Source organism: Hippocampus guttulatus, chromosome 19, assembly GCF_054856545.1.
Source record: "Hippocampus guttulatus isolate MCC_2025c chromosome 19, RoL_Hgut_1.0, whole genome shotgun sequence".
NCBI classification, from domain to species: Eukaryota; Metazoa; Chordata; class Actinopteri; order Syngnathiformes; family Syngnathidae; genus Hippocampus; species Hippocampus guttulatus.
In genome coordinates, this window is record NC_141279.1 from 4276979 (window position 1) to 4416170 (window position 139192).

General features: G+C 44.3%; 10 protein-coding genes across 21 annotated transcripts in view; 2 read left to right on the forward strand and 8 right to left on the reverse strand.

The window, feature by feature from the left end:
- The first annotated feature begins 971 nt into the window (after positions 1-971).
- Positions 972-14485, forward strand: col1a1b (collagen, type I, alpha 1b). Of its 2 annotated transcripts, XM_086138343.1 has the most exons (51): positions 972-1184; positions 2298-2486; positions 3623-3642; positions 3803-3838; positions 4355-4447; positions 4598-4669; positions 4772-4816; positions 4902-4955; positions 5045-5098; positions 5183-5236; positions 5314-5367; positions 5450-5503; positions 5593-5637; positions 5729-5782; positions 5871-5915; positions 6003-6056; positions 6877-6975; positions 7078-7122; positions 7206-7304; positions 7380-7433; positions 7523-7630; positions 7774-7827; positions 7913-8011; positions 8089-8142; positions 8217-8315; positions 8414-8467; positions 8574-8627; positions 8713-8766; positions 8857-8910; positions 9001-9045; positions 9130-9228; positions 9978-10085; positions 10182-10289; positions 10431-10484; positions 10592-10645; positions 10724-10831; positions 10924-10977; positions 11091-11144; positions 11219-11380; positions 11468-11575; positions 11659-11766; positions 11878-11931; positions 12029-12136; positions 12217-12270; positions 12353-12460; positions 12589-12642; positions 12732-12839; positions 12911-13193; positions 13273-13463; positions 13553-13795; positions 13899-14485. In XM_086138343.1, exons 1-51 carry the CDS (start codon positions 1103-1105, stop codon positions 14043-14045), a joined length of 4344 nt encoding a protein of 1447 aa, XP_085994469.1. In that variant the 5' UTR covers positions 972-1102; the 3' UTR covers positions 14046-14485. The 2 variants fall into 2 exon arrangements, with proteins under 2 accessions (XP_085994469.1, XP_085994471.1); XM_086138345.1 differs by lacking the exons at positions 8574-8627; positions 8713-8766; positions 8857-8910 and having other exon boundaries at positions 8414-8437; positions 8998-9045.
- Positions 14486-15648: 1163 nt separating this feature from the next.
- sgca (sarcoglycan, alpha) lies at positions 15649-20094 on the reverse strand. Of its 2 annotated transcripts, XM_086138614.1 has the most exons (11): positions 18915-20094; positions 18699-18815; positions 18452-18603; positions 18020-18086; positions 17636-17834; positions 17390-17558; positions 16946-17154; positions 16837-16863; positions 16520-16693; positions 16417-16443; positions 15649-16343 (listed from the first exon to the last, which is right to left on the reverse strand). In XM_086138614.1, the coding sequence occupies exons 1-11, from the start codon at positions 18949-18951 to the stop codon at positions 16337-16339; spliced, it is 1185 nt and encodes a 394-aa protein (XP_085994740.1). In that variant the 5' UTR covers positions 18952-20094; the 3' UTR covers positions 15649-16336. The 2 variants fall into 2 exon arrangements, with proteins under 2 accessions (XP_085994740.1, XP_085994741.1); XM_086138615.1 differs by lacking the exon at positions 15649-16343 and having other exon boundaries at positions 16413-16443.
- Positions 20095-20189: 95 nt separating this feature from the next.
- On the forward strand, positions 20190-34681 carry LOC147189637 (neurabin-2-like). Its single transcript, XM_086138613.1, has 10 exons — positions 20190-21375; positions 28168-28300; positions 29411-29531; positions 29684-29788; positions 30962-31094; positions 32146-32298; positions 32651-32704; positions 32804-33033; positions 33102-33198; positions 33773-34681. Exons 1-10 carry the CDS (start codon positions 20194-20196, stop codon positions 33821-33823), a joined length of 2259 nt encoding a protein of 752 aa, XP_085994739.1. The 5' UTR covers positions 20190-20193; the 3' UTR covers positions 33824-34681.
- Positions 34682-35282: 601 nt separating this feature from the next.
- LOC147189638 (histone-lysine N-methyltransferase PRDM9-like) lies at positions 35283-39911 on the reverse strand. 2 transcript variants are annotated; one of them, XM_086138612.1, is made up of 7 exons: positions 39682-39911; positions 39482-39592; positions 39000-39056; positions 38640-38917; positions 38474-38541; positions 38124-38314; positions 35283-37620 (listed from the first exon to the last, which is right to left on the reverse strand). In XM_086138612.1, exons 2-7 carry the CDS (start codon positions 39576-39578, stop codon positions 35705-35707), a joined length of 2607 nt encoding a protein of 868 aa, XP_085994738.1. In that variant the 5' UTR covers positions 39579-39592; positions 39682-39911; the 3' UTR covers positions 35283-35704. The 2 variants fall into 2 exon arrangements, with proteins under 2 accessions (XP_085994738.1, XP_085994737.1); XM_086138611.1 differs by having other exon boundaries at positions 35283-37623.
- A 465-nt stretch (positions 39912-40376) lies between these two features.
- On the reverse strand, positions 40377-42822 carry LOC147189639 (rap1 GTPase-GDP dissociation stimulator 1-A). Of its 2 annotated transcripts, none has more exons than XM_086099431.1 (5): positions 42448-42822; positions 42096-42203; positions 41736-41813; positions 41451-41576; positions 40377-41054 (listed from the first exon to the last, which is right to left on the reverse strand). In XM_086099431.1, exons 1-5 carry the CDS (start codon positions 42539-42541, stop codon positions 40609-40611), a joined length of 852 nt encoding a protein of 283 aa, XP_085955557.1. In that variant the 5' UTR covers positions 42542-42822; the 3' UTR covers positions 40377-40608. The 2 variants fall into 2 exon arrangements, with proteins under 2 accessions (XP_085955557.1, XP_085955556.1); XM_086099430.1 differs by having other exon boundaries at positions 41736-41858.
- Positions 42823-42877: 55 nt separating this feature from the next.
- On the reverse strand, positions 42878-45638 carry LOC147189640 (uncharacterized). The gene is made up of 5 exons (XM_086099429.1): positions 45548-45638; positions 44431-44898; positions 44152-44352; positions 43792-43921; positions 42878-43716 (listed from the first exon to the last, which is right to left on the reverse strand). The coding sequence occupies exons 2-5, from the start codon at positions 44816-44818 to the stop codon at positions 43287-43289; spliced, it is 1149 nt and encodes a 382-aa protein (XP_085955555.1). The 5' UTR covers positions 44819-44898; positions 45548-45638; the 3' UTR covers positions 42878-43286.
- Positions 45639-46305: 667 nt separating this feature from the next.
- On the reverse strand, positions 46306-63106 carry kif19 (kinesin family member 19). 2 transcript variants are annotated; one of them, XM_086138737.1, is made up of 20 exons: positions 62756-63106; positions 61461-61541; positions 53536-53646; positions 53372-53459; positions 53044-53180; positions 52094-52219; positions 51819-52013; positions 51492-51638; positions 51296-51418; positions 50639-50795; positions 50321-50495; positions 50037-50235; positions 49498-49768; positions 49314-49426; positions 48628-48746; positions 48442-48547; positions 47984-48107; positions 47531-47913; positions 46906-47074; positions 46306-46783 (listed from the first exon to the last, which is right to left on the reverse strand). In XM_086138737.1, the coding sequence occupies exons 1-20, from the start codon at positions 62792-62794 to the stop codon at positions 46647-46649; spliced, it is 3000 nt and encodes a 999-aa protein (XP_085994863.1). In that variant the 5' UTR covers positions 62795-63106; the 3' UTR covers positions 46306-46646. The 2 variants fall into 2 exon arrangements, with proteins under 2 accessions (XP_085994863.1, XP_085994862.1); XM_086138736.1 differs by having other exon boundaries at positions 48628-48782.
- Positions 63107-64005: 899 nt separating this feature from the next.
- Positions 64006-86113, reverse strand: ttyh2 (tweety family member 2). Of its 6 annotated transcripts, none has more exons than XM_086099192.1 (15): positions 85690-86113; positions 77634-77818; positions 74370-74535; positions 71815-72035; positions 71060-71155; positions 68781-68853; positions 68244-68313; positions 68110-68165; positions 67459-67551; positions 67277-67369; positions 67057-67199; positions 66609-66794; positions 66454-66532; positions 65558-65584; positions 64006-64860 (listed from the first exon to the last, which is right to left on the reverse strand). In XM_086099192.1, exons 1-15 carry the CDS (start codon positions 85816-85818, stop codon positions 64780-64782), a joined length of 1698 nt encoding a protein of 565 aa, XP_085955318.1. In that variant the 5' UTR covers positions 85819-86113; the 3' UTR covers positions 64006-64779. The 6 variants fall into 6 exon arrangements, with proteins under 6 accessions (XP_085955318.1, XP_085955317.1, XP_085955320.1 ...); XM_086099191.1 differs by having other exon boundaries at positions 71815-72041; XM_086099194.1 differs by having other exon boundaries at positions 71815-72041; positions 74370-74481; positions 85690-86112.
- Positions 86114-86754: 641 nt separating this feature from the next.
- Positions 86755-88071, reverse strand: rpl38 (ribosomal protein L38). 2 transcript variants are annotated; one of them, XM_086138661.1, is made up of 5 exons: positions 88012-88071; positions 87788-87814; positions 87146-87206; positions 86919-87041; positions 86755-86824 (listed from the first exon to the last, which is right to left on the reverse strand). In XM_086138661.1, the coding sequence occupies exons 2-5, from the start codon at positions 87788-87790 to the stop codon at positions 86799-86801; spliced, it is 213 nt and encodes a 70-aa protein (XP_085994787.1). In that variant the 5' UTR covers positions 87791-87814; positions 88012-88071; the 3' UTR covers positions 86755-86798. The 2 variants fall into 2 exon arrangements, with proteins under 2 accessions (XP_085994787.1, XP_085994788.1); XM_086138662.1 differs by lacking the exon at positions 88012-88071 and having other exon boundaries at positions 87788-87837.
- A 49576-nt stretch (positions 88072-137647) lies between these two features.
- LOC147189644 (uncharacterized) overlaps positions 137648-139192 on the reverse strand; it is a 4004-nt gene continuing 2459 nt past the window's right edge. Inside the window, exon 3 of the mRNA XM_086099563.1 lies at positions 137648-137901. Within this exon, the coding sequence (XP_085955689.1) occupies positions 137900-137901 (2 nt within the window). The 3' untranslated portion in view covers positions 137648-137899. The remainder of the gene's footprint in view (positions 137902-139192) is intronic.

Consider the following 139192-nt stretch of genomic DNA (forward strand, 5'->3'; position numbering starts at 1 on the left):
AAATGTGACCCCTAGTACAGCTACTGTTCTTGGCTCTTCGAATGCAACTACGACTGCCGTTCGTACCACTTTTATGAATACGGCGGCGACTACGATTTTTATTGCTTCCACTCCAACAATGACTGCAAAAAACAAATAGGACTAATCATAATAATTTTCATAAAAGCAATGCTATGAAAAGCAGAATCACGTGTCCACGAGATGACTGGAACTTCCTAACCTGTCTGCTTGATGAGGCCTCATGTACATGTTTTATTGACCCCAGACTGCTTCTCCTTCTTCTTCTTCTCTCTAAAGATGCAGAGAGAGAAAGAAAGGAGGAGGAGAGCGAGTTAAATGAGAGGTTAGACTGGGCCAACGTGTCGAAGCTGCAACGTGTCCACATTGTAAGCGGGCTGGCTGCTTTGTGGGCCTGCCAGCTTTTTTCTTCTCTCTTCTTTCTGCCTTAAGTCTCCTTGAGCTACACTTTTGCATAAACGTGTGCGTGTTTTAAACGTCCCGCTGTGGGGTTTTTTTTTTTAAAATTAAATCACTTTAACATGGAGGGACGCAGTGTGCCTATACAAAGCATAATTGGGTGGTATAATGGGCAATGGCCAATTTGAACCATCTTTCTGGCTTCATAATGTGTGAGGAGAGGACAGAAGCCATAGGGGACACATTTCTACACTCAAACTGCAAAACCGATCACTTTAATCGAATAGATGATGTCGCATCCAAACACGCAAACCCCAAAGTAATGGAAGAGTCCACGAGGAAGCAACCTTGCTCAAAGCCCGTTAAGCGAGGTAATGATCTTCACCATCATCGCGCATCAAGTTTTTTTTCCTGCATGGGACATGTTTAAAGACACCCACCAGCCCTATTCCCGCCCCCCTCGCTCACTGGAATGAGGGTGCGTGCACTTGGGGCCCTCCCCAGAAAAGCTCGGGACATATAAAAGCCCCGCTAAGTGATTTGTTGAGGCAGTAGGGAGTTTCTGCTGGGGTCTGGATTGGAGTTACACACACAGACCGGACCCTACCGTGTATGAGTGGTGTTTGAGGAGACGAAAAAAAGGACCCCCCCTGCCGCAAAGAATCTACATGTCTAATATTTAGACATGTTCAGCTTTGTGGATATTCGGTTAGCGCTTTTGCTCAGCGCAGCTGTGCTGGTGGTGAGAGGTCAAGGCGAGGATGATCGTAAGTATCACTTTATGACATTGATGTTTGGTCTTTTTTTGACGGGGATTAGGGGCAGTGTGGCCCCATCAGGATTGAACGGGGCCTTAATTGGAAAGAGACAATGCCCATTCTGGATGTCTTTTGGGGGTTCTCCTGGAGGTCCATTTGTGCAGGAGTGGATTGTATGTGCGTGTTCCCCCCCCCCCCCCCCCCCCTTGGCGTGCACATACACGCTCAGTCAGCTTCCTCCTAAGGGAGTGCAGCTGCATCTCCTCTCTCTGACACATGTTTAGGTTCAGAGGGGCTACCAGGAGAAAGAGACAGAACACTTTAAAATAAATAAATAAGGGGACCGAACGGCTTACTTTGATCACTTTTGGTGGGAGGGGGGGGGGGGGGGCACCCAACCTTGCAGAAAACTTTGTCGGTTTGGGAAACGGTGTTGTAAAAGTCAGCAAAATCGAGTAAACGTCCGAACTGTGATCACTTCTACTAAGCTTCACTTTAATCTCCTAAAACAGACATCCCTCTTCTGTTCTTTTCTTAAGACCATCCTCAATAATCAAAGTCATCTTGAATTTGGATGACAGCATTACATTTGGTTGTGCGTTTTAAAAACAGATCTTAAATCTGTGGGTAAAAAAAAAAAAAAAATCTGTTGTAAAATGTTTAAAAGTCGTACGATGTGGAGAAAGCTAGGGCAAGGGAGGGGAGACAATGGAAAAAATTGTTGAGTTGTGACGTACCACGTCAATTAATCACAGAGTAGGAGGAGGGCGTTCTGTTGTGGGGCGACAGTCTCCCCCTGGTGATCGATTGTGGTACTACCACGCCTGTCTCTCATAAAAGGCTTCAAACGCCCACGGACAGACTGCTAAAACTACTGGACTGTTCATTTTCCCCAACCACAAATTAGACAAATGTGTTCCATAAATATGAAAAGATTGTGAAAAGTTGACTGTTACCTGCCTTGATTGATTTTGCATGTTGAAAGTATCAAAAAGGTTGAATGTCGTACGCATCCAAACTGAGAGTTAGATGCTGTAATTATCCATTTAGTCAAATTAACGTTCGGCGTCAAAGTGCTTTTTATGTGGGAAAATGTCTGACCAATACGTTGATGTCCTGCAGGCACATTTGGCAGCTGCACACTAGACGGACAGTTGTACAACGACAAAGATGTGTGGAAACCAGAGCCGTGCCAAATCTGTGTTTGCGACAGCGGCACAGTGATGTGCGACGACGTCATCTGCGAGGATTCTTCTGACTGCGCCGACCCCATCATCCCAGAGGGAGAATGCTGTCCCATCTGCCCCGACGGTACTACTTTACCCTACATCTTCCTCAGCCTCCACACTGTGCTGTTTAGATGTTTTTTTTAACGCCGAAAACTTGAGACCAGTTTGAACATCTGCGCGGTTTAACAAGATGGACGTCCTTGCACGCCCCCTGGGGATTTTCATAGGAATTGCTTTGGATTTATGCACGTTGCAGTGCAGCGGTGTAAATGTTGCTGCTATGTAGTCACTTCCTCCGCAAATATGGCGCTAACAAACAAAAAAAGGGAAAATGTTTTTGGGGTCTCTGATTTTTGTCAGATTTTGTTTCGTTTAGGATAGTGCAGCAGCATAGTGACTGTCATCAAACTACGCAAATGATGAACAGAAATACAACAAAGTGTGCAAACAATACATGCCAAACAACAACAAAGTTTGTCAAGGAGAAACAATACAACAGCAAAGATCACAATGAACCTTGTGACACAAAAGTACGCAAAGAATAAGAAAATGGACAACAAAGCTGGTAACCGATACCAGACTGACAACAAAGTTTGTAATTGATCAAGCTAATAACAAAGAATATAAATGACACCCCGACCTGCAACAACTTCACAATAAACAACTTCATTGTTGACAAATGATAAAACCCACTGTAAACAAATTTTGCACACGATAAATTCGTGGATCGTGATGGATCATGGAAGCTAACATTTCATGTGGTACTTCTGCAGTTTTATCATTTGACGCCTGCATTGATCCGTTATCCTGACACATTTTTTTATTTCTAAATTTCCCAATTTCCCTTGTCCACCTCAAAGCAGAACTGCAATTTGAGCCACAATGGTTGCAAAGCTAGGCTAACAAACGAATGCTATGCGGCGTCCATTCCTGTGAATTGAGGATTTTTAATCTCATTGTTTTTCCTGCACAACACAGCACATGTCTCCATATATGAATCTTTCATCCATCTATTATCCATAGCGATTAGCCCCACAAGGGTCGCGGGCGTGCTGAAGCCTATCCACTGCTATGAAATATTGCCATCTTCAGTTCGGTTTTGATTGTGTAGCTGCAAAATTAGCTTCAGAAGATAATTTTCAAAATAATTAAAACTGTGCATCTTGAAAATATATTGGGTGGACAGTGTGTGACCTGTTTGTCCTTCTCCTTCCATAGGACCCGTCAACCCCCAAGAGGTAGTGCCACTTTTTATTTACCCTCTATGAATGTGAATGCATGTCTCCTGAAAATAAGCTCTCCTTACAGATGTTTACCAATTAGCTTCTGCATGCTAAATAGCACACATGGTGTTGGCTACATAGCCTGACTCTCTTAATTTTTTTTGTCTGTCTGCAGGGTGTCAAGGGAGACGTTGGTCCCAAGGGAGATGTGGTAAGTTATCCAAATATGTTCATTATTATCTATTAGTATAGTGTCACATTTAACATTACATCTGGTTTTCAATGTCTATATCAAACATGTTAGCCACCATCAGGTTACTCGAGACCATTTAACATTGTTTCGTTATTTTGGGCCATTCAAATACAAAAGTTATGGTATTTTAACATGTAAAAAGCTATTGGGCAGCAATGGCATTGTGGAGACGATATTCAGGTTGCAAGTTCACCGAGACAAAACTCATTCACTGCCATTGACGGCTATAGAAGTACAAAGAGCCATTGCTTTTACCTGGACTGGTATGGAATGAGTTCTTAAAGTTCAAAAGCAACACTTGTTTCAAGTGGAGGCATAACAACTTAGTCAAGGGTTTTAGCCACTTTGGGGATCTCAACACAGGTTAAATACTGTACATTCTGTTGCACAAATTGATGTCAGAGCTATCCATTAAATATACACATCACAAACTAAACATACTTTTATGACTAATGGTCTGCCCTACCTTTTTAGGGTCCCATGGGTCCTCCTGGAAATGATGGAATCCCCGGACAGCCTGGACTTCCCGGCCCACCTGGTCCCCCTGGCCCCCCTGGCCTTGGCGGAGTATGTTCAAATAAAATATAATAATATTAGATTAATCCTGATGGAGATGTTCTTATTTTTGTTTTCTTTTTACAAGCTTTGGCTTCTCTGATGACAATGTTACAACTCAAAGCCCAGCAGCTAATTCTTGACCTCTTCCCCCTTTGACAGAACTTCTCTCCTCAAATGAGCTACGTGGACCACACCAAGTCTAGCGGCGGCCCACAAATGCCCGGCCCCATGGTATGAAGGCTATTAATTAGGGCACCTGCTTGCTTTTGCTAAATCAGGATACCCCTGGTTCCTCAATGTTTGTACTGACTTTTCACTCACCTTCATCAACAGGGTCCAATGGGTCCTCGTGGTCCTGCCGGACCTCCTGGATCTGCTGTATGTATTCCTCTCATCAGCTCTCAGTCATGCTTCTTCAATGTGGATGTGGTTTTGTTAATTTTCTGGCTTTTTTGTCCATCAGGGTCCTCAGGGTTTCACTGGTCCCGCTGGAGAGCCCGGTGAGCCAGGAGCTTCTGTGAGTATCCTCAAGCTTTCGTTTTCACTACTCACGCCAACCGGCTGTCGCTATTTAGACTTCAATGTGATTGTCATTTTGCGTTGCAGGGTCCCATGGGTGCTCGTGGTCCCGCTGGACCCCCTGGAAAGAACGGAGATGATGTAAGGGGTCTCTTGATTATTCCAAATAACCATCTTTTAGTAGCCCCCAACACATATACCAACCATATCCCTGTGTGTAAATAGGGTGAGGCTGGCAAAGCTGGACGCCCTGGTGAGCGTGGAGCCCCTGGCATGCAGGTGAGTAAACCCCGCTGGGAAGAAGGGCAAAGATCAGGTGACACAAGTGCCCGGTTGACAATTTCCTCCTGCTGCAGGGTACCCGTGGATTCCCTGGAACCCCCGGACTTCCTGGCATCAAGGGACACAGAGTGAGTTGGGAGCATTCACAAGGGACATACTGTGAGAAGTGTTGTCATCGTGTTGATGTCATGCCACTGATTTTGTGCGCAGGGTTTCAATGGTTTGGATGGAGCTAAGGGAGACGCTGGACCTGCCGGACCTAAGGTAAGAGGAAGGGTGAAAGGATGGACCACTGTCCTGAAGGCCGTTAGAATTGGTGAATCGTGTGAAACCATCTCCATTTCTTTCTACAGGGAGAGGCTGGTGCTCATGGTGAGAACGGCATCCCCGGATCCATGGTGGGTTTTTGTCTCCCCTCCGTCAGTCATGTTCAACTCAGGAAGACAGCCTTGACAGGACAAACTCTAAAATGTGTTTTCTATTCTCCAGGGTGCTCGTGGTCTTCCTGGTGAGAGAGGCCGTCCCGGACCTGCTGGTCCTGCTGTAAGTGCTACAAGCTAGGCTATGATTGCAGATATGCTTTTACCATTCGTATCTTCTTTGATATGACTTACACTAACTTCCTCTGCAGGGCGCTCGTGGTAACGATGGCAATGCTGGCCCTGCTGGACCCCCTGTGAGTATTTGTCATTTCCCTTGCAGATTCATTGTGCGAGTGTTCTTTGGAACTGTCTGCTAACGTCCTGTGTCTTCATTTTTTCAGGGACCCACTGGACCTGCTGGACCCCCTGGATTCCCTGGCGGTGCTGGTGTGAAGGTAGGTCACCCAAAAGAGGATGTTTGATTGAGACCAATACTAACATCATGATTCATAGTCGACATGTTCCTCCTCATGTCATGTGATTGCCACATGTGGCAGAAAGTGAATGAATAAATAAACTTCTAAATAGAAGTTTTAGCAGTTGTTTGTTGGCACAAGATGACCCAAATTAACATCTGATGTCCACCAGTAAGGGCAAAATAACATTAACATTATGTCAAGGTGCAATAAACACAATATTACTTTAACATTTCTGCTCAGCCTGCAATTGGATGTTGACTAGTTCACGGTGTAGCCTCCTCTCGCCCAAAGACAGCTGTGATAGGCTCCTGCACACGCTCCAGTGAGGATCAATGGTTCAGAGAATGAATCGAGGGATGGATTTCAGCAAGATTAGAATATATGAATTACATAAAATAGGGGCGGCATGGTGATTGACTGTTTAGCATGTCCACCTCACAGTGCAGGGGCGCAGGGTTCGATTCCAAGCCCCGGCCTTCCTGTGTGGAGTTTGCATGTTCTTCCTCTGCCTGGGTGGGTTTTCTCTGGGTACTTTGGTTTCCTCTCAGATCCCAAAAGATGCATGGCAAGTTGATTGGGCACTCCAAATTGTCCCTAGGTGTGATTGTGAGCGTGAATGATTGTTTTTCTATGTGTGACCTGCGATTGGCTGTCAACCAGTCCAGGGTGCACTCTGCCTGTTGCCAAAAGACAGCTGTGATAGGCTCCAGCACACCTATGACCGTTGTGAGGATAAGCAGATTAGAAAATGGATGGATAAATTATATTAAATATGACATTTCCATGTCTTATTTAGGGAGAGAGTGGTCCCCAAGGAGCCCGTGGAGCTGAGGGAGCCCAGGGAGCTCGTGGTGAGCCTGGTAACACAGGACCCGCTGGAGCTGCTGGAGCTGCTGTGAGTTTACGCCGCATATCCCTCTTCTGCATTGTCATATCAATTTTAAATGTTCTTATAAGGTAATTAAATATGGTGGTGGTGTTGGTGCTGCTTCCATAGGGTGCTCCAGGAACTGATGGTGTCCCTGGTGCCAAGGGTGCTACTGTAAGTATCAACTCGGAGTACCTTTGTTACACTCACATGCAGATTGGGAGCTGGTTGTGACACCTACTCTCTCTATCGAACAGGGTCCCGCTGGTATTGCTGGTGCTCCCGGTTTCCCCGGTGCTCGTGGTCCCGCTGGAGGTCAGGGTGCCGTCGGTGCTCCTGGTCCCAAGGGTAACAATGTGAGTAGTCAACAGACGACGATGATTTTTGGTTTTGGCCTGCATGGCAATGACAGTTTGTGTTTCTGTCATCAGGGTGACCCAGGCGTTACTGGTCCCAAGGGAGAGCCCGGTGTCAAGGGAGAGACTGTAAGTTTTAGCAAACAAGCATGGATTTATCATCACTCTTTACATTACATGACATAATAACAAAACTTGCCTGATTTCTTCTTCATTAGGGCCCAGCTGGAGTTCAGGGACTTCCTGGACCATCTGGTGAGGAAGGCAAGAGAGGACCCCGTGGAGAGCCTGGTGTTGGTGGACCCCGTGGACCTCCTGGAGAGCGTGTATGTTACTGCCTCATTTTGTTGTCAAATCTATTTTTAAAAATCTTTGGTGAACCCTCTACTTGTGCTATTGAGTCACCAATTTTCATGAAGATTATTTGGAAACTTCAGCACACAATAACATTGTTTCCTTGTTCTCCCAGGGTGCCCCTGGTGCCCGTGGTTTCCCCGGAGCTGATGGAGCTGTTGGTGGCAAGGTGAGTTAACGGGTGACCTCCTGGTTGGTTCCTATCTTTGTATTTCTGGATCAGGTCTTTCATTTTAATCTTCTGCATGTGACAGGGAGCCCCTGGTGAGCGTGGTGCCACCGGCCCTGCCGGACCTCAGGGAGCCACTGGTGAGTCTGGAGCTCCTGGTGCCCCTGGTGCACCCGGATCCAAGGTGAGTACTGCTCTGTATTACTTACGGTCCAACAATTCAGCTTGGATGAGCTCTAAGCATGCCGAATCTCTCTGCAGGGTATGACTGGTAGCCCCGGAAGCACTGGTGCTGATGGCAAAGTTGGACCTGCTGTAAGTTCAAATTCATTCATGAGACGCATTGAGCACATGGTAGAAACGAAAATGAACACCTTATAATCTTTCAGGGTCCCCCTGGACAAGATGGACGCTCTGGAGCTGCTGGCCCTGCTGGCCCCAGAGGACAGCCTGGCGTTATGGGATTCCCCGGACCCAAGGGAGTTTCTGTGAGTGCAACACTTAACATTTTTATCCAAAATGTCAAGTTCGTTGGCGGCACTGCGCAAAATCTCCATTCGACACTGACATTATTTCTTTTGATTAGGGTGAGAATGGCAAGCCTGGTGAGAAAGGACCCGGTGGTGCTATGGGCGCTGTCGTAAGTGCTATTATTTTATTTGAGTTCATTTCTTCTGGTGTGAAACAGACCATGCGATCAACTTCCCATCGATACAAATCAAGTCAGACTCATCTCTCCTTCTCAGGGTGCTCCCGGCAAAGATGGCGATGCTGGTGCTCCTGGACCTTCTGGCCCTGCTGTAAGTATCGTATCGATTTCATGTCACGCTGTAGACCATGAAAACAAACAGGCAATGTGGTCTCTGATCACTTGGTGTTCTTCAGGGACCTGCTGGAGAGAAGGGAGAAGGTGGTCCAGCTGGACCTTCTGGATTCCAGGTGAGTTTGAACACATCACCATAGCTATTTGATCTGTAGTTGCTACATTTTTGGACGTGTGTTGATATTCTGCTTCTCTTCCTTGAACAGGGTCTTCCCGGACCCCAAGGTGCTACTGGTGAGACTGGCAAGCCTGGTGATCAGGTAAGGATGGGAATCATAATTACATTTTATTTACATCATGATATCTTCTAAAGGACTGCGGTGATCATTAACCTCATCTCCTTTGATCAGGGTGTTGCTGGTGAGGCCGGACCTGCTGGCCCATCTGGACCTAGAGTGAGTATCCTGTAACGGATCTAAATCTTGTTCCTCAATGTCATTCCCTCCTGGCTGATCCTGACTGCTCTTTCTTTCACTCAGGGCGACAGAGGTTTCCCTGGTGAGCGTGGTGCTCCTGGTATCGGAGGTCCTAATGGACCCCGTGGTTCCCCTGGCAGTGCTGGTAACGATGGACCTAAGGTAAATTGGAGGTTAAAAGATACTGACAAGTTTATGGTGAAACATAGAGAATGAAAAATTCAGACACTTCAAAAACATTTGACCACTTTGATCACAGGAAATTATTCAAGAAATAGTTCAAAAAGTTGGCTCGGAGAGCAGTGCCTAAATGTATAGTACAGATCCGAGTATATTGGTAAGCCTGTCTGACGATGCAGGTAAATAATGTATCAACCCCATTTGGCTTGAGGACCTGCAAAACTGTGAATAATTGGAGACTCATTAGTGAAAAATATGTATGCGGGTGACCAGGTGATCCTCACTCCTAGAAATGGAGATCTAGACCAATAGATGCGAAATTAATATTCAGAGAACAGTGTGCATGATGTTACAAATAATTGCATTACAAATAAACGGTCTGGAGTCTAGCTAGTGGTCTAGAGATCCTAAGATCATAATCATCCAAATTTTCTTGACTTAACATTATTGAAAACAAATCCCACAGACTGCAGTACGGTCAAGTGTCTCTGCCATCTTATTACGAATTAAATGACAGATGATGAAAACATTTATTGCTAGCATTGCATGTTGTACAAGACAGCATGCGTGTAAGCAAGTTTAACATAAGTACAAGTGATGTAAAGATGTCTCTGTTGACAACATACTCCGATACCTCTGTACAGCACATTTGTGTTTAAATTACAGGATGTGAAGTGAGGTAATTACCCAACATTGGCAAAAAATGACAATGCTACTGTTTATGTGTGCAGGGAGAGCCCGGTGCCCCTGGTGCCAATGGTGCTGCAGGAAGCCCCGGTATGCAGGGTATGCCCGGCGAGCGTGGAGCTGCTGGTTTGCCTGGAGTCAAGGGAGAGAGAGTAAGAATCACTTAGTCTTTTTCCGAATTGTTCCAGTGGCAAATGACATTTTCCACATGAATATGAACGTTAACATGTTCAATTTGCATCTCTCAGGGTGAGGCTGGTGTCAAGGGAGGCGAAGGTGCCCCCGGCAAAGATGGCGCCCGTGGTATGACCGGCCCTATCGGACCCCCTGGACCTCCTGGTTCTCAGGGTGAGAAGGTAAGCTCCCATTATTTTGATTCACCATATGTACAGGTTGTGGTGTTGCCTGCCACATCCAAGGATGGATAGCTGGTGCAAGTCAACAATACAAAAACTGTTATAAGAGAATCATCTGATTTCCTTTGCATGTGGTTTTAGGGTGAGCCTGGCCCTGTTGGCGCTGTTGGACCCAGCGGCCCTCGCGGTTCCCCTGTAAGTTTTTCTCCACTTGTTCAAGAACCAGTTGCACTTTTGAAGAGTTAAGACTTGTATCTTCGATGTGTACAGATGTGTATTCTTATGACTTTCCATGCCTATAGGGTGAGCGTGGAGAGGCTGGCCCTGCTGGACCTGCTGGATTTGCCGGACCCCCTGTAAGAACCTGCCTTTGTCTAAATCGTCATTGAAGGATGACCAAGAGTTTGTGCTGATATCTTATCCTTCAAATTTAGGGTGCTGATGGTCAGCCTGGTGCCAAGGGAGAGACTGGTGTTTCTGGACCCAAGGGAGATGCTGGTGCTCCTGGACCCGGTGGAGCTGTTGGACCTGCTGGCCCCCAGGTGGGCTTTCCTTTTAACCACGTCACTTTCACTTCTAGTGTTCATTCTAAAAGAGTGCCTCTAGTCTCATTTTAAAATGCATGTGTCCACAGGGCCCTGCTGGTCCTCCTGGAGCAAAGGGTGCTCGTGGTGGTGCTGGAGCTCCTGTAAGTATTTTTGGAGCTCCTGTAAGAGGCTTTGTGTGCTTAAACACAATGGACTTGCAACGTTACTGCTCTGGCTTTCAGTTCCATGTTTCATCTCATTTATTGTTGCGCAGGGTGCTACTGGTTTCCCCGGACCTGCTGGCAGAGTTGGACCCGCTGGTCCCGCTGTAAGTGTCTCACTGTCCGGCTCTTAAGACCTGTTATATAAGAAACAATATGACCTCTCAATGTGTCTCTGTAGGGTGCTGGTGGACCCCCAGGACCCGGAGGCCCCGTTGGCAAAGATGGCGCAAGGGGAGCTCGTGGTGAGACTGGTGCCGCCGGTCGTCCTGGTGAGCCTGGTGCTGTTGGAATCGCTGGACCTGCTGGTGAGAGAGGATCCCCTGGTTCGGATGGTGCCCCTGTAAGTAAAAGTGTTATTGAGCCATCGTTAAAACAAAAGGTGGGTTCTCCTTTATCCGCTTGAACTTACCCACTGCGTCCTTTACAGGGTGCCGCTGGTGTGCCCGGACCCCAAGGTATTGGTGGACAGCGTGGTATTGTAGGTCTCCCTGGACTGCGTGGAGAGCGTGGTTTTGGTGGTCTGCCTGGACCTGCTGTAAGTGTTCCCTGAGAGATGATCTCGGACCATTTTTAAAGTTGCACAAATTCTCATAACTATACGAAAATGTTCTCATTCAGGGTGAGCCTGGAAAGCAGGGACCTGGCGGACCCGTTGGTGCCCGTGGACCCCCTGGACCTGCTGGACCCCCTGGACTCTCTGGTGCTCCCGGAGAGGCTGGCCGTGAGGTATGAACAGCTATCCGCTCTCTCATATTTGAATACTGGTCACTTCAGTCTATTGAACATAGCTAGCTTGTCTACTTTGCAAAATAACATTAAATGGTCAATCTTCTACAGGGAGCTCAAGGACACGATGGTGCCCCTGGTCGCGATGGAGCTGCTGGCCCCAAGGTAAGCAATCAATATTAAAATTCAATTTTTGAAACATTCTAAATCAGATCATATATGCCGAGTTGTCTCATTGTCTCACTGAATGTTTCCCTGATAGGGAAACCGTGGTGAGTCTGGTATTGCTGGACCCCCAGGACCTCCTGGTGCTCCTGGTGCCCCTGGAGCTGTTGGCCCCTCTGGCAAATCTGGCGATCGTGGAGAGCCCGTATGTCTTGCCCTCACTGACAATCTCATTGTCCTCTGATTTTCCATTTCTCTAACATTTTTACAATTTCTCATTTCTAGGGTCCCGCCGGCTCCGCTGGTCCTGCTGGCGCTGCTGGCGCCCGTGGTCCTGCTGTAAGTTCCTCACTCCTTTTTCTTGTTTGTGTGGACATGTAATGGTCAATCAACTTGACGTGTCCGTTGTTTTGTCTAAAAGGGACCCGCCGGAGGTAAGGGAGACAGAGGAGAGGCTGGTGAGGCTGGAGAGAGAGGCCACAAAGGACACAGAGGATTCACTGGCATGCAGGGTATGCCTGGTCCTGCCGTGAGTACCAGTTTGTACCCGTTTCATAAATCACAAAACTCCTGGATGGACGGCTTGGTTCAGTCTGTGCTGATTTCTTGACCTATGTCATAAGATTCGCTTTGCACGGCTGCTTCTTCTGATTCCAGGGAACCTCTGGAGAGAGAGGACCCGCTGGAGCCAATGGACCTGCTGGACCAAGAGTGAGTAAAATCTGTATTAAAAGTGTGCTGGTCCTGTGTGGTGGCTACCAGATTGCTTCAGATGCAGACTAATGTTTTCTGCTCCATAGGGACCTGCTGGATCTACCGGCTCCCATGGTAAGGATGGCATGAACGGTATGCCTGGACCTATTGGACCTCCCGGCCCTCGTGGTCGCAATGGAGAGATGGGACCTTCTGTAAGTTTCTTCCACATTTGAACTTTCACCTTGAATGTGAGAGGTTTCTAAGCTCCTGTTACGTCTTCCAGGGTCCTCCTGGACCTCCCGGACCTGCCGGACCCCCTGGTGCTCCCGGTGGCGGATTCGACTTCATCAGCCAGCCTATTCAGGAGAAGGCTCCCGATCCCTACCGCTCTGGCCATTACCGCGCTGACGACCCCAGTGTTCTCCGCGATCGTGACATGGAGGTCGACACCACTCTGGAGTCTCTGACCAAGAGAATCGAGAAGCTCAGCAGCCCCGACGGTACTCAGAAGAGCCCCGCCCGCATGTGCCGTGATCTGAGGATGTGCCACCCTGAGTACCAGAGCGGTGAGTGGGCATTCCAAGCCCCTTTGAAAAATAACTCATACACTCGATAGTGGTCTTACATATAACCCGTCCCCTCCAGGCACCTACTGGGTGGACCCCAACCAGGGCTCCCCTCTGGACGCCGTCAAGGTCCACTGCAACATGGAGACTGGTGAGACTTGCGTCTACCCCAGCCAGTCCACTGTGCCCATGAAGAACTGGTACATGAGCAGGAACCCCAGAGACAAGAAGCACGTCTGGTTCAGCGAGTCCATGACCGGTGGATTCCAGGTCAGCAGACTGTTTGGTTTATTTTTTTGTCCAAGCACGTGCACACTGAGACCTTGTCGATGACAATATCTTCTATAAACTCCACACAGTTCCAGTATGGCACCGATGGAGCTGATGTTGAGGATGTCAGCATCCAGATGACCTTCATGCGTCTGATGGCCAACCAGGCCTCTCAGAACATCACATACCACTGCAAGAACAGCATCGCCTACATGGACTCAGCCTCTGGCAATCTCAAGAAGGCCTTGCTGCTCCAGGGCTCCAACGACGTGGAGATCAGAGCCGAGGGTAACAGCCGCTTCACATACAGCGTCAGCGAGGACGGCTGCACGGTAAGTCCCGGCCTAGTTTCAGATTTTAAATGCAAAACGTGAAGGCTTATAATGTTTCTGAGCTTTTTTTTTTTTTTTTTTGGTGGGGGGGTTCCATCCACAGTCACACACTGGCTCATGGGGCAAGACAGTCATCGACTACAAGACATCGAAAACATCCCGCCTGCCAATCATTGACATTGCTCCCATGGATGTTGGTGCCCCTGATCAGGAATTTGGCGTCGAAGTTGGCCCTGTTTGCTTCTTGTAAAAAGGAGAGGAAAAAAAAGGAAGAAATATGGACATGACATTGTTGTTTTTTTTTCTAGCAGTCATCTCTAAAAATCCTATTTCCTATGCATTCAAAACTCATTCGGCCACCATCAGTCCACACGCTTAAAACCACTCCGCTGAAGACAACAATTTTTGTTTTGTTTCCAATCGTGAGACGTTTCTGGACTGCCACTCCACAAGGACACTTTAAAAAAAAAAACAACAACAAATCTTGTTTGTTTCCAACGGCAACAAGAACATGATATTTGCTTGTGTAAAATGTCTCCCTTGGAGTTTGAGAAAGAAAAAAAAACATCTATTATCGCAATGAAACGCAGGTGACTTTTGCCGTTTTTCGCCCCAACTGCGGAAGGACATTAAAAAACAACAAATGATATGTACCATTTTTTCCTGGTGTTAAATAAATTGTAAAAAGTGTGACGTGTCTCCTTGTTGTAAAATTGTCCCATCAGAACTCCAAAAAAGTGCACCTTCATTGCTTTGATGGCTACCTCATAATAAGAAGTCACCGCCATGTTTTTTTTTCTTAGAGGAAAAGGGGCACATTTTACACTACAAGCTTATTGGGGAGCATGCAAACACATCGAGGTGCTATAGAACCAACTCAATGAGGTCCTTTTGTCGTGATAGTGAGACATTCGCTGTCATACTGTAATTCTGACCACTCGTATGCCCGTGGAATTCTTTGGTGCTACTTAATTGACTCATTGTCTTGTTGTCTTGCCGTGCAATTGTTTTTTTATAAATGCATGTCAGTGTGGATAAAAACAAAAGTGACCATTTAAATTTCCATCTCTTGCCTGTTGTTGTTCTTTATCTGTCTCATCTTCACTAAAACAAAAACTAGCACACATCTCCCACCCCGTTGTTTATGTTGTTTGTTTTGTTGTCTCAAGAAGAAGAAAAAAAAAAACAACGATCCGGAAGCAGACCCACTTTCATGGTTGAAAAGGAGAGATTGTGTACTTGTGTTGTACATGTATAATAAATCAAGATGTTTTTAATTATTTTTGCTGGGTGCTGAAATAAAGCATGTGAAGTGGTTCTACTCAATGGCCGACTTTTCACTGTCCTGTCTTGCAACTGTTGTGCAAACCAAAATGGCTCCCCGGCTTTACGCATCATGCGTCTTTATGGGTGAAAAGTCAGTATCGATATCGCCGAGTGGCAACAAAATCTCCACAGCAGTTGCACTTGTGGTTCACACTAGCAGTGAAAACAAAGCCCTCTCTTTTCTGTTTCCACTCATCCATTTTCGATACGATTTGTCCTACACCCGTTGACTGGTCACCAACCAATTGTAGAGCACGTGTAGACACTCATTCACACTACGATGGGCGATTAAATGAAGATCAATCGGATTTTGGGAATGTTGGAGGAAGCCGGAGTACCCAAGCACAGGAAATACAATCAAGTGGCAAAGAGGAAAACTGGAGCTGAGACGAATACGCTGAGCCTCAGAACTATGAGGCATACATGCTAACAACACCGTGCTGCCCCCCCTCAAACCCCCATTTCATCCCGCACAAAATTATAACTTTTTAGCAAATGTTTCTAAAACAAAAATGCACTTACTAGCATTAAAACACACAAAGCACTTTATTTCTTAAACCCTTTGGATCTGGCAGTGTCAAAATGACAAGCTACTCAGGCGTCGACAAGTGGACTGTAAGCTCAATAAGCGGTCGGGGTAAACTGAACATAAATTTAGGAGCTTGTATATCTTATTATGTGCATATTAACTTCCATCCTTTTATCTTCTAGACTGCTTATCCTTACTAGAGTCGGAGGTGAACGGGAGCCTATCCCAGCTGGCTGTTCGTCAACGTGTGCCTTGCGATTGGATGGCAACCAGTTCAGAATGTACCCTGCCTACTGTCTGACGACAGCTGAGATCGGCACCAGCATGCCTGTGACTCTCGCGAGGATAAGCGGCTCAGATACTGGATGGATGGATGTTAACTGTTCGAGCCAGTACCAAGTCCAAAAATACATTGAAAAATAATATGGACCCACCTAAATGAGGACACAAGATAAAACTATGAATTATACTATTACTTTGTTTTTCAACTCAATTCAAGATACCCTACAACACTCTAATTTGTAAATGGGCAAAATGTCAGAACAGAGCATATCAACTTTGTATTATTCCTAATATTGTAACAAATGTATGAAATGACACATTGACGTTTAGAGAGATAAACACTCACAAATGCAAAGAGCACAAAACAGATTTTGTCCTCGTGGACCGCCGCACCGTCAGCGCTCTTATTTCCTATGGAGGCAAAAACATGTGATGACTATGAAGAATCAAGTCGGATGCAAACGCGTATGAGTGGAAGTCTCACCTTGGCAACGTGTCGACGTTGGGGTCGCTGCAAAGAGACAACAAATCAGATGGGAAATTCGCTTTACTTTGTAAATAAAAAGTGTAAAGAAAAAGTTTCTTACTGCTGGGCCATGATGAGGGGCACGCGGGGACTGTCGGGGGGCGTGGCCTGGGCTCCTGTGCGGCTGTCGAACATTGGCAACGTGGAGCGCGGCGGGGGGACACCTCGGTGGTTCGCCATGTTCCTCAGCTCATCGGTGTTGTCCAAAATGGTGTGGTGGTGATACAGCTGGATCCTGTGCCACAAAGTTACAGCGTCAAAGTTATTAACTCATTCACTCCCAAAGACGTTTTTAAACATCTTTTCAGACTTGGTCCAGAATTGGCTGGTACTGAATGAGTTAATAGTCAATTTCATCGCCATGAGCTTTTTACTTACTGGTTTGTTTTTGCGTTCCTCTTGTCACTGTAAGGAAAAAAAAAAATCACATTTTGTAGTTGATGGCTCCACAAAGTATGTCAATGGCTGCGCTGCATTGAGAACGTACACGCCTTCGCGACGTCCACACATGATGTAGGAGAGCAGCAGACACAGGATGAGGGCCAGCACCAGCGGCACGATGACAGTCACGATGTAGTCCGGCAAAAAGTCCCGGTCCTCGGGGGACTCGAGTGGTTCAAAGTTTTCACCAGCTTCCAGCACGCCTGAGCCCAAGGTGGGAGCCGGCAAGGTTGCTTCCAGTTGAGACGGATCGAACTAGTTCCAAAGAGAATTTAGGAAATACAATGCTAACAGTGACATGCTAACATATGGCAATGCGGCATCCAGAGGACAGAAAGCACTCCGGCAGATCCATAATGATTTAACATGGTGCCCTGTAGTAGGGTAATATTTCTTATGAGTTTATTAGTAACATGAAAGCAGTTGACATGCAAACATTTGACAGAATAATCAGCGAAGCCCAAAGCCAACAACAACAAAATGGTCTCACCAGCTCAGTGCTGCACCAGCTGATACAGTTGCTGGGGATGCTGCAGAAGTTGCACTCCCCGGGAACCTTGACTTTGGCACCCGTCGCACACTGCTGCTCATGCTCCGGCGTCTGTGCCTGCAGGAGGCAGGCAGAGAAGTTCTGCTCCGATCCGGCCTTCACGTACACGCTGGCACAAGGGAGGGAAAGGGAGTTCAACCGACCGCCGCCAGGAAAAAGGCGACTCAAACACAAATTCGGAGTTACCCTTCAAAGTGTCCCGCCAGCGGGAGCGGCACGCGGCCGCCACGGTCCAGAGCATTGGAAATGTTGACAATGTCCAAGGCCTCCGTGTCCCATAACTTCTGCAGGTCCTGCTTGATCTCATCCTGGACAGTAGGGGGCAGCACCTTCTCAATCTCCCGCAGCTTGATGAAAAACTCAGCTTGATAGGGTGGGCTCTTGGCTAAGTGGGGATGGGAGTTGTGAGCATGAGGCTGGTGAAAGTACAGACTTACCAATGCCCCCACTTAGAAGTGATCCATCTTTTTGCTATATTGCAATCATGACATAATGGTAGTAGAAGTTTGGTCTTGGAATTAATCTTGTAAACAAAGATACCACTTAGTATCAAATACAACCTTTTTGTACCTGCAATCACGTTAAGGACGAGAATCTGCCTGGTGGTTTCGTAGCTTCGCTTGTTGATGGCGTAAATCTGTCCGAAATGAGATCACAACAATTGAAACTGTTCTTCGTGAGAGAAAGTCAACACCGTTTTTTTTACCCATTTCCCCACAGAAATCAAAGTTTACTCAAAAAGAACGCATTTAGCAATTAGCTGCCTCAATAACTCACATTTTAGGTAAAAAGGTAACATGTTTTTTGTTATTTCAGAAGGGAAAAAGTCACAGTAGTGCATTCACATTGCATACTCAATAACTCTTTCCAAAGACACTGTATTTTCCCCCTACTAGCAAACACGTCAAAGTTGAACCCAAGTAATGCTGTTTAGCAAATCTCATGACAAGTTCGAGAAATGACCTATTTGCAATTTTGAACTCATAACAGAGATACAGATACCTCGATGACACTCTTCCCGGGAGATGTTGGGGTCCCGTAGAGAAAGCCGTTGTCGTAGGGGTGCCTCTGGGTGAAGCGCAGCCACTCTGGAAGATCTGGGAAATACTGCTTGTTGCACTTGAACACCATCGGGTCGTCATACAGGTGCCCCACTGTGGACAATTTAAAAAACAAAAACATAACGGTACAAAAACTTGCTTACTCGGACACAACATTGGGCACACCAAAACACAGGGCGCGTTCTTACGGTAGAGCTGGGACAGTGGCTCAAAGTCACTCTGGAACGTCTCCCTCATCAACTCGTAGGAGAAAAACTTCCCTGCCGGGATGTTGAATTTGATCTCCGCGTGAGCCACGCTCACAACTGTTGCATGTTCAAATAAAACAGAAAACCTGACGTGAGTGAAATAAACAAGGTAGCAAAGAGATGGGTTGTACACGTTATAGGAAAGAAAAGACTTGCCTGTTAAAAAGAGAAACCAGCTCCTGCACCCTGCCATCTTGTTTTGGCCTGTGACTGACAGCTGCAAGTGCACAGTAAGAAAGATTGGCCAGGGTTATTTTGGTCACTCCCGCCTCCCAATGACATCCAGGCAGGCGGCACATTTCTGTCTGGTAATGATATTGAAAACAAATAGTTAAGACGTACAATTTTATATTTGGAAAATTTGTAATTTTGGTGGTGTGCCATTGCCACAAAATTTAAATGGTGTGGAGTTTCTCAAGCGTTTCACACTCTACACATCGTTAAATTTCAAATGAGACCAAATTTTGAAAAAAATTGATTGGCAAAAATGTGAATAGTTCAGAGACTCTTGTGGCAATGGGAGAACAATAAAACCAGATTTTTAGTGTATATGAGTAAGAAAACCAGTGGATTCACGCTTGAAAAATCTGGACAACATTGCCACCTAGAGGCCAGAAAGGTCAATTATGGTCTTTTAAAGTGAAGTTGGTGATTTTGGTGGCCTCCCATTGCCACAAAATTTAAATGGCGTTAAGTACCTCACCTATTTCACACTTTACCACTCGCTAGCTTTCAAATGGGTCCCATTTTGAAAACTCAGATTGGCAAAATAATGTGAACAAATTATTTTCAAAGTGTGCAACTTTTGCGTTTTCAACGCCAAGGTTGACACTAATGAGAGGGATCGTTCATGATGAGTCATTTGAAGCTTAGTGACAAATAAACGAAAGGAGAAAACAAACAAACAAAAATTGGATTAGGCGTCAGTGTGAAATAAGCATTTTCATCTCCGGCGCTAGGACCCAGCGGATCCCTCTCCCCCATGCAACAGCGGCTCTCCGCTCACGGAGGAGGACCAGGCAGAAATCTGCTGCTCGCCGCATGAGGAGATCGAAATGATGCTGCCTTTAAAAAGGGATTAAAATGTAAGCAATCTGTCGTCAGCCGCGCTAAACCCGCCGTATCTCGTCACCGCTCTACTTTCTGCGTTCAATTGTCATTTTAAGGATCGCGACAATCGCGCAAGTGTCACCATTGCAATTTCGCGCAAGCTAATGACAGATGCATCGTGCCCACTCTCTCCATAGCAGTGCATCAGAGCTGCAGCGAGGTGCATGCAGGCCTTTAATGCGATCTGTTGTTTTTGTCTCGATCCACCTGCCCCGCTAGCCTGAGCGCATCAACCGGCCGCCGGTGGATAAGACAGCTTTGCCAGTGGGGGCGAGGGAAGACATGCCGTCGCAGAGCATCGGTCGCGACGCCTGAGCGAGCCACCATGATGAAGACGGAACCCACCCCCAAGAGCGCCGGCTCCACCCTCAGGAGCCCATCCCCGCACAGGAGCGCATATGAGGCGGGGATGCAGGCCCTCAAACCCGTCGCCGACAACGCAATCAATGGCGACGTGCAGGACGGCCCGCGGGGTCGTCGGTACGGCTCCAACGTTCACCGCATCAAGAACATGTTCCAGCAGCTGCAGACCACCACGGCCGACACAGAGACCGAGGAGGGTGCTAAGGGAGGGGACAAAGCTGTGCGCCTCTCCCTCCCCAGGGCCGGGAGCCTGAACGAGAACGTGGACCATAGTGCGCTGCTCAAGCTCGGCTCTACAGTGTCTGAACGCGTCAGCAAGTTTGACACCAAGCCCGAGAATGGCCACCAGCGAGCTTCGTCGCCCAGCTACTCCAAGCTGCAAGAGACACGCCGCATTTTCGAGCAGCAGCAGCAGCAGCTGCAGCAACAGCAGCAAGAGAAGCTGGCCACCACCAGGGTTCTGCTCAAAGCAGACAAGACCCCGGGCCTGCAGGAGGGTAGGCTAGACATGATGGCCCGCTTCAACGGCAGCACAGAGTCCCTGGACAGCCTGGATGCTAGCGAGGCCGTGTCCCCCACCGTCAGCCAGCTAAGTGCTGTCTTTGAACGGGCAGCCGAGCTTCGGAATAACCTGAACCGGCTCTCATCTACGCCGCCGCTCCCCTCCAGAGGGGTCAGCACCAAGGTTGGCGTGTTGAACTCCAAAATAATCACCAAAAGGGCAAGCGCCTTGGCGTCCAGCAATCAGGGGGATGACTTTGCCGGTCAGCAGGACCAAGAGGGGCCTGCGAGGAGCCTCCGCAGGGGGGCCGGTCCGACCGAGACCATAAACGGGGGTCAAAAGCCAGAGGCGGAGCAACACAGAACGAAGACCGTGTCCGATGCTGGCGTGGAGGCCAAGGCCGAGCATCTTGAGGAGTCCAGCATGGTGGCGCACTTCGAGAACGGAGATGCCACGTCTACGGGGCTGAAGGCGGCGGGTGAAGACGGCCGGACGCTGAGAGACGACGGAGATAGCCAGGAGGAGGAGGAGGACGATGACCGCTACGAGGCCGAGTCCAGTTGTGTCGAGATTGCTGGGCTCCCCATCGAGGAGGAACCGCCCCCGTCAAGGAAAATCCGCTTCAGTGCCGAGCCCATCAAGGTGAGTCAATGATGGCATTTGCTCTTCATTGGCAGAACCGTATAAGTCATTGGTCTCAAGGTCCTCAAGGGTTTTGCATGTCTTAGATCAGGGGTGGCAAACGTACGGTCCGCGGGCCGGATCCGGCCCGCAAAGGAGTTTAATCCGGCCCGCGAGATGATTATGAGGTGTTTCCCTGCTTCACCACGATGATCAGCTCATCAGCAGAAGAAGGTCTGATCTGTCCAACATGGTCCCTACTCTCATCTGGGCTTAGTGGGAAGGGTTTGGGGGGGGGGGGGGCTACCTGGCCCATCTCACAAAGTCTAACCTCACGGTCTTAACTGAACAGAGGGAGAAACATATCTTTTTTTTTTCAAAAGCTCGAGTTTTAGTTGAGTGACCCTAAAGGTCACTCACACAGCGGGGATTGTAAGATTAGGACTCTTATATGATTAGATAGGCGACTTGAGCTCGGCCGTTATCTTGCTGTGACCTTGGGGTTCGTATGGTGGACGTCACACGTGATATCACCCAATCTACCCGGCGTAGCGCCATGCAAGGCGTTAAAAGGGCTGCAGGGATCGTCAGGCGAATGCAAGAAAGAAGCAAGCGGAGGTGAGCTCTGCTCGTGCAACCGTCCATTCCATGATGGAGAAGGTGGTCTTAGCTGCGCAGCTGTGGTTCAAGCGATGGTGTATTGTGACGCGATCTTGTCAAAAGTTAGTCGGCAGGGCATATATCTAGAGATAAAGACTATTTTACTAATATAGTATACTGTAGTAAACGGCTTACACTGTTGACACTTTGCATGTTTTTATTGCCATTGTGCATGTGTACACATTATTAGCAGGGAGCCACTACAGATGATCGACAAGTCAGTGTTGACCCCGCAATGTCTTTTGATGATGGGAAGCGCTTCTCTTTCTTCACGCTGTACCTCACAGAGACCTTTTGTAATGGAGATTGATGTAGTGTGTGCGGGGGGTGTAAGCCTGTCAAGGAGCATCAGGGTCAAGGGGTTGGGGTAGAGGGGAACAAAGGGGGGAGGCCATTAGGCCACTCAAATGTCACGTGTCCGCGTTAGCGTTGCAAAGTCACTTCTCTGTCGCTTGCCAAACAGGAAATACCCATTTTTAGCGCCCACTTCCTGTCGTCAGCAGCCACAATTGGGGCTTTTTGCTGTGATGGCAGTTAGTCGCGTATGAGTTGGAGAGGGGGGGGGGAAAAATAAAATTATGAGGTGGGAAGGTGGTCGTGTGTTCAGGTTCATACTCAATTCTCTTGCTCGCCGTCTCTGTGTGCTTATTCTTTTTGCTTGTTCGCTGTCATCAGTCTGCCGTTTGTTGCTGCAGTTTATAAAAATAGAAACTCCGCCACTAACGTCTAGTTCAGCTCGTTTGCTTTGGCTTAATGTGGACTCCTCGCTGGATGATGATACTGTTTTGTGGTGGATTTGGCCTGGCACTGTCTTGACCACCGAAGCCATGCCATTGCGCAAAAAACAAAAACAAATATAACATTACGTTAAAGTATATTCTAGTTTTTTTTTCCTAATTCTTACTATTATGTATGCCATTTTTATGGCCGATCGTTGTTATAAACAATCAATTAATTGAAAACTGATCAGAAAAAGGTATCGTTTTGGATAAATGGTTACATACTCAACAAGCTTTTAGAGCCTAGAACTTAAGCGTGTATGTTACGATCAAAATATCAAGGTCGGACCACTGCGTTTGATTGTGATCAGTATTAGCCTTTTGTTCGAGCACCTTCCTTCTTAATAATAAGTCGCATTCTTTACCTTTGAATTTTATAGGCTCCAGAACCTAGTGAGGATAAGCGGTTCCGCGAATGGATGGCATGCATGTTACGTTTCTGCAGGTTAGCATGAACAAAGATCATTTTGAGAACGTGCCAACTCCACACAGGAAGGCCTGGATTCCGGAATCAAACCGTGCGCTTCTTGCACTGCGAGACCTGACGTGCTGCCTACCACACTAAGCCAAACTAAAAAAAAACAACAACAACCAAAAAAAAAAAAAAAAAAAAAGAGTTGTTACATAAATTGGCTGATGGCAGACACTTGAATGAGTGGGCTCTCACACACACACACACACACACACACACACACACACACACACGCACACATTCCGCCGACGCATCACTGCGGGACTGAAAGAAAAGAGAGGGGCGACCTTGCTGTTTATCTATGTGAAAAGTCCTCGACCTCAAAGGACCTGTTACCTCTTGCCTCTGCTGCCGCACCTACCAGCACTAATACAAAAAAAAAAAAAAAAGAAGACATGCCACCTGTTCAGTGTTGCTCAGCCAAAAGAAACGAGTGCGTTTCGAATGATGATGACGGGACGGAGATCAAATGTGTTGGAATATTTCAAACATAAAAGAAACGCGCTCTGTAAACGTTGTGGTCAACATTCAGATATTACTTGTTCGGCCCTTTCACACCGATTGTCAAAGCTGTGAAGTTGCGCTAGCGGGAAGCTGTTAGCTATGCAAACGCCTGCGCGTTAAAACGTCGCATCTCAGTGGGTTTAGTGTGAAATGACAATTCGATTGCTCCATCCACGACACACCAAATGTACTGAAACTGTGTCAAAGGGGCTACTTGGGATATGCTGACCCCGCTTGACCATTAGCAATTTTGTCATGTTTAACGTCCACATGACAACGTTGGCAAAACGATGGTTGTTATTGCTAATCTGCAGAACCACTGGATTATGTACAGGATGCCAGGGCAGTCAAGGGCGTGTCACGCATGAGTACCAATTGAGTGCAATAAAAATGTCAACCGTGATGTATTGTAAAGTAGGAAGTCGGGACGGCAAAGTGCAAAATCATCAGGGCTCGGGTGCACCGTTGTTGATTTGATTGTGACAAACTCGACAAGGCAAGATCCCACTTCGTTGGGTTCCGTGTGAAACACACGGGCTGATAAATGCCGCTTCTACTGCTATAGTCTTTTCTCTCCTAATGTTGAACAGTTGAGGCAAGGCAACCTCAGAGAACTATGGATGACTTTGAAGTCCAGATGTCAAGGTCAAAATTAGAGCCTGGCCTATTTAATCGGTTGATATTAGCTCCTGCGAAATCAGTTATTTATTTATGTAGATAGGCGGCCCGGTAGTCCAGTGGTTAGCGCGTCGACTTCACAGCGCAGAGGTACCGGGTTCAATTCCAGCTCCGGCCTCCCTGTGTGGAGTTTGCATGTTCTCCCCGGGCCTGTGTGGGTTTTCTCCGGGTACTCCGGTTTCCTCCCACATTCCAAAAACATGCATAGCAGGCTGATTGAACGCTCTAAATTGTCCCTAGGTGTGAGTGTGAGCGTGGATGGTTGTTCGTCTCTGTGTGCCCTGCGATTGGCTGGCAACCGATTCAGGGTGTCCCCCGCCTACTGCCCGAAGACAGCTGGGATAGGCTCCAGCACCCCCCGCGACCCTAGTGAGGATCAAGCGGTTCGGAAAATGGATGGATGGATTTATTTAGATGATTTTTTTTGGGTTTGTTTTCCCTCTGTTGTCAAGTTAAACAAATACTTAAGCTCGGCGTTAAAAAAGGCTAAAATACATATTAGCCGTCGTCTGAGTCCCACGCCATCAGGATGGCAGCATAATTCCGGCCTCTGTGGGTGACCTTGTTATTCTGCTGCCACATCCCACTCACGAGGTCATCGCTATAAGCCGCCAAACGCCCGCTGAACAGCGACTGGCCTGCCAAAGCAGATGAACACGGATGCCGTGCAGTTGACCATTATTTTATCTGCCTGTTCTACATCTGGGTTGTGAATTAAACCCAGATTCTAGACTGCTTTGGCCACGACGACCGACATGCTTGGATTGTGAAGTGATTAACTTCTTCCAGACGAGTGCAACGAAAAACCACGGCAAATTCACCTGTCAGAGTTTGACAATGACGGAGCGATCAGAGAGCAAGTTGCATCTATTTCTGATGCTAAGCACCGGTTGGCTCGATCCAAATATAGACGTTATTTGGTGAGTCTACAAGGAAGCGAGCGCATCAATTTCTGTGGGCAGAGAGGGTTGTAGAGGAAGTGACTCCCCAGTTTCACTAGCACACTCACTCAAATAATATGAGAAAATGATCAGATTAGGACGTTGAAGAATCAAGTCAACACGCAATCTGACAAAGTCGGTCAAAAGTCTCTTTTTTTTTTTTTTTTGTAAAAACTTTTTTTAAGCAGTTGGCTGGTCATGAGTTGATGGCTACAGAATTCCAGAGTCTAAAGCTCAACCCCCCAAAAATAAATAACATTCAGAAGAGGGTGAGGGCCAATATAATACAGGCAGACAGATATACATGAATGTAATACATCAAAACAGTCCTCCGGAAGAGCGGATGAAAACAACATGTCAGTCTATGCTGCTATATTATTTGTCTACATGTGTTGCGCCTCCATTTGCGATTGGCTGGCAACCGGTTCAAGGTGTCCCGTCGCCTGGATTTTCTGATGTCATTGGTCAACTAGAAAAAAAGCTTACTACTAACCACAGTAAGTAGCTCAAAGGGGTCAGTGTACCATGGTAGCGACGATGCATGAGTTGATGTTACGACGAGCGGGGGTTGGAGGCCTTCAGACCCATTTCGGCGCCCCTTTGTCATATAAATTCAATTGTTGGTTGTCGTTTGCATGCCATTAATGGTCCTCAGTGACACATACACACACTCAGCTGGTTGGCGTCTGTGGCTAGCTTCATTTCTAGGACATCCCATGCCGCAGAGGGAGGGGGCGGGGGTGGTTGGAGGGAGTTTCCTGGCCATCTGTTGGCTCCTTTGACCTACTATCTGTCACAACTGGAACGGCGCCCTTCTTTGGCACACGCATCCCCCGCCCTTTACCAGCAGCATCCGCCCGCCTCTAATCCCACTGTTTGTCTTCGACGCACAACAACATGTCTGCAGGCTGAGGTGAAAGTGTGACGATGTATGTCAGATGCATAGAACGCCACCGTGCAAAACCATTAGCGCACAAGTATCATCTTGAATCAGGCCGCCTCCAGCCACAAGGTCACTGAGTGGATGAATGTTATTGATGTATAGTGTGTGTGCGTGGGTAATCCACATGCGTCTAATCCCGCTAAATACAAAGGTAACCTAAATCAAAAATCTCAGTGCATGTCTATCCATTGTGGCTTCACTTGGGCCAAAATGTTTAGTCAATTAAATATTATAGACTGACCCTAAATGGTGGCGTTTTGCTCCTAAAATGTGAGACAATGCAAGTCAATTTTTCACCCAGTCGCACATGTGCGGCCACTAAATTAGCGGATTTATTTTGTTTTTTTTAAACTTGAATTTTTTGGTTGCTGACAAGGTTCTCTTCCATACACGTTTATCAGGAGTATAGTGACAATTCGATTTACTGTTTTCCCCCGCCTCTTTGAGTCATTGGAGATACTGTAGGCTCCTACTCACATGTGATTTCTATTGAGGCCATGATGGATAGATTGATGTCTGAGATTTTCATTGTAGTTTTCTTGGCAGTCCTGGATTATATATATTTTTTCATCATTTATATCATTTCTCATCTACATCATGCCACACGTGTTTCTGCACACATCAAGTGTCGATTTCGGGCACCGTAGGAAGTATTGAGAAATGCACACCTCGCCGAGCCCCCTCAGAGGCTTTTCTTGGGGTTAAGGGGAGATTTAAATGAAGAAGCAAAGCCTTGTTGAGTGTTCAGCGATGCATGCAAATGCAATCATACTGTAAATCTCCGAAAGGAGAGGGCCACGGATGGGTGGGGGCTGCTGTCAAATCTGACGAGTTTGCAAGCGTTGCTATGGAGAAGAAGAAAAGCTATGCAACGCAGATGGACGCGACTTCAAAACATGAGAGGGAGATGCGCAAACAAAGTGAACACTAAAGTGTGAAAATATCTCCGGAGTGAGAAGAAGAAAATGTTTGTTGAGGGGGGAAAAAAAAACGAGATTCCCTCCAATCGCGAGCGCTTGAGTCGGTGTGACTCGACCATGCGAAGTGCTGCATGCATAATCACCTCCAATGTGTGTGTGTGTGAGCAGCTGCAGGAGGCCTCCATTAGTATGCTGGAGGTGTTTACGTAAACGACCACACTGTTAAAAAGAAGTCGTCGCCTCCTCTGTGTGTTTTTGAAGCAGCTTTAGACCTCACCTGACCAATATATTCACTTGGCAAGGGTGTGAAGTATTTGACCTTTCTTGCATCGCTTGTTTACTTTTTCCACACATTAACAGAATCTAAATATGCATCAAATGTGCGATAAACTGCGATTGCCTTCCGCCGTGTGCCTTTTTTTTTGTCAAACCTATGTCAAAATGACGCCACTTTTGTCTGTTTTAGGAATTCAACTAACGGTAGCTTCTCGCATTAAAAAAAATAAAAATAATAATAATAGAGAGCGGCCAGAAAAACTCCCTAAATACAACAACCAAATCAAGTGTGCTTTTGTAAACTTGCGCCTCTCTTTTGCAAGGATGTTGTTAGAGTGTAAGCAGCGCACATCAGAGAAGACACATTTTGAAGTAAGGAAGGAGAAAAGAAGAAAAAATAAATTACCCTGACAAATAAACTAGAATGAGTCACAGATTTGGATGAATCCCCAGCCCCTACCACTCGTTTGAACCTTGTACCTTTAAACCTCCTCCCTCTCCCGTATCCTGGGTTGATACCATTTAAACAGAACATCAGTTAGGGGTAAAAAGCTTGACATGCAACCTGAGAGGGGTTCGTGATTCAAGCTCGAGCGATCTAAATTGAATCGAAAGTGCAGCATGTTTGTGTGTGGTGCAGGTGTTCGCCACCTACCCCAACGAGGACTACGACAGGCGCAACGAAGACGTGGACCCGATGGCGGCATCCGCCGAGTATGAGCTGGAGAAGAGGGTGGAGCGGCTGGATCTGTTCCCCGTGGAGCTGGAGAAAGGTGAGCCGTCAGCGCCAATGCGAGACACATTTCACCGCGCCGCGAGCCGTTCCCAATATTGTGGCCTCCTCGTGCAGCCAAGCCTTAACCTGCGCACTTCCTCAAGGAGCCTGACCCCCAACACACTTTAATATGAAGAGCTATACATATATTTATAAGAGACTATATTTATAAGTGCAAACATGGTTCAGCATTTTATATATATATATACAGTATATATATATATATATATATATATATATACATACGCTTGCTATGTGTGACTGAAAAGCTTTTGGTTCATCTCTTCCTTCTCCCCACCAACAGTAAAGCCTTTTTTCAAGATAAAAAGTAAAATAGTTTTCATTATTTTTATTTTTTTTCATGTACTATTAATATTTTTTTAAACTATTTTTGCCGAAATTTATTTTCTCAACAGTGAGAATTTTTTTTTAAATGAGTGTCTTTTTTTTAATATCTGTACAACTAATCTCATAGGATTACACTGACTCTTTCCAAAAGGGCTACTTGATCACAATTTTTTTTTTGCTGTGTTTTTAATATTTAACTTCATGTATTACAGGTATCGCACCTTTTTTTCCTTCTTTCAAAAATATGACAATAGTCGTACGATTAAGACTGTCAAAAATATAGAACTATGCTCATAAAATTGTTTAATTTTCTCCCATAAAATGCTGATAATCCTTCCATCCTTTGAAGTTTCACTCAAAAACAACAAGACTGATGGAAGCCTTTTATCTTTAGCAAAAATATATTACTAGTCGTAAAATTTTCATTATTTCTCTCCAAGCATATTTCTTGCAGGATTGCTGCTTTTATTCCTTTTTATTTTAAATGTAAAAAATGTAATCTCATTAGGCCTATTTGCCTTAAAATACAACTTTCGTCTCATAAATCGTTATTTAATTCTATTTGTGCAAGATTACAAATTGCTACCAGGTATCATAGTAATAATATATGTATGTATGGTTGGTTTTAGTGTGAGTAAAAAAAAAAAAAAAAAAAGAAATCCCTCAAAATAATCTAGACTGATTTGACTCAGATCTGACGTGAATTTTAAGTCACTTAGCATCACACCTTGAAACAAAGTCGGCTTGTCTTGACTCCCAGACGAGGACGGCCTGGGCATCAGCATCATCGGGATGGGCGCTGGGGCCGACATGGGCCTGGAAAAGCTTGGCATCTTCGTCAAAACCGTGACCGAGGGGGGAGCGGCGCATCGCGACGGCAGGTGCGGAGTTCTCGTGCCACCTCATCAAAGAATCAAATGACGCTACTTTCGAATGCGTCCTTAGCGATGCTTTGTACAATCTATGGGGCAATAGTATACCTACAGGAAGTGCTTGTAGGTGGTGACATCACTCGTTGTGGTGCTGCGTGCAGGATCCAGGTCAACGATCTGATCGTGGAGGTGGATGGGACGAGTTTGGTGGGGGTCACCCAGAATTTTGCCGCCTCTGTGCTAAGGAACACGTCGGGAACTGTCAAGTAAGATGACAAATGACACCTTCAAATATTTTTTTAAAGAAACAAGTAGTAGTTATTTAGTAACGGGATGCAGACAGTCAGTAAAAATGCTTGCTACAATGTGCCAGTTTCTTTTTTTTTGCATTTAAACTTCATCTCGTGGCCTTAAATGCATCACACGGCGTCACGTTAGCGGCTCTTTTGAGATAATGGCGATGCGTCATAATGGAGTTCAGATGCTCTCGCTGTGATATGGGAAGATCAAAGGCTGTCACAGGGAGCTCATGCATTATGGATGATCATTTCAAAAAAACACACACACACATGCTCAAGCTGAAAGACATCAGGAGGTTTGCACATTTAATTACTCGAAAATTGAAAGGCTTCATGATTCACGCTGTCTTCACGCTGCTCTTTAATTAAAGAGTTTTTGTTTGCTTTCTAGTGGCTGTAATGGACTGAGTTGAAAGAGCAAGGGGATAAATAATTTGTTGTTTGTTTTCATCTTTGTTGTTTTTCTTAGGCCAAATAAGTTGACATATTGAGAGCTTTACCCCTTCAAAACCTAGCGCCCCCCTCTTGAAATGTTTTGAAAATCATGAGCGCCCCCCCATGAAAAAAAAAAAAAGACGCAGGAAGTATGTCATTTTGCTTTGCAGTCGCCATTTTAGGGTTACGTGGCAATTTACTACCAGCTATTTTTCAAAGACAAATTCATCCTACAGGTTTTGTGGGAATGCTACCAAATTTAAACCACATAGACTCGACGTATGAGTGACTTACATTGTGAAAAAAAAAGTTTTCATCATTTCCCAGAAGCATGGCGGCGAAGTGTGATGACTTGCCGTAAAACCCCCACACTCAAATCTTTGAAAATTCAGTTCAGTTGGACTTAGAGCTGCAAGCTGTAACAAAGCGCTTGACAGAACATTTAACATTAAATTTACAAGGCGCTTGGAGTTGAAGCGGATCTTAATGGGACAGGAGAATTGAACCAATCTCCTTACTCGTCAATGGACGCTACAGCTTCTTGTTTTATCAAGATTTGACATATTTGATGAGTCTCGGCCTGAAGAAAGCTGCGAGCGTATTTTTTCTCAGTGTCAGGATATATGTTTGTCAGATCCTTCCCGATTGTAACGCAATTTTAGCTTCGACTGTTATTATTATTGACCTAACTATTGTACTGTGCAGGTTCTTCATCGGGCGTGAGAAGCCAGGTGAGCAGAGCGAGGTGGCGCAGCTCATCCAGCAGACGCTGGAGCAGGAACGCTGGCAACGCGAGATGCTGGAACAGCGCTACAACCAGTACATGGAAGAGCATGAGGTCTGTCCATTTTTGGGGGCGGGGGGTGGAATAAAAGTGCACGGCTTGTTATTGTGGAATGTGTGGCAGGGTTGCGGTCGTGCTGTGCTGGGGAAACGCTGAGTAATCCATATTTCTCAGCCCCCCGCCTTCCCTCCCCCACTGACTCAGAATTCTGCCTGCCTTCTCAGCTGGGTTGCCTCATCAATATTTTATCCAGAATTACTTCCACTTTCAGAATAGATGCATTTGTGTGTATTTTTAAGGCCGCAGCAGTCAAAACATTCGGCACACCTTCACAACCGAATGAAAGTCATCCAGCAAAACAAAAAATTGTACCTGGTGTTTATTATTGTGCTGGTCATACTTTAAGCATCTCATTTGGCAAAACAAGCCCACCAAACGGTTGGAAAAGAGCCTTCTGCGGATGTACCTCACTTGTCATCGCCATGGAAACATGATGACTGCAAAATGGGTTCTTGGATTCGCGTTGTAGCTCTCAAACGGTTGCTTCGGTGCTGCACGTGCGCGGAAACGACCTTTTCCATTGGCGACAATCACAGGAAGTGACTCCATTCATCGAGAGAGGGTGGTTCTTGAAAAGCATCAAAAAAGGGTGGAAGATATAGTGAGCCAATGAAGTAGAATGGAAATGGTGCTTTTGCACCCTCTATTGGCTATCTACTGTATTGCACCTGTTTTTCGTGTTCGTTTTGAACAAATGAAAACAGGGATTATTTACATTCAATTATTTTCACTGTATCGTTTCAAAAACTATTAGTTATTTTACAACAAATGACGTATCTCTGGTCCTGCGATTGACTGCTGAGCAATCCACCTTTTGCCCAAGAGTCAGCTGGGCCAACCCAAATTTCACAGAAAATGTTAGTATTTTTCATGAGCTTTCCTTCAGTACACAATAGTAACTTGTCGTAAAAGTTCAATTAGTATAAAAAAACCCATAAATCAGTGTATAATTGATATATAGATTTTTTTTTGGATCATGAAGTGTACCTAAGAAAAGAGTGCATTTTGATGTGCATAGAGGTTCTCACCGCTCTCTTCTCTGCAGGGCGGCGAATATGCCACAGATGAAGAAGAGGACGAGGACGAAGACGTCAGTCCGCAGTACACGGGCGCCATTGAAGTGTTTGACTTGGCGGAGAACGAGGACCTGTCGCCGCTGGAGACGGACCCCGAAAAACTGGCCCATAAGTACAAAGAGGTGCGTACACAGAGTGTGAATGCGGCTGATTCTCGACTTGCCAATTATTCATGAAAAGTGCTACCATGCACAATAGAATTCCGTCCCAAAAAGTCCACAACACGCATAATTAACACAATAAGTCATCAAACCAATTTATGATAGCTGCCACTTTTCACAAAAAACAGGACTAGAAATAATCCTGTCGCCCCTAAAAAAACAGCATGCTCCATCTCACGCAAACACACGGGTCATAGAATTAATGAGGGGCTAATTATTCATATAAACTGCCACTTTGCACAACGGTATTCAACATAACACGGTTCAAATGGCTGAGAGCGTATATGCCCTTACTTGATGTTCTCCCATTCAGCTCCAAATTAAGCATGCCGTGACTCAGGCAGAGATCCAGCAGCTGAAGAGGAAGGTACGCTGGATTCACCCGCAGACACATCTCAGTTCCTCTCCCATGCTTGTTTTTCTTTTCTTCATGAGGAATTTTTTATTTTATTTTTTGTCCTCACAGCTGCACCACGCCGAGCAGGATAAGCAACGCTGGCGCATGGATAAGGCGCAGCTGGAGCAGACCCTGCAGGAGAACAAGGAGCGCATGGAGAAGCTGGAGGGATACTGGATGGAGGCGCAAAGCTTGTGCCAGGCTGTGGACGAGCACCTGAAGGAGACGCAGGCGCAGTATCAGGCGCTGGAGCGCAAGTACAGCAAGGCCAAGCGGCTCATCAAGGAATACCAGCAAAAGTAAGACCGATTTGTATCACTCTACTCTTTCTTTGTAAACGCTGATGCATCCTCGGGTCGTTCTCCAGGGAAATTGAATACCTGAAGAAGGAGACGCAGCGATGCGCACAAGTCGGAGCCGAGGCATCGCTCCTCAAGGAGGAGTCGGGTCAGCTGCAGGAACAGGTTCGTCAGCAAGATAACACAAAGAGAAAATGTAATCCAATTGGCTGTGGGTTAGGATAAAAGTGCACGTCGAGCATCATGGTCTGCTTGTATATCAACTAAAATACTTGGTAGTTTGCGTTTCGACAACGCAAAATTCTGTAGTCCTTAAAAAAATCTGTCAGAATGTCCTAAATTGGCACTCATGAGGTTCTGTTTTTTTTTTTAATTGTTGAATGATTGACTAATAATTACAACACACGACACTTGTACTTTACATCACGGATGCTCTAAAAATGTAATAAACGAGGTCATCTGAAAGTAATACTGGATGGATGGACTGTTGCGCCCTCTAGTGGTCTGGAAAGGGGATTTCAAAGGGCAATTACACCAAACAGACACTACTACCAATAATACACGTGATCTGAACAAAAATGCAATGGCAATTCCAATTCCCAGAACAGAAATACAGAATAACTAGAAATAATCCAAACAGTAAAATAATTGCACGGCACGCTTGGTCAAGGGATTTCCCCACTTGTTGTTTGGGCATGCACGTGACCAATTGATGGCATTCTTCTATGTTCGGTTGCAGGTGGCTGACCTGGAGTGCCGCGTGGAAGAGCTGAAATCGGAACCTTTATAAGAAGCCCTTTGGGAATGAGCGAGGAGAGCACAACAAGGAGCAGCAGGGTATCTTTCGTCTCTCCATGCTGAACACATCTTTCACACCTGGAGAGTATTTAATCCCCGAATCTGGTATTTTTGTGACATGTCACGCTGTCGCCCCCCCCCCACCCCCCTTTCAATTGCCAAACAAAAACAACTTCCTTTTTCTAGTTTGGTGACTTTTTCCAGCGTGTACAGACGTGACTACTGTATGGGTGTGGGTTAACAACAAGAGTTTTTAATACGTGTCAAAACATTTAACACATGTAAACTCTAAAATAGAGGAGGGTTAATGTAAATTTGATGTGATATTGACAACTGAGGTGCTTTGCCAGGGGATCAGAAACCGGACTGATTGTTACTGTGGCAACCACCTGCTGCCTAAAAGTGTTGTGTGCATTTTATTTTATTATTCTTCTTTTTACACTTGTAAGACTCCGTTCATTCATGACTACTAACCGGAGATGCCAGTGCCAGCAGAGGACATTTAACAGTCTGGAACCAGCAGCTGCAACACAACGAGGAAAAGAAAGAAAACACACGCACACATACAGACACACAACGAATTGAACGGCGCACGCATGTGTCGCGCAGCCACCACCATCTTTGTAGAGCTCAGCTTCTATTTTAACTTCGTATTTATAACAGACATGTGAGCGAAAATGGTGTGTTATGTAAAACCAAAACAAAAAAAAAGTAATATATCCAGATGACAAAAATGAAGAAAAACAGGCACGGTTGTGAGTATTTTTTCCTAATAATAATAATAATAATAAGGCTTGTACAGTGCACATGCTTGGCATTGTGTGTTTTGTGGATTAAATGGTCAATAGTGGTGGACAAAGTGCTTGTTTTTTAATTCAACTTTTAAAAAAAACTACGCACTCGGGGTGGCCATTTGGTTGATCCAAGAAAATTATTTTTCTTGTATTTTTCAAATGTAAACGAGTGCAGCAGCATGTATTGAACAGAACAATATTTCCTGATGGCGGAGGTCTGCGCGGATGTAGCTCACCTAGCTGCGACAGGCAGAATGAAATGCAATTCTACTAGAATGCAGAAGGGAAATAATTGGTGGTGGCCGCTGAGATTTTATTTTTTTTTAATACAAAATTTGGTGTGGGTGGTGGTTTTTCCTTGGACTTTGTTGAGCCAAAGGCACAGATTTTCAGCAGAAAAAGATCTCACGGCACACTACCAAACAAAAATGTCACAAAAATCGAGGTTATGCAGAGCCAATGTAAGCATTTGACAAAACAAGACAAAGTGCTTCCCGTCCGGCGAAGGGAACGGGCAGAGCCCCAAAACGAGAGACCTGCACAAAGCACCTATTTGAACTTGGATTTATGTCTTCAACTAATATGCCTGCTACCAACGATTACCATAGATACGATGTTTAGATTTTGTTTGTGTTTAAACATAAATATCATACAGTATCTGTAGAAATCAAAGATATATTTATTAAGCTTTTGTCTGAACAGCCGGCAAGGTCACGTGACATTGCACGTAAACCGGATGAATTATGTACACGCGAATCTAGCGGAAGAGCATCATTTTTCCAATTGTCACTATACACTACTAGTACAGATAGATGAAAGAAACATTACTTGCAGCAATTAAATAATTTTCAGACCAATTAAGTGAAACTGGATACCTGGATGCCGCAGCAGATCTGATGACCCCTTACCGCATACTTCACAGCAAACTCGTTGGAGACAGACTCAAGAGCGCCATTGGTGGCTGTGGTCAACATGCTGCCAATTCCGAATATGCATTGACCTGAATTTTTAACAACTATCAAAACAAAAGCAGATCCAAACCACGGCTGGCTGAACGTAGTCAAAATAAATGTCTTGTGTTAGGTGTGCATTTTCCGGTGATGCCTGCGCAGGTGGTAATTCCTCGAAAAGCTTTTCCCGCACGTGGCGCAAGGAAACATGCGCTGTCCCATGTGCAGCATGTGGTGCGCCTTGAGGCTCTGCGGGCGGCTGAAGCTCTTGCAACATTGTTCGCAGTTGTAGGGCCGCACGCCCGTGTGCTTGCGCTCGTGCCGCTTCAGGTCGCCCGACTGGCGGAAGCTCTCGCCGCAGTGCGTGCACAGGTAGGGCTTTTCTCCCGTGTGCGTGCGCAGGTGCACGGTGAGCTGGCTTGAGTGGGCGAAGCCCTTGGCGCAGTGCGGGCAGCCGTAGGGCTTCTCGCCCGTGTGCGTGCGCCGGTGCTGCTTCAGGGTGTAGTGGTTGCCGAAGCCCTTGCCGCAGTCGGTGCAGAAGTAGAGCACCTTCACCTGTTGAAAGCACGAGTGGCTTTTAAAAGCCTTGGCGTTGGCGTAGCCTTTCTCGCAGCGGGAGCACGTGAACACCTTGACGTCCTGCTCCTCCTCCGGCTGATACGTCAGGCTGTTAGTCAGGTACTCCGCTGGGTGGTGCCTGCGAACGTGCTTGGCCAGGAAGCTCTTGGCGGTGAAGGAGAACTGGCAGTGGGCGCAGGAGAAAAGCTCGGTGGTGCAGTGGTACTTCCTGCAGTTGTCGGCGCGCTGATGGTGCTGCAGGCCCACGGACTCCACGAAGACCTTGCCGCAATGTTCGCAACGGTGCGGCGGCACGCTCTGGTGAACGGTCTGCTCGTGACGGCGCAGGAGGGCGGACTGGCCGAAGTTCTTGCCGCAAAGGGTGCACACGTGGCGCTGCTGGTTGCACGCGTGCGCCCGCAGCTTATCTGGGTCGGCGTAGCTTTCATTGCAGTAGTTACAAGAGAAGAACTTGGGTTTCACTTGCATCTCACTGCCTTCGCCACTTGCTGTTTGATTGGGACCGACGATCTCGGTGATGGGGGAAATTTTGGATTTGGAGGCGTGTCGCCGTGGCCTCGCGCAGGGAAGCCTCGTAACAGCCGCCTCCGAAGGTTGCGGGACGGTATCGGGGTCGTTCTGCTCTCGGGTATCCTCCGGGTGACTGCCGCTGACGTGCAGCTGCAGGAGGTCCACAGTCGAAAAGGCGAGCGAACACTCGCCGCAACTAAAGGGCATCTCGCCGGGCGCCCCGGACACGCGGCGCGCACTCGAGCGCCCTGTGCGCCGCGTGCGGTGGCGCTGCAGGTGGCGGGTAAGGTCGCTGCACTGACCAAAGCACCGCTTGCACAGGCTGCACACATACGGGCGAATCTTATCATGCACCAGTGCCTTGTGCTTCTTGAGGAGCGCTTTGTTACGGACACTTTTGCCGCACTCGGGGCAAACGTGGGGCTGCTCCTCCCCTTCCTGCTCTCCCACCTCATCTGCAATCGCAACCTTTGCATCACTCAGTTGCTCGCTCGCCGTTACATCCAATGTGTTGTTCGAAGCCTCTTCTTGGGAGCAACCATTTTCCGCCGCATTTATTCCCTCTTTCGTCCTGCCTGGCTTCCTGTGAACGATCTGGTGTCGAACCAAACCAGACGCTTGGCTGAAGCTACGCCGGCACAGCGTGCAGCAGTAAGGGCGCCTGTTCCTGTGCACACACAGTTTGTGTCTCTTCAGGTGCGACGCCTGCTTGAAAGTCTTACCGCAGTCGGAGCAGGCTATCAACATGACTGCATCGTCTGGAAGCAGCGTCAGGACGGGAGTAGAGATGCCGGCATCGGAGGTAGGATTTTCTGGCTTGGTTTCATCAGGGTGGGATTTTAACTGTTGATTTGAGTGGAAGCAGTCGGTGTGGCACTGGAGGAAGGCCTCTGTGGTGAAGGTCAGCTGACACTGGACGCACGCAAAGACCTGAGACGTCGCAGGCAGCATACCCTCTGCTAAACAAACAAACAAACAAAAAAAAAAAAAAACAAGGAAGACATAAGGAAAGTTTACTGGTGATTTTCATTTCAAAAAGATTAAAAATGTAGTTCCAGTCTTGAACATGGTTCGCCTTTATTTTTTTGTACTTATAAGATATAATTTCACATTCAGAAATACTTTTGTGGGTAGTTTTTAAATTTTTTGGGGGATATGATAATAATCGCAAATGTAAAACATGTTCTATTTCTCTTAATAATAAAAATTAATACTCAATCTACACTTAAATTGTAATGTAGAACTTAACAAACATAAATGGTTATTTAAAATTCCAACAAATATATTCATATACTTATGTTTCATATGTAATTTCAATTTAATTTTGAACCGAGTACATTTAATTGTTTGTTTATTTTACAATTAACATTTAAAATGTTAACGATAATTAAAAAAATATAATAATTGTAACATTTCACAATTTCTCACGTCTTTATGTTAAATTCAAAATAAAATGCACCTGCAGTCTGAAGCTTGCTCAACCAGATTTGCGTCCAGGCATCGCTGAAACGTGTGAGGAGCTTGCCGCTGGGCCACACCAGCAATTCTTCGCCAGCATTGACACTGCGGCAGCAGTGGTACAGGATGCTGCCTTTGTATTGCACTGCCAGCAGATTGCTCTCATCCCTGCTGCGAGCACGTTTGACATATCTGCCGGAGAGCAAAAATAATAGGTCTACTAAGTTGAGTAGAAACACGCACACATTAGGATAATTTGCTATATTACAACTTATATATATATATATATATATATATATATATATATAGTTTTATACATTTGTGTTTTTAAGTAGGTTATGAAAACAATACCTCATCCAATTTGACAGAGATTCTGCAGAGGCATCAATGTACTCATAAGCATCTTGCCCTTTGTAAATCTGCAAAATAAATAGAATATTTCTTCAGTGTAATGGTTCAAAGTGGCACACTTTGAGTAAACATTTATCTATATAAAGCTAAAAAGTATTCCATCTACCTCCCAGGAAAAGTCACTTTCAATGGCGTTCTCCACACTCGTCTCTTCACCCTCAAACGGTCCGAAATGCATACCGGGTGCGAGCGCGGGCCCGTGATTGATGACCCCAACACCTGCGCCGGGAATACTGGAGCGGCCCACCGTCAGGCCGTAGGGCAACGTCAAGAGCGCCCTCTCGGGGACGCCCATGCTTGTGGGAAAGTCGAGGATAAAAGATGGGCCGCTGGTCTTGAAGGCGTCGCTCTGGTTTTGGTAGAGCGCAAGGCATTCGTCGCAGCCTGGGGAAGGGAAACGGAAAGTATTTATGTCTATGTTTAGACAGGCGGTAGAACGGCGATGCTTAAAAATGTTCTTCCTTACAAAAACCTTCTCCTGCCTCTCCATTACTGACCAGCAACTTCTGGATTGGTGGTATCGCTGAGAGGTGAAATCGAGAGAATGTAAATGGAAAAGCTGCAATAATCTAACCATACTAGTAGAAGATTATAGCACGTTCTAAGTGTCTCTTTAAGTATGTTCTACACTGCTCACAGCCACTCGGTGTGCTGTATACTTGCGCTGACGAGTGCTATGGTACACTATGGTGTTTAAAAGACACACTCCAACTTTTTTTGACAATCTAAAACTGTTCCCGGGTGTCTAAACATCCCTGTGACATGCTTTCATTAAAATACCTTCAGGGTCCAGAATTAAAGCTATTTTTTACATCACAAAACTTGACCCTCAGTTCCTGTCTTTCTTTCTCATTTCGCGTACCCTTGCGTTCAATGCAATTAACATGGGACGTGGACACAATTATTAACATTTAGTCTGTGAAATTTAACATAAGAAATGTATCCAACCTGCTGTGTCGATGCTGTCAGCGGGCAAGCAGCCTTCTATGATAACAACTTGCCCGGTGGACTCGACCCACTCCACGGCGCTGGTCGTAGACGACATTGGGGCCACGGACTCTGTTGAAAACAATTTATTTTTGTTTTGGGGCTTTTAATAACGAGCGAAATACGTTAGTTAACGCCTTCCAAACATTAAGTTACCTTACCTTTAAGGCTTAGCGACCATGATGTAAGCGAAATTGTCGTAGAACGTCATGGTAGTCTCCGCAAACTGACCACACAAACCTAGCTACCATGGACTTCATGTGTGTTGGTATCGAACCTGTCACGAATTTTAAAGTCGTCTTATTGAAAAACGTTCCTGTTTCTACTGGCACGTAAATTAAGCTTGTGCATAGTTAGCTCGAATTGCTTTGCTCACAACCGCACTGCGGAAGAGTTTAACTCTTACCCGGAAGTGGTTGTGTCGACGTCTTCGAAATAAAAGCTTGCGGAATTATACATTTAGCCCACACAAACCTTTACCTAGCTGGGAGAACATAAGAAATAACTACCGGTAATTGCATGTTCATGTTAATTGGTTGTATTCTAGCTTTTTACACATCCTCAAAGCATGCCCGGTGTGATCTATTTGCTTACCACGACAAATTACAACAGAAGTAACAAAGCGAGCTTGGTCGCCCATTGAGTTAATTGGTTTACATTTCCAGAATAAAAGCTTCTACAACTTGCTAAGTAAATAAAGCCCAATAAAACTTTGGCTAACTACCAGAACCCATAAATTACAGCCTCCCCCCGCCCCCACTGATTTACAGCCCAATTTGAATTCTTAATGCATTTTGCAATTCCAGACTAGGACTGCAAAGTGTGCTGTTTTTTTTTTAAACAAAATCCACCACACTTTCTCACATTTGTTTATTTTATCAAGCAAGAATTAGTTTTTTTACACATTGGTTTTTAACACAATATAGCATTGACAATTAAAAAATGACTGTGGTACTACTGAGTGTGAGCTGCCTTAACATCAATGTAAACTGTTGTAAAAGTCCACTTAATGAGTAAGTAACTAAACAATTTGAGCAAAAAGTGTCTCTAAAAGTTAAAGTGCGCCAAGTTCACCTAGAATCTTGCAATCAGAGGAAGGTGTGGAAGACCAGTGACTTCAGACTGGAGCGTCTCAGGCTGTTCCTGTTTGCCATCTTGGAACATTGCCCAAAGATGAAAAAGGGGAACCATCGAGTGGGCCGCTTACTCCTAAAGAAGGAGGTGGAAAAACGTTGCACAAGCTCCACACTGACGGCGTACTGCGCCGGCGCCCATTGGCACACACGCACCACAGTCACCGAAGTAACAAAGCCGCACTTGTGTGGTGACACGCCACGAAAAATACACTCCCCTGGCTGGGCAGACGTGCCCCTCTCCCACACCACGCTGGCATCTTCGACTATGCTCATGCCGCTGAGGTTGCACAGGGCCCGCAGGCATAACTCCTCTAAGGCCTCGTTGCCGGGGAATCGCAAGAGGACAGCAACCAGACGAGGTACCACCCCTCTGCGCAGCAACAGCTGCTGATGCTTACCTGACAGTGAGACACAAAACACACAATGACACTCGAACTGTTATCCAGTTTTCCTCCTCTGTTTTGCAATTCATCATTCGTGCCACTGCAATTTCGCAGATCTGTCCATTTGTCATGGAAATTGCCACTATATAGGAAAATATATGCAATTTATATAGACCATTTTAATGTTTTTATAGTACATGTACATTCTGTGATGCCCTTGCAAATGAGAAAGGAGAGCCACAGTTGCGATGCACTTTTCAGCCATTTCTTGAATACCAAGAGAATAGTAAAACATTGAATGGGCTCCTGATATTGTCCTTGGGGGCTATCTGGTGCCCGCAGGCACCACGATGGTGACCCCTGAACTCGGTGATTTAAACCAATTTGGTCCTTTTTAGTTTCGATACTCACAACTGTCATAAGACAAGCGAGTGATGGCCTGGACTGCATGCCTCAGCAGGTCCTGGTGTGCACTGGTCAGCACAGACAGTAGAGCCGTAAACAGGCCGGCGTCTCCGAAACCTTTACGGATCACCGCTTGACAGACGGGGAAACAAAAGGTGGCATGGTGTTAATAAAAGTGATTCAGTCCAATGCCACCGAGACATTTGGGAGGGGTACATCTCTATGTGGATTTCGGCACAGTCTATTTGCTGCTGAACTCTATTGGTACTAGTCTCGTGAACAGTGACTTACGTTCCTTGGCGAGTTCAGCCACCAGTTGGGCGGTAAGCAGCGCCAGAGGCCCCCTTCCCCTCAGCAGCAACGCCAGAACTGGAAGGATGCCGCTGATCACCACTTGCTCAGCGGCACCTTTGTCTGGGCAGATGCGGACCGACTTATCAACGCAATGGCGCCGCGTTGAAAACCCCAATCCAAAGTGTTTTCTTGTTTATTTGAACAAAGCAAAGATATACTTTTATGTCCTCTTCCCATGTAACATTCCAGTGACTTATACCGACCAATCTCCTTGATGAAGGAGGAGCATTGGTGGCGCCATTTCGATGAGGACGTTGCAAGTATCTTTCAAATTCAAACATTTGTGTCAAGACTCACTCCTCTCCTGAATGTTCACCAGCAAAGTGCACAAGTGAGGCTTCAGCTCATCTTCCATCCGCTCGAGACCCAGCACCCTGATGGCACCTAATGCGTTGTTCAGATTCTCTGTGGTGTGGGAGGAAATGGGGGAGAGGGGAGGGGAGGTGGGGTCACAAAGCATGAAGAGAAAAAGAGCTGCAGGAAAGGACAAAGTCTTGATCATAGTCTGTGCAAACACCCCAGTCACTTTAGTGAACAGACACAAGCTAAACAAAGGGGAGCAACTTTTATGTGAAATTAACCTCCTTGGAGTCCTTCAGATTAGTCCTGTTTACAATGCAAAACGTTAAGGAGCATTGACCACACTCACCGTTTGGCGTGTAGGGTTGCAGACGACTGGTCTTGTGTTTGTCCCTGTTGGTACACTGGTACGTAAATGTGAGCGGCATGTTGGAATGTCCCATCTTGAGTTTTTGTTATTCCGACAATATCCCTTTGCTTTTTCTTTACATTACCAGCCCGGCGTCAAGGCTGGAAAAATCATCTGGCGTTTCCGCCGGCTCTCTCAGTCCTGTTAATGCAAATCCTCACCCCACTCAAAGCTCCTCTCTCGCCATCTGTGCGTGTACACTTCAGGTATTAGCGGCCCGGCTGCTGCGGGTATTTTGACTAGCCTAAAAACCTCCCACGGTGCTTTGGAGCCTTTGAGGCAACGTGAGAGGAGGGAGCCGCACATTGACTTGGTTGCATCACTTTTCATCCTCCCCCACCCCCCCAAAAAAAAAAAAAAATCAAGAAAGTGATTAAAAGTAGATCTTTATGGTTTGCTACCAATTCTTGAGTTTTTTTTTATGTAATACAGAGCGATTTGAACATACCGTAAACAAACAGCAAAATTCTACAGCTATTCTTTGCTGTAATGTAATCTGCCTTTCCTGCAGACTGCGCGGGCTAGATCCAATACCCCATACTTACCCACTGTCGCTGCGAAGCCCCCAATTTATAAAAAAAAAAACAACAACAAAAAAAAAGTGGGTTTGCGTCAGGATGGCACGCGCCGCAAGTTAAAAAAGGACAGTGTGAAAGGGGCTACTGTTTGACATCAACAGACATTTGCCCATTGCTACTTAAAATTGCGTTAAAGTCTGTGTCTGGAATCTTTTTGGTCCTTCCTGAGCACAATCTGGTCAAACGAAACATGGTGACGTGTCAAGCTGGTCTGGAGCCGCCGAGACCAGTGGAAACGGTCTCATATCCCACAGACACCAGAGTTAGTACGTTGCCTTGCATGTCGTCTGTCTTGCAAGGCTCCACTTCGACTGTATTTTCCTGATGCACTTTCTTCTTCCCTCTGCTTCGCCCTTTGCTTTTTGAGATGGCCTTCCCTTGCTCCTTGATGCCGAGGGACGCCTTGTGACACCGGCGCTGTCGACGGCCGATGCGCCGCGCCGGCGCGCCAGACTCTGGAGGTTCCGCGGCAGCGGCACCGGACAGGATTCGGATCTGCTGTTCGATTGCCATGACGATCATGTCCAGTGCTACGTCTAGCATTCCCAGACCAAGGCCGTGCGTTGCGCTGTCGAAGGCTCCGCTGTTGGCTGGGTCCTTGAAACTTTTCCGCATATCCTCAAGGTGATTCCTGCTCGGTGACAAAAGAGTTTGAGTACTTTTCTGTTCCGTTTAAAACTACCGGTATGTGCAAATACGTACGTACTTGGTCTCAATAATTTTGGACCAGTGTTGGACGATGTTTGTGTCAGGGATGAGCTGTTTCGCCATGTTGCCATAATCGATGTAATCATGTGAGAAATCTTTCATGTCGTCGCACAATGCTCTGGTGTCACCTGATAACACAAACACATTGAAACACAGCTGGGTCACATATCAGGCGTGTTTCCTCCATGTCCCCGATGGACCTTTTTCATTCATGTCTCATCATGTCTTAATCATGTCCCGAGCCAATTCCAGGGACACAAGAATAGTTTTCTTGCTGCAGTCCTAAAGAAACTAACCAAAACCACCCACCAACTACCAAAGTATTTAGATCTTGTGCCCCTTTCTGTTTTCTCTTCACCTTCAGTGAGTTTGGAGAAGGACGAGGAAACAGAGGTTGTCGTGCTAGGCGTGAGGCCAAGGACACTCAGGGACTCCAGAAGCGTCTTCTTGCTAGCTGGACCTCGGCTGACTCGCGTGTAGGCAGCCAACGAGCGCAGGGACATCTTCTCCGGAGCCTGCAGGCGGCGCTTGATCTCGTTGTACGAGATCAGATGTTTCCCTGAAATTGGGAGTGAGTGACTAAGGGTTCTTTATAATTTGTTCGAAAACTCTCATTTCCGAGTTAGCGGATACTTACGAGCCTTGGATCCTTTCATGTTGGGATCCAGGAGTGATGACACTTCCGCAAAGGGCATCTGTGTGGAGAACTCTGCAGTGGTATTGGAGTTCTGTGGTAGTCCCTGACTGTGGATGGCTTCCTCAGTTTGTACCGGGGCAGGTAACTGCATTTGAGGCTGAAGATGAGGCTGTATGGCATGCATCTCCACCTGAGTGGTCTCCAGTGGGACCTGGTCTTGTTGTGGAGGCAGGACCAGGGTGTTTTCAGGTAAACTCTGTAGACTTATCCCTCCCTGGGTCACCGTTTGGTCTGAGGACACCTGAAATATTCCCATCACTGGCTTCACCATGGTGAAAAGCATATTGCCCTGCGCATCCAGGCCCACCACTCCCGTAGACTGTTCCATCTTGTCGCTGAATCAGTGGATCATGTAGGGAGTATCTTGTGGTTAAACGGTTTGCGTCGTTTTTACACAGCAGATGCTTCCTACAAGACAAAGCACATTTTTTTTCAATCATCATCCTAGTAGCTCGTAACATGTAGACAGTTTTTGATCATGTGATCAAGATTTGTTTGTCTGCCATGTTGGTGGGTGAGATCGGTAGAATTCTCAATGTGCAAACTCTCAATTAGCACCAGAAAAAAAAACATGAAGTGCCTAACCATGGGTGAAACTGTGGATTACGAGCGGAAACGGATCTGCGTTGTGACCTTTCGAAAAGGCCAACATTGTCGGACAAATGTCCCAAGCTCTAACCACTGTATTTGTGCTACCAAAATGCATTATATTTCACACTTTCTCTAAGGTATATAATGTGTATATAGGCATACATTGTTATGAATTGTCAAACTCCAACACTGGCTGTAGATTAAAAGTGTATGACGTCACTAGAATCAGATCTGTTCAGCGTGATAACTAAATAAAGGATTTAATATCAGATCAACGAGGGCTTTCTTTTCATTATTTCGAGACATTTCAAAATGGCTGCCACCATCATGTTGTTTTCTTTAGTACTGCGGTTCCGACAGAACCACTCCGAAGCGGCGTGTGATGCTTCCAAATTTGACACGCAAACCGGGACGAGCGTTATCGCCATAGCTGTGGCAACTAGTGAATGACGGTAGTTCCACTCACCGGGTTCCTCACATAAACAGCCACTGATCCTAGAACGGTCCTGTTCGAGGGAAGCGACATTTTCCGTTCTTCTTTGCTACCTAGTCGGCGGGTTGCAAATCAGCTGTATGCGCACCACTACCGGGAACGCTTAATCCTAGCGCTCATTGGCCGAGAGAGTCGTCAGTCATTTAGAAATTGACTTGCCATTGGCTAAACGAAGCTGAGGTCAAGGGCGGGGACCGTATTTCCGGCTCTCCCAAAACCAGCCTACTTTTTCTCTGTTTATAAAATTAATATACGATACTTATTTATGTATCTCATCTCTTAATGTTTATGACATAGGTGTTCATATGCATAAATTATTATGTAGAATTAGTTGATATCATCTGCCTGGCAACAAAATGGATATTTATTTTTGCACACATGATCATTTATAACCGAATGAAATTAAAAAAAAGTAAAAATAAACAAACAAATACACGTTTGATATATATGATTATGTTGAATATTTAGTACATAAGTACTGAATGAAAATTAATATTTAGAACAAAATACTAAAAATAAAATAGTGTAATTAAAAATAACTAATTGTATCAGAAATACAATTAAAGTAAATTAATCAAGATCATGCCATACTTTTATGGTGCTACTGCCCAAAGACACCTGGGATAAGATCCAGCACGACCGTGACCCTCACACAGATAAGCGGATTAGAAAATGGATGGGTGGACAATAAAATAGAATGTGAATTGATTTTTATCCTCAATTTATTTCAAAGCAGTCATAAAAAATATGTAAAAAAAAGAAAGCACAGAAAGTAGAAATGATTAAACCCACGAGTCAATGCCAAATATAAGCAAGGCAACTGTTAAATAAGGGAAATGAAATGAATAAATAAATGAAATAAGAACACAATAACTGAGGCAACACGGTGGGCAAGTGGTTAGGCCTGCAGTTCTAACAGTTAAGAAGAACACAGCAAAATCCATCTATATTTTACACATGAAGACAAGACAGAAATTGGACATGTAATGATCTTTGGCGTCTGCAGGCACGATGACATAATCTCTCGGTCATCATCCAGACTTCCTGGCATGTGTTCAAGTCAAAATAATGCTCAGTGTCGGCGTGGTCGCTGCTGGCCCCCCATTGTGGTGGTGGTGGTACTGATGTAGAGGGGTGGCTGGGGTTGCCGCAGAAAGGGGATGCGTTTCAGGTTATTCGCCTGGAGTGCGGGGGTCTCCGTGTTTGGGCCTGCAGAGGACGAATGAGGCAAAACTCTTTAAAAAATGCATTTTGCTTCATGCTTTGTCTCTCCTTTCAAACTAAGAACCAGAAGGTGTAACACAGTGGTGGAAAGGTTATCGTTGACGTACCTGCTTGCTGGCTGCCAATTGCTACTCTGATTTTGGCAAGAGGCGGGACTACTCTGAAATGGGGGCGAAGTAACGGGACCTGGGATTGACCACTGATGTGGAGGTGAGCGTCTGACGTGCTGTCCAAGGGGCGTAACCTTGCACCCGTGTTCGTTTTGGCTTGAGGCACCTGGACGGAAGAAGTGGGTGAAGAGTCAACATTTGGGACCCCTTTGCAAACGAGATTTTGTATCTCAAGGGGATTATCCCAGATTCATGAAGAATTTTCATCATCATAAAAAAAAATGATGGATGAATGTGAGTTCCAAGTAACTCTCAACAATTGTATGTACAGTAAATTCTGAGAAACTTCAAACAGTTATGAGATTAATCCATTCTCAAAAATATTCATCCGTTCATTTGATAACTGATTAGTTGTCGATTAATCGAGTAATACTTTTCATTTTTATTTTTTATCAATATTGTTTAGTTGAAGTGATAGTTATGAATAACTGACAAAAATGTTACGTTCTTAGCTGTTAGATGGCATGTGTTTAGTAACGTGTGTTCCAAATCACTGTAAAGTGTAAATAATTGTATTCAGAGTAACTGAAAGGAATTGTCCTTTTATGGTGAGTCCACTCACTGCTTGTCCAGTGACCTCAAAAGAGCGTGAGCGTCTCTTCTTGCGGCGTGCCTCAAAGTCGGCATCTCGGGGGGTTTGGTTCTTGCCGGTAAGCTTGTGGTGCCGCGTCCAGGTGGCCAGGAGGCTGGGTCCCTCGCAGGTGCTGCTGGACAGGTTTTCGTCGGAGGTGGCGTGCCGGAGTTCAGGGCTAGGCTGCCTGCTGCGCCGCACCGGCAGAACCCTTGGGGGTTCCTCGCTGCTAAAGAGGCTGCTTTTTTGCTTGGCGCGCTCCGTGGAGTAGGGGGCGGGCAGCGAGCGCAAGGCCTCCTCCTCCCGGGCCTTGTAGCGCCGGCGTGCCGCTTTCATCGAAATGTTCTGGATGCCTTTGAGGATCTGCTGCCTCTCTTCGGAAACACAAAGAAATGCGTGTTGGGAATTGTTTTTTTCAGGCTCGCCTGGCAACAGGTGTCTTACCATTTCCCGAAAGCGGGGCGTCGACACCCGCCTCGCTGCTCTCGGGTGATGAATCCAGTTGACTGCTAACGCTGTGGCTGAGGTGAGTGTAGCTCAGCGAGCTGACTGGAGCCAGCGGCTGGAGCTGCGCAGACAGATGGCGCCGTTACGATCAAACAACGACAGCAACCGAATTGTCACAGGCTGGGAATGTCGTCTTTTCAGCAGAATTTCCCAAAACAAATTGCAACATGTGAACAGACATAATGAGGCAGCATGTGTCTGATTATCCAAGGTTGTTATTGTACTTTCGGTTCCATGGAACTGTAAAGCAGTTTTATGTTTCGCAAGATTTACAGGAAACAGGAATCAGTTTAGCGTCACAAGGGCGTTATGTTTACCTAGTGAGGCTAAGTGGTTCTGAGAATGGATAAGTGGATCATCAAAAGTGCATCTCCTCTTCAAATAATCTTACTCACCGCTCTGTTGCCCTTCCCGTTGATGTGGATGGGAGGAGGGGTCATTCCAGCCGATATTTTCATGTGTCGTGCATGAGAGATGTTTTTGAAAACTCTCTCGCTATCCCTGAAACATCAGAAAGAAAAAACAAAACACGTTGGAATTGCGGTCGCTTGTTACCATCATCACCGCAAACATGTCCTCACTGTTCAGGTTCGGGCAGGATGGGGGGCAACGTATGGCGGCGAAGTTTGGCATGTCCTCGTCTTTCTTCGGGGCGTACGCATTCCTGGTCCGAGTCCACATCTTGCACGGTGTCGCGAGCCTGAGGAGGCATTCCAATCTTAGGTAGGGAGCTCACCTGCAAACATGGGGTATATTTTATTTTGTAGGAGAAGACTTCAAGTTTAGTGGCACTTGCCTTAGGACCTGCACATGGCTTGGGTGACTGCTTTAGTCCTGTCCTGTTCTTTCCTGTCCTGTTCTGAAATATCCTGTCTACTTCATCCTTTAGATTATAGCATCAGACCTCAGGTTCACATTCACAGTGGTTCGTGCATTAAGAACTGTCCTGGCCTTAGCATGTTGCTCCTGTCCTGTCCTATATCAGCGCGCAGACCGCTCTCGGGTAGTATTCACCTCAGGTAGCGTTCCCCTTGAAAGATGCGGTATCATTCAGTGAAGACTTCAATTTCCCCCCCGCCATATTGTGGTGCGCCAGTGACTCACCCGTAAGAACCTGGCATTGCTTACTGGTCCTGTCCTGTCTTATTTTCTCTTGTTCTTTCCTGTCCTGTCCTATACTGTATCTACAAATACACTCAAGATTTAAAGTCCGTTCCTCAGGAGCCCATATTCAGCCTGTTTTAGATGTCCTCCTCTTCCAGCATACCTGAATGGTTGCCCTCTCCAGAGCCACGATCCGGGCCAGTTTCCTCTCATCCCGTTCTCTGGTGTAAATATCATAGAGCTCCTGGAGGTGCAGCGGCACTAGCAAACTGTGCTCTGGAGAGAGAACACATGTCAGTCAGTAGACCATAACCAGTTGTGGTTGCAGTGTAGGGTTTTGTACTAACCATCAATGAACTGCCTCTGCTGTTGGATGAGTTCATCGCAAAGGTGCCGGTGCATCTCAAAGCGGCGGACCACAAAATTCTTCTGCCGGATCACATTGTCCTTGAGCAGAGCGTGCGATTTTATCTCGGCATTCTCGATCTCGAGTTCGTGGACCTTGCACAGGAGGCACAGGACCTCGCGCTGGTCATCTGAGCTCACATGCCGGGGTAGCAGCTCCTCCAGTTGCCGGGACTGGTCGCGAAGCTCCAAAAACCGGCGCTCCAGTAGAACCTTTCGACAGTAAAGGAAAATCCATCATTTCTTTATGCAGATGAAGAATAATACTGAACAATTTGCTATGACAACACTCTCGCAAGCTTTAGTCCAACAATCACGACTCAACCTGAAACTGATACTGCCGTAATGCAGATAAAGACCAAATGCATGTTTTCCTCAAGAGTAAGAACCATTACCAAAAAATATGTATTCTGTCTTACAGTATGTGCACTTGACTTCACTGAAAACCATTTTTTTATGACTTGAAAAATGGTTTCCAGACCTTTTGTTTGTGGAGTTTCTTCTGCTCCGACATGAGGCCCACCAGATTCTCTCTGGCCACGGCCACCTCTTCCGTCTCGGCGGTGTCCGGCGGAGACTCCGGAGAGTCCGATTCCTTCTCGCTGTCGTCCTTGCTGACGCTTTCCTTTCGCTTTTCCGCGTGCCACTTCCGCCGTCGCCTGCTCCGTTCATTTTCCCAGCTGGAGATAAGACATCACATGTACATCCTGAATGGGTGACGTTTGTGTGGTGGCGTTTTTCACTTCGGGAAAACCTGAGACGGACTCTGAGATAGTGAGCAGCTGCTTGGAGGTGTTCATCTGGATCTCCGTGCTGCTGGTCTCCAGCTCCATCAGATTCCTACGGATCTCCATCTGCTGGCGGAAGGCGTCCATGAGCTGCTCCCTCAGCTGGTCCGTTTCGGCCCGACCCTGCTTGCAGGAATGCGCCTGGACCTCGGCTGGGAGAGGATGATGAACGGAAATATTAAAACTGTGCTTATTTTCAGAGGAATGGGATGAATGGATGTGGTTGGGGAAGACTTGTGGATAGCTGTTATTTGTTAGCACAAGTTATTAGCACAAGGAGGTCGGGGGGCTTCACCCTGGACATGGCGGATATCGGTCCTGTCGGAGGTGAGCTGGCAGCCTGCCTGGTCGGCGATCTTCTTCTTGAGTCGTTCGATCTCGCAGCGAAGGTCCGAGATGATGTTCGTGTACTGAGCGATGTGGTAGGACACGTTGATCAGGTTCTTCTTCACCTGGGGCAAAAACAACCATATTTTTTTGGGGAAGGGGGGGGGGGGGGTGTTTTTGTTTTTAGTATCCTGATCGTGAGTGTTATCATGACACTGGTAAACACACATTAGGATGCCGAGAAAGTTTTTAGGGTATTTTGATGTCGCAGAATCCGAAAATGCAATTGTTCCCCCCCCCCCCCCCAAAAGTCTCTAGTTTTGTAATTTTAGCAGTAAAGCAAAAACATGTGACCTCAAAACAGAAACACTATTTTTCATAACGGTCAAAGTAAATTTTGTAAACCCTCAAAGCACATTCAATAGCTCCGTATAAAAACAATGCTGGTTGATGCATTTTTTTTAAATGAGAAGACAATATAAGAGTACATTACTTTCAACAACCAATAGAGGGTGATCTTGCTTAATTAATGTCCAGTGATTTATTGGCTAAAGATCAAGAAAAAAAAAATACCGGTATACAGTATATATTCTAAATAATATTATATTTTGACATCGCAGCTCACCCGCGTACGAATACTTTTGGCACGGTCGGCGTAAGTCAGCGTGTTGCGGGACTCCTCGAAGGCTACTGAAGCAGGACTGATGTGGGCGATCATGACGGTTCGGCTGTTCCCCCCCAAAGAATCCTGTCAATCAAAGATATCATCAATCAACAGAATGGCTAAATGGCCTCCACTATTGATCCACAGTGATCAATACCTTGAGCAGTCTGGTCAGCTTGCTGTCTCGATAGTTGATGTACTTGTTGCCGTTCTTGTCGCTCAGCGCATTAATGCAGTTGCCCAACGCCAGGAGGGAGCGGTTGATGTGAGCTCCCTCTTTTAACCTCTGACCTCGATTCTGGGTCTAATTGACAGGCGGATGGAAATCAGCGTGAAAAAAACGACAACAAATGAAGAGTGTACTTGTTTGGTATCCACATAATTATTTAAATTTATACCTCAGTGCTAGTTTTGCACTTTTCATTTTCACACTGTAGCGACTATAATGTGGCCGTCTATGTAACATGTACACACACACACACACCTGTGCTGCGCGCTCAGAGCCGGCCAGATCGATCATGAAGAGGCGGGCAAAGCGGACTTCCTGCAGGACGTCACGGCAACGACTCTGCTGCTTGACGGCCACCAGCAGCACGGCGTGGGAGCGGGACGACGTCTGGTTGGCGGCCGTGGGTTCCTGCGTGCGCTGCTTGTTGCCCTTCATCAGCAGCTCCATGATCTGTGACATACACACACACACACAAGGTCATTAGTTGCGTTGATTGCGCAGCGTGGGGATTGAAAAAGATGGGGGATGACCTCTTGAGCATTAATGGTGGACACTTCAGTGATGCCCGCCACCTGAATCTCTCCTTTGGCATCCTCTCTGAGGTCCAAGAAGCCCGAAGATGGGTTCAGCAGGTCCTGGATCATCTCGTTGTAGATCTAAAATCACGTTGACAGTCATAAAAATAATAGAGAAAAACATCAACAAAGTAGCTACTTCTTCCTCATTATATTAGGACTTGAATCTCATAATCTTGTGCTTAAATTTATTCTTGGAATTATGATTTATTTAGTTGCTCAAAAATAAGACTACTTATTCAGACAAAGATACACCATTGTTTTCAGGTGTTCTTTTTTACTCGCTAGAACACAACTTTATCCTCATAAGATTATCACTTTTCATCTGGGGAAAAAAGATTACTTTATACTTTATTTGAATATAATAATATCAGATTTTCATCAAAAAAAAAATCCTAAAAGATTTTTCCAAAAGATATTTCATTAAAAAAATACTGTATTCTCATACATTTTTTTTTAGCAAGGAAAAAAAAAAGAAAGAAATTACATACAGTATATGAAAAACAAATCCTTCCATGCTCTCTCCTGCCTGGAAACAGCAGCGATCATCTTGATACATCCGCACGCCAAACAAATGGAGGTTTTTGATAACACACTTTCCCACATGCCAGCTTCAAAAACGAGCGCCGAATGACAACCGCACAATGAAAAGACATTTCAATGTCGGATGCGGAGAAGACGCTTCTCAATGGGAATAATCATCTATTCACGGAAAAATGACACGCGGCCTTGTGTTAAAGGCTGATTGCTGTTCATCCTTGTGATCTCAGAAAAATGTCTCCGTAGGTTTCTTTCTCTTCTACTTCGATGACATGCTACGTGAAGAAAAGTATTGGGATGCCGTTCTTTCTCTTAGTCATTAGCTTCTTGGCTTGTAGGGAAATTAAAAGTCACATTGGTCCCACCTCCAGATAGGACATGGAGACGCTGTACATCATGTCGTCGCTGGTTTCTTCGATGGCCCGGAAGAGGTCCTCGAGGGTGCGGACGTAGATTCCGGGCTCCTTGTCGGTACCCAGCATGGTGTATGTTTTCCCGCAACCTGGGCAATATCACAAACCATCACAGGATCGTATTTGCATCTATGACTATACTCCAAAGTCTGTGTCCACTATAAACAATTGCATGTTTGTATTTATGGTGTTACTCCTTGTGCCATATTGTGAGATGCAATGTCTCCTCTGTCTTGCGCAGAATACAGTAGAATGACAAGTGGAATATAATAACACTAACCTGTGGGTCCATAGGCGAACACAGTGGCATTGTAGCCCGATATGAGGCCCTCGATCAGACCCTTGGTGGTGGCGCGGTACACTTCCTCCTTCACACAGAACGGCCGTTTGGCTACAGTCATGAATTCTACAACATATTTGCAACTTTTTTGGGGGAGGGCTGACCTGACTGGACGAATAATCAAAGGCAACGTCAAATACGTAAGTCTTTTCCCTGGAGCGGTTGGCCCGCAGGATATCATCGGGATCCTCCATGGGGTCCATCAGGATCACCATCTAGTAAGCATAAACAAGAGGAATAAAAAGATGCCTTTGATATCTTCACGTAGTTGAAATTTGACAGCAATCAGACAGAATCTCAAGAATTCACAATGGCCCGAAAATTTCCAATTCAAACCAAAAGGAACAAAACCCAGTGCCCTGTGTACACAGCTTTATGAGACGTTTTTGCGGGTTTGCTGATGACAGACCAGCCTTCCAATTTTTATGTTTGCTAAAAACAGTCAAAGGACCCCAGGAAATGCTCAAAACACAACTCTAAAAATGCCACGCCAAACCAGAATGATGAGCAGCTGCTGCCTTTTTGGGCACTGCTTTTTGAGACTTTTTTGTGGATTTACTCATGACAAACCAGCCTACCAAATTTAATGATGCGAAATTAAACTGGCTTCAGGTGGTGAATTGTCAACATCAAATTGAACAAATGGCCACTTCAAACCAAAATGGTTGACTTCCTGTGTCTTTTCAGGAATGTCTTCTTAGGAATTTTTTTTGTGGGTCTACTCATGATGGACATGTACCCAATGTACAGGTAATGTAACTAAATTAAACTGGCTTTGGGCGGGGCGGACATTTTTTTTCACAACAATGACCTCGGGCATGTTCTACGCATAATCGACGTATCAATTTTCATGTTCATAAGAAAAAGTTGCTAAAAATTAAAGCGGCACTTGTGATGACAGTAAAAGTTTGCATAATATGAATAGAAGTGGTAGTCTCATTATGGGACACTCGCAGGTGTCAGACTAATTCAAGCAACCTGTGGACGTAAGATGGTTGTTTTGGTAACGTTCTGGTAACCTGCTTGTCATAATCACACAATTATTTACTGTCATTCGAAACCCTTTCTCAGGCTCAAAACCCTAATTTGAAACCCTGACCCTGGCTTGAAACCCTAACCCAGGTTTGAAATCCTCACTGAAAACCCCCCACAATTTTGGCAATCAAACCCTAGTTTGAAATCCTGACCTTGTCTTGAAACCCTAATTTGAACCGCTACTCATGGTTTGAAACACTAACAGTGTCTTGACACCTTACTTTCAAACTAACTCAGTCTTGAAATCCGGATTTTAACCCACTTCTGGCCTTAAAATCCTATTTTGAAACTCTAACTCCATTTTAAAACTTTTGCTTTGAAGCCCTAACCTTTGCTCGAAAACTTAACCTTGTCTTGAAACCCTAACCCTGGGTTTGACACCTTACAATGAAATCCTAACCTTTTCTTGCTGCTTCACAGAGTCGAGAGAGAGCTGCCAGCTGGTGCCGATTTCTGTCAAGGTTGACATGTGTTTCCACACGACAAGGGGTAAGGTATTGAGAGGGCTAGTGGTGTCTCAAACATTCCTCAACAAGTTCTTCTTGGCACCACAGCTCAACAACAACATCAACAACAACAGTTCACTCACCTTTTTTTGTCTAATCTGCTGATTGGCTCTTAGGAGGCCATAGTGGGATGAGGCTTGACAGAAGTTATGGTCAAACAAGGACAGGGCCAGCTAAATGTGGATTAGGTTCTCAACAACCATGTTTTAAATATGTTTCTAAATCAGGGTTGCAAGCAAAGGTCAGAGTGCATTAAGCTTGGCTTTCAAGCCAGCATTAGGGTTAGAACAAGGGTGAGTGGGTTTTAAAGTAAGGATTCAAGAGAGGATTTCAAAGCAGGGTTACGGTGTCAAATTTGGTTCTGAAAGTAGGAGTAAGGGTTCAAGTTTGGGTTTCAAAGTAGTGTTTTAAGCTATGGTCAGGGTTTCAAGCAAACAGTAGGGTCTAAAATAAGGATTTCAAGACAGGATTTGAGTTTGAAACCAGTGTTTAGGTTTCAAATTAAGGTTTTGAGCAGACATTGAGTGGTAAAAAGAGCGGTTCAAGCCTGGATTAGTGCTTCCAATTTTTTGCGGTGAAAATGATACTCCAAGTTGATTCAGTCAACAACTACTGTTGGGAAAATGTTCTTTCACGCACACAATCGCGCAAACACACAAAATGCCGAAACCGATGGACGTCATCGTTTACGACTTTATTGCTCACGTTGGTGTGTCTGTCGTCTTTATGATCCCCGGCCTCCGAGGTCACGGGGGTTAGCCGCGTTTCCAACGTGTGCCGGCAAGATTAAGACGAGTGCTTTTGTATGTATCTATGTGAGCGTGCGCGCGCGCGTATCTATCTGTGAGGGCACGTCCATCTGTCGTCTTATTACAGGGGCACCATGGAGACGGCATGTTTTCTGCGAAATGTGAAAATGGGAACGACGCATGGAATTGGAAGACATTGACTGATGGCTGGCAGCACAGTGAACTCGTGGTTAGCTTTTCCACTTCTCGGCTCCGACCTCCCTGAGTGGAGGTTGCCTGTTCTCATCATCGTGCGGGTACATTCGAAAAACACGCAATGTTCGGTTCAGTTAAGACGTTAAATTAGGGGTACTCAATGTCAAGAAAAATGTGAGCTGTCAAAGTCGTCCGGACTGCAACGATGGAGCTAGCGAGGTTGCCAGACCGCAATTTGTGATTTGCAGCGCCGACTCAAACTGCAACAAAAGCCATCTCACAATTGCACCAGGAAAAAAATTTGCACGTGCAGTGCGCTTGACATTTGTTTTCTTTCTGTTTTTGAAAGGTTATCTGCTTTTTTCTGACGACGAAAGACAGCGAATACAGAAAGCGTGACATTTGCCATCATCCACCTTTGTACCGAAATGCAACCAAAGTTATCGGTTATCTGACAGAAAGGCTGCCGACTGCCCTCTCTGTGCCCCGACAATGCCACCCTGGATCTCCTTTCAGCCGCAGTGTCGTCTCGCCGCTGTTATATAAGACGCCTTTGGCACTTTCCTCACGGCCATAAAGCACCAATGACTTAGCGACCGAGTTGTTCAACACATTTAAGAAAGAAATGGAATCCTGAACTTGTGATTTTCAACCCACATGTTCATTCATTCCAGCACAAAAACATTGACAATGATGACGATGCCGTATTAAAAATGTTGTCTCATTGCAGTCTATCCATGGCTTACGACTATTTTAATAAGAGAACGAGAACTCATTGTGTTAACCGCGTGTGCTCCTCATCCGCGACGAGGAGGGCCGAACCCGTGGTTCGCCAAAGTGGCACTACACTCCTGAGCCCACTTCAGGGTCCCACTCGGGCCCCGCCCCCTCCCGCTCTCCAACCCGCTCTTGCTGGTTGAGGCACATAAAAAAAGGAAACGCATTCATCACAGAGCGAGTGGAGTTTTTCATTCAATACCTTGCGAGAAAGAGGAGAAATTGCATCGAAGAGACACTGTATGTGGAATGAAATGCAAGCAAACTTTACACTGCTGTCCTACTTGCACAAAACATGGCGGGGCACATCATACTATGACAAATTAAAAAAAATAAAATAAAAGTTGCATTTAATCTTTTGTTTTCAAACATATATTTAGGTAAAACTTTTATAACACAGCACAGTCGAATTGAATCTTAAATTGCGATCGTATATGTGCTCTGAGCGCACTCTGCTCCACTCCGACCACAAAATAGGAGCGCTTGAGCGCATGGAGTGCTCAGGGCGCCAGGCAGTACAAAAAAAAAAAAAAAGGTCATGAAAAGCCAAATAAAACATCCGAACTTTTGGGGGCATTCATCAGAGACACTTCAAATTGCGGTTGGGGTGTGCTGACTCCCACTTAATGAGTTTGAATGTGATTTTGAACATCCATGTCATAAGAGGTTATGCACACTTACGCAACCGCAGCATCTCAGTTGTTTCTTTTGATCTCCCCTATTGAAGATGATTTTATGTTTCAATGGAGTTGGAAAGGTGATCAGTCACGTTCATGGTCGAGGAAGGTTCGAAATGATTAATCTCGGTCTGATTTGCTGCCAAGTGCAGGAAATCATAACCCGAGTCCAAGTGTCTCAGTTGTTTTTGCGTAATCTTGCCTGAAGGAGAGACAAACAGCGCAGATGAGGAGCACAGCGGAGATCATCCACTTTCGTAGCTCAGACCGGCTATTTGCGTCCACTTGGGAGGAAAACGAGCATCTATTGCCTTTCTACAGCCTCTCTCATCACGCTCTTGCGCTGCCTTGTCAAACACTCGTTTCACAGCGTTGGCTTCTTTTTTTCCCCTCCACTGCAAAGGCCAATAAGAAGGTAACGAGAAGGCTTTTAACTAGGTCACGAAGAATCAAGTTGAGCCACCTGAAGATGTTTTTGAACAACCCCATTAGTAAATCACACAGCCCTGAGATGCTCTTCGGTTGTCATAATGAGAGCATCCATTATCCATCGTGATGGGGTTCTCGCTGTGAAAAGATGACTCCAGAATAGCTGCCATCACCGCTAATGCATGCAGGACAGTATCCAAAGTAATGACAATATAACATCTAAAAAAAAAAATCTAATAAAAGACTAAATGAGCAGTTATAGTGAAAAGAAATAATGGCTAATATCTATCGACATAAAATAAATGAGATGAAAATATAATAAACAATATTCATCCATGAAATTGTCCATGAAATAAATAACAAGATGAAATAAGCATGAAATAAAAGTCGAGTTTTGTCTATAAAAAAATAGACAAAATAAATAAGATAATAAAAAGCAAAAAACAATGCAAATAATAAAAATTTAAAAAACACATAACAATGAACATCTATCCATTCATTTGCTAGAGGTGAGTCAAAAATGTGTCCTTGAGATGAAATAATTCAAATAAATGAATACATTAAAAAAATATTAAATGAACATAAAATGAAATATAACAAATAATATCCGTCATCAATTTTTAAGAGCGGCATCAAAAAATTGGACCTTCATACGTAATAACAAGAAATACAGTATAGTTAATAAAAACAAAATAAAATACCATAATAACTACAACATAAAATACATTAAGCATAAAAAAAAACAGATACAAATGAAATAATGGCAAAAAAAAAAAGTCATCTCCTTCATTTTCCCACGTGAGGAGGCGGGACTAAAGAGTGACGAAAGAAGAAGAAAAATAACCCACGAACAATGGCCCTGACCTTGTCTGGATGTCACCATGGCGACAAGGCCCAGGCCAGTAACCCCTCCCCCCCTCCCAGTCCCTCCCCACTCTGTGCCACTGTCAAAACCTAAGGACCAGTTCGACAGGCTTTTTGAAGACATTATAAATGCGTATGGAGTGGCAATGTGATCAGATCATCAGGTCTTTGGTGAAGCAGCACGTGGCTCACTATCCAAGGTTATCGCTAAGTGTCATCACAAATGTTCAATTGTGTATGTTCCCAACGCAACGCATACGTTTCTTTTGTATTCCCTCATTCATAAATCTTTGCGACAACTACATCCCGGCGAGCGAATCGGTTGCTCACCGGGTGGCGGTTTTATGAGAGCAGGTGGCAAGGAGGCTTAATTAACCTGAGCCGCAAGACGTCCCATCAGCTCATCTCGGCATTGTTCTCTCTGCCAATACAGCAAGATCTTATACAACCCAGCCCCCCCTGCAAGAATCCCACCCCACCCTAATCCGTCTGAGCGCTACCTGCACACCATATGGTCTTCAAGACTTTGTTAACCGACCTGAGGTGTCAAGTTTTGTGAGGCTGTGGACAAAAGCATTCGTGCAATGCATAAAAGCAGATGGTCATGACATAATTGAATACAACATAAAGAATTAATCCGTTTTACATACTTGTGCTACACTTCAATACACTGTGCAACTCGTTCTGCACTGTAAAAAAAACACAACTAAATAATTATCATATTGTCTGTCTACATGTGTTGCTCCCCATTTGTGTTCAAATATCCCACGCTGAAAAAGGTTAGAACACCTCTACGTTGACGCTGATTGTTAGCTCATCGATGAGGTTTTTTGTCATTTGTTTGCGTCAAGCTAAACGGACTGTCATGAGGCAAAGCTCTGTAGTAAACTGAGAGTTCGAAAGAAACATTTAAAAGCCTCGGACGAATTTCTGGCTATCTGCCAAGTGCTGCTGGTTGTGACGTGAGTTGAGGTCACTGGGGCGATGGCTCGTATCTTGAAAAACTCAGTCCGGTTGGTCACTTGTATCTCAAGGCACCACTGTATAATTGCTTGATGGATTACCTTTGGACTATTTGATAAATCAAAGTGGAATAATATCAAAGTAGCCACAAATGGAGGCAGCGTAATCCGACAAGAGGTCTGTCATGTTGTTGTTGTTGTTGTAGTAGTAACCCCCCCCCGCCCACCCATCCTCCCCATTCATACCAAGCCCGCCGCCGTAAATCCTTCTCAAATAAGATTCCCATAATCCCCCGCTGCACCGCTAGCTAGCGTAAGTGTTACCGTAAACGGCGTATCGTGAACCCTCTCCCCGTAGAAGCAAACATTGCGGGTTTTAACGAGGGTGCGGGCGAGCGTGCGCGTGGGAGCTGCGTCAGCACCGACCTGCGCTCTCATCCCCCTCGTGTCGTTGATTTTGTTGATGAAGATGATGATGTCATCGTTCTTATGTTGTCTGGGGGGGGGCCTCGCTCTAATTGAATTACAATCCAGGAGGTGAACGAGTAAACAGGCCTGATCCCGTCAGGAGACGGGATTATCCCCTTCTGGAAGTGCTCTCCAGGTCACAAGATGATGATGATAATAATGATGATAATGACATCAGAGACTCCTCAACAGAGTAGGCGACCCAGGCAAAAGCTTGAAGGGGCCCCCCCCCCCCCCCCGACAGACGGCTGTTATTTGTCCGTATCGATGACGCTGTTGGAAACGTCACTGTAATCACATGTCCAGTTCAGGAATTTCTCTGATGGCCCCCTCTACGAGCAAGCTTGTTTTTATTTTAGTTTTTTTGAGGGGGGGGGGGGGCCTCCATGGTCCTTTTTTTCCTAAGCCCCTCAGGTGCAGTTTGGCAACGCCCCTGATAACGATGATGATGTCGCCATGTCAACTGTCGCCATGCCTGATGCCGTTACTCTACTCGCGCCAGCCACGACGCTCATTAACGCCGCCGCCACTCCATCCGCGCTCATTACGCTCGCACCCTAAACGAGGCCCGCCGGGCGGGGGGGGGGGGGGGTGGTGGCATTAAATTCACAACACAGCAGCTCCAGCTTGCACCTTGTTCTCGTACGACAACAGTGTAGCGGTTTACATACAGTAGCTCACACCCGGTAGGAGTTTGCAGGAAAGAGAGAACTCAGTGACAAATGTCAAGCTGTCGTCGATGCTCAAGGGCACGTGAGAAGTTATTGAGACGTTGAAATATTTTGTTGTGGTGTACCCACCATGGTTGTTAACTTTTCTTTCAATGACTTGTTTGAGATGAGGAAATCACCAGTGCATCCAAGAGTCATTTTGTGGGTCCTTCGAATATTTTGTAAATTCAGCCATTGAAGCCAGTTTCCCTGGCAATATGGAAATTGGTCAGCTTGTTTTTATTAATAATAAGATATCCTTTATTTGTCCCACACTGGGGAAATTTACATAATTTATATAATTTGTAATTTATATAAGTACACGGTAAATTTCATAGAGTACATTTTACTCGAAAAAGACTATATTTGGTCCGCGTCTACTTGTATTTTTTTATTTTTCAATACATTTGTCTCTTTTTTGGACGTATGAGTATTTCCTAGCTCACGCTTGGAGCGGCATGGCTCAGGCTCCCAACCTTAAGGTTAAAGGTTTTGCTCCTCAACCCTCGCCAAATGTGACACTTGAGGTCGTGGCTGCCATCTTATCGCCATACCCTGACGTAAGGCGACCTCTACGCATTACTCATCATGCACAAACCTTCCTCACCGCGCACACACACATGCGCGCGCATACGATCAAAGGTCGGCTGCTCTCACCTGCTCATCTAGCCTGTGTGCCACAATGGTCGCCGCCTCCTCCTGCTCGCCATCGCTGAGGGGCCGGATTCTCAAGGCCACCTGCACCAGGACAGGCGCACAGACAAATAAGAAATCGTGTGAAACGCCATGAGTAAATGTAGCTCATCACCCAAGGTTATTTCTCTATGCTTTTTTTTCCCAAGTAATGATAAAGAATTGTATGTTTGTGTTCATGAGACGGCTCAAAGTTTAATCTCGTCAGAGCTACACGAAAGTTATCTTAAATTAGAAAGGCATTTATTTATTAACTGTGCATTTATATGCATGTGGCGTCATTCTACATGCGGTCAGTAGAAAGTGTGTTGGGACAAGAGAGGCTCGGTTACGACCGACACAAGCGCTTCAATAATTCACAGTAGTGCCACGGCCCGTTGCACAAAACATTAATCACGCTTCAATTTATTTGTGTTGGTTGTATTTGGCACTTAAAAATCCTGCATGTTTTTTTTTTAATAGTTGTTTTTGAAATCTTACATGGGGAAGTATTTAAAAGAGTTTTAACGAATTATATTGCTCTTCAAATGAATCGATTCATTCATTCGCATTTGTAAATTGTGTCATTGATAGTGAATTCAATAATTCGTAAATTAACCCGTTCATTCTCTGAAGCGCTTATCACATCAATACATTTGACTTAATTTTAATGTAATTTTTAAAAACAAATTATTTATTCACTTATTATGCAATTATATAACTGACTAAAAAGAATGAATTTTACGTATAGAGAATTTTTTTTATTCATAATATTATTTTATTCGATGATTTACCATTAACCATTTATCCAGGACTATTTAATGAAAAAAAAATAATTAAATTAAAGAAATAATTGTAAAATATGTACAACAACCCATGATGATAAGTTTAAAAAATATATATTTTTCAAATTCCATCATGTATATCCAGTTAGCTATCAATCATTACAAATTTGGTATTTCACTCATATTAGGTACTATAAATCAATTAACCAATTACCGATCTAGATGTTGATTTAACAAATTATAAACATATATATGAACAATTTTAGAATTGATAATCATGTTCAGTGAGAAATGCTTGACCTCCACTCGATTAGATCTTGTTGTCCCTGTTGAAGTGCCTCTTTCATATTTCATCTCAGAAAGAGATGAAGTATGAATATTTGACTATTCATGTATGCACTAAAATAAAATTACAAGATGCTCTTTTAAAGTGATACCGATGTGCATAAAAACGATGTACTGTACACTAGTTGAGTGATTCAGTTGAGCACTCACAGTGAGTTGGTGCTCCTTCGATTCTGCGGTGTCCTTCATGCTCACTTCGAATCACTCACAGCCGAGCTTCGAGTGCATCACACCGGATCCGTTCGGAGCGTCTGACCGGCATTCCCCCTCCTCTTCTTCGGGGAAGAACCACCTGCAGCGCCCCGCTCTCTCCCCACCCGGACCTACTTTTTCTTTTTTTATGTTTTTTTTTAAAAATCTTTCTTCCTTCGCTCCAAGCGTCCGTCTCGCGTCGCGTCCACGCCGGCCCGTGAGCGTCGATGGTCGACCGCAGGATGCACGACTCTCCGGTGGTTGACGCGGTGCCAGGTATTGAGCTCACCTCATTTCCAACCTGCTGCTGGCTGCTGCCGACTGACTGTGCGTGCGCATGCGTGTGAGCGTGTCTCAGTGCACGCGCACGTCGCCCATGGAGACGTGGCCACTGTAAACAGTGACAGTGGCGAACCACGTGATGAGCACTTGGCAAAATATCGGGGATTTCATTGTAACTTTTTATTTTTTTGCGGACATATTTAATGTTTTATTGACATTTGGGATTTAAAGCATAGACGGCATACATTATGGTCATTTCTGCAGTGGATTTAATTGACATAAGCAAAAAAAAAAAGGGGTGGTAACTACAACTCACAGGTATTAATCCTGACATTTAGGCTTTTTTCAAGTATTTTTTTGTAGCTTCTACAGCTCTTTGAAGACACCTGCTGGAAGACATAGTACTACATTTTTGGGGCTTTTGATGTTAAACAATTATCACGTTGAAAACAAATTGACATTTTAGATAACTATTGAATAACATGAATATTGGAGACTTTTTTGGGCTATTTTTACAAGATGGTAAAATTAATTTATTTATATTTTCATAAATATTTAAACTTTTTGAGACTTCAAAAAATACTGACACGACATGCATAAAGGACTTTTCTTTTGGAATGAGATGAGATATAATTACGATGACAATTAATTTACTTCCATTTGAATACAATTATTTGAGATTTGAAAATGCTAAAAGACACCTAAATATTTGAGACTTTTTGGAGCAGCTTTTTTTTTCAAGATGTATAATTAGTGTATTTAAAGTTAAACAACATAAACTTTATATATTGGATTTTTCGCCTAAATGCTAAAAAAAAAACGATGTTACATCGAAGTATAAGGGATTTTATTTTTTGACAAACAACTGATCCCCCAAATATAAACTAAATAAAACGGATATGTGAAAATATACAAACACACAGCAATACTAAAAACATTATTTATTCAACACACAAATGGACACAAAAACGTTTTGGCCCCACAAAGAATTAGGCATCACTCTCATTGTCCGTACATAGTGTGACATGCTGTAACAAAACTGCATGAATTATTATTATTATTATTATTAATATTATTATTACTCATATGAATTATTCTTAGCCAACACTTTAAAGAAGCTGTTTACCTGAATGCGGTGGTTAAAAGCAGCAGCACAACAGCTTTTGGTGTCATGCCAAAGGGCAGTTTTAAGTTAGTTGATATGCAAAGAAAAATGTACATTAATGGCCCTTCAGTGAGTAGAAAAAAACAAACAAAAATATCTTTTAAAATGGCACAAAGGATAATAATTAAAAAAATAAGTTGTACAAATCATTTACAAGTGTTTCGACATCCTCTCCGGCGGTTTGCACACGGAAAAGTGTGCGGGAAATTGAAAATAAATGTCACCACGGTGCCATTGTTTTCCACATGTACTCTATCATAACAGCCGAGAAGAAAAATACACAGAAAAATCTGGTCAAAAATGTATTTTTTTTCTCTTTTGTGTACCTTTCTTATTATTAAAAATGTTGGAGTTCTCCAGGCTTCCGTTCATGGATGACTTGGAGGGGACAAAAATGTGCACTTTTGTGTCTTTCAAAGTGGACATTGAAAGTCTTTCCTCACGTTTCAATGTCCACAAACCGTGTTCCCATCTTACTTACGTGCTTGCAACACAACAAACGTGGTGCTTCAACAAAAGGAAAAAGTCCACACGGTCACACTTGGAAGTCGTTGCCGAAATGCCGACGCTGCTCCTCAGTCATGGATAAGTAGGTGGCCCTCATGCTGGGGGAATACTGCCAGAACACAACATGACAGAGGTAAAATTTCTCCAATGCGAAATTTTGGGGAGTTCAAACATTAATTAAAAAAAAAAAAAAAAAAGCAGGTCGGAAATAAAAATGATCAAGAGGTCCATGTTAAACTAGTTAAACTAAAGATTATGGGCCAATTTTTCTGGACAAGTTATTATAATTAATATGTTGGATCAAATAAAATTCCAAATTTGGTCTATGTTATGTAAACTGTGATTTATTTCTTTTTAAAATCTTGACAACTCAAAAAAACAAACAAACAAACAAACAATTTCATCTGATTTGAAACCTGCTTAAGGAAATAAAAATGAATGACAATGCTGCACACAGGGGGAAATGAAATCGTTCCTACATTTACCTGAACAGAAACTAATGAAATCCTTCATATTACATATTTCAATTTGGACAAGAGATCGCTACATTTAATTGTATATTAGTCCACCAGATGGCGCTACGTTTTTACTCATTCAAAGCAGGCAGACACTTTTACAGCCTCTCAGCTAGTCAACGGATACATTTAAATGAATCCACGTGAAACTTAGACAATATAATAACATAATAGCAATAGCGTGACAGTCATGCAAATTACAGCGCCCCCCGGTGGCCATGCAAGAGGGTTAAAAAAGGAAGGCGTTGGGAAAAGTTAGGGATGGAAGAGTTGAATGAAAAGAAGACTTACTCGGGTTCTATACGGCTGAGAGTATATCTTCAAAAGTTGATTGAAATAAATGAAGAAGAAGAAGAGAAATGACAGACAAACAGGCAACACAAAAATAAGCAAAAGAAGCTGTTAGCCAAAGAGCAATGAGCACAAAGTAGGGCCGTTTAGAGAAGCAAAGCAAAATGGCGTCGAGAGCATGAAAAACGGACTTCTTTTCTGGCTTGAAAAAACGTGACTAAAAAAAGAAAATGGAAACAGTGTTGCTATGTCTGTCCCAGCGCTGAGTCTATTCAAGTTTAAGGAATTCAAAAATAAAGAAAAAATGGTGCGTTGCCTTCATTGTCGTCATCTCCCGGGGGAGTTTGACGCTAAACGATGTTCAAGTTGCCAATGAAATTTTAACCACGTTACTTCCCCTCCGCTTCCATCTGTACGCTTGCACAGAAAAGGACAACTTGTCCCTTTCGGGAAGAGGTGAAATCAAGGAATTCATATGCTACCAAATATTATTTCTGTTGTTTAGTGAGATATATTTTGTATCATGCAGGTTTTTGTATCAGGCATTGGGGGGAGCGTGAATTCTGCCTAGCAACAAGTGAGAACAGTGACCTCTGTGTACAATTACCCAAACTTTCGTGCCTTTGTGGCTTATTTTTAGTTGTGCTTATTTCAATTGTGCAAGATCGTAGTTATTTTGAAGAACCAGCAAACGGAGCTAACTAATTTGTCATACACGCATATATTGCGTGATGGACGTGTGACAATTTTTTAGACTCTGCGGATTATTTCTGGTCATCGTGCTTATTTCTTTTTGTGCAAGGGAGCGGTACAAAATAAATAAAACGTCAAGGGCCCACTTGCTGACTTTTTAGGGTCGAAGACTAAACAACGCTCACACAAAGGACCCGACCTACCGAGGGTGGCGGCGAGCCTCGTCCAATCAGAGGCACATTCTCAAAGCGAGGATTCCCACCGAACAGAGCCGTCTGGTTCCTGGGTAAAAACACGCCGCCGACGAGTCAGATAACACCAGCGTCATGAACAAAGCGTGCGGTTTTGACACGCTCACATGTAGTCGCCCATGGGGGTGCTGGAGAGTGGGGGGGCGGGGGGCTGCAGGCTGCTCTGGCTGCCCATGCTGCTGCTGTAGCTGCAGAAGCTGTGCACGGTGGTGTGGTTCTGGTTCTGCGAGCCCATTCGGTTGCGTCGCGGGTTGAAGGGGTCCTCCTCGTCCATGTCGTCGTAGTCCTGCTCACTGAGGGTGGTGGGGGCGGAGAGGGGGGACGATGGGGGGGACGACGACATTTATTTTTATTGCTGAAACTTTTCGTTTTTTTTGTGTTTAGTTCGATTCATAATTGGGGAGAGCAGCGATCACTTTAATCAGATGACATGTCCAATGCTGACTGTTTTTTTTTTTTTGGGGGGGGCATTTTGTGGATTATGTTGTGTTTATTTCTCACATGCAATTGTTTTTTGTACGTTTGCACTGACTGACATGTAGACGGCACACCGACCTGGTGGCAATCTGTCTCCACGCTCTCGGGATGGCGCAGAGCATGATGGTGAAGGCACAAGCTGCCAGCACGGAGAAGAGGCACAGGTAGAGCACGCCCTCCACGCCGTCATAACACACGCCCACCATTGCGTCCAGGTAGTCCTGGAAAAATATGCCGACGGTCCATGCGGTTACGTTTACACGCGCCACCCTCCTGCTTGTCGTTTGTATTGTCGCACCTTGTTGAGCCCCCTGCAGTCTAACAAGGCGGTCAGCTGGTGCAGGCTGACCTCAGACGAGTTGAGAACACGCTGGATGCCCACCAGGTCTCTCTGTGGAGACAGACATTGCTGCTGATGCCAAATGCGTACGTGTGAGTGTGTGTGTTTGAGGGATTCTGAGGGTGGGGGGGGGGGGGTACCTCCGCTGTGGGGAAGAGTGGCACGGCAAACTGTAGTAAACCCTGGATCTGGATCTGCATGGTGGTCAGAGATCTCTGGAAAAGCGTCAGAGGCTGCAAACGAGGACCAGAATATTAGTGTATTGAATAATACTGATCACTAATAAATACAATAACGTGCCAATGAAGAACAGTAAACCAGCATTTTAAAGCCTACATTGAACCCCCTAGCCCAGGCTTGAAAGCCTACTCCAGTCTCGTCTTGTCGGGAGATGGTGTAGGACTCCATTTTTACCACCAGGGGAGCAGAAGAAGCAGAATCATTTCCATAATAATTGAAACCCAGTTCAAACCTGAACACTTGTTTGAAGACCCCGTTGCTGGTTTGAAACCATAATCCTGTCTCGAAACCTAAATTTAACCTTTGAACGCCCATTCAGCCTGACCCAAAAAAAAAAAAGGGGGGATCAAAGAGTAGAAAAGGAGGTGGAGCTTGTGCCTGACTCTGCAGGCACTCAGCGATCTCCCATAAGATCTGAACTTTGCTCACACGAGAGTCCGGTGTACGTTTTAAAGTCAACAAGGCCACTACATTAGGTACACCTGCTCAATCCAATGAACACATTGCCTTATATTGGCAGCTCGACCTAATTATTTGACCATGATGCGTACCTGCTGGTAAGGGTTGGTCAGCGTCTGGTTGCAGTAAACATAGTAATGAACGATATCTGCAAGCAAGCAAAACGATGAGTCAGCAGGAGGTTTTGTGAGAATGGTGGATGACTCCGCGTTTTTATTCGTCGTACCTGTGCCGATGACGCCTTTGATTTGACTCATGATGAACTTGTCAGGCGCCACGCAAAAGTCACTCGTGCCCTGAAAACAACACACAGCAGTCCAATGCAGTCAAATTGAAACTGTGACTTCCAAACTCTACTTTGAAAACCAAACGCTGGCTTGAAACCTTTCATTTGAAACTTTTCCTGCAAACCACTACCGAAGCTTGAAACACTAAACCTGCCACCTTCCCAAAAATCCTTTATCCAGACCGACACCGCGCACGACGCTACATGACTACCGTGCAAAGCGATAATTAGCACGGTGGACTTGATGAGCACACTACCATGGCAACGCAGCTGCGAACGTGCACGCTTCACTAACGAGACCTTTTCCTCATTGTCCAACGAGCGATTCCCCATCTCTTCAGGCCCGTTTCCGTGGTTACGCATGGATCCCGCACTGGCCCGCAGGTATCGGTTAACCGCAGCAGTAGAATGAATATGATTTACATTTTTTAAAATGAATAAATGAACTTGTAACAGATGGCATGCCGGGCAACTCACCACGGCGGCGGCCAATTCGGCTCCGAGCGACGCCCAGCTGAGTATCAAAGTCAGCACCCCGCACAGCATCATCCTGATGGGGGGATTCAAACACATTTAGACGCACTCAAAATGATTACATATCAAATAACGAGCACCCAATATTAAACACATGCAGCTATATTTTCATACGTGCGTTTCCAATTTCTATGCTCAATAAAGCGGACTGGTAACAGACAGGTCATCAGAGCAAAAAGGAAGTTTTATTTTGAAAATCAGGTGTCTCCCCAAACTGCTTGCTTTTATCACCAGGCACCGTATGAAAAATGATGTTTCAAAATCCTGAAAAATTAAGACATTCTCTCCGCTCATGGACACTGTAGACATGTTCGCCGAAGACGCAAGAACCATACCCGCTCAACCGCCAGTTAAATAGGACTTCCCATGTTGAGCTGGGAATTATGAAAATATTAAGCACCGTGTGGCTGGAATACCCACGTTGCAGTAACAACGAGGCACTCTAAAACGGCCACGACTGCGCAAAGCACCTGGCGGTCACGTCAGATTTGTATTTTTCCCCTGTTTTCGCTTGTCTGCTTTTGTTTCCTTCCATGTCATGCGCGCACTCATGGCTGACAACGAGGCACTCAAACAAAAGTCACTCGGGACGATTTTAGCCAAACAATTCAGGAAAACAAAAACGGCCGCAATTAAGTATGACATAAATTTTAAATTACCCCATCCGAGTTAATTATAAGCGAATAAGATCGCAAATCTGGCACTTGGCAACAGAGGAGAATACAAAATAAAGCTACTCTAAGTTGAGTGTCACCGCCTGAGGGCGTGAAACAATGAAGTCACTGGCTAGTTGTCAAAATAACGGGAAAAAAATGAAATGCGGCTGTTCCCTGCACCCTCAAGGACAAAGGATGATCTCATTGTGACATCCGGCACTCAGCTAGTGAAAAGCCCATTAAAACACAAACCCTAAGTCCATCAGGGGATGACTAGAGGTCAAAGGAGTGCTAATGACACTGCGTGGGTAGAATTGAGCTTGCTAGCTTGGGACGCTAACACACAATCCCATGCTTGGAGAGTCGTTTGCTTGAATTCCACTCGAGTGGAAAAAAAAAAAAGAGCATCCCTATCGGACGTCTTGACAAAGGGGCTCAGAGCTAAATGCGGGTTGAAGTGGGGTGGCGATGTGTGTGTTGTTGTGGTTAGTAGGGCGGGCATAGCCGCGTAGCTGAGCGATTGAGGGCGACGGGAGGATGCACGGCTGGATGGACGGACGTTCCGGTGGATTTTACGCCCCCGTGAACTCTCTCCCCGGAGGAAGCGGGCGCTGCGCATCCGCGACTCGGCTACGCACGCTGCTAGCTAGATGTTAAGTGTAATCTTTTTTGGGGCGGTTCAAAGTAGGGTTTGAATTCAGGGTCAGGGTTGCAGGGAATGATTTCAAGCCTAGGGTAAGGTTTGAGATGAAGGTTTTCAAGTCTGGGATTGGAGTTTCAATTGAAGGTTTTAAGAGTGGGGTTTGGGATCAATGTTGGGTCTGAATTCTGGGTTAAGGTTTTGGAGTGTGGTTTGATACCTGGGGTAGGGTTTCAAATGAGGTTTCCAAGCCAGGGACAAGTCTTCAAAATAGAGTTTCAAGTCAAGGTCCCAAAAGTCGGGTTTCAGATTCGGGTTTTAGGATGGGATGTTCGATACTACCAATTTTTTTTTTTCTAGATCAATCGTACTCACCGATATCGGTGGCTGATATCGGCGGCCACCAAGAGTAACCAATACCTTAAAATAAGGCCCAATACCAAAATCAGTACTTACCGATCCCTAGCGTTAAGGTTTCAATGCAGGGTTAAGGATTCAAGTTACACTTATGGTTTAAAATAAAGGTTCCAAACATTGGGTAGGGTTTCTAATTGGGGTTTTTAGCCAACATTAGGGTTGGAATTTCAAAAGGGGACAGTTGTGATTTCCTAATCATTCCTGGTGTGCAATGTGAGGAAGTTATGACTGGAAGTGATTTCATTGACTGCTTGCTGTCAGCGTGTTGATCGAAATGCAAGAGGGGATCACGTCGTGTTTGATTTGGTCTTAAAATGGAGCATCGTGTTCGCGTTACGCTGGGTGGATTCGGCGGGAGAACATCTGGGCCGCTGATTAAAAGCGTCGCAGGCATCTGCTGTCAAAAATGCACCCCCTACAGTCGTACTCCAAATGGGATTTAGCACTTTGTACATTAATCGGTTGCTTATTATGACAGAGCGCTGAAGAACCAAGCGCACGACACTCACGTGGTGAGCAACCATCGAGACTGCTTGGCGAGTCCCAGACAAGCCAGCAGGCAGATGATGAGGTCGAGGATGAGGAGCAGCAGGTAGGCCAGCCACCTGCGACAAAGAAATTACATTAGCATACAAAAGCACAGAACTGACAATTTCATGTGCAGTTGAAGCCGGTTATTAAGACCAACATCTCAACGATGAGTTGAAGCTGAACAAGCGAAGAATTATTTCAAGTATTAGAGTGACGTCATCACTTTCAATAATTATGTATTTTTTTCATTTGGCTTGGAAAATATGGTTCCGGACCAGGGTTCGGTTTTTAACTGAATTAGCGTTGTGGATCAGGTCAGGCTAGAGTTTGGAGTGAGGGGTAGGGTTTTAAATTCAGGAGATCAAATTTGAGTTTCAAGTTTGGGTTAAGGTGTCAAGCTTGGGTGAGGGTTACAAGCCAGAGTTAAGGATTCCATTGAAAAAAGGGTTAGGGTTTCGAGGTATGAAGGGGTTTTATGGTTTTGAAGTTTTATGTCGGTTTCCATGCAGTAGTTAGGGTGTAAAACAAGTATTAGGGTCAGGATTTTAAGTAAGGGTTTCAGATTAGGGTTTCTTGTATGTGTTAGGATTTCCAAGTAGGATTTCACAACAGAGTTATTTTTTCAAACCAGGAATTGGAATTTCCAAAAAGGGTTTCAAGACAACATTATGATTTCAAATCAGGGTTTCAAATAGGGATTCGGGTTTCACGTTGGCTTTCAAGTACCCCTCACCTGTAGTACTCGACGTTAGCCGTCAGTGTGGCCACAGACGCCAGGTCCACGTCGGCCTGGGCCCAGTCTGGCAGGCCCACCAGCTGCTTAATGACGTTGTCGGCCATCTGCTGCATGAACTGCAGCGTCTGCACGTAGTCGCCGCGCGTGGCGAAGATCTCGTCCAGCCGGGCCAGATGCTGATGCAGGCCGCTCTTCATGTTCCCCATGGTGGTGCTCACCTGCAGCTCACAACGCAAAAAAACCGCAACAGCATGATAAGATGGGCAGTCAGGGATAATTAAGCACAGTTTTTTCATTTACGGCTGCACCTGAGCCACATGCTGCTGCGCCATCTAAATACACGTTGTAGCAGCAGCGAGATGGATATTGTGTTTACCGGTGTGAGCCGGCCGCTAATGGACCCTCCGAGGAGGACGGCAAACTGCCGAATTTACTCGACACGAGCGCTTTAATTATAACGCCGGACTTTTCTCCGAGGGAGCGCTTTGTTTACGAGGAAATGGCAAGATACGATAATTAAAAAGGCTAATAAATGCTTCCCTTCAGCTGCGGGTGCTTAGCGCTTAATAGAGAGACCAGTCGTATTGTTGTGAGAGGGGATTAGTTGCTATTTTCATCGCGTAGCCTGCCGAATTGACGGTGCAAGTCCAAATAGCGCAAGAAATTACAATGGCTCCTGACTAACACTTTCGCTAAAGATGAGACGCCGCCCGATCACAAATCAACATGGCAATTCGTGAGCATGCCATTTTCAAATTACAAAGGCTGTAATTTTGGGGGAGGGGGGGAACACTTCACTGGAAGACTTTGAATGAATTTATATCATGTCTAAGTAAGTGCTGAAGAAGTGTAGTCAAAATGCTCGCATCTCTTTGTTTCGTGAAATATGAAAAACTGAAGTGACAGAGATACAGATCTGATTGTATTACTGTTGCACTCTTACTTATCACTTCCTGACTTTATTGTGGTCACACACTTTTTTTGTTTTCGTTTTTTGCCATACTAGAATAAAGTGTAATTGCACATCCACAACAGTAGGTGGCAATGGCGCTGTCATATTCAGAGTGTGAGGAGAGAACCGAGCGAGAAAGACTAAACAACATTGTTTGTTTATTGTCACACAGATTCAGTATGTTAAAAACCAGTCGGGGGGCGGGGTGGGGGGGATGGATCACAATTTGATAATTTTGGATTCTTTTAAAAAGAGGCTGTTTCGGCAACTCTCCATCTTTGGCCTTCACTTCCAAGACAGAGCGCAGCGAGCTCCTCGACGACATCATCAGCATATCTTCCAGACTGCTGTGGCCAATCAAAGTCTTGCCTTCTTCATAGCAGGTCTACAAAAGGAGTCCGGCCTTTCTCTAATTTCACTCGAAGTTTCTGAATTGTCGCCCTTTCCACCCTCATTATAAGCATTTTGCTTCCTGGGGTGGTGGGGGGGGGGGGGGGGTGGACCCACAGCACACTAGGCTCTTTGTCCTGCTTAAGAAGACCACTTCTTAACAGTCTATGGACCGCATGTGTGCGGTGCGGTCCCTTCGGGAAAGGAACGAGCAATGAGATTCCGAAAGAAAGAGCGTCACATCCAATTATGCGCCGGATGAAGTTCAGAAAGGCTGGGTGGTGTTTGTGTCTTCTCTCCATTGGCAAAAAAAAAACCACACAAAAAAAAACAAGGGTGGCGGGTTTCAAGTTTTGGTTCAAGTGTTTTGAAAAGTGCTCTTGAAAGAAAGTTGAGTTGAGTGAGTGTTCCAAGGTATGAGTTTCAAATTTGGGTAAGGGTTTTCAAATTAGGGTTTCAGGTTCGGGCTTGGTATGCAAATTTGGGTTAGGGTTTCAAATTCGGGTTAGGTTTTCAAGTTTGGGTTCGGGTTTCTTCACGGCATGGGTTTGAAGTTTGGGTTAGGATTTCAAATTAGGGTTTCATGTTAGGGTTTGGTTTTCAAATTTGGGTTCGGTTTTCAAGTTCGGGTTAGGGTTTCAAGGCATGGGTTAAAGTTTGGGTTAGGATTTCAAATTAGGGTTTCAAGTTTGGGTTATCGTTTCAAATTTGGATTGGAGATTCAAGGCAAGGGTCTTCGATTTTAGGTATTAAGCCATGTTAGGTTTTCACCTTTGGGTTTCAAGACAAGGTTAGGGTTCCAAGTTTGCCTTCGGATTCCAAATTAGGGTATTAGGACAGGGTTAGAGTTTGAAGGAAGGGTTATGGTTGCAAATTTGGATTAGTGCTTCACACTGGGTTAGGGTTAGGTTATCATGTTTGGGTTTCAAGATATGGTTTAGGTTTCAACTTAGAGTTTCAAGCTAGGGTTAGTGTTTCAGTTTATGATTGGAAGATGGGGCTGTCTTAAAAAAAAAAAATCAAAATAAAGCAAAAAAACCCCAAATTAAACCGTCTCCAGGCTAAAGTTACTCGTAAAAAAAAGAACAACAGCACCTCTTAAACATCACTGGACCGAAACTTTAATTAACGCCCTCTAATTAAAAGTATGTGCAAGACAATTTACTCTTTCATGACTCACGCTAGCGCTGCGTCGCTACGTTGCACCTACCAGGCTGTCCACGCCGCCCAGCGTGTTGTTGGCATTGTACAGCGAGTACGTCAGCTGGTAGATGCCGTCGTTGGTCTCGCTGTTGCCGTAGAAACCCACGCCCACGGCCACGCTGCGGGAGAGACGCAATCCGTCATCTAAGTGTCCTTGGGTGTCTTCAAAGGCGCTTATAAATAAAATGTATTATTATTATTATGCATGTCAAACTTCAGCTTAGCTTCAAAAGTGCTTTTTCTTTGGCTTTTGATGTACGATAACGGAGGGGAAACATGACCGCAAATTAGCATATGCGGACACAGCGGCAGCGTGAAAATGTGTCCCAGTTTAAGGTTTTAAATTAGGGATTCGTGTTTCGAATTTGGGCGGCACGTTTCAAATTTGGTTCTGGCTTTCAAAGTACGGTTTCAATTCTTGATTAGGGTTTCAAGACAAGGAAATGTAGTTGTAGTGTTGCGACGAAATTATGTCCTGTGGTTGTTCAGTGTCACATTACTTCTTTACAGGTTTTAATTTACAGTTAAGGATTCAAATGTGTGTTTTAAAACATGATTGGTGTTTCATTTCAGGGATAGGGTTTCAACTTAAGGTTTCCAGTCCAAGTTCGGGTTTCAAGAGAGTGTTTCAAGGGAGGGTAAGGTTTCAATTTTGTGATAGAGTTTTAAAATTTGGATAGTCAGCACAGCATTTTTTTGTGTGCAGGTTTCACATTAAATTAAGGTGTTTAACTCGTTCACTCCCAAAGACGTTTTTAAACGTCTTTTCAGACTTGGTCTAGAATTGGCTGGTACTGAATGAGTTGAGTTAGTGTTTCAAACCAAGTTGAGGGTTTGAAGTTTGGGTCAAGGTTTTAAATTTTGATTATAATTTTGGAAAAGGAATTTAATCACAGAACAGTCGTAAAAAAAGATTCCCAGCTTGAATGGATTGTATTGTTGTTTAGCTGTTTTTATGTTACGCAACATTGGATTCACAAGCACAATGGCTTTTGTCATTGCTCAGATGCTGTCGATCGTCGCCCGCACGTAGGAATACATTAGCGCCGGCTTTGCATGACAATGGCACAAAAACGGCGCTCATCATTTAAACAACAAAGTGTCTTGTTAGCGTTCCGCCCGCAGGTCCAAGCCTGCACATGGAGCATGTTTTGAGCGTAGCGCTTCCGGCGAAGATGCGCGAGACGTGACATGAATAAATCACAACGTTTGCCAAGTGGCAAATGAAAAGACACGGAGAGATATAGAAAAATACAGTGTGAAAAGGTATTAGCGCACACAAATTGGGACACACGTGAGTTTTTTTTTTCCCATCCGCCATTGTGCAGATGCTAAAAATGCTCAGGCTTAACTTCAGGCAATAGTCTCATTAATTCAAGTTTTTTTTTAATACACCGCTTTTGCTTTGTGTGTCCTCTTTGAGCTGGAGTCTAAGCCAAAGAGAAAGAACATCACAGACGGTGCACAACTGTCATGGCGAGGAATGACAATGCAGAGAAAAAGACGGGAGGAATTTGGTGGAAAACTAAAGCGAAACGGCAGCAGCAGCAGCAACGTGATGGCGATGGTGGTGGTGGGGGGGGGGGGGGGGGGAGAGAAAATGGCTGTCGGCTAAAACAAATTTGACCCAAACTGGCAGCCGAAACCAATGAGAAGAGCAACTGCTGCTACGCCGTTCGACGACGGTCCTGGTTTTGTTTACCAGTCGAGACTGCACAATTTGCACGGACTTTGGTGTGGGACACGTTTTAGTTTGGCTGCTTGTCTGTTTGTTAAGCTAGCGCGCTACATTGAGGTTCATGAAAGATGCGTGTTCCGCATGTAGGGAAGGGTGGCTCAGTGTATGTATAAACATAACATGCAGTACATATAAACACAAACCTGCATTTGTATTTTTATTTTATTTTTTTAACAATATGTAAAATACGGAGCTCTTTTCAACACCCAAAAAAATACTCACTGAAAGTGAATATGTCACATTTCGGCAACTAGAAGCAGCACATCGATAATTTACTGCCTTTGCCGTTATATACTGCGCTTTGAGAGGTCACAGAAAAAAGGCACGAGTAAAAGGCCAACGCGGCACTAAATGATATTCATGAAAGAGCACAAAAAAAAAAAAGTAAAAAGGCGAAGCTCAACGGCGGCGGGACTAACGAAACGTCTTGTCTAACACGAACGTCACGAATGGTTTCGAGCAGGGGCCCCTCCGTTGCACTCGATTCAATTAGCCGCTTTACATCGAGGGAGAGAGAGGGAGAAAGAGCGAGTGTCAGCGAGCGGCTTAACGAGCTGGCGGTGTAAGCGGCGGCCACGCGTCGTACACTCTACGGCTCCTGGTGATCTTTGGGTGACGGAAAACGCGGTTTCCATCCTCTGATGTGAGCTCAAAGCTGCCATTGTGGATTCTCCGGGTGTACCTAATGAAGTGTCCTGTGACTTTTAAATAGTTTAAAGGAGATGCATGTCAGCCGTCTGCCGTGAGGACACGAGGGGCCAGAGAGATGCGCGGAACGGAAATGCCGCGCGTCGTGCATGTGAAGTGTTTGCAGAGTCAATCGAAGGGCGAAGGGGAAATTGTAAACACCTTGAAAATAACAAAAGGATTGTTGTTGAGAAACAGTTTCTCCGTTTACATCCTGTGCTTGAAAATGCCCATTGATCGGGCTTCGAAAAAGGGTTAGGGTTTCGAATTAGGGAGTAAAGAAAGGGTTAGGAATTCATGTTCTGACTTTAAATTAGCACTAGGTTAAGGTTTGAGGTGAGGTAAGGTGATGTTCGGGTTTTTAAGTTAGGGTAACAGAGTACGGTTGTTGCAATGCAAGGTTAGGGTTTCAAGTTAGGGTATCAGTTTTTGGTTTCAAACCAAGGCTATTGTATCAAATTAGGGTTTATAGCTGGGGTTAGGGTTTCAGTTTTGGATTATGCTTTCAAGACAGGGTTGGGGTCTCAAATTAGGGTTTTAGGACAGGGTTATGGTTTCAAAATAGGGTGAAAGATTTCTGGCTTCCGTTTCGGCTTCACGTTAGCATCACAAACTAGAGTTTCAGGTTTGAATTCGGGTTTCAAATGAGTGCTTTACGACCGAATGAGGTCTCTAGTTAGCGAGTTGGAATTATGGTTTGAGGTTTGGGTGTCAAATCAGGCTGTTAAATTAGGCTTTCAAGGTTAGGGTTTTAAGTTATGATTAGGGTTTCAAATTCAGGTGTCAAGTTGGGCTTTTGAGACAGGGTTAGGGTTTTCGAGTATACGTGTTGTTGCTGTTCCTCACCAAGTGACAAGGCCCGCGGCGACGGCCGACCAGGTGACGCAACACGACGTCGGCTTCTTGCTGTCCTCGTCGCCGCCGCCGTCGTCATCCTTGGGGCGGCAGCACAGGCAGCTCAGGTAGACGGCCAGACACAGCAGGTTGACGCCCAGCACCGTCGCCGCCACGCAGCCCAGGAACAGCAAAGACTGAACAAGACCAAAACAAAAAACAAAAAAAAAACCCGGTTTGTCATTCAAATCAAAATACAGAGTCAGGGTTTGATTTAGAGATAAACGCAATTGGCTCGGGTTTCAATTGAGGGGTTTAAAGTCGGGAGTACGGTTTAAAATCGGGGTATCAAGGCAGAGTACGCGATTTGAACGAGGGTATCCAGTTGGACTTGCAAGTCAGGGTTAGAGATTCAGATGTGGGTTTTGGGGTCAAATCAGGATCAGGGTAAGAGTCAGGGCCATAATTTCAAGTTAACTCATTCAATACCAGCCAATTCTGAACCAAGTCTGAAAAGACGTTTAAAAACGTCTTTGGGAGTGAATGAGTTAAGGTTCGGGTTTCAAATGAAGGTATGGAGGTAGGATTTCAAAACACACACTTGGAAAAACGAGTTTTAGTCAAACTTTGTCTCACTAGACAATCAGAAAGCTGCATATTGTCAACGATTCAATGAGCAAGCAGCACAATGACGTGTGACTCCGTGGTCTTAATTGGATTCAACTCGTAAATGTGCCAAGGGTGCCAGAGATAAGAATGGCCGAGCAAGAGTGAGGTCACACCGACGCAAGTCACTTATCGAATTTCGTGTGCCCTAATCGATCCGTTCCAAATAAGAGGATCAAGTTAGGATTGTAAAAGTCGGCCTGGGGTTTTCGAATGTTGAGTTTAAAGTCAGGTTTAGAATTTGAAAGAAGGGTGATCGAGTGAGGGGTTCTGTCACAGCTTTCTTGAGGGAATGCAGTCGCGGGTGAAAAGCCAACAAAGCCGGCGTCGCCTTGTTTTGGTTTCGGACCGATTTCTTTGTGCGAGTTACAGTCATGATCAGTTAGGAAGACAGCGAGCCGTGATCATCTCCACATCTGATGGGGCTCACGGAAACAAGGCCAACTGCTTACTCGGGTGGGGGTGTGGGGGCTCTCATCTTCTCTGCCAGCATCCCCCCCCCCCCCCCCTCCGCCTCCAAGCTGGCAAGCAGACGACTCCTTGCGCTCTTGCGCTGCAGCTCCGCTCTTCCTACAAACCCCCCACCGACGCCCTCCTCTTCCTCTCCCTCTTCGTCCCACCTTCTGTGAAGGATGGGACGAAAATAGATCGTCCAATGCGAGCAGATGGGTTGAACCCCCCCCCCCCCCCCCCGCTCCCCCCCGCCTCCATTTCCTTTCTAGTGCGCCTAACATCTTTTGCTTGCCGAGCCATATGTTCTCATGGTGAGTGTCATGATTCCTGCAAGAGTAGAGCGGGGATTAAAACCCCCAAATAGGGAGAATCCGCTGGATTACAGTGAACCGTAAGAGAGAGAGAGAGAGAGCGGGAAAAAAAATTAGGCTGGTCCATTTGTAAAAGAGCAAAAGATGGAACCGCGGACGCTCGTTTGTGCTCCATCTGTCTCATTTCATGGCTGTGATGTCGACCCGCTTGACTTTCAACATAAAACAGGCCCGCAAATGAGAGGGAATTACATGCCCGTTGTGTTACATGATGGGTTCAACTAACCCATAAAAAAATCCTTTTGTAACACATCTGTGGGAATGTTTACATCTCAATCGAACCGAAGGCTTATTTCGACTCTGCGCTTTTGGCTCAACCACGCAAAGTATCAAAGTAGCCTCACGCTTTGACATCTAGATTTTGGCCTGTTAGACTGCCGCTTCTCTTCCCCTGTTAGACTGCCGCTTCTCTTCCCCTCTCCCTCAACTCCCCGTGATCTTCGAGACGGCTAAGTGGCAGCGCGCAAAAGTGCGGCTATTGATGTAGAGCACCGTGCATCGACCCATCAAATTAGGACCTGAGGAGGACCGGCTCCCAGAGGCATCGATCTGCGGCAAAATTAATCAACTTGACTCGATGAGGGGATAAAATTCAGGTTAAAAGCCAACGATTGTGTTTCAAATTCAGGTTTCGAGTTATGGCTTCAAGTTTCAAGCCAGGGCTATGGAGTCAGTGTCAAATCAATGATCGGGTTTTAGGTCAGGGTTCTAAATAAGGGTTAGGGTTTCAAATTTCATTATTAGGATTCCAGGTTTCAAATAAAATTTCAAAATTGGGTTACGAGCTCAAGGTAGGGTTTGAATTTGAATTAGTGTTTGTCATTCGGCTTTCAGGCCAGGGTTCGGCTTTCACGTTTTTTTGTCTGTTTGTGGTCATGAAGAGGCTCACGTCGCTCGTAAACTCCCTTCATTTGCTCCATGCAAACATGCAGCGGGTCACGTCAGCCCACAAAACAAACACAAGAGCAGGCCGAAGAGAATGTGGGATGGTTAAAAAAAAAAACCCAAAAAAAAACAAAGCATGAGTGTGGGAGAACTTCGGGTGAAACACCGAGCGCATCGCCACGGTAACGCGCAGCTCGGCAAGTGAAAAGGGGAACCATCAGCGTCTATTTGAATGGAGCAGCATGTGACGGGCCCGCTTCAATGGCCGTCTTGTGATTCCAAGGCGATGCGGAGAAAGGAGGGAAAGCTCGCTGGCTGCTGGGATCCTTTGGAGCTGACCCGAGCTGTCAAAAGAATAGTCGATGTCCTCTTTGTTGTTGTCCGGGAGAAAGGGGTGGGGGGGGGGCGGGGGGGGGGAGACAAACAAAAAATGCGGTTTCTATTTTTGCGGGACAATTCCCAAGTCGCCGATGTTGGGATCGGTCCACGCCTTTGCACTTTCCCCACGATGGTCTCCTCTCCGCAAAAATAATGGCTTGTAAATTATGTAGCATCCATGCGAGGGGAAGCAAAGGATGCGTATGTAGAGACACGCACGGCCCAACCGCAATCCTGCATGCGGCACTTAACTTCACCAGCGTTCGGACCTCTTGTTAACTTTACAAACAACTTGCATATTTTAACGGCACACATTTTGCTCTTTGGGAGCGCAAAAATCTTGAAATAATGATATCCCCGCAAGGAAAACACACTTATCTTCAGATTTCCCTCCTAAAAACAACCAAACTTTGTTTGGGTGCAGGTGGTTGGCTGCCTAAACGGGCTGCTGTACAATTCTCAACGGCAGGTGAACAGGAAGAAAGTTTACCACACAATATCAATGTGGATGTTTATTCAAAAAAAATTATAAATCTCATGCAACAGGTGGCCCAATGACACGTAACCCAACTAATTTATGGCCCAAACGGGCTGCCGTGTGAATCGAAACAGGAAGAAAGTTCCACGCGGAATCATTTTAAAAGACATCTTAAGATAACATTTCTAGCAGCAGGTGGCGCAATAATGCCCAGCAACCCATCCTCAGGCGCAAATAGTTTGCGGCTAAATGGGCTGCCATCGAAAGTGAACCAGCATTGTTCACATTCGGTTTAATGCAGGACTTTTTAAACGACAGGCATTTTCTAAACACTGAAAGGGAATATTGTTAGCAACGGGTGCTGAAATAATCCTCGAATCTAAATTGTTTACTGCCTAAACGGGCTGTCGCATGCCTTGAAACAGGAAGTAAGCTGTTTTTTTAAACATGATTAAAGTTTGCTGCCTAAATGGGATGCCTCATGGATTGAAATCAACATAGAGAATGTTTAATGCTGGATAATTTTGCACATTTCTCAACAAAATCTTTGAACATAACCAAACTTGAGACAGTACAAACACATGCATACCATTTGCTCCTCATACCCTCCCTGGCGGGTAATCCAAGGGTGAAATTTATGACCTGATGCCTGTTGAAATCAATTCTTCCCTTATAAGCAGTGATTATAATGAATACATAAACACGGCGTTACAGACACACTCCATCTGCTACGCCGCCTAAGTGGAATAACATCAGTGCTAAAAGTGTAGACAGTGACATTCCCTCTATGTGACAGGAACTAAACGGGTAGTGGGTCATGAAAACAAGCAAGGCCGTGGAATTCCCCTTTCTCTCCCCCCCCCCCCCCATAAAGGGGAATTCCAGAAATTCCATTTCCGCTCGATTGTAAGATTTGACAGTTGGCTGTCCTAAAAGGGACAGACATGCCCTTTTAGGCAATGTTTAAATACAACATATACCTATTGAGTCCCGAACCCGCTATTAGGGTTTCAAAGGAGAGTTTCAAACTAGTGTGTGGGATTCAAATTTGGGATTCAAGCCAGGTTTAAGGTTTCAAATTGGGAATTCAAGACACAGTTATGGTTTTCAAGTAGAGTTTTAAGCGAGCCTTACACACGAGTGTCATCCCACGCCAAATCCCCCAGTGGGTTTAACCAAACGGATTTTAACGTTAATAAAACTTGCTGTAGTTTGTCATAGTGATTGCACAACATCAAATCTCAAATTTTAGGGTCAATCGGAGCAAAGGTTTGGGAACTGCATCTGACCGAATTTGGACATTTTCTGCAAAAAGGGGCGTGGCTGTCCTCTATGAAACCTTACACAGTAACTCAGGAACTGCAAGATCAATCGTCACAAAAATTGTTGTGAAATTGTAATACAATTTTAAACTCTATATCAAAAGTATGAGAGATATTGTTACTCTGTTTCTGTCAGTACGCAAAGAGTGAATACTGGTACTGGTATCAGTCTGAAAAAAAGTGCTATCCCGATGTTCAATCTAGAGGGTCCCCTATACAATAGTTTCTGCCAGGCGTCGTCATTTACAGAGTGGTTTTACTACTTAAGACATCGCCTATAGATTTCATTAAGTTTTTATTTGAACGTCCAGGACTTCCTTGGGGATTTTCTCCTTTTTCCATGTGGATGTGTTGCAATAAACGTGTTTCTCAAGTGCAGTATGACATCATCATTTCCTACAGGGACATAAACATCCCACTACGGGTGAGTGACAAATGCACTCTAACTGCCATCATTGCAAGGAAAACTGCCCCCACCCAGCCACCAACATACCCATCAGCCACCAATCATCATTCCCACCCCTCGTCATCCTCTGCGACGCTCTCTGCTCGACGCCTCGGGGAGGAGCGACAGTCCAGGGGTCTTTTTTCCGGCACAGTGCGCTCGGCTGGGCCTCGTTTGCAGCTGGGATGCCATTAAGTCCCCAGTGAAGCAGGCACGCTCGAGTAGGGAGAGGAAAAAAGTCCAAGGCAAGGAAGTGGGAGCTTCAACGCGCCACACTAACTCGAAGCGCAATTTCATGATTCCGACTCAGTTTGGTGGAAAAAGACTCGCTCGAGTAAGGTGGCGAGAGCGCTCAAGACCCACATACAAACCCTGTGACCCAGGAGGGTCAAGGGTGGGGGTCTTTAACAAAAGGACAAGGGGAAGAGACAACCCAGCCCCCATCACTGGAGCGGACCTTTTTGTTGGTTTTGCCTCAGGAGGTCGAAGGGCTGTGTGTCATTTTGAGCTTTGTAGCCACCACGGACAGCAGTGGTGAGGATAATGTTTGGGTGAGAGCTCGATGCGAGATGTTTTTTCAAATAAAAAAGCTTCCTTTTTTCCACACACACACACACACACACAAAAAAATCAATTTTAAATCTATTTTTCATTTCGCTTTTGGAAAAAATAAAATACAATGATGTTATTGGAAATTAGTTTCATTTATTTTTTTTCCTTTCTTAGCTTCACCTTATTTGTCCTGGTACCAAACAAGCTTTGAAACAGTTTTTATTTTTTTTTTCCCCAGCAAGTTGTTTTCACAAATATGAGCATCCACAAAAAGTGGGGAAGATGAATTTTGTCGAAACATGTATCCAAACACAATCCTTATTATTTTAACAAGGCTCAGTCGGTCTATATTTCTATTGCGGACCTCGAACTCGTTCGCACTTTGGAGGAGAGACAAGGAGACGTCTGCAAAATATTTGTGGCTTGGAAGCACATACCTCGAATCCCCCTGCCAAAAAAATAAATAAATAAATATATATACTGTATATATTTTTTTAATCTAGTTTTAAGATAATCATCTTCTGCGGGAAACTCAATTCATTGCTATTAATCACCAAGCCCTAATTTGTGTTATCTGTCACATAACAAACAGAGCCTCCCCCCCTTGTCACAAACATAAAATTGGTGTTTGGAACAGGGTGTGCGTGAATAACCTTGGGTGCTGAGCCACATGCTGCTTCACCAAGTCTCAAAACAAAGACGCTATCGTCTGTTATTGCATCTACCCTACCCCCGCCTTTTTGTAGGATAGCATGATGCTACGCTGCTTCCTTTTTTTTCATGCTAAGTCATCAAACCATCACCAATTTTTTTTTTTTTTTTGCGTAATCTTGCCCAGCTAATTAGCTAACAAACTAACAAAATAAGTGGCTGTTGAGGCCAAATGTAATATAATCCAGTTATTGTCATAAACGTTTTGAAATATCCCGACATTTTTTGCTAGTTTATTCCAGGTCACCAATTGCTGAAATTACAGAGAGCAGATTGGACTGGAGTATAAACGGACTTGCGACGAACTAAAAAAGGAAGTATGGTTAAAAAGTCTGTAAACGGTGACTTCAAAGTCTTGCCGACTATCAAAGCGCACAAAGAAGGAGAGCCCAAGCATTTTGCGGCCTTCGTTCGGTTAATGCTAAAAGAAAAAAAAAAACCAAACACTAATCCCAATGGCGTGACCCAAAGAACTCATACATTCATTTACTTCACTGACAATATGCAGACGGATCATGCCTTGCTCATTAGCGATGACGCTAAGCTAAGCTTCCTTGATAAAAACGTATTGTTGGGAAGTCCAAACTGGACTCAACGGGATGTCAAACACATGATGTCTTCTTTCGGACCAACTTCCCCCCCAACAACAAATGTTCCGAGGAATTCAGCATGCACAGCAACTTTGCTGTCACTGAGAAGGTATTCGGGGGTCATGTGAGCCTCTGCCATGTTATCTCCTCCTAAATTAAATTGTGGGTGCTCATTAAGTAAAAAAAAAAAAAAAAACAGCAATCCCGACACGTCGGTCACATGGTGCACTGCCTCAGCTATTATACAATTGTGCTTTATACCAGTTTGGACATAATATTACAGTACACACACCAAATGCCTTTTGCCCACTGAGTATAACTGAAGGAGGCAGTTTTATTTTTATTTTTTTACATACCAGGATGAGTGTTTAAAATTTGGGTTACAATCTAGGCTGAGGGTTTCAAAGTAGGGTTTCAGGCAAGCGTACTGACGTCAACTAACGGTTTAAAATGAGTGTTTTACAAAAGGTTTAGGGTTTTAAATTATGGTTTTGAAAGCAGGGTTAGGAATTCACGTGCAGACTTTCATGCCAGGGTTCGGTTTTCAAACTAGAATTAAAACCTCTGTCGTGGCTGCTACAGACCATTTGTTTTTGTACTCGTGTATCAAATACCAAATTTTTCACCAGGCCCGATGGAAATGCAAAGTGTGGTTAATTTTTGTTTTGGGCCCTCAAAATCGTGATTCTTTTACCGAGAGTAAGAAAAAGAATTTCTACTCTCACATCGGTTGCTAATTTGAGTTTCAAGCCAAGGTTAGTCTTTAAGACAGGGGATGGTTTTCAAACTAGGAAAATGCTTCCAAGTTAAAGGCTACACGATTTGTGTTTTCAAGTTGGGTTTCCAACAAGGCAACTCCAAATTGGGGTTTGAAGCTTGGGTTAGGGTTTCAAGCAAGCTAGAGTATTCCAAAATTGGGTTTCAAGTCAGGTTTGGCATTTCCAAGTCGGGTTCCAAGCCAAGTTTAGAGTTTTAATTGAGACAGGTGTTTCAGGTCTGTGTTCGGGTATTAATTGAATGTTTTGAGCCGAGTTGTTTTCTGGCTCACACATTGAACATGGTACTCGAGTTTTAATTGCCAATTTAAAAATCACTTCACGTCGTTTCCTTTGAAACAGCATCCAAACATAATAAACAACAGAACTATCAGGTGTCCCGAGTGGGTGCGTGTTCCTATTAAAGTGGCTGGAGATGTTGTGGCGATACTCCGCACTGACCTGCTGGTAGTTCTCGTCGTTGGGATTGAAGCTGTTGTCCACCGGCTGCAGCCTCAGGTTGACGTGCGGGAAACTGTGCAGCCAGTAAGTCCACCACGGCGCGATGTAATCCACGCGTGAAGAAGACATACCTGCCCACCAAAATAAACCACCACCACCCCCCCCCCCCCAAAAAAGTTCAAAGCGCCTCGTCAGTCCTGTCTCGTGTGAGACAAAGGCGGGGATGAAAACATGTTTCGTGCGTGCCGGTGGTGGAGACAAGCACTCCTCTGCTTCGCGAGATCCAAACACGCGCAGGAGAATGTTCGGATTCGGTTGGATTCCACACTTGTTCGGGGATGACAAGGAATCACGAGGAGCGGCTGTTGGGTCCCGTGCGCGTTTGGATCCACCACGCGCCGTTCACGATTCAGCGGGAGCGCGCTTCGCAGCCACGCGTGGACGCGAGACACGTGACGCTACAGGGGGGCTTCGCCCACCAGAAACGAGGTACTTAGTGATTTACGTTTATTGAGGCAAATTGTTGTCTGACGTTTGTTACTTTGCTGCCATCTGATGGCCAACCGCGGAAAAGACTAGTCAATTAACACTGATCAAAACGAACCATTTGGTGGAGTTACTTTGCTGACCTCTAGCGGCCAAAAGAGAAAATGACAGAACACAATTTGCACTTGTAGGTAAAAAATAAATAAAATAAACAACACATTCAGCTTCATTTTCGATTATTTCAAATTTATTCACTTCCTGATCTGTTGTAGTACGTTCAACCGCCCCAAATAAACAACTGAGTGTGGAGTCAACTGTTCCTTGCTTCACGCAACTTTCAGAGAGCACAATTGCCAAATTGGTTAGTTGGATTATTTACACAAGGGCAATAGTTAGCTTTCTAATTTGTTTAGTATCCTTCATTTAGAAATGTCCTCTGTTGTAAGCCATTATTTAATATCCCGTATCCAATATTGCTGCTGAATTCCCTATTATGAGACTAATAAAGTTAAGGTTTAACATCTTATCAAAAACACAAAATACCAACGCTCACAGACTAAACAAAAGCACACAAGTAACTTGACTTTTCCAATTTTTATTACAATTTTCTGTACATCACACATTTACTTCAGCTCCTTAACAGCCAGACCTGCAAAGACAAAAATCACCCAAAAAAAAAACAAAAACGCGTTAGACCAGCCGATATCATTGGACAAAGCAATTGTGTGCTTATTAACACTGACCAGGAGGAAGTGACTGCTTGAGCTTCTCGGCCTTTTCCTTGTCAGTGATGACCAGAGTGTACAGATATCTGCTGCAGCGCACCTTGAACTTGACATTGTCCTTGTTTTTCTTGATCTTCACGGCTGGGCACACACAAAAATGTTTACATCTTCAACTGTGAGGCTTGAACTCCCAAGAAAAAGTACTTAATGTGGAGCACCACTGTAATGCCTGGCTCTATACATACACTTGGCATCCTTTCTCCTGGCAGTCAGCAGGAAATCTTTGATTTCTTCAATCTTGCGAGGCTACAAAAAAAAAACACTAGGATGACACTTAGGAAATTCATATTCACAGAACAGAATGCTAACTCATGGATGTTAATGGACCGGTGGAACTAGGCTTTCTGTATCAATCCGAAAGTCAGCACTTGGTCCATCGTTAGTCTGGCAAGTGTAAAAATGCACCACAGGCACAGCAGCCTGGGATGCTTGGACAACTTGCTGCTCATTGTCAAATACACTGTTGTCAAGTTATCAGCATATACTGTATATACATATATATGAAGTTGTATTATTGACATTTTTAGGGAGGGAGGCGTCCTTTATTCGGGAATTTAGCTATTAATTGTGGGTGTTGGTTCCTTAACCGGCACGAATAGAGTTTACTGCACTCAACATACACACTCGATAGATCACGTTTGCTCGGTTTCAACCAGACAGGACGCCATGCTAATGCTAAGAACATTAGCTCGGGGTTAGCTCCGATTCACAACCGCGGTACAATGGTCGATTTATCGCCCAATACTGACGTCAGGTTGTCGTTTATGGACAACGCTGTCAGGTAATAAGAGTTAATGGATGAGTTTGTGACATTTTGCGTTGCTTACCATGGCGCCGTGTCAGCGGACTGAACGCTGAGGGAAGAGCAGAGACACGGGAGTTAGAGAATCGGCTACAACATAGCACACAAAAGCGTCAGGCAAGAAATGGAGTGGTCAAAATGTAGCTAAGGAGGGGTGTTAACATACGATATCAAAATTGGGATGCAGTGTGTTTGTGTTTTAAAGGATGGGTGAGGATTACAATTAGATGTCAGTGTTAGAATGTTTACCTCAGCCTTACTGGCAAAGAGAGAATAAAAAAGAGGCGGTACTTCCGGTGTAGCGCGTTGATATACCAGAGTAAGGCGAGCGCGGAGGGTCAAAATATTGGAATTTTGAGTATTAGAAAACATGTTTGGTTAATGTTTAATAAAGATAAGATAAGATAAGAAAACTTTATTAGTCTCGCAATGGAGAAATTCCCAATTCACAGCAGCAAAGTTATGAAAGGAAGAAGTAGAACAACAAAATATAGGAGCTGCTGGAAAGGCAGCCACTCACGCGGCGCCATTTTGAAGTCAAAATAACAGTTTATCTAAACAGGATGTCATTTACATCAATTATTTGTATGTTTCAGTTCACAAAAATTAGGATGTGTGCATTGATATTAGCGTGAGGCCCAGTTCGTGCGCGCCTGTAGCGTGTGTGTGTGTGGCGCGTTTGCGTGCGTGCGTGTGTTTGTCATGGCTTTAAAAGACCTGCTTTCAATTATCCTTTCAAAAAAAGCTCGGTGAGCCCTGCCAATAATTAACATTAAGAGAGGTCCTCTGAGCTGAGCAGTTTGCGCTTGAGTGGCAGGATCGGCCCTTTAAGTGGCAGGATGGGCCCGTTTCCATGGAGACAACACGATGTTACGAAGATGGCTCGACGACCGGAACCCCTTTTTTGCCTCTCCCCACAATTAACCTATAGAGCATACCAGTTAGTCAAGCTTCCACCTCCAGGCGCCCAACAAATGTCTGGACTCCAATGAGTCTTTATAGAATTGCAACAGTCTCGTGTCAATCATTACAAGATGGACACTGACGTAGTCACTCTTCTTGTACTACAAGTACTGCTACTGGTTACTCTAAAATGGTTCAATGATTTGTTGTTTACGATGATACTAATGCAGCGTGTTATACCAGAGACAAATTCCTTGTGTGTTCTACATACTTGGCCAATAAAGATGATTCTGATTCTGATTCTGATTCTGAAAATTGAGTCCGGAACGGTCACGTTTTCTAAAACATTGCAATTGTGCTAATTGACATTAGAGGGCAGTATTATCGCGCATGTGTAGCAGGGGGTTTCCAGCTCCAATGAGGGAGAAAAGCTTCATCTTAGTCGGTCGCACGTCGCTGATAAACACTTGCTATGAAGTATTATTATAGGGTCAGATTATAAATCAGGGATTAAAGCAAGAGTTATGAGGTCAAACAAAGGTTTACAGTCAGGAGTAGGGTGTCAACATAAGATTTCAAACCCGTGTTAGGGGTTGAAAAGCCTGGGTTAGAGGAACAAACAACGTTTAGGGTTTCAAACTAAAGTCAGGGTTTGCAAGCCTGGATTTACAGCAAGGGCTGGACTTTCAAATTAGGGTTTGAGGATTTCAAGTCAGGGTTTCAAACAGGGATTGTGATTTCAAGCCTTGGTTACAGGGTGGTTCCCGGCTCACATTAAAGCAGCGGTTGTTTCATTTTAAGTGGTCACAAACAACCACATGCAATTACATGAAGCAATTACATGAAGGCACATTAAATCATTCTATAAAGCATGAAAGTAATCAGTAATTTATTAAACAACGCGAAGTGCAAATGAGATTCTTTCGGCTGTCACCTGCGCGGCTAAATCGGACTGTTTTCAGAATGAATTTGCCATGTTATGTGTAGCCACTTAAAATGGAACTCAATCCTTGCAGACATCGTAGGGGGAGCTGTGGATTCACCAAAGTGGAATTTTGTGAGCCGTGGCTGGTTTGAGTGTTATTTTTGTATCAACATTTGCCGACTGGATGAGTCAGCCACTGCAGCCAAAACTTGAAAATAATAATAATAATAATTATCATCATGACTTCTCCACACGGGGACAGCAATCAGGAAGTTCACTTGCTGGTGTGGTTCAGCAGACAATTTGGTTCCAGTTTTGTTTTTGCAGATCAATATGGACGGCCAACCAGTTCCATCCACCATTTGGATAAAAAGCAAATAATACAATATAATATATCTTTATTTATAGAGTGCTTTCACAACAGCTGCAACAAACACACTCACATGCACCCGTCAAGGGAAATTAAGCTTACTTGTGATTTCATATCATTTTATCAATATTTCAATCACTCCTGAGATGACAGCACAGAGCTAATGATTATTTGACATTTTTGGGTAGTGTGAGCTCTTGTAACTTGAATTTTGAATGACAGTTACTCCTTTTTTTTTGTTGTTGTAAGAAATATGTCATTAGTTTGTCAGCATATGTATTTGTAACTTAAGTTTTTCCACAAATCAGTTTGTTTGCGTCTCCAATTCCTGTGTCGTTTGGAACTCGCTGGTTTGTTAGCTTAGCATGTTTGAAAGTAGCTTTTGTATGCTAATTTGTTGGTTTCTTTTTTTTTTTTTGCAAACCTGTGAATTTGTAAGTTATATTTTTCGAATGTAACGACTGGTAGATGGATTGTTTTTTAACATCTCATGTTTTTAAGTAGCTGTAGAGTTTGAAATTCCTGTTTCAGGCTAATTGGTTGGCGTCTCATGTTTTTTTTCTCTTTTTTACTCGCTCAAAAATTTATCACTCATTTTAACATCTCATGTTTTTATTTTTAAATAAAATCATGCTTTAGCTCACCAGAGTTTGTAACTTACCTTTTTGACTCACTAACTAATTTGTTGTGGTCTCCTGTGTCTTTTTGCTTGTGTGACACTTTATAACTCACTTGTTACTGATTTGCATTGACAACTAACTAGTTTGTTAGCAAGTCATGCTTTCAGGCAGCTGAAGTGTTCGCATGTTTCCCATACAAATTAAGGCATGACGATTAGAAGTGACTCCATAAATTGATCAAATCCAGAAGCAAGGTTGAAAATAGACTCTCCGCCTCATCGTTCCAACAGGCCCCGCAGTCACATTGGCGCTTAATCGGTATTTAAAGAACTTATCTCACTCTGTGATACCAACCGTTGCCCTAAGAATTCATATTACCATCTTTAGCTTTTGCGTCGTCGCCTAATTACCGGCGACAAAGAGCAGCTGGAATGTACGCGGGTATTATTGGGGGGGGACTAATGATCCAAGTGAAATGAAAACAGCAAGTGAGATATTGAAATTCGCCGCGATAATGAATAAGCCATCAGCCCGATAGAATTAAAATGTCTTGGACACACACAAATAGTGAGGAGCCCGTGGAGCGTTTTTGCCACTTTTGCGAGCACGCTGACAATGAAATTGTAGACTTTCAAAATGTAATTGCTATTGCTCATACATATGCAGCCAATGAGACTCAATACTATTACTGGGAAAGACACGTCGAAAGTGTCCATGGGTTTTAGGAATGTGATTAAGACAGACCCATATCAGGAAGACACGTTAAAAGAAAACCACGACTGTTGGAAAGTGTTCAGCCTGACATTGAACTCATGTTGATTAGAAAGTTGTAAGGCAATCACTCTAGAGTGTCCACGGGTTTTTGAAAGTGTGAGGAACATGAAGAAAAGAATAAGGGAGGACCTCTTGAACAGGACTGAACGCCATCGGGAACTGTTCAGTGTTAGAATTATGGTTCCTCGAAAATTTAAAGGACAAGAACACACTCCACAGTGTTGATGGGCTTTTTCGAGTGTGATATGCACCAAAAAAAAAAAAAAAGAGTGATTGACAAAGGGTATACATATTATAAACGATACCCAGTTTTTAATAACTTGGCACAGCAACAAGAAAAAAATCTGCACGCCAAATAGCTTTTTTTTTTATTAAGCTTCCATAGCGCTCAAACTAAGAAGAAGGAAAAAAATCTCATTGGATAAAGCTTTGCTGAAAGCTAAATTCTGACAAAATAAGCGGCATGAACTGACAACATGCCCTGCCTGAGAACAAAACAAATCAAAACATGACCCCACCAAAAAAAGCAAAATTATCCACTTGTGACTGAAAATAACATCTATGTGTGTTTCTTTTAGATTCAGACAGATAATTTGAATGCCCTACATTTTTTTTTTTAACCACAATCCTTTTCTCGCACCAATCTAAAAAACCTTTTCAGGTGCTTAGAAGAAAACATATTCACCACAAATCATTGTCGTTTCAGATGGTCGGGAGGAAAATGGAAACGTTTTTGAAAAAAAACCAATTCTCAAATAAGAAACCTGAAACATCGAAGCATTTTAACAATGGATACCATTTGTACGTTGTTACCTTACACCAAAGGTGTCAAAGTCACGGCCCGGGGGCCAGATCTGGCCCGCCACATCATTTTATGCGGCCCACGAAAGCAAAACACGCATGTCAAGTTCCATGATGCTTGCTCAAGTCTGAACCGAAATTTCAGTGCCTTACACCACTGTAGCTAACTAGCATAGCGTAAGGACATGCAGAGTTTTCTGTCCAAATGTCGCAGTAACATCGGATGATCTGCGGTCTCTATCAATGAAACGGCAAAAATGGATGTTTTGTAAGGTGCCCATTGCCGTGACCCCCCCTCAGTGTCACGCGACTAAAGAGTCAAGAGGCTGAAGTAGCCGCGGATGTCGAACGTGGCATTATAATTGCCCCTCAACCGCGCGGTGTCCTACCCTATCTAAGTCTCTTTGCAGAGCTGCTGTGGCAGGTGCACGGCTTCTCCATGAATTATGGAACACCCCCGTGGGGTAAATGGTGGTCCAAAATGCGCTGAATGGCCCAGCAGCCTTCATCCGCGTGACATCGTTCATCCCATACAAATTCAAGCGACAGCGTGCTGTCCTTTGTTAGATTGCTGCCAAGGTCGAAGTCTTCAAATTCCAAAAACCGCACCGAGAATCCATCGGCAACAAAATCAGAAAATAAACCCACAAGTCAAGCCTTCAGGACCCCACCAACGCCCCGCCGCCCACCCACCTTCTTCTGCTGGCTTTTTGGCTTACATGTTAACAAGGTCAAACAAAACGCCTCTATCATTAATGAGCGAAAATGGCCTCTTGTCTGAGGGAGACGGGTTCACTCGAGGCTCATCATTTGCTCCAAATTCACGTTTTACTCCACCAAATCATTTTGGATGAAAAACCTTGCTCTTAAATATACGGACCCTCCAGCAGAACTAAAAATCGATGCAAAATGAAAGAACAAATCACGGGAAATAGTGGACATTCAAATTAATGTCACAAGGTACCCTTTTTCCTCTCAGAAATGATCAATGCCATTGATGAGTCAAGTATCGATCTGGATTTTTATCAGAGGAAAACTTTTGAGAACAGATTACTGCAGATGATTCCGCAGTCTGATGGGTTTTACTTTGACAGAATCTCAATGCGATCTTGTCTCCACTTGAGCTCCAAAGACCCGCAGACACTCTGAGGTGTCTTCTTGTCGCTCCAGTTTTATTTTTTTAAATCACCTCGAGTAAAATCTGGATAAACAGTTCCACAATACTGTTCAGCCATGGTCTTCTTTTTGCAAGTCCTACCTAAGTCCATTGTTTTGTGTTTATTGCACTCCTAAGGCCCGTGCGAACTCTGGAACACTAATCTTTTGTCTTTTAAATGTTACTATCACCAAGAGTCTCGTCTCGGGCTGAATTGTTCCTGATGGTGTTCAGTCCTGACGCTCTCTCACTATGTCCTCCGTTACCGTTACTTAAAATTTACTGTCTCTGATGGCATCTCTGCGTGAAAGGATCTGACACAAAAAAAAAGGTGAACGATATGCATGGAAGGATCACTGAGGCTCAAAGAGAAATTTGGTTCCACGTGTTGTCGTGGTTGGGTGTGCAGACTTAGGAGGTGATTAAAAAGCCATTTGCACAATGACTGAGGCAGGTAATTCACCAGGCAGTCATCAGAAACCCAGTTAGCGTCCAGGAGAGGTTTCTGCCAAAGAAATGGTGGAGGAAGATGTTATATCAAATTGCTTCTGTGCGCCCCAAAAAAAACAAAAACGCTCCTGCTAAATCTCTGTAGATTTCAGTTTGCATTGTCTCACCCGGCAGGGAATGTGACAACAAACTCGTACGTTCAATTAAGTCCGCCTATGTTCAGAACGTGAATGGAAAAAACATAACACAAGAGCGCAAGGAGGGAGAGAGGACTTCTTCTTTGAGCTGTGACCATCGTGTACTTATTGCATTGACATAATGTGATTTTCTAATGTGTATTTGTACTCTACATTGACCAGCGGCTCTGCTTCTGTTCTAATCTATTTCCATTCACGCCTTATTTGCTTCCATCTTTCATTCCGAGCTCCATTATCTTTGAAAATTGCCTCCCGCTGTTTGACAATATGAGACCGCCTGACAAAATGTTCAGCAGTCCTCGCACAGTGGAATATTTCGTACGGTCACCGTCTGATAACCATGTATGGCACCGCTGTGCAATATTTCCGACCTGACTTTATTAAACACGGTAAGAATGAGGTTTATTCCTGGGTGGATAGGGTCACAGTTGTACAGAGCACATGTACAAAATGCAGGAGAAAGTTTTCGTTGGTAAGATGGCAACTGCTAGCGTCCTGGTTGTACTAAAGTCAAGTCAACAGTATTTATAGAGCACTTTCAAACAGCCATCGCTGCATACAAAGTGCTGTACATGGAGCAATTTAACACGCACAATAAACAGTAAGACAAATCGGTAATAAAGGCGGTAGAAAGCACCAAACAGTAAAACCAAGAACAAATCTAAGTCATGCTGAGTCGAATGCCAAAGAATACAAGTGAGTTTTGAGGAGGGTTTTGAAGATGGGGAGCGAGGAGGCTTGCCGAATGTTCAGTGGGAGGTCATTCCAGAGAGAGGGACCAGCAACAGAAAAGGCTCGATCCCCTCTGAGCCTCAGTTTAGTTCTTGGTACTTCTAATAAAGTCTGGTCCACAGACCTGAGGCGCCGGGCAGGTGTGTAGGGGCGGATGAGCTCAGAGAGGTAAGGTGGCGCGAGATTATTCAGAGATTTGAAAACAAATAAGGCATAAAACTAAACACCAAGGCATCTCGAGATCTCAAATTTAACATCACTGACAAACGTCTTCCTTCTTTTTTTCCTATCCGTGGTGGCTGTTTTGGATGGATCCCCTAACCGAATCCAAACCTATCCAATTATGAAGGTTTGGGACCAGCATTGAGTTGGCATAAATTACAAACTGTCCAGTTCGTTAAAAGAAAGACTTAGTAGCTTAAGTTAGGTGTTAACATGAGGCGCTAAAAAAATAGATAAAACACAACATGCTAACGAACTAGCTAACTAAAGAAAACATCAGCGACCAACACTCGCGAGTTGAAAACATGACGTTCTCACAAAACAGTTGGCTAAAAAAGGTTTGTTACCAACTGATGCATTGCTAACAGAAATATTGACAAACTGTCTTGGTAGATAAAAGCATGTGATGCAAACAGACGATTGTATTTAAGTAAAAACACGAGTGAAAAATTATATGAAAACGTAAAATGCTAAAAACTAGCAACACAAGTTACGAACCCTCTAGCTAGCTAGAAACATAGAAAACATCATGAAAAAAGTCACCATCTCTGTGAGTGTGTCTGAAATGTAAATGTGTTTATGGTCATCTTCCAGGAAGAATTGAATGCAAATCGACAGCCAAAGAATAAACTCATCCAAAGTGTCGAAGATCAGTGATGGTGGTTGGCTTTGAGCTAATTGCTTGAACTCGCAGAGCAATTGGCAGCATTCTGTTTCAGATATCGCTCTCAAAGCCCGAGGCTGAGCATGTTTTTTTTTTTTTTCGTCTTGCCCGGGCCAATTGGCGGAGTTATAATTCATAACTTTGACTTTTTCTCCACGTCCTTCTCATTGGCTCTCTCGGGGGTCTGAAGGTGGAGCCCAGCTAGCTTACTCGCTGTCTGTTGCCTTTTGTATCATCGACATGTGAACTCGGGGCCCCTGGGAGTAAGAAAATCTACTCCTGAATTTAACTTCTATTTATTAGAACAACAAAACACTTGAGAACCCTTGAGAGAGAGATGTGGTGAATTACTGTTACTTTCTGACACATACTGTTGGAAGTTACAACCAAAAGTGTGGAAGAGATGCGCTGGGCTTTTGGAAGTGTCGAACTTCACAAAACTGACTTTGAATGAAATTATAAAACATTCCTTGCACGCATTGCACCGATTAATTAATTGAATGTTGTGGGCCGATGGAATTTGGCAGTGGCAGGGTGGAACTTTTTGGAAAAACAGCATTGAACAATTTGAATTCCATCGTAGCACCACCGTCGATACCCGCCAGCAACCGAGAGATGCCGCTTTATCGTCCGAACCCCAGATGTATTCATATCGTATTTTTCATTACCGTGGCTATCTACCTCTCTTCTAATTGCACAAAGGCACTTGCTACCTTCGCTCCCATTAATGCCCCGCGTGTAATTGCATTAGCGGCGACAAAAGAAGGATGGACGTGCGCGTTGCGTGTTCTCTGATGTAAGATAATTGAATTTTAATTGTTTTTGGCGGGGGCAGTCGTGCCACGTAAATAAGAAAGAGCAGAAGAGCCAAGCGTCTTTGATGGAATATTATTCAAAATCACTTCTTCTCAAGGTATACTACAGTAATAAACACTGGCAAACACCAACATCTACTTTCTTCCTTGCAAAGAAGAGGTGAAATTGCAAGTGCACGGTGTGCAATATACAATGTTTTCAATGGATGCTGCCGTAACATTTAGTAATGATTAATTAACATTGAGCCGCTTCGTAACTCATTTAATGCCAAAAACGTAAAAATACGTTGGCAAAAACCCAATCGTTTAGTGCCAAAACATATAAATATATATTAAAAACCCCCCGATATATATATGTACCGGTATATATATATATATATATATAACAGCGAGTCACATAGAGCAACATATACAGTACTGTACTCCATGTATATGTAAAAAAAATAAAAATAAATAATGATATACAGTATATATATATATATATATATATTTTTTTAATATGTTTGAAAAAATCCGCGATGCACTGAACCCGCGATAAACGAACCGCGAAGTAGCGAGGGATTACTGTGTGTATGTATATATATATATATATATATATATATATACAGTATATATATAAATGGCTTTGCTCACCTCCTCAGTCAGTATCGATCGAGGTCATGGGAATTATTTCAGTATGATACATTACCACTACACACACACACACACACACACACACACGCACACACACACGCACACACACACGCACACACACACATATACATGAACAAAATGGATTGGTGTTTTCCGTTTTTGTGTAAAAGAAGTGAAAATGTGCCCTGGAGCGAGTAGACGGTTGTCCCCAGATGGCAAGTCTCAAGTCCGACATTCTCTGTGTCACAAAGCTGTCACAGCTACTTTGAAAGCTCTACCCGATCGATTATGATTGATGCTCGACCCGAATAAATCCACCTGTGAGCTGTTGTTTGAAGCCCGCGGGAGGACCCCGGCCACTACACGTTCTCATTTTCGAACAAGCGGAGTTTCGAAACGATCACCACTTTTGTAAGCCAACGAAAGCTCATATTTACAGGGAATGGCAGCAGCTCACCACAATGCCACTATTCTGAAGGTACCGGTACTCGACCCGGCGCGCCTCTCCTTGGCCTTGGAAGCGAACACACATATCTACAGATCCAATTGGATTAGAGACGGTGAGACAGTGGAATTGATATAGTCGGAATGCATCAACTTGGGAATGGCTGTGATCCTCGGAAGGCATTAACCTGGGCCACTGCGGAGGGAGCGCGGTACCGCCGGCGCGCGAACCCCATCGTGGTCCCGGGCAGCATAGATCAAACTGAGGAATCCCGCCAGAGCGCTCCAGAGAAAGCGCTTACCGGGAGGCAAATGGAAGCGATGCTCCCTCGGAGATGGCGAGCATACATCAGGCCTTTTTCATGATAGCGCCGGGAGATTTCAACTTCTTCCAAATCGGGTTGAGGTGGGATCATGTGGGTGCGCGCTGCTAAGTGACAGATGAGGCCAACGGCCGAGTTGACTCCGGTCATTGTGTTCGGGTATCAATTACTGAGGCGTATAAACAGCTACTTGTATTCCTAAAGAGGGGAGAAGGGGCAAGATAAGTGAACTATGTGACTGATGGACTGACTAACAAAAAAAACAAAAAAAAAACTAACCAACTCACAGACTGGCAGCTTGGCAAAAGGGTGAAGAACTGATTGACTCACCAAGCGGAAAAGTCACGGGTGAACCAAGTATCAGAATGTTTTCCTTGTTCCGAGCAGGTGCTCGTAACCAAGGCTACAGTTCCGCTCTGTCCCTCGGCCGTCCTTGAAATTGTTCCAATGACAAGACATCTTGTTTCCTTTTTGCATGGATACAAATGCCCTGCCGTGACTAATTTCACCGTGCGGATAAAAAGAATAGCTATTAGCGTGAGGTGCGCCGTGCGTTGCCTCTCGAGACGATTCCCCGACAGTTGTCCCCCCCCCCGTCGCGATGTCTGCCAGATGCCATTTTTATCTTCCAAATATCTGAGTAATAGAAAAAAAAAAGGACTCGATTGCACGCCGAGGGGGCCGACGTAAAAAAAGCACCTCACTTGACCGAGACTTATTACCGGCGCTTTGGTGAAGTGATGTCTCTGCGATATTGCATCTGATAAGATGGCAATTTCAATAAGAGGCTTGGCTAGCGTGTGCACCCCGGGCTCGGGGGGGGGGGGGGGGCTGGACTAAAAGGGATATATTTCACGAGGGAGCCCTTGATAAAAATGAGCATTTGCAAAAGTGAGATCAAAGCGATGTTGCCAGGGCTTCACGCACGAACTTTGCTCCATTTTGGAAGGTAGGGAGGTGGTCTCATGGTGGGAGTCACATCTATTTTCCACCCCCCCGAAGATGACGCCGCAGTCCTTTTAGTGTACTCGGGGATGGCGGCCGCAGGCATTTTTGGGATGTGCGGAGCCACAAATTAAGATGACAGCCAATGACGAGGCCTGATGCTGAACAGATCACACAGTTCAACAAACAAAATATGGTGTGCGCGCGCGCGTGCGTGTGTGTGTGTGTGTGTGTGGTATGACAAGCTATTGAATGCAATGGAGTGCGGTCCGCGGCAGACGTCTGCGAGCACGCTTGTCTACAGCTCTGGTGAGTCGTCGCACTTGTATCAGGAGTGAAAGCGTGGAAAAAGGGCATCTAGGAGAAAAACGGAAGGCAATGTCATGCGGAAAATACATTCTTAGCTGTAAGATATCTTAATCCAAAAGTTTAGCCATCCATCCATTCGTTTTCGAAGCCGCTTATCCTCACGAGGGTCGCGGGTGTGCTGGAGCATATCTCAGCTGTCCTTGGGTAGTAGGCGGGGGACACCCTGAACTGGTTGCCAGCCGATCATAGGGCGGGCACACATCAACAAAAAATTACCCATCCGCGCTCACAATCACACCGGGGGATAATTTCGAGTGTGCTATTAACCTGCCAAGCATGTCTTTGGAATGTGGGAGGAAACCAGAATACCCGGAGAAAACCCACAAAGGGCACAGGGAGAATATGCAAACTCCACAGAGCCTGGAATCGAACCCGCACCCCTTGCACTGCGAGGCCGACGTGCTAACCAGTCTACCGCCGTGCCATCCCAAATGTTTGTTCAATCGGACTTTGTAGGAGAGGTGAAAAGGGGAACAAAAACCAACTAAAAGGATTTTTTCAAAAAACACATTACAGCCAGGGCGGCCCGGTAGTCCAGTGGTTAGCACGTCGGCTTCACAGTGCAGAGGTACCGGGTTCGATTCCAGCTCCGGCCTCCCTGTGTGGAGTTTGCATGTTCTCCCCGGGCCTGCGTGGGTTTTCTCCGGGTGCTCCGGTTTCCTCCCACATTCCAAAGACATGCATGTCAGGCTGATTGGACGCTCTAAATTGTCCCTAGGTGTGAGTGTGGGCGTGGATGGTTGTTCGTCTCTGTGTGCCCTGCGATTGGCTGGCAACTGATTCAGGGTGTCCCCCGCCTACTGCCCGGAGACGGCTGGGATGGGCTCCAGCACCCCCCGCGACCCTAGTGAGGATCAAGCGGTTCGGAAAATGGATGGATGGATGGATGGACATTACAGCCAGTGTCTGAGAATTTGACTGAAAAAAAAAAAGAACAAGCATTTTAATAAAACTTTGAGTGGGATCCTCAGGCTGCTGTAGAGGAGTTTTTTTTAATGACTTGATGCTAACTAAAACTGGAACAACTGGAGCTAAGGTTCGTTACATCGGCTTCAAAAAAAAAAAAACAACGGAATGAGAGCGTCATGGATGTTGCTTACGTGAAACTAAAGGGATCTCCTAGTCCCATAGCCGGTGCACGTCTTTGTCTAATTGCCCCGCTTTTTAACTGACAACAACAACACAAAGCCACACTGGTGTGACCCAGCTGAAAAATGGAAGTTTTGCAAACTCGCAGCAGGATTTGAAACTTATATAATCAGACAGCCGTATAATTAATGGCCAAAGCTGAGAGGAATTTATTGGCGCTTCAAGGTCAAGCTGAGGGGTGGGAATATTTTATTGGATTTATTTATTTATTGGGTTTTTTTGGGGGCGGGGGCAAGACAAAATGAAATACAGTGACTCGATCTTATCGCCTATGCATTGTCTGGTGATAGCAGGGAAATCACAGCAGGAATAAACACAGTCTGCATTATTAGGACCTTATTTCCATTCCCGCCATCCAATGACCTCTGCTAATCTGCAGAGGTGAATCCGAGCCATTTTTTTTGTGTTGGAAGCTGGAATGCGAGATGCGCCGGGGGAGCGCAAAGGCACAGGTGTTGAATACGAGTGTATGTATATTTCATTAGCGAGCCGCACTTTGAATTGATGCGCTATTAAATGCCGTCTGCATTGCAACAATAGAAAATGATGCAAGCCGTCAGTGTGATCGCTGAATATTCACGCGGCGGCAAGGTGAAAGACGAGAGAGGAAGGTCGGCTTTCTTCGGCCGGCAACCCAACAGAAGACGATGTTGGTTTGGCGGGATAAGCAGCAGCAGCGGCGGGGAAAGGCTTAGCATGTCATATTGACATTTCCGGGAAACCTCAATAAAAATAAGTCCCGATAACTAACTGATGAACCATCAGACAGAACAACTCATCAAACGATCAACCATCCAATCAACAAACAAACAAACTAAGTGCCAAACAAGCGGATGATGTCAATAACCACCACCACCAACATCTGAACTAGTGAAATGATTTGAAGCAACAAAAGAGGGGCCACTTAGGCACCCAATTACTCGTTTTCGAGAGCCAAGGCTAAAATCGGGTCTCGAAAAAGGGATTCAATTCCTGTCACATATTTGGTGACATCCGTGGTAGTAAACAGGTCTGCAGATTCGACAAGTAAGCCTCCGTTAATGTTGGTCTCAATCAAGCTGGCAATAAAGACAAATTAAAGATGAATTTCAATTCATTTCTGGGTTAGTTCAAGAATTTGTAGTTCCATGCCCATATTGTTGTTGTTGTTGTTGTTGTTTTCATTCACAAAGCAAGATACCATTGCAGTGTAATTTAGACTTCTGTAGAAAAAATAAATTGGACTTGGAGTTGTCTAATGTTGCCATTAAATGACATAGATGTCTTTGAAGGACCTTTTCAGCGAATATTCGATTTTTTTTGTGTCACGTAATTGCTTATATAATGCATAATATTACCATAGATTACCCTAAATATAAATTAACATGGTAGCAAATCTCAAAAACAAGATTTATCCACAGATGTCTACTTTGGCATTCGTACCGCTCATTTTGTGTTCGATCGTCATCATTTCTCTTGGTTTTCACACTTTCACACGTTTTAAATCGCACGTTTTAAATCACAGTGGCTGACTGTTAGCCACTCGTGAAAACAAATGGCCAAACCCCCGCACACGGCACGCACGTAAGTTCAGCTCTTTGGCGGGGCCATACGCTCAACTTGAGAGCGTCCTGTGGAGAAAGGGGAAAAACTTGTGTGTGAGAGAGCATAAAACAGTTTCCTGAACTTTGGAAATTGGCCTTGGACGTTCGGCAGTTGGTGATGGAGGATGCTTGACATATTGATCTGCATTTAGTTGAGATGCAACAACGCTCATGCGTGCCGTGGGTGAAGTGGATGTCTTATTAGCGACCTTTCTAAGATGAAGGTCTTTCAGGGATACATATTTGCTTGGCCCCCCCCCCCCCCCCCCCCCACATCATAGCCCAAAAAAGAAAAAAGAAAAAAAGACAGAAGTCATGTTTGTTGTGAGAATTAAGTCCGTACAGCGTTCTCACTGATATTCAGTTTGTCAAGTAGGCGCTTGAAGTTAATGTCGAAGGTGAAATTAATTCAACAAAAAGACTTCACCATAATTATATGTCAATTTCATTGCCTTGTGTGTGTGTGTGTGTGTGTGCTTGAAAATGTGCAGTAGGAGAGAAAGAAAGTAGCTGACAAACTCACTGACTGACTTACTAAATAACCAGACAAATGAACTGGCAACTAATGACCTGACAGAAATATTGATGTAGAAACTGATTAACTGAGTAACTGACCCAGGAAACAATTCTAGAACTCACCGACTAAGAGCAGAACATCGACAAATTAACTCACTAACCAACAACAACAACAAAAAAGGATGACTATGAATTCACAAACCAGCCGATAATTTACTCAGCTGGTGCCTGTTTGCAAGCGTTATTGTCTGATGTCAGTTTTGTCTTTTTCGTTGCCGCGAGCTAGCGCCGAAAGTGGTCTCTTCTTGGGAGAGGAGACGTGCAATCTACAACAAAGGTCAAAGCGTGTGAATTATTAAATGTCTTTATGTGGCCTTGGTGACACGGTCCATCATTTCCAAGACAATTTGGCCCGTGCCACATGTTTTATTTGATTTTTTTTCAATCGTGTTTGATGCCTTCAGGGATTCATTACCGGTCGGGATTCTTCCGCGCTCGCATTCCACCCCTCAGAACCGCATTGAATTTTTTACGAGGCCGCCACATCCGCGGGTGTTTCCACTACCTTTAAATCCATGGCGGATGCATTGGCTTGCATGCACGCGATCGTATCTATACATTATACATGCGGCGAAACGATGGGCAAACGCGCGTGCGCCGCTCACCTTTCTTTTGGTATTTTCAAGTGCATTCAAAGTCATTGCCATTATTTAACGTCCACTCTCTCCGTCCGCCTTAAGGAATACTCACTTTATCCGCCAGAAAGAAAACACTTTTTGTCCTTCTTGCATTACAAGCAGAAAACCCAAGTTAACCAATATTACTGCGTGGGTTTTCTCCGGGTACTCCGGTTTCCTCCCACATTCCAAAAACATGCACGGCAGGCTAATTGAACACTCCAAATTGTCCCGAGGTGTGAGTGTGAGTCCGGATGGTTGTTCGTCTCTGTGTGCCCTGCGATGAGCTGGCAACCGGTTCAGGGTGTCCAAAGACGGCTGAGATAGGCTCCAGCATGCCCCCGCGAGCCTTGTGAGGATAAAAGCGGATCGGAAAATGAATGGATGGATGGATGGATGGATAGAAAAGACAGAGCTACTCTAAAATGCAAAGATGATGCTGATTGATGAACTAGCTAGCTAACGGTCTGACTGATTAACACTTTGTCTATCTGTCCGGCCAACCAAAACAAACACAAAAAACTTTTCCAAAACGTGCTTTTTTTAAGGGTGGCACGGTGACAGGCTAGGTTGCACGTCTACCTCACGATGTAGAGTTCATGGATTCAAATACGGCCGCGGCATTATAGTTTGCATGTTCTGCCTTTGCCTGCGTGGGTTTTATCCACCCACATTCCAAAAACATGTACTGTATGTTAGGTTAATTGGACACTAAATTGTCCCTGGGTGTGATTGTGATGTGTGCCCTGGCATTGGCTGGCAACCGAAGACAGCTGGGATCGGCTCTTGCGTGCATGCGACCCTTGTGAGGAAAAGCAGATCAGATAACGGATGGATGGATGTCCTTTTTAATATTAAAAATTCAACTTCAACGCTAGCCTAGCTGCCAGTGCGGGCTAGCAAAAGAGGCTGTTCATTCCAAACTGAAGCGCCAAGCTTGGAGTGATTGATTCGCGCGGTTCACGACGGCGTAAGAGCCAATCATTATGGTCGACCCACTGAGTGATGACCTCGTTGCACGTTGTCATATGCTATGCATAAATGCATGTGCATTACCTGCAAATGCGACCGTGAGGAATTATTGCTGTTTCCTATGCATTTCCCCTCACTGTATTTTTATTTATTTTTTATCAAGAGCAGACCCTCACAAGCCATAACAGTTCCAGCAGCGATCCTGATCTAACGCCATGAAGGAATGATAAATAACAAGATAATATCCTCCTCTTGGATGATACGTAACGATTACAACACAAAAGAATGTGGTCGATGATTGGCTGGCTCAACGTTTTCTCTTTTGCATAAAATGTGCTTCAAGCTCTTTTTTTCTGCTTTGTTAGTTTGTACACGTGCAAAAATGGTCACATGAAGTCCTGCATTAGGACCATTGGTCATTTCATTCAGTGGCTTGTCCTTTTCCAAAAACCTCCATCATTGCTTTAGTTTTGTTTCCTGTGTGACCACATTGAAATCTGATTCTGTATAGTTTTTTTTACATTCTGGATTGTAAGTCGTTAATGTATGCATCACATTCTCTAAATCAATTAATTAAAAGCATTATTATTATTATTATTATTATTTTAAATATATTTTAAAAGGGCCCCCCTGGTTGCCACACAGCTATTGGTGGGTGGTGGGGGCTTGTCACACACAAAAGCATGGTCAGGGGTGGAAGGCTGTCTGCAAGTGCGTACTTCAGAGTAGCCAACTTTACATCATCCGCAAGTGGGGATCATGCAGTTCCTTATAAATGTACTTTACATGCATCAATCTTCTGCATGGACTCCAATGAACCTGTTTATGCTTCGGCCATGTAGCGACTCTCCTGTGCAGAATTTACACGTGTGATCCAGTATTTGCTCACCATTTTGTCCTTTGGGAAGTATTAGGACGTGAAATGGTTCCAGATACTTCTAAACGCGAAACCAAAGCGGACGCCTACAATTGAGTCGTAACTTCTCTTACAAAGGTGTATTAATTCACACTGACGTTAAGGATAATTGCAAGCGAGCGATCTCTCTTTCTCCTTTAAAGAAAATGTCAGTCATCATTAGCATGCTCATTTGTCCAGTCCCCCCCTCCCCCCCTTCCGTGACAGCAGCTCGCTGACCCTCGCTCTTAGAGCGCCCGGGTGACCCTTTCAAAACGGGTTATCGCTTATGAAAAATGACTTCTTAAGAAACCTGATGTGACACATTATCTAAATATTAAACGCTAGTCTGAGCGAATAATAAGTTTGCCTTATTAATGGAGGTGCGAGAGGGGCTAAAGGAGCTGCCAAGCCAAGTTAAATGCCACCGTCAATCGTGCCGCCGGTTGACGGCGGCGTCCCACCTTGTGTCACGTCACACTATTTATAGAAGTATTAGTGTCCCGGACCTGATGGTGGGTCATTTTCCTCAAAAACATTGTCAACGTAAGCCACAAAGTCTAAATGAGAAAGACCGAAAAGTCACCTTGCATTGTATGTTATAATCTGATACTGGAGTTCCTTGTACCAGCCCGATATCTAATCCCTTCTCCCTAAAAACTACATATTAAGATTAGAAATAATTGTAGTATTCACATCTAGCCAAACGCTTACTTGAGGCTAGCTGATCAGTCCAAGTGGTCCTCCAGTTAACTCATTCAGTACCAGCCAATTCTAGACCAAGTCTGAAAAGACGTTTAAAAACGTATTTGGGAGTGAATGAGTTAGAGAGCGAAACTGAAAATTCCCCAAGCTCCAAGCTTTACCCACAAGTACTTGACCAAACACTTCACCTCACCAGGGAGCCGTATACGTTATGGAAATCCAGCCTATAAATAATATCTCGCAGGGGGAACAAATTCAAACCTCTTGTATTTATGATCCAATAACTACTTTCAGAAAAGAGGCAAATCCGATGATCCATTTTCGCACTCTCGCTTATTTGGGTCTGGATTACAGCTGTCCTCCCAGCTACAAAGGTGTAGGAATGGGGACGGCGGGGGGGAGGGGGGCTGCGGTCTCAGCAAGGATCCCCAGGTGGATCTATGACTCAGCTATCGGTTAGTGTACCTGTCAATCACTCTGACACCAAAGCATCCCAGAGCTACCAGCGAGCAGTCACTCCTAGGTCTACCCCGAGGCCGCCTCCAGAACACTTGATCAGGGAGGCGTCCGGCAGGCTTCCGCACTCAATGCCCGAGGCAACACCTGACCAGCTCCGCACCTTTTTAAAAGGTCACTTGAATCATGCTCGGCTGTAAATTACCGAAACTTGTAGCAATGATGTACAGCTTGTGACCAGAGGTGAGAAAGTCAACACGATCGATATGAAATATTTTATAATCCTTGAATTTGACGTCTGGTGTAGTTTTAACCCTTTCATGCACCAATCATGAGAACCTGTAACTTGATCACATGATAGGCTGTCCACTGTAGTGACCGCTGTCCCCGAAAAGGGTTAAATGATAACCGCCAACATGTACATTTGTAACCAAAGCGTCACTTCCAAAAGGAAATACGGACATCGTCTCCACGTGAGCACACCGAGGGATCGTCTGAGCTTACACCAAAGCCCGTCAGAGCCCACCGAATTAGACTCAAAGATAAGAGAAGAATTAGAAGTTCTTTTGCGGCAAAATTAATCTATTTCCAGCACCAATCAAAAGCCGCGAGCGGTGTCATTGTCACCGCTATCTCCCCTCCCCAGATAGTCGGGGTTCACTCCGGAGAAGAGGATTTTTTAATTTGGACACAATGATGGCGGGATTGCGAGCGTCGACGCGCACAAAGGGAGTCTTTGTAACGGCGAGGGGCTCGCTCGCAAAATGGCAAGCTATCGTCTTGGGGAAAAACTCAAAACGCGGGCGGCACGGGCGTCTTTTCACGCCGGGGGAAGGCCGCACAACAGCACGAGTGTAATTGGAGCAGCCGCCTGTTTGATAGCCAGAATTTAATCGCGGATCATTAATGCGCTGCCATTTAAAATGCCTAAGCATCGCCGGGAATATAGAGAAGGTGACATTTAAAAAGCCCCCAGTTCTCCAACCGATGCCAAACATTTTGCAAGTCGCTGCAAATCAATTCGCTGATGAGTTGCCTTGAGATATGAACTGCACAATTACAAGGTGAGGGGTTTGTTGGGGGAATTAACCGCAAATGAATATCCGCCTGGGCAAGGTTGCAAAGAAGCACCGTCGGCTGCTGTTTTCCTTGATTGACATTCACTCCGGTTTGTCACGTCGAGAGCTGAGACCTCTCACCTACATTAAACAATACAGTCAGCCTTGCCTCATACATAACAACCACACCGATTGGGTCCATACCGGCAGAAAACAAAGATGGCAATTTCATTCCCCGACACGCTTTCTGCCTCTCAATGTCAACATCGCTCCTGCTCCGAACCGAATCAGGAAATTATGTACGTACAGTACACCTGAGGGATATTGCATACGTTCATTCGAAATAATGCGTCCAAGAGATTAAAAAGACGGCGTGCGCAAACATCTACGAACCCGCTGGCTTCGTTGGAGACAAACAAGGAATGCCGCTTGGGCTGTCTCTGACGGTGTTTGTGTAGTGTGATGAGATCCACCTTAATGAAAAAAATGGAAAAAATAAATGTACCGGATAAACTTCGACGGGTGACCCGCGTATTTTACAGTGGCGGCCCGGTAGTCCTGTGGTTAGCACGTCGACTTCACAGTGCAGAGGTACCGGGTTCAATTCCAGCTCCGGCCTCCCTGTGTGGAGTTTGCATGTTCTCCCCGGGCCTGTGTGGGTTTTCTCCGGGTACTCCGGTTTCCTCCCACATTCCAAAAACATGCATGGCAGGCTGATTGATCACTCTAAATTGTCCCGAGGTGTGAGTGAGGGTGTGCATGGTTGTTCGTCTCTGTGTGCCCTGCGATTGGCTGGCTACCGATTCGGGGTGTCCCCCGCCTACTGCCCGAAGACAGCTGGGATAGGCTCCAGCGCCCCCGCGACCCTAGTGAGGATGAAGCGGTTCGGAAGATGAATGAATGAATGAATGATCTTACAGTATGACAAATTTAGTAGCAGGAATCCCGAACACTTTAACCTTAACTCTAACCATTTAGTGATTTATAGACCAGTATCCGAATCATCAAATTACGAGGAGTCAGTGTAAACCTTTTCGGACTGGAGTACAATGTTTTGATCTCTTTCTGGTCAGAACCCGAGTTTAAAAAAAAAAAAAAAAGTAAAAGCTTAAATTTTGTCTTTTCAATTTTAAGGCAATGTGTCTCTCAGTGTTAATGTGAACATGAATGGTTGTTTCATGTGTGTCCTGCAAATAGATGGTGACCAATCTTGGGTAGACCCAGCCTCTCCCCTAAATCCAGTTGGGATCGGCTCTATCTCACCCGTGACCAGATTGAGGACGAGTGCCATACTAAATAGATAAAGCAGCCAATTTGGAAAGACCAACTGTTGCATGCAGCCCTCGTGTCTATTTGTTTTCCTCCGGAGAGGTACTTGACACAAAAACAAGGCAAAGAGGCAACACTTGATTCCCGCAAGGACGACTCTCGTGTCTTTCAGAACTCGGGTGGAGAAGTCGAAATTTGAGGCGCAACAAATCACTGCTGACCTTTTTCAATGGCGTACAGTGACAATGTTTACCACCCGCTCACATACAAAAACAACTGGGCTGTGCATCCGTTTCTGTTACCCTCAAAATTTTTCCCGCTCGTCAATTATTCTAATTTGTCAGTGCTGCTTGAGTTCTCCCTGTTAGCGTTCTGCGCCAGACAACAACAACAACAACAAAAAAATTAAGATTAATTTCCAGGCACCCGCTACAGAAGAAGGCAAGCCGTCATCGTGTCAGGTCGCGAATTAATGCAGAATTGATGGCATATGCGAGCGGCGAAATAACGACATACACGGCCACGGTCTACAATGCTGCGATTTACCATGCTGAGTTACCGCGGCAAACCTTTGGACGTGTTTTAATTTGCAAGCATTTAACGCCGTATTTCACGTTTAGTGGGGGGGGGGGGGGGGGGGGTTATGCATTGCATAATTAAAGGACTCACTGTGTAAATCAACGACGACAGGAGCAGAGAAACTAATTAAATACACGGCATTGTTCCAGCGTTTAGGACACCTGTTGAATGACAGCAGAAGAGTTAGCATGCTAATACAGCAGGAGGCATGCAATGAATGCATTTGTCCATGATTACATTTGGGAGTAAAATGAAGGTGGATTCAATTTGAAAATCATCTTTGAAAAATGTTCAATGTGTTCAAACTTCCCCCTGAAATTGTTGAGTCAAAAGCACTTCATCATGCTAGATAGTCTCTTCTCATCTTTTGTGGCAGGTCATCAAATAGTTGTAATATTCTCCACAACAAACCGAAATACATTTCATTTCCTAATATAATTTAATATTTAATTTTTGTTAAGGTTTAAAGTGTCACTGAATTCGGTCAATTGTGGTTTTCCCCCTGTATGTGGGATACAATGGGGGGGATAACGGGCAACAAACCACATGCTTTTTCACCAAATTGAGGCTCAGGTTTTGATTTTATTCTCAATGCTAATTGGGACTGTAGTGTGTGACATGAGTCCCACAATGGCCATTTTCGGTGGCGATAATTTTTATTTTTTTTTGCAATCGAGGGTGTGGTGAAAACAATAACATTCACATAACAGTTGCGCTCCATTCAATCTGACAGTTTGTCACGATGGCGGATGGCTACAATCGACAGAGCGTGCCAAAACCGTATGGGGGAAAACGATAAAGATTAGATAGAGAATAAATTAAAACACTGCGTAACCCCCTCGGAAATTAAAATAGCATTTTTTTTAATATACAAAAAGATCTTTTCAAATAATCTAACTGATCAATATCAATCGGGCTACTGACCTCATCACAGTCCAGAGACAGCTCTTATTAAAGTAGTAAATGATATCAGAGTGAACACTCCTTCCTAGTCTGATGGAATCTCAGTGTGGCGTTTTTCACAGTACATTATAATATGTTGTCGGCAGTTGGGCAACTTGGAAAGGACTAAATGGGACCCTCCTAAAATAGTTCAGGTCCAACTTGGAGGAACCCGAGTTACTTAGTTTTAAATATGATCGAATGGCCATGACGTGGGCTGATGTGGAGTCCCTCAAGGTTGAGTCATTGGACTTCTTTTTTTTTTCTTCATGTGTACGCTAATCTTGGGTGAAATTTGAAATTTCTAAAGATAACAGCAAACAAAAAAACAAACGAAACTAAGACATTACAATACATATAAAAGGAACATAAAAGGGGACCAAGAATTACACACACACACACATATATATATATATATATATATATATATATATACACACCTGTATATACTGTATATGCTTTGGCAAAAGGGAAAATACAAAATTTTATATATTTTTTTATATTTCATATTTTTATTCATTTGTAGTTGATATTTTATTATTTATAAAATAACCCAAAATAAATAACTAAAAAAACCCACAATAAAGGGGTATTAAAAAACAGAAAATTCAAAAAGGGAAATTTAAACAAATCATAAAATGAACAAGCAAAAATGAAATTAAATACAGGGAATGTAGAATTAAAAAAAGAAACATTTCAATCCAAAATTAAATGAAAATGACATTTTTTTTGCAATTAAAACAAGCGAATTATAAATTTAAATAAAATCAAAGACAAGCAATGGAAAAGAACATTTCACAAAGTCAGGCTCCTTTATTTTAAACATGATCATTCACAACTTATTAGTCCACTGCACTTTTGTTTTGTCATTTGCCAGTCACCCATTACCTGGTCAAAGAACCAATTCCATTCATCCCACATTGTGAAACTGAAAACGTGTCCAAAGAAGATGGCACACTGAGTATGTTCTCTCAGCCTTGGCCGAGTGTTTTTGTTAGACATGTTTATTTATATTTTCTGACAGTGGTTCTGAAGTGCCCTGGACCAGATTGTTACTGTTTGCCTTGAGGCCGTTGCAGACGTTTTCGCTTAGCAAATCCCTGCCAACATTGTACACGAATCACTCCACTAAACAGGCTGGGACGCCTAATGTCCCATTCCCTCCAAACGACCCGTCGTCTGTTTTACATGCCGGCGAAGCGCAACTAAACACCTGCTGAGCCCTCAAAAAGGACGTCCACTGCGAGCGCACGGTATGGCTTTCCTTATCTGCTCTCCACTGAGAGGCCCAGCACGTCTCTTCAAACCCATGTAAGTCAACAACACTGTCTAAAGGTCATTTTGGAATTGAAGGACATTTTCTGTCCCCCATGAAACGTTAAATGCTGTACTTGAATGCACAAAATACAAAACCATGCACTTCTGTAAATTTATACTTAATGGACTAACTGGTGGACGGGCTTGCCCATTATAGCCAATTGTTTGTTGCATTGAAGTACTTTTTTTTTTTTTGTCATTGCCAAAAACACCTACAAATCCATTGTTGTTAAACTTTTCCCACTTCTTAAAATGCACAGTACAGTATGAAGTTACAGTTTCTTCAAATTTACCTTGTTGATGGTCGGCGGGAGGATAATGGCATTCATCATGATGTTCGGGCTTCCTTTTTTCGTCCTTTTTGCGTCAGCTGTAGATATGTGCTGTGCTGCTACGGAGATGCTAAGCTATTATTAGCCATACTTTCCACTCCCTTTGATGGCACAGTTGCCTCTGCTAACTTGGTACGTCCATGCATGGCCTATGAAGGGAACATAATTACAGCCAACATGGCCGCCATATTGCTGCATGTTTTAGCCTGCTCCAGTCAACTGTGAAACTGTGTCTCTTGGACAAAAGCAGTGCAACCCACAGCCATGTGACCAGTTTTTGTCTGTTGATAGGACCACAGGGCCATTTACTGGCACAATTGTGAATTGCATGCAATTCTGGAGCTGACAGACTTCAACAGCTAGGGGTGTTGTGAGTGGATTGGACACTAATTATGTCTGCTGATTCCGGTTTTCGTTGTTTCCGTGTCTGTTAAGAGTTTCCACTGAACTGAGATAAATTGGAATGTTACGGTAGCTCTGAAAAATTAATACCTAAATACCATTAAAAATACAGAATAGTTCTTGAGCCCCAGTTAAAATGGCTTTTTTTTTTGTCTCATATTGGTCTATTTTTCCCCAAATTTTGGTGCCTAAATTGGTCTGCGGTTCTGGAACAATCCCGATTAAGGTTCTCTCAGTATGCAATTTATCCACATTTGTTAAAGGATTACAGTTGGGTCTTCTGTTCACAAGAGACACTTTAAAACTTCCACCCTTCAGCCAGAGGGGGAAACAAGCTGTCAGAGGTGGAAATTAGACGAGCCGTGTTCTGAGAGTCGACCTGAAGTGAAAGACTTTGTGCAAATATCACAGCGTGACAAATCACAGGCGCTCTCGTTACAGCGGCGGCGAGATGAGTCAGACGCTCGCGCTTGCTGTCACTTTCACTGAAGCCGAGGAGGAAGATGATAAAGAAACAGAAATGCTCTCCTACTTTGCTTGTAGTTTTTTTTTTTTTCCTCCATGTTATTTTCAGGCATGTTGAGTCCAAGTCGTGTTTCCACTTCTTCCATGCAGGTAGCTGCCATTACCTTAACTACCCTGTGGAAGAAAAATGGAAGCATGGATAAATTGGCTGCCATTGTGTCGAGTCAAGAGTTGGCACAATAATGGATGACACTAAAATAGATGTCGTGAAAGTAAATAAAGTGTGTTTATGGTCTTTAATGGTGCCAAACAATAACTGCCTCGGAGGCAAGTGATCTGAATAGGCCTACTTTTCATCGAGCTTCACGGAAAATGAAAAGTCAGTCGCGAATTTCTCGATATTTTTGGTCAAATAATTGGTATTAATGAATACTTTCTATTCCCTGTTGGACTCTGAACGCTTGAGACAAGTGGTTCAAGAAAAGCTTCGTCTCTCCAAGCTTCACGTGCGCACAACTCCACCTATTGGCCAGGTGTATTATCACATGCAACTGTTTCTCACATCCTGGGTGATGCGTTCAACTTTTCTGTCTGTTATGGCTCCTCGGAATCACTTTGAATCACGAGCATATAATTTATTGGGAGAAATGACCGCATATTTGTATCACACAATTTTTGAATTTATTCTGTGCGTATAGGTTTAAAAAAAATGTATATGTAATATGATACAGCATGTGTCATATTTTTCTGTTGGTTTAGGAAAATACGAAACTCTGAAAAATACGGCTCTTAACAAGCAAACCTAAGTTATGCTCTCAGTAGCTGGCTCCCTCCTCTTATGTATTTTTCTCTCCTCACTCTCTTAAATCATTCAACTCCCTCTGTCGAAACACCCCAAAGGCTATCCATCCAAACTGTAGTATCCAAACTATCAAAATTTCACCTAAAGCGAGGTGACTGAAACTCTCAATCCAAAACCCACACTTTGAATGACGCTAGAGGGCTTTGCTGTCAAAACCTGCAGTAAAATACGAAACACCTTCTGAAGTACTTACACAGTACACCCGGGCAGCGAGGCTTCGGACATTGTCATTCACAAAAAAAAAAAAAACGGAAAAAAAAAATCATGTGTGATTACAGAAGAGTCTCGTCTTTGTTAGTTTCTGTGTTTACATAAAACACATTATAAATTGACTAGCCCTCAAGAGATTCAGTTTTTTTTTTAAATGGCTGGCATTGATTAATGATCGACTTGTCAGCTAACCAATGTCTGTTGCTTTAATGATTGTCATTGCGTAAGCCAATTTTCGATTGACATGTAGACTGAGTAATGCCTGCATGAAGACTGCGTGACAGATTGACTCATCAGTGGCACTGCCTGTAATGATAGACAGGAGATTGACCGATGACGGCACAAACAGTGACACTCGAATGCCAGCCAGTGATTCAACTCATCATCAAATCTTTGTTTTTAATACTGGGTGAAGCAGCATGTGGCTTTAAGCCAAGTTTATTTCTTGTATGTTACAGAAATTTGTGATTTGTGGCTGATCACATATGAAAAGCGACAAAAAAAACCAAAAAAGCAATATGACAAATCTGCAGCGCTGCCTCTGAGTGGCACTTTGATAGCGGGCTGGAATTTGATGTTGCTGACTTTAATAATTACGCTGATGTATATTTTCGGGCTGATTAAAATGCCTGTCACATAAAACACAATGTGGCCTTTTAGCCTGAGTCAGTTTTGGGATTAGCGCCACCTCCCCGTATGCCAGTTTCAATTACCGCCCTCGAAATTGCCCGGCGACCACCTCGCCGCTGCGCCTTCCGCCGGCGACAATCTCCATCTCCCAAAATTGCAAGACGGGAAATCTCGTCACATCTTTAAAGGAGGAAGTTGATTGGAAAATGTACCGAATTGAATTTGGGTTATGCAAGGGGCATCTCTCGCGTCACCACTTGAGCATTTGTGATTATTATGGGATGCGAAGCTCCTGCTTATCTTGACTGTTGTTGTGTTGTCCATCCAACCAAAAGACACTTTATTAGGTACACCCGCACAGTCTCATAACAGCTAACAGTAAATATTATATACCGTCTCTCAGCGGTCCCCAACCTTTTTTGCCCCCACGGATCGGTTTAATGTCAGACAATATATTCAGGGACCGGCCTTTAAGACGTGGTATTTTCTAAACATAATAATAAACACGAATCATGACACGAGGAAAGTCCTATCCATGTCTGCAACATTCTCTGGTCACTATGGTTACGTTTAAACGTGCCTTCAAAATAAGATACAGCACAAATACAAAGTGCATGAAAAATACAACTCACCACTCCTGGTACTGTCTATTAAATGTAGCCTTCTTTTTCTTGAAAGCCATCCTTTTCTCCTTCCCAAAGAAACTTTTCAAAGACGTTTGTTTTTCACTCATTTTGCCAGCTCTTGGGTTTCATTTTAGCGGCAACCTATCACATGACCGAGAAGCCCGCCTTGACCTGCGTCAAGACGAATGTGACGGAAAATCCGATAGTTTTTCAAAATAAAACGGATTCCGAAATTAATAAAACGGAAGTAATGTAAATACATTTAAATTACATTGTTGGGTTAAGGTTAGTGGAACTTCAGACTCCAAGACAAGAAGTCAATTTTATTTCGACAGCAAAGACTTTTAACCATTTTTTTTCACTGAGAAAAGGTCCTCAATGTGTTATTGCAGCGGTTGCCAGGAAACAGGCACTGTTGCCGTCAATGGAATATAAGAGCACATATTGTCACCCCCAAAAAAAATACAGTCGCAGTGTTCATAATCTGTATCGCCGACGTGGACCACGCACCCGGGGCTGGGATCATAAGCCCCTCTGGGTTGAGGAGCGGCTGATAGGATTTAGTGTCGCATTGGCGATGAGGACTGGATGCATATAGATCATTTCTTTGTAGAGGACATCGCATTGACTCACAAATTTTCACGCCGCATCTTCAAAGTGCCTGGAAAAACAATCGCCGCTTTTTCCCCCCCTCACTCTTTCTTCCTCTTTTGCTTCACAGGTGGCAATGTAGTGCATGCTGTAGCAGTGTGTGCTCGTGCGTGTGCATTGGGTGTGTAAAAGTTACATAAATAAACCGCTCTTTCTCTTTGGGCCACTTTGCGGGTCCCTCCCCAGGCCCGTGACAGCTTCATAGATTAAGCTCGGAGAGCTTGAAAGTGCTGCTTAGTATTCTTGCGAGGACGCGCTAAACATGCGCAGTTGCTCGGGTGTTGCCGCCTCGACACCACTACCACAACCGAGGAGGGAAAAAAAAAAGAAAAAAAAGAATGGAGAAAAATGTGTTCAATCTGCGCCCGAGCTCCTGCGAGTAATTTAAACTGCGAAACAATGTGCGTAGTGACTTGAAAGAGGTCATCACAAAGCCCTCCGAGTCCCACGGTGAAAAGAAAGTAGATTTTAAGAGAAGATACAAAGAAAAAGTAAACAAAGAACCGCTTGTCATGTCTGTTGATTCTGTGTTCAGCTTGCATGTTGGCTAATGAAATAGCGGTAGCATTGTCCATTGTTTCCATATCAACTGGCCTGCTGGCTAAAGAAGTGGCGGTCATCACACCTGTTGATTTTAGTCCCAACAAGCCTGCTGGCTAAAGAAGCATTTGTTATAACGACCATCAATTCCACCCCGGCCAACTGTTCTACTGGCTAAAAAAATTGGTGGTTGTTGGTTGGATTCATCTCAACTTGTCTGCTGGCTAAAGCAGTTAGTGGTTGTCAGGCTTGTTTGAATCAGTGTCGACTAGTCTGTTGGCGAAAGAAGTTGTAACTGGCTTTTGATTCACTCTCAGCTATTCTGCTAGCTTAACCAGAAGGGTTGTTATGACCGTTGACTGGGTCTCAACTTTTCTGCTGGCCAAAGAAGTGGTTGGAATGGATGCTGATTGGGTCTGCTGGCTGAAGAAGTTGCCGTTATTAACCCTACATACACTATGTTAAATGATGTTGTCATGATTCTGTTTGTGACGAACAGGTGGCACTGTAGGGCTCCCCCTGCAGCTGCACACCTGTTGGTCGTTATGTAATTGTTTAAAAGGACTCCCGGCACAACCACTCAGTGTCGGGTCATTGTTTTACTTTGCTTGCAACTGTCATGTTTGTTTCTGTCATGGTTCTGTTCCTGTTAGTTTTTTTTTTTTGCCACAGTCATGGTTTTGTTTTGGTACTTTGGATTCCTCGTGTTCTTGGAACTTTGTTTAGGATTTAGTTTTCTGTGTTTTAATACAAGTGGTCAAGTACACCCTGCTCCTCCCTCTTGTCTGCTTTTTGGGGTCCTCCACCACCACGCATCGTGACAGATGTAATTATTTTTTTTTCATTTTAAACAATCAAATATGATTCAAATGAGGATTTTGGGTGCTATAGCATATGTGGAATCTTAGGACAAGAAGGGAAGTTGCTTTTATACGTCCAGTGCCAATTATTGGCGGTGTATCAATGGTGGTGGTTGGGATTTTTCTTTCTAGTTGACTTCATGGCGCGTGATCATTTTTTGGCCCTTGGGTCCAATTAAACTTGAGCGAGTCATGCTCAGATTCAGATTTAGAGCGTACCGTCGGCATTCCCGTCATGTCTGGTCCTGATGCTGCGCGTGGTTCTTCTTGTGTACTTGCTCACCAACAAAGTAGGAGCTGCATGAGCCCCATCATTTAAAGTACATGCCCACACACACACACACACACACACACACACACACACACACATGAATAAAAGTGCTTTGAAAAAGGCCTGTAAACTCACTATTTTAACAAATGCAGCTCTGGAATCTCATCCGGCGCCAACAAAGGTGCTGTGTTGATGTGTGTGTTAGTGTGTGTGTGCACGCACTACAGTAATGTGATTTTATTTGTCTTTAGAGAGGCTCGGGCTTGTATATGAGGCGGCATAATGGGGTCACAGTGGATGTGCAGACCGGGCCGAGGCTCTTATTTCACAGGCGTAGAGATGGAATGTATGAGGCGTAGGGCCAGCCCAGGGGTCTGACTAATGAATTCTCTCCATGGGCGCCCCCGCCCCCAAACCTCGCACCCATACCTGTAGCCCCCCCCCCTCCCGCACTCCTCTTCCACCACCTTTTTCCAAACTGCACCTGGATATTAAAAGGTGTCAGGCCCTGCACTGCAGCAGTAATGATACAAGGACGCGGCACGGCCGAGTGGATGAGGTCGGGTGAATGAAGACTGACGGACGGCGATGACAAAGCTAAGTGTGCCACTCACCGCCTGCCACTCACACAATAAAGGCTTTTTTTTTCCATGATGGGAAGGACGGGACGAAGACCAACCAATTTTCAGTGTAGCAGCTGTTGATTCAGTGATGTTTGCTGGCTAAATAAACGCTGGTTGTCATGGCATTGATTCGGCTTCAATTAGCATGCCGGCTAAAGTATTTGCCGTTGAAACAACTACACTCGTGGCTAAATAAGTAGTGGTTGTCATGACTGTTACATTCGCCGGAATAAAGTTTGATGGCTAAAGAAGTGCAGCTAACTAATGGCTGTTAATTCTGTTCATTTGGTCTGATCGATTCCGCTTGTTGTTGTATTTAGTGTTAACAAAGTTTGCTAGCTAAAGAAGCGGTGGGTAAACCAGCCAGTCTGTAGCATTCTGCTGGCTAACAATAAATTAGACACATTTTTTGGGTGGCCATTCGGGGCTCCAACTATGGAACAATCCAACCCCTTCAATAAAAACACAACCGCGTCGGTGTAGGTCACAAAAGAATACGACAACAATAGGATTTGTTGTCTAATGCTTGGACTAAAGTGAGGTGTAAAATGGACTCTATTAAGCAGCTGCTTGAAAGGAGCTCTAATTAAAAGGAGGGCAGCTTTATTAGGACGTGCAGTAGAAGGAGCACACTTGATTAATCACATCCGTCTCCATTCGCATTAAAGCAAACTACTTTTGCTATTGTGAAGGATGTTTAGCCGGTGTTTTATCAATTGTTACTGCTTTATCGCCGCATCAGTGACTTAGAATGAAATACAACGTTATGACGAGGAAGATCCAATCCAAAAATGCAGGGGAAAAAAAACACAAGGAGAGAATTGTTAAATTTTCAAAGGATGCAAATCCAAGTCGTCCCAATATGTGGGCGTGGCTAAAACAGTGTAAAATCAAGTAACCATTTTGGATAGATTAGCACCTGGCAGAAAAAGGCTCCGCGGCAGTGTGTCGATATTTTTGACATCCATTAAATGGCTCAACCGCTAATATAGAATCTTCTGCTCATACATGTTACTACATGCGAGCATTAAAGATGAATGGACTGGCAAAAGTTTCCCAAGAACTTTTCATGATCATTCCACCATAGTCTCACAGAAAAGGATTGGAATCTGAATTTAAAAGACTTGAAATTGGAGCAAATCTGGGCTTGATTGGCATCTCGCTCCAAGAGCATTCGCATTTTTAATGAGGCGGCACTTCCGTCTAAATAATGGATGAATGGAGAAAAATGACATTCTGTATTATTATTGTCCTTAATGTGTCGTGTGCGCCGTTGCTTGGCCATGGCTCCAATTGTTAGAAGCAAGCAGCAAAGAAGTGTTGACAGTTCCTTTGAGTTCCCACCTCTCATTAATGTCTAAATTGTCTAGCGGGCAGCCTGCGTGCGTGTGAGGTGGCAGTGTTGTGGGGGGGGGGCTGCGTTGGTTCGCCAACATCACTCGGCCAGATGGCGAGAGGAAGCAGCTGTGACTAATGGCCGTGCAGACGAGCCAGAGCGCCGCGTGGCAATGTCACAACCTTGGAATTGGAATTGAAGGTTGGGAGTGAAGGAAGTGCGATGGAAGACGATAACACGCCACACACAAACATCCTAATTCTGCTCCCCTGTGTTTTGCCTCTAACTGCATCCCCGGAGCACCTCCCGCCATCTCTCCCATCCCGCCTTTCATCTCCCGCCCGCTATTCGGCAGTAAAAGTTCTTCCCGATATCTCCGAGCAGCAAACATCTACTGGAACGCTGGCAAGCGGCGGGCTCGTCGCTCATGCCGCTTGATGTGCGTTTTGGCAGAAAGCGTGCATACGAAGGAGCGGTTAGACGCACTCTCCGAGGTGGGGAATGGGAATGGGGTGGGTTTTGGTGGTGAGACAAACAGGCTGCCATTTGTAGATAGGCAAGCACACACATTGACGGGTGCTTAATGTTTTGGTTTGAATAGCATCCATCTTCTTACGTGGATCTGGGTTGGGGGTTAGCATCTTACAGTAAGTAGGGAAGCCCACACTTCCCTCTCCCGAGCCACTTCATCCAACTCTTCTGGGAATATCCTGAAACATTCCAAATCCAACTCCGGACATGCCAGCGTGTCCTGGGTTGTCCACGGGATCTCCTTCACACCAGGGAGGGGTCCACTAGACATCCTGATCAGCTGCCCGAGCCAACTCATCTGGCCCATAATCTGGAACAAAGAGATCAGTGCAGATTTCTGCAGTAAAGTCTTTCCCCTGGCTCTCAGTCAGCGAGGGAATAGACGTTAAAAGTTCTGCTACTGGTCTAGAAATCAATGAATGGTTTAGGCCCTGAATACATTTAAAAAAAAATGTGAATGGAATATAAACCCAGAAGGTCTCTGAGGTCTGCAGACTCGGGTCGATTAGTGGAGCCCAGAGCAAGCAAACAAAGCATTTAGCTGTGACACTGCTGACAAATGGAATATGCTGCCAGCAGAAATGAGCATATTTTTAAGTCAAGGTTAAAAACCACCTTCCCCCCTGCCCCCTCATGCTTATGATTGAGTTATTTTAAAGGATGCTTAAAATGAGATGAAAACGGTGTTATTTGTCTTCTTTAAACTTTTATTGTGTGTTGGGTTTTTTGGGGAGGGGGGTTTAAGGCAAGTAGCATAAATTCATATTCTCCTTAGCTGTGGAACTCTCAAACTGTAACCCGCTGTCTCCTGATTACCTCCTGGGCATTCGAGGGGGGGGCTACACACCTATGCACTCAGAACTCTCCACTCATCTTCCGGCAGACTAGTGTTGACACTTGAGCAATAGATAAGAAGCACTCGATGCTATTAGCGCTCAGGCGAAGAGGTGATAAGGGAGATTATTTGGCCAGATATTGGCATGGTGGCCGGAGATGTTTGTTTCTGCGCGGACGTGCGCGTTGCATGTCGTCACCCGCTCGCCATTTGACTGACTCAAGGCCCTCGGACCCCGTGACACCTCGGTGCCATAATGGTGGATTAAAGTGCAAAATATTTGGACGGAAATGCCAGTGGGAGGTTCTTAATAGATGTCAATCAGTCGAAACTCTCCCCCTGTTGCATGCTGGGAAAACTCCAGCGGTTTGGTTTGTTTACATTGGGTAAGGTGGTGATTTTTCCATATCAAGAGCAATCACATTGCATGCTGTGCATATATTGCGACATTACCAATTTGTTTAAATCAGATCTTAAAATTACATTCCACATTTGGTGAACATGGGTACAAAGTGAGAAGACTCAATGGCAGTTGTAAGCCCCGGTGACCCGAAAAGTCAGACAATCTCCCCCCTGAAGCGACGAGTAGTAAGTAATTCGGTTAGTTGAAATGCTTGCCGGACTGCAGGGACGTGGCTAACAGGCCTCCGCCGACAGTGATGAACGAGCCATATGGGCTTCTGAGCGTTTGTCAGTCAGGACCATGGAGAGCTCCATTAATCAAAACAATTGTAGCTCCGACGCAGCCTTTTTTTTTTTTTTTTTTTTTTTTTTTTTTTTTTTTTAAATGGTACCGAAGCGCCATGACCACACGACGATGGAAACCAGCTTTGATTGAGGATCTTCCCCAACAAGTCCAACAGAAATTGCGCAACCGTTAAAAACAGAATGGCTACAAATAATCCAGTCACTTGGTAGCACACAGCAGGTAAAAAGTGTCAGACAATTACTCTTCATGATAACCACCACCTTGTACTCTGGAAATAAACAGAAAGACCACAAATTATCCACACAGTCAAAAAAAAAAAAACTGTCCAAGGCATGATTGGTCATAATTGGATGTGCTCATGGAACGGTGATCTGATTGTGTGATAGCTTGTTAAAATGTTGCATAATGAAATGATGGCGCACACTTACTGTAAATGCTTTCGAGAGCTTCCAACGACTTTATTGAGAGTCTGCCGCTATGATTCCTGGTGTTGTGAAACACCTGGAAGCCAGATAACGGAATTCTACGCGTCACAGCGGGACTCTTATCTCGCTTTTTTTGTCGGCCAGACGGACAGCAGGCTAATTAACTAGCGGGACCGTCACTGACCGCAGCAACGCTTTCAGTGCCAACGCTTCTCCCGCCTGTCGCAGCGGATGCAGCCGACGTCCAGATGGACCTTTTTCACATTTGTCCACAGGTGGGAGTGCGCCGCGGCTCTTCCTCCAAGCGCCCTCCCGCTAAGTTCACATAAAAGTTTTTCTTGGGTGCTTGTCAGGTGTCAGCAGGCAACTCGGAGCGACGAGATGACAGCAAACAAGAAATGGGGGAAACGTCAACGAGCTCAGCGGGAAAGTCAGCAGGAGGTTAGGAGGACATCTTTGTTGCCGCTAATTTCGTTTGCGCTAATAATACGTTTTGACGCTGTTGACAAAACGGACACTCTGTCTCTTTCGCTAATGGCCGTTTGCGTTCGCCGTCCCGCAGCGAGCGCGGTTCACGCGCCGCAGAGCAGGCGTCTCCACCTTCGCCGAATAATTGGTGACAAGTTGTCAATTGTAGCGTTTGACATCCTGATGTTTTTTTTTTTATTTTTAACCTCATTTTAAGTGCAATCAAAGGAAAGACGAGCACCAAATGCTGGCAACCTGAATCCTGTGGAGTTTTCAGGCTTTGCTACAAAGGAGGGTTTCAAGATAGGGGTAGGGTTTCAAGCACAGTTGATGATTTCAATTGTGGATTATGGTTTCAAATTTGGCATCTCAGCCTTGCTTATTGTTTTTTGCAATTCTCACTGGTGACCAGTGGGTGGCACTCTAATGACTAATTTGTGACGATCGTGACTCTTTTGCGATAATGTATTATTATTATTATTTTTTTTTTGTACATTTACTGGGTTTTTGTCCGATAAAGAAAAAGCCGCAGGGCGACGTATTTTGTCCGTAGCGGAGGTGTTTGGACAAAACTCCTCATTTGAACGCATTAGACAAACACTCTTTGTGCCAGAAAGGCGACGCGGCCAAGCTCACGCTCGCTTGCCAAACACGACTAATTAGAATATAATTATAAGCCACCATTGGACGCCACATCGCTTGATTTATGCTAATGAGACTGACAGTAAAGACGAGACTGTCAGCCGCTAAATAAAAGTGACTTTCAAAATCAAGAAGATTCTTGATTTGACACTTAAGAAAATATACTTTTTAATTGTTTGTTGTTGTGTGTATTCTTTTTGTTTCACGAACAGCACTTTCGGTGGTTGTGTTAAAGTACTCGATAAATACAATTGAGTTGAGAAAATCTGATTGGAAAGAAGTTTACCAAATATGATCAGATATTTATAAAGTCAGTGGGATGCATTGTCACAATGTTGTGTTCCCAGGAAAACCCAAATTTGGAACAGTAATCCTGTCTTGTGATACTGAAGTGCCTCATCTTCATTTTGATTGTGCCAGCGGTATAACCTTGAAAGTCACAACAGCTCATTAGAGGACAACTTTATCGCCGCTTGGGACGCTTCGCCGCTGACGCCTTGAAGACGTTTGATTTGACGGGGAAAAAAACAAATGTTTTCTGGAGACCCTCCCCAGTCCCCCTACCAATCCCGTGCTTATGCAACACCCGGCTTGTTACATAACCTAAAAGTTTCACATGGAAGTGAAGAAGGTGTTTTTTTTTTTTTTTTTTTGTTGTCCCTGCAAAGTTGACTTCCACAAGTTTGTCACTGCAAGTCTCGGGAGATCAGGTTTTAGCCCCAAATGCACTGCTTTGCTAGTTGAATGCTATTTTTCTTTTGTCAAAGTCAACTTTCCGATCCAAAAAGTCAACACACCCAAAAAAAAAAGTCATTCCAAACTTTGTAACCCAACTCAAGTAAAAAAATATATATTAATAAATAAAGAAATAACCGACTTAATGTGGTTGCACAAGTGTGCACACCCTCCTAACTTGTGGCTGTTTTCAGAATCAACCCCAAATCAAGTTCAGCTGTTCTAATAAGCTTTTTTTGCAACTTTTTTTGTCCTTTCTGGCAGAAGCCTGACGATTTAGTCCTAACATTGACTATTTTTCAACTGTTCATAATTCCCTCCACCTTACTTCAGCCCCCTTATAGTATTTTCTACACATTTGATGCTTTCATTTTTTTACATGTTCAAATACACTGTATTTCAACCCTTTAAGGATTGTTCTTGTTCAACATCATCTAAGCACATCAACACATATTTAAAATGTATTCGTGACAAAAGATGCACTCAATTCCCATTCTAATCCCGCACTCTGATTACAAGGTTTGCCACATACATGACATTTCATAGACGGGCTACGTGGCAAAGGCCAACAGCTGCTAGATGCTGGTTGTGTTCATGAATCAGGCTGATGGGCAGCGGATGCATTTTCCCGCAAAGAGGACGCTCGCGTGGCCCGAATGAAATGAAAATGAAAGACAGAAAAACAACAAAAACATGAAGTGTGCCGGGCTTTTATTATTAAGCGAAATGCTTGTGAAACAGGGAGAGTGCAAAATTGCATCAGGAAGGGAACGATCTGCAGGATGAGTGGTGGAGTGCAATAATGGCCAGGTCCGATTACACGAGATGGCTAAAGAGTTTAGGGGGCGGACACGTATTGGGAAACATTATTGCCTGTGTGGAAAATGGAAAAGAGTGAGAAATAGAGGGAGAGATGGATAATAGGAGATGGCATGCTGGCCTAAAAAGCAAAAAAAAATAAAAAACCTGACAAAGTACAACGTGCCACATGCTGCTTCATCTGGGTTTACGGGACAGTAAAACCCAATTCCAGGCCGTTTAAATTCATTTGTGTCATTGGGGTCCATTCGCTTCTGATGTGATGACTGAGCTATGTTGTGTGGGCAGCAGTGAGCCAGCGGTGAATGTTGTCACGCAGGAAATCCGCTGATTCCACCGCGCCGATCTTGATGAGTGAACCTCACTCCATCTCCAAACAGATGCTCTGCACCAGCGCTGGCAGTACGGATGAGCTGGAGGACACGCCTGCTATTTGGGATAAATTAGTAAAGACAACAGCGGCTCTCCCGGGGTGACGCCACTTACCTCACGCATCGAGGTTTTGCTCGCCAGTGGCGACGGAGCGGAAAAAAAGCGACGGCGAAGGCGAGCAATTTGGCATTCATCACTTGGGGTTTGTAACTTTGGCGTTTGTCCAGCAGGCAGGTGGCTGCTGAGGCCTGTATGGTCCGCTTGCACCTCTTTCTCATGATTAGCCGTTGGCCGTTGGAGCGGGGGAAGACACGGCACATTAGAGTTACACACTGTACTTAACCTCCTCAAAGGCAATATGCAGTTTGCGTGGGGTAAGTAGAGTTTCCAACAAGGCTTTATGTTCAGTTATTTCCGTTTTGCACCGCCCTCTGAATCGGGATCATCGCTCAGCATGGAAGGATCACTCTCTTCGATTATTTATTGAGGCACACATCAGGTAATAACCTAAAAGTAAGCATGAATACAACACAAAATAACATGCATCACAATGTAAATAATACACGTTAATTTATATCTTCATCTTAACAATAATTTTATCACCCATAATAACTCATTGGTTTTAGCATGATGTATTGTCATCGTCATCATTATTTCTCTTAATGTTTTAATCAAATTATTTATCATGTCATCAAGATTCATAGTGTCAACATGAGAAACCGACCAAGTGAAACCGAACAAAAGGACGACAAATTCTAGGACTACAAATCCCAGCGGCCAAAACCGGAAGCAAAACGCCAGAACTCCGAACGCTTGCCGTCACGCAAAATCATCATTCAAACTTTCCAATGTAGCCGGAAAACCACGATGTGGCAACACTCCAAAAACAGAACTAAGCACGAACACCACTGCAATCGCAAGTCTTAACCTTTGTCCACGTTTTTTAAACGCTACTCTAGCGAGTGTTTGCACTGCCGATTGCGAAGAGCGAGTCGCGTGACGTGCGTGAAGCGACGCAGCAAACACTAAGCACCACGGACAGAAAGCAAAGCAGACAAACGAAGCAAGCGAGCATGAATGAATCTAAATTCTACAGATCTGACAAAAAAAAAAAAGTGGACATAACAAACGTACCTTACCGTTAGGGTTATGCTGGCGACGAAGTGAGAGATTTCCAATTGAACCAAACTACAATTTTTTTTATTATTTTTTTTTATACATCAAGTGAATGGTCACCTACGCACTGGCAGTCCGGCTCCATCTCAAAGCCCCAGGTAAATCCAACACTTTTATAAGAAGTTTTCGAGAAATGGTCGGTGTTTCACGAAAGAGTTTTGATTTTGTGTTTCAAGACAGCATTTGGATTTCAAGACAGGGTTGGAGGTTCAAGTTAAATTTCTAAGATCAGGTTTAAAACATTAGATTATAGCGTGAAGCTGGGATGATGAATTAAGATTCAAGATTCTAAATATTTATTTCTCATATGGACATTAAAAATGCAGCGTTAGCATTGAGCAATGAAATTGTTACTCTGCTAATTAAGGGCCCAATTTGGGGTTAGGGTTTAAAATTTGGGGTTCAAACCAGGGTTACGGGCTCAAAGCTGCATTTCAAGCCAGGGCTAGGATTTCAAAGTGAGGTATCAAGATATGATTAATTTTTCCATTTTAGTCTCCAGGAAAGCTTTGCATTTTAACTTTGGGTCTCAAGCAGCGTTTGGTGCAGATGGTGTGTAATTCTCAGCTGGTGTGTGACTTACTGTGTCGCTGTGTGAAAGCTTTACCGGATTCTGTGTAAAATGCGCAGACCAATACAGTAATTGCTCAGATGTTGTGTAAGTGTGCGGGGCTCGTGAGATTTGTTCAAGTTGAGTGGTTTAGTCAACGTGACGTGCACAAAGCGTTCAAATGGCGGCGTGTCTGGAACTCAGACGGCCATTTGAACAGTCTACCCTGAGGGGGTCGGTGCCCCTAATTCCTTCCTCGCCGCTGACAAAATGGCAGAAAGGAAAAGACTGGCGGCAATTTACATTTTAACGCGCCTGTCCCAATCACTTTGGCCAAGAGAGCAAACAGCTAATAATGCCAGGAAACGATGCTGAACTTGATGCGCTACAGAGGAAACCGAGCTTCAAGTCAATTTTCTCTCCATTTTTCTCATTTGATAACTTTTCCCGCACGACCACAACAACAAAACATACACGCAACCTCAATGATAGCAACAAAATAACCACCACCACCACCACACAAAAAATATGAACCCTAACAAACAAACCCACACACAGGAGTCAGGTTAACTCTGTCCTTAGTATCCCCGCCTTCCCCCACCAACAATAACCTTAGTGATTATTCCCACACATCAAAAAAACAAAAACCAAAATACAACCACCACTTACAATGGTCACAACAGTCCATATTTACTCATAAAAAGAAAAATAAAATCGGTCCTTTTTACTTAATCTGATATTTATATTTTAATCTTATTTTTTTCTGTAATAGGACAACTTTAGTCTTGTAAAGTTCTGACCTTATCTCATAAACAGATTTTATGAACAGAATTAATAGACAACAAAAAAAAAGATAATGCCGTAAGACTAGTTTTTCTCTCGAGTAGTCACCTTACGAAAAGGACACGCACATCACAATTATTAAAACTGACACGCAGCCAGCCAAACCTCTTCACGTCTCAAAAACCCAGAACCGATTTTCTGCCTTATACACATTTCACAATCCAAAATGGCAGCTTTAAAATGCATTGAGCACACTTGTCTTGAGTACGACACAACAATCTCGCAGTCACGTTTGCTATTTCCAAACCGGGTCTTTCACAAAAAAAAAAAAACGACACCGCTTGTGCTAATTGGACAGTATTTATACCGCCTTCTCAAAGACCTCGGTGGTTAAAATTGTTACCACTTTAAATCTAATGAAAGCACTTTTTTTTTTTTTAACAACAGTTGAAGTGGAGCAGTGGGAAGACATTACAGAGAGATAAAGAGGGAGGATGAGAATAGGGAGGGAAGAACTAGGAGATGAGATCATGGCCAAAGAAGACGACAACAATTTTAGAATGTGCCATTTCGAATATTCATGCTGTCCTCCAAGGTCATGCCAACTTTGGACCAGCAGTGGCTCGTCAATAGAGGGCCCTAGGGTGCGTGTTATAACAATAAAATAAAACTCTTTTGAAATATGTGCATTTTAAACAAAGATGATAAGTAAATGGATGGAATGAAATCAAATGTATTTGTCGTTGCGCATGCCAGAGTAGAGAGCAACGCAATTCACTTTAACGGTTAAAACCCGCCCAAGAGACATAAACAAACAACAGAGGGAGACAGAACGGAACAGCCTGACGGGTTGCCAAAGACGGCGCCCTGATTTTCTTCGATCAAAAAGAAAACAAAGGGGAAGGGAGGGGGGAAAAAAAGTCCCAAGGTTTGCTCCTATAAGAAATAAAAAGAAAAATCTGTTTCAATCACATGAGTGAGTGAAAATGTCTGCACATGTGATGTCGTTTTATTTTGCCTTTTTTTTTTCGTATTTTGCACCAATCTTTACCCACTGACTCTCGTTCGATCTAGCTTCACTTCAATGCAACAGATAGATAGGGCCAAGGTGGGGTGCGACATTCAAAGTGTCCCAAACTGGGCTCGAAATCACCCAGATTTCAAGAAAGTGAAAGAAAAATGCTCCATTACTTGTCGCTTATATATCTGGTGAAAATAATAATAATAATGATGATGATGATGATAATAATAATCAGAATGATAATAATGTTTCAACAGCATGTGTGTACTATGAAGTCTGCGGCATTCACTGTTTGATTTGGATGAACGACAGTATATTTAATTTTATTTTGCCAGGTACAGATGAGTCATTCTGGGGGTGTAGTTTCCTGATTTTTGTTTCCACATTTATTATCTCTTAAATTACATTTACTGAGAATATTTTGACTTTATTTTCTGGATTCAGAAGGCTGAAAACAATGGTGAAAAGATTTCTTTTACAATTTTTATTTTTTGGGAGGGAGGTGGGCAATGAATGAATGAATATAGGAGACATGCCATTCAAGCTTCGGAGTGATTATATTGACACGTGAATCCGTATTTCCTTTCATTGTTCTCCTTCGCAAACTTTTGCTTCACCGCCGCCGCAATAACCTTGGGAGAAGAAGTAACAGCGCCACGGTAAACATTGTCATTAATTGCAATGGCGGTCGAATTATAAAAAAGCTTTTCCTGAAGGACGACTGAATTTTGTCACGTCTGGAAAAGAACAAGCAACGACTGAGAGGACAGGGAGGCAGGGTGCTGTTTTTTTTTATCGCCATTCTTTTTTATTAAAAAAAAAAACGCCATCCAATCATTATTCTTTTCACTGCATAGCTGCAGTACGGAAATATTCCTTCCATAGAGCAACAACAAAGGCAGCGCTCTGTCTTTTTCCTGTGTGTGTGTGTGTGTGTGTGTGTGTGTGTTTTTTGTGAGACTTGACTGCATAGCTCCACTGAGAGGACGGTGGCAATTTGAGAGCAGCAGGCAGGGACTTGATTGGCTCTTATTGCTATTTAAAGTGCTCACTCACTCGCTGAGGCTTGCAATCGAGCGTCACCATTCAATACGTCCAATTTTAGCTTCCGGGACAGGCTAGATAGCGTCGCATCAGATATCGACAGATCGCGCCGAAGAAGTCCTCATGAAGGATCATCGAGTAGTTTGTCCCCCCATGACTGTTCAGAGCCTCTTTGACCTCTGCAAAGGCGGAAACATTCTCGCCAGTGGTAAAATGTGCCTGGTTACGGCTGCTACAGTCCAGTCCGGGAAGGAAAAATGACCAGAGGCTGGATTCCAGTAGCTTGTAGTATTACGAAACATATGAGTGACGAAAATGCAACGTTATGAGCAACATTTTTATATTATATGTATCTATAAAACGTTATACATTTTATGTTAAGTGTTCTTTTGATGGTGGCGCGGGCACCCGCAGCGCCTCCTCTCTCTCTCCTGTGGTTGAGAGGAATGTAATTTCATCTGTGCTGTATGTTGCACATGAAGCACAATTAACAATAAAGTTGACTTGAAAATGTCAGGATTTTTCCTTTATTTATTTATTTTTTTGGGGGGAGGGAACGGTAAAAAGATACCAAGCAAAAATCTAAATATTACAAAGAAAACGATAAGATTTGGAGACTGAAATTTGGAAAATGATGAGGAAAAAAAATCGTAACAGTACAAAAAAACATTTTTTTCAAGCAATATTTTCAAGGAATGTCATGAGAGGCACAAGACAAAATGGCGAATTAGAAGAATAATGTTGGAATATAATAACAGAAAAAAATATATTTAAATGTTATCATGAAAACATAAATTATGTGTATAAAGTTGGAATGCTTTGAGAAAAAGTTGCGCTATGACAAGAAAAAAGTTTCAATATAATGCGCAAAAAAACCCCCAAAAAAACCCCCCAAACCCTAAAATAAGCAAGAAAATATAGCGTTACGAGAAAATGTGCACAATGTAACAAAAACGGTCATATTACAAGAATAAAGCTGCAATGTGATGAGGAAAAGTCGTATTTAAAATAAAAAAAAAGTGTTACAAGAAAAAGTCATCATATGACACGAATAGGTGGAGCAATTCCAAGAATAAAGTAATATTACAAGAAAGCTGTCGGAATTATGTTTTTACTCTCAAACCATTTTGGGTGTAAACTTCAAAATGATGAATCGGAGAAGCTTGTGGGTGGTCGAGAAGTAACATGCTTGTGTTTTACCTTGCCATCTACCGCTGTTTAGTACCACGTAGCACTCAAAAATCGGTAGATTGCTTCCCTGGCCGTTGGACAACAATCTGTCGACATGCACAGATGGATAATTACACCCTCGGTGACAAGTACATTGCCACAAAATGTACAATGGCCATACAATAATGAGTCAAAATGTCTTTGATCACACATAAACAGCAAACACAAAAGCGGTGTTGATTTTGACCACCCGAGTGGGGAAAAAAAAAATGCGCCTCTTTGCAGGTGCTCCATTGTTTTGCCATCAAAGCTAATTGTGTAGCGCTAAATTAGCCTGTCATTCCGCCACTAAACATTTCCCTGACATCCTTTGCCACCATGATGATGATGATGATGATGATATGGAATTTTGTCGGGGATGTCAACGTGACACACGCATACACACACAATGTTGGACCAATCGCTGTGAAGGGGTTTTGGAACGGTGGGGGCGACATGGGGTGTTGCCGCTGTTGCTTAATGCGACATCTGTCGCACAAACCTCAGCGTCCAGCTGGAACAAAAAGCCTCAGACCGCGTGAGGGCAAAAACATGCAACCAGAAGGTGACTCAATAGTATTGCGAATATTCAACGTTCGCTACGCAAGAACAGAATTCATTTGGAACGTTATCCGACGTCAAATGTGGTTCAGGTAAAAGCTGATGTTGATTAGTCCTTGTTAACGCAGCATGAAATCATCAAGATTTTTAGGAGTCTTAAAAATTGCTTAGGATCGCACAGACTTTTTCATGTTGGGGAGAGCACTTGAGCGATTTGGCCCCCTTATGAATCATCCTTGACAGAAATCATTTTAAAAGCAACACGACCACATTAAAATGTCGGAGAGTTTCAAGTTTGAGACTTAAGTACGCTAACTCGGCAATACTTGCCATCGTACTTTGACATGAGGAAAAGCGAAGTCGATTTAATCTTAAACAGTTCAAGGTTTTGTTCCATTTCGAAAAGGAGGCACCTTTTCTTCTCGGTTTGAACTGTTGACATTTTTTCACAAAAGTTAAAGAAAGGTAGTAGAACGTTAAGGAGACTTGACGCGTCCTGTCGCGCGTGGTCTACCACCGCCGCCACCACAACAACCTTGTTGAGTTTCAGCAAAAGCTGACAAAAATGGTCGGTAGAACTGAAGCGGCATTTCCACCAAAAGTTTTTTTTACTCGCCCTGATTCCGTTGCTCCAGAACTCAATTAGGGGGAGTCGTTCCTAAACACACAACGGCCCATTAACTCATTCACTCCCAATGACGTTTTTAAACGTCTTTTCAGACTTGGTCTAGAATTGGCTGGTACTGAATGAGTGAAATGCTCATTACCTTTACATCAAGACGACATCATTTGTCATGTTGATCTTGAATTGACGTTAGATGCCCGCCGGGTATGGACTGACGAATCTTAAGGCTTAGCGCAACTTTGATAACCCCTCCCCCAGTTTCATTCAAGCTAACAATTCTTGCTTGTAAATCCTCCGAGAGCTCCCACGGTTCAATTTGAGCAACGCTTTTTGTGAGCGGCATTAACCCGTCTAATCTCATCGCATTGATTGAACTCTTAGGTTGGCTGACTCCGATTAGCTCTCGGAGAAGTCATTAGCCTGAGGCTTTATATACTTGTTGCAGCCTGCACTGTAAAATGTTGACACGATGCGGTCAATAAAAACATTGTTTGGGCAGTATGACGAGAAACTGATTTTTTTTCTATATTTTTTTTTTAATGAGATGAAGATCAGGTCTCATTTCGTGGCCAATTTGTGGGGAAATGCAGGTCATTCCAAAAGATTCACATCGTTTTTCTTTCTACTGTACACACAGCTGACACAAGACGGTCAGCTGGAAGTAAGTTACCCCAGCCCCCCCCAAAAAAAATAAAAGCAATCTTCAAACTCACTGAATTAAGTTAAAGGGTAAAAACTGTGTTTTACTTGCCGCTAGATGATGATAATAAGTCACGTATTTATTTTTCGGTGTCATTTTCCGTGCTCTCTTTTCTGTGAGAGAGCTTGCAAGAGATCTCAGGTGAAGGAAGCAGCATGTCGCCGCTGTCTTAATGGAGTTTTGATTTATGCAACATTTAGATGACAGCGTTTGGCTTTGAGGCGGGGGGTGGGGCGGTGGTGGTGGTGGTGGTGGTGGGCGGGGGGGGGGCTGTTGCTCTCACTCTTCCACAACGGAGCTAAATTCCATTAGCAGGTAAAAGCCCATCACGGATGCGTACGGCGCGATAAACGGCCGGGCCTGTTTTGTTTGCGCGGGGTGTAATGTACGCGCCGTGTCAAGAACTTTTTATTTGTCTTCTTGCTCGAGAAAAGTGATACGCCGCTGCTTTTATTGTTTTGTGCTCACGCAGGGCAAAATGGATAATGCTAAAACAAAACAACAAGCCCCCCCCCCCCCCCCCCAAAAAAATTGATAACCGCAGTGAATTGTGCTCTTATCAGGAGACATACTTTGAAAGGAAAATGGAGGCCGCCTAGTAAAGATCATGCTCAGCTTGTTTTTGGATTCCAGGAAAGGTAAGCGTGTCTTCCGTAGCTTTCTGACCGGGTGTCACTCAACACTGAGTGGCCATAAAATTAAGTACACCGCACAGTTTAGTGATGCTCAAATGGTCCTGAACGCTTTAATACTGTTCCACGCCAGTCCTGGAGGTGGCGTTAATCTGCGTTAAAGTAGGCACCAGCTGGCAGGCGTGCACAGAGCTCCGTCTGCTGGATCTGTTGGTTACCCCCCACCCGCTCTCCCCTCCCAAAAAAAAGCAAGGGTCAAAGTAAAAAAAAAAAGAATCGAAGTAATGAAACTCGCACAGCAATGAACCGACGCAGCCTGAAAGTAAGCAGGGAACTAAATACAGACAAATTGACAAGACAACGAGGCACATCTGGACAAGACACGAGGAGCTGGAGGGAGCTGATTGGTAGACACGAAGAAAAGAGCCTGACAAGAACAGATGGAGACAAAAACCAAATGAGCAGACAAGACATAAACAAGGCACACAGGAGACGAAGGCATAACATGAAACAAAATAAAATCGATTCAAAAGTTCACAGAGGTCATGACCAAATCAAAGTCAAATTAAACTATAAAGCTATTAAAAAAAACCAAAATAAATAAAATTATAAAGAAAAAAGAAAAAAACAATTATAACAAAATATTAAATACTAAATCCAAAATTACATCATGAAGAAACGAATAAATAAAATAAAACAAACTCACCGCAAAATACAAAAGTAAAATGAACAAATACATTATATTTCAAAAAATACTGTGAAATAAGTACATTGAAAAAAATACACAAATTAATAAATACTAAAACACAAAAGTAAATGCCTGCAGAGATAAAATATATAAAAAAAATCAAGCATAGAAAATAAAGATATGATCAAAATATTAAATAAATATTACATTTAAAAACAATGAATAAATACATAAATAACAAAAACCAAATAAATGAATAGCCAATAGGTGAAAAAAGAACACTACATTTCAATGAAGTGCTAAGAGTACATCGAATAATATATATATCGTTTACCAAGGTGTCCGTGGTATTACTGATTTTAATAAAATGGACCGAGTACTTTTAGGCGTGGGTAGGCCTGTCTCTAACTCTGCAAAATGCTCACACAATGTTCCCATCTAGCTAACATTGAAGATGTGATGAAATTTGCTATTTTTCTATCTTGCACCAAGCCTGGAAAAAAAGAAAAAGGAACAATCTTTCATTTCCGTCATGCCAGGAGAAGAACGGTGTTAAGAGTGAGGCAGAAAGAAAGAGGAATTTCCACCCAAGTCTCGAAGGTCATCGCAAACTTTGTGAGCCTTTAAGTGTACCTCTGGTGTGCCATATTCTCCTTTTTTTACAGCGACGTAATGAATGTGCATCTGTGCTATCCGCGGCTATTGTGTTGTTGCATTCTGGGGAGGGAGACAAAACACTTGTTTGCTTTGTGCCAAGCAGAGTGAATCAAAAGACTTCCGGACCTGCGACGGAACAACAAATCGACGGAATCGTGCTCGCTTCCGCCGTGTTCATTTCACGGGTGTAATGAGCCGTCGCTTTTGTTGCGTTTACACGTGACAAATTACGTAGTGGCTGGCGGTGGCCCAAGTCAATCACGGCCGACGCCAGTTGTGTTTCTTGGCGACAGGAAGGTAATTAAACCGACCTGAGAGATGGAGGTGTGTTTCATCAACACCTCGCAACCACAATACCACACCGCCTTGATAAACAGCCAGCGAAAACAGCTGACTGCCTCTGAGCTAGCTATTCTCTTGTTCACCTTTTTTGGACCGTTATTGTCACATTTAGGCTATGGTGTACTTTGTCCGCTTCAGGCTATATTCTAGAACAGGGGTGGGCAAACTTTTTGGCTCGGGGGCCGCATTGACTTTTAAAACTTGACAGAAGGGCCAGGTCAGCACGAGCTATGGTACATTAAAAAAAAATGCATTTGTTGACATTCCATATCAAACATCAACAGAACAAAAGCATGAAATTACTGTATTAATATACTTTTTTAAATGACAACAGTGTTGTTGATGACCTATCCTAGCCTGTGCATTGCTGCAGATGGGTTGTGATCAGACCAGTAGAAGTAGAGCGATACAGAGGTCCTAGGTGGTCGAAAAGACCCCCCCCCCCTTCCCGTGTTCTGCAACTTCAAGTCAATGCGCCACCTGGCGGTGAAATGACGGTCATTACAAGTCCAATTGAAATGAATGCAATCATTCACATCGAACCTTAATTGTGGACCAACCTTCGGCGGGCCGGATTAAAAAGACCAACGGGCCGGATTCGGCCCGCGGGCCGTAGTTTGCCCACCTCGGTTCTAGAACATAATGATCAAGTTTAGATCAGTATTCAAGAACAAATGACTCATTTATGACTCTAATTCAAAAAAAGGAAACCTCACTTGATGCTATATTCCAGATCAGAATGGTCCTGTCCTGTCAGGCTGTATTATGGGAAATAAATGGTCCAGTTTCAGATACATTATAAAATGCAATGGTTGAGTTTATTCTTTATTCCAGATCAGAATGGCCTAGTTTAGACTATGTTCCTGTACAGAATGATCTACTTTAGCCTCACTTGATCCCACATTCTAGGACAGAAAGGTCCCGTTAGGCTTTATTCCAGTTTAGGACATAAATCAAAACTGAATGGTCTGTTCAGCAGTTCAGGCTACAAGGTCAACTTTATCGGGAGTGTTCGTAGTCACATCGTTGTGGTCATCACATGGACATGACAGTTAGTACTGATCGCCAACACGCTAATACGGTCTGTAGCATTCGCCGTCAGTAGAGTTCAGTCAGTAGCATGACTCATCGCATCGACTGTTTAGTTGAGTTTGCCGTCTCATTGATATGGTCAGTCGGGTTAATTGTCATATCGACCTGGTCAAATTCGTTAGCAGCGCAGAACAATTTGTCATGTAATGTCATCTGTCCATAATTTTGGGACCTTTGACCTTTCGATCGCAAAGTCGTACAACCCCGGTACTTGGTTCAAACAAGCAGCACGGCGTCTTCGCATCGTCTCTGTCCTGCACTGTCCACACTTGAACATATTGACTTTTGCGAGGTGCTTGGTAGTAATTGTCAACCACATGGCGACTCCCTCATTTGTTTCCATGACATTTCGCCTTTGCCTGATTGTCTGTTTAACGTGGGTGAAAGCGAAATTAATTGGAGTGCGGCCCTAATCCGTCTGCTGGAAATGTCACCCCTTTATTGTGACGCTGTCGTCGACATGTAGGCCACACAAGAATGGGAGAAAATGAAGAGAAATGCAAAATTATGGGGAAGGAACAAAAAAAAAAAATGGTGTGTGAAGACTGTGACCTTTGTGGCAAACGTTCCATCGTTGTCCGCTTTATTTTTAACTGAAATGTTCAACATGTTAATTGCCGACATTTGCGCTTGGGATTTTCTGATTAAAGTTCTGCACTCAACACTAGTCCTACTCATTTAACATAGAATATGACAACACTCATGTAATGCGGCGCGGCCCGGTAGTCCAGTGGTTAGCACGTCGGCTTCACAGTGCGGAGATACCGGGTTCGATTCCAGCTCCAGCCTCCCTGTGTGGAGTTTGCATGTTCTCCCCGGGCCTGCGTGGGTTTTCTCCGGGTGCTCCGGTTTCCTCCCACATTCCAAAAACATGCATGGCAGGTTGATTGGACGCTCTAAATTGTCCCTAGGTGTGAGTGTGGGCGTGGATGGTTGTTCGTCTCTGTGTGCCCTGCGATTGGCTGGCAACTGATTCAGGGTGTCCCCCGCCTACTGCCCGGAGACGGCTGGGATGGGCTCCAGCACCCCCCGCGACCCTAGTGAGGATCAAGCGGTTCGGAAAATGGATGGATGGATGTAATGCGGCCTGAATTGAATCATTCAGCTCTGGTGTCTAACCGAAACTAGAATTCTTTTTTTTTTTCCTGGAATATTCCTAAAGCAGACCATTCCATTTTACATGATGCTCTAAATTTAAACCCTCTTTTTCTGAAATACACCCTGAATGAGACCATTTGTTCCCGGAATAAACAACAGCCAAAAATGGACCATTCCATTTCGAGAATAGATCCTAAAGTGTGAAACATGATATTGTATAACCTCCTGGAGCTGGACCATTGCATTCTGGGAACTAGACTAAAGTAAGCAATTCCATTCAACAATAAAGGTCAAACTTAACAATTCCCTTTTGGAATGTAGTATTGGGATGTACTATCCCTATTTGGGATGTACACTGCATCACCATTCTGTCCTGGAATAAAGTAAAATATGCATTATTTTTGCTTCACAGTATTGGTGGCAAGAAAAGGGGGTTCCCAGAGTATATAATTTTCTATCTTTGGACGCTTGGAGACTGTTAGTCAGCGTGTAAAAACATACTTGGAACAGGGTGTAATGGCAGCATGTGGCAATGCGCCACATGCTGCATCACCAAAGTAAAATAGATTTTAATCTGCTCATGTGTGGCAGGCTGCTCTGCTTTTTCAGTCCGTTTTTTATATTTTTATGATCCCTCGTCTTGCCGCAACTTTCACAAGGTCAGAATCCGGTGTGCACGATTAATTAGTTTTATGTTTCCTGACACCAAATCCACCCGAGATCATTGATGCCTCCTTCCCACAATCCTCCACGACAACAAGTTGCTCTCTCCGGCGCTGTCACTCATCTACAAGTCTGGCTTTAAATCATCCAAGTGTGTCATTTTATCAGCTGCCGGGTGTCTTTTATTTTTTTTTTAATGTACGTGTATGAAATTGGAAATAAGACACAGTGGCAGCAGATTGAAAACAAAAAGATATCTATATATTTTATTCAAAAGTACAAATCACCACACAAGCTTTGATTGAAAAAAAAATTATATATTAAGAATCTATTCTTTAAATACTCAATGGCCCAACCTCACCACTTTTTTCTGATAGCAAACATGCTGGATGGATAATTACATTTGGCGTGGGAGAAGCAATAGATCCCTCGCAAGATGTCGAAAGACCCCCGGGGGAGTCAATGTCGTCAAGTTGGGTCAGGATCGGAGATTCTGGGGAGAAAGACAAATGCAAAAAAAAATAAAAAATTGACCATTGCTTCATTTGACAATTTTCATTTTGAGTGATACGTAACACGTTTGTTTGCAGTAAAAAAAAAAAAAAAAGTCTCATTTAAGTCATGTTTTGTCCCACGGTGTCCCTTATTGTATCGTTATGCCTCATTACTTCCCATCGTGTCCTATTTTGTGCCACCTTATCCCTTTATGTTCCCTTTTGTTCCTTAGTGTCTTAAAACGTCCCTATTGTGTCTCATCATTTGGCATTATGTCTCATAGTGTCCCAAAATGTCCCCTATTGCATCTCATAGTGTCCTTTACTGTTGAATTATCTTCAGATGTTGCCCTTTGTTGTGTCTCATCATGAGTCATAATGTCCCATTGGGCCTGATTAACTCGGAACCCAAATAGTGAGCACTAAATTGTGAGTTCACTCATTAAAAAAAAAAAATCAATTGTGGGCGTAGTTGGATACAGGTGCGAAAGTGGTGGAGACCATATTTAAAAGAGGGTTTGGCGATTTATGTAACGTCCTGAGTGCCCATCCTGCAGAACATTGGGACAGTACAATTTTCAATTCGTCTCCTGCAAAAACTGACCATGACTTTCAATATGGGGCTATCGTGGGAATGCAGTCGAAACTATGCCAGACTGTTCCAAAGTACTGTAGAGCCTAACATTTTCTGTTCTGTCCCAGAATGGATCATTCTGTACTCAAATGTAAGCTAAACTGAAACAGAATTAAAATTCCATTTTGGAACTTGAGCTAATGATTCTTTTCTGGAGTACAATATGACGATTCAATTTTGTACATATACGCTGGCGCGTTTTGGCTGCCGCTGCTCAACCCGTATTATTTTGTGTTTTTTGTTATTGTTAAGTGTCCTTGGGTGTCTTGAAAGGCGCTTATAAATAAAATCTATTATTATTATTATATATCATAAAGGGGAACATTTTACTCTGTAACATCACTTCATATGACCATTTTCTCCTAAACTCGACCGTTTCATTCTTGAATCCAGCCAAAAATTGAGCATTGCTTTCAGGAATATCTTTTGAACTGGACCGTTCCATTCTGGATTACGGTCCAGAAGTGACAAGTCCATTTTGTGACATTGACTACCGGTAATCTAGCTATTCTCTTCTGGTATATATCTCATAAATGGTACCATTGCATTCTCGAACCGTCGAATGAAACATTTTCTTCCGGAACACTGTTTATCCTGAACTGGATCATTCCATTCACGGAATACAGTCTAAAATGGATTGATTCCATTTGAAAGTG

Bases quoted from the DNA above. Each gene is read 5' to 3' on its own strand.
- col1a1b (XM_086138343.1), top strand. From the start codon at position 1,103: ATGTTCAGCTTTGTGGATATTCGGTTAGCGCTTTTGCTCAGCGCAGCT. The intron at 3,839-4,354 runs GTAAGTTATCCA...CTACCTTTTTAG, and splicing joins TTGGTCCCAAGGGAGATGTG to GGTCCCATGGGTCCTCCTGG. The intron at 7,828-7,912 runs GTGAGTTAACGG...TGCATGTGACAG, and splicing joins ATGGAGCTGTTGGTGGCAAG to GGAGCCCCTGGTGAGCGTGG.
- sgca (XM_086138614.1), bottom strand. From the start codon at position 18,951: ATGGCAGGGTGCAGGAGCTGGTTTCTCTTTTTAACAG. The intron at 17,559-17,635 runs GTAACTCCGAAT...CCCTTGTGCCAG, and splicing joins CTGGCGGGACACTTTGAAGG to CGTGTACGTGAAGGCCGGAT. The intron at 17,155-17,389 runs GTGAGACCATTT...CTTTGGAACTAG, and splicing joins GCTGGTGCAGCACTGAGCTG to TTCGATCCGTCTCAACTGGA.
- LOC147189637 (XM_086138613.1), top strand. From the start codon at position 20,194: ATGATGAAGACGGAACCCACCCCCAAGAGCGCCGGCTCCACCCTCAGG. The intron at 31,095-32,145 runs GTCTGTCCATTT...TCTTCTCTGCAG, and splicing joins AGTACATGGAAGAGCATGAG to GGCGGCGAATATGCCACAGA. The intron at 32,299-32,650 runs GTGCGTACACAG...TCTCCCATTCAG, and splicing joins TGGCCCATAAGTACAAAGAG to CTCCAAATTAAGCATGCCGT.
- LOC147189638 (XM_086138611.1), bottom strand. From the start codon at position 39,578: ATGTCGTCTACGACCAGCGCCGTGGAGTGGGTCGAGTCCACCGGGCAA. The intron at 38,542-38,639 runs GTAGATGGAATA...TTTATTTTGCAG, and splicing joins AAAGTGACTTTTCCTGGGAG to ATTTACAAAGGGCAAGATGC. The intron at 37,624-38,123 runs GTGCATTTTATT...TTGTTTGTTTAG, and splicing joins GAGCAAGCTTCAGACTGCAG to CAGAGGGTATGCTGCCTGCG.
- LOC147189639 (XM_086099430.1), bottom strand. From the start codon at position 42,541: ATGGGACATTCCAACATGCCGCTCACATTTACGTACCAGTGTACCAAC. The intron at 41,859-42,095 runs GTGAGTCTTGAC...GCATCTGCCCAG, and splicing joins GGTGAACATTCAGGAGAGGA to ACAAAGGTGCCGCTGAGCAA. The intron at 41,577-41,735 runs GTAAGTCACTGT...CCGTCTGTCAAG, and splicing joins GGCTGAACTCGCCAAGGAAC to CGGTGATCCGTAAAGGTTTC.
- LOC147189640 (XM_086099429.1), bottom strand. From the start codon at position 44,818: ATGGAACAGTCTACGGGAGTGGTGGGCCTGGATGCGCAGGGCAATATG. The intron at 44,353-44,430 runs GTAAGTATCCGC...TCCCAATTTCAG, and splicing joins CATGAAAGGATCCAAGGCTC to GGAAACATCTGATCTCGTAC. The intron at 43,717-43,791 runs GTACGTACGTAT...GTCACCGAGCAG, and splicing joins TCCAAAATTATTGAGACCAA to GAATCACCTTGAGGATATGC.
- kif19 (XM_086138736.1), bottom strand. From the start codon at position 62,794: ATGAAGGACACCGCAGAATCGAAGGAGCACCAACTCACT. The intron at 50,496-50,638 runs GTGAAGCCCCCC...ATCCTCTCCCAG, and splicing joins CGATATCCGCCATGTCCAGG to CCGAGGTCCAGGCGCATTCC. The intron at 46,784-46,905 runs GTACGTCAACGA...CGTCCTCTGCAG, and splicing joins AATTGGCAGCCAGCAAGCAG to GCCCAAACACGGAGACCCCC.
- ttyh2 (XM_086099191.1), bottom strand. From the start codon at position 85,818: ATGTCTTCTTCACGCGTGGATTACATCGCGCCGTGGTGGACTTACTGG. The intron at 66,533-66,608 runs GTGAGCGTGTCA...GTTTTTACCCAG, and splicing joins ACCCCCATGGGCGACTACAT to GAACCAGACGGCTCTGTTCG. The intron at 65,585-66,453 runs GTAGGTCGGGTC...CAACTTTTGAAG, and splicing joins GAGGCTCGCCGCCACCCTCG to ATATACTCTCAGCCGTATAG.
- rpl38 (XM_086138661.1), bottom strand. The intron at 87,042-87,145 runs GTATGTATAGAG...GTGTGTGCCCAG, and splicing joins CAGGAGAAAGGATGCCAAGT to CCGTGAAGATCAAGAAAAAC. The intron at 86,825-86,918 runs GTCAGTGTTAAT...TTGTCTTTGCAG, and splicing joins CAAGCAGTCACTTCCTCCTG to GTCTGGCTGTTAAGGAGCTG.